This window comes from Aythya marila (assembly GCF_965140915.1).
Source record: "Aythya marila genome assembly, chromosome: 5".
NCBI lineage: Eukaryota > Metazoa > Chordata > Aves > Anseriformes > Anatidae > Aythya > Aythya marila.
In genome coordinates, this window is record NC_139046.1 from 4,617,441 (window position 1) to 4,731,360 (window position 113,920).

At 41.3% G+C, this 113,920-nt stretch overlaps 2 protein-coding genes across 4 annotated transcripts; one reads left to right on the forward strand and one right to left on the reverse strand.

Moving 5' to 3' along the window:
• Positions 1–53,430: 53,430 nt before the first annotated feature.
• EXOC5 (exocyst complex component 5) lies at positions 53,431–82,135 on the reverse strand. Of its 2 annotated transcripts, XM_082762417.1 has the most exons (19): positions 81,951–82,135; positions 77,285–77,376; positions 73,526–73,673; positions 72,934–73,128; positions 68,497–68,561; positions 67,987–68,015; positions 67,706–67,815; positions 67,180–67,224; positions 66,938–67,078; positions 65,751–65,833; positions 65,100–65,309; positions 64,793–64,828; positions 63,764–63,911; positions 61,581–61,689; positions 60,839–60,959; positions 59,988–60,074; positions 57,417–57,525; positions 56,217–56,432; positions 53,431–55,834 (listed from the first exon to the last, which is right to left on the reverse strand). In XM_082762417.1, exons 1-19 carry the CDS (start codon positions 81,975–81,977, stop codon positions 55,646–55,648), a joined length of 2,160 nt encoding a protein of 719 aa, XP_082618543.1. In that variant the 5' UTR covers positions 81,978–82,135; the 3' UTR covers positions 53,431–55,645. The 2 variants fall into 2 exon arrangements, with proteins under 2 accessions (XP_082618543.1, XP_082618542.1); XM_082762416.1 differs by lacking the exon at positions 64,793–64,828 and having other exon boundaries at positions 81,951–82,089.
• Positions 82,136–82,205: 70 nt separating this feature from the next.
• AP5M1 (adaptor related protein complex 5 subunit mu 1) lies at positions 82,206–91,555 on the forward strand. Of its 2 annotated transcripts, XM_082760403.1 has the most exons (8): positions 82,206–82,335; positions 85,922–86,567; positions 88,036–88,263; positions 88,707–88,846; positions 89,574–89,659; positions 89,763–89,878; positions 90,127–90,223; positions 91,323–91,555. In XM_082760403.1, exons 1-8 carry the CDS (start codon positions 82,268–82,270, stop codon positions 91,403–91,405), a joined length of 1,464 nt encoding a protein of 487 aa, XP_082616529.1. In that variant the 5' UTR covers positions 82,206–82,267; the 3' UTR covers positions 91,406–91,555. The 2 variants fall into 2 exon arrangements, 1 of the variants encoding a protein (XP_082616529.1); XR_014317500.1 differs by lacking the exon at positions 91,323–91,555 and having other exon boundaries at positions 89,744–89,878.
• The last annotated feature ends 22,365 nt before the right edge of the window (positions 91,556–113,920 follow it).

Below are 113,920 nucleotides of genomic sequence, written 5' to 3' on the forward strand. Positions count from 1 at the left end.
GCTTCAGTAGGAAGTGCGAAGCAGATGGATGTGGTCTCAAAAAACAAACAAACAAACAAAACAAAACACAAAAACAAAAAAAAAAAAAAACAGGCAAGTACACCCACTGGAAAATCAAAAAGATAAAAATGCAAAGTCACTGCGTGTGTAGCTGTCTGTATGCTATGAAATGGCTCTTTTTAGCCTCTGCATCTGAATATTCCCAACGGAAATGTTATTATAAAAGACAACAGGTTGTTCCAGCAGAACTGATCAGAAAGCGTGATTGCATTTTCAGGCTTGGTCCCATGATGTGACTGACAATCCTGAGCTAAAGAATTATTTTTAACCAGCAGCTACCTCTCTAATGGAAAAGCCATCCAGGAAGAGATGAAGGTGCTTGAAATCCTGGTAAGCAGTGAGAGGGTACGGATGTGAGGAGAGGATTGACTGCAGGGAAGAATCTTCTCTTCCACTCTATTTCTCCTTAGAGCTATGGAGATAACACTGTTGCCAGACCTGAAAAGTACGATGTCCCTTCCATGCTGCATTCAAGGACAGGATTCAGGCTCTTTCTGGGGCTGTAGTAATATCATGATGCAAAAATTCATCTAAGCCCAAGCCAAGGGTACAGATGTGTGCTGGACCTTTACGAAGATGAGTCAAAGGCTTGATGCCTGTGCTCAGACACCTAGACATTCCCCACATCTGCCCATGTGCCTCTTTATACATCTCTTCATGACCTATTTTCTTCTCTACCAAACTGAACTATGCGAGTGCACATTCCCTTTATATCGTGCCAAAACATGCAAATAGGATGAGCAACTGGGAGGGACATTTATCCTGTGTCATGACTAGAGAGGGCCATATTTTGTTGCTTCTCCTCTGCCAGTGGACAAATTTTCAGTACCATGCCACATGACAACTATGGAAGGTTGTATGCAAGTTAGGATTATGAGGACTAAACAGGTGGCGGGCTTTACTTTCCATTAAGGATCTGTTGATAAATAATCTGATAGCAATCAATAGATTAATAGATGCTTCTGTAAATGGTCTCATGATTTTTTATGGTCGAGCAAGGCAATGATCCCTGTTCATGAGCTCATTGAGCATTTTGGTCTAGAGTTTTCAGAGCTGTGATTCGCAATTTTTTCTTTCTTTCTTTCTTTCTTTCTTTCTTTCTTTCTTTCTTTCTTTCTTTCTTTCTTTCTTTCTTTCTTTCTTTCTTTCTTTCTTTCTTTCTTTCTTTCTTTCTTTTTCTTTCTTTTTTTCTTTTTTCCCCAACTTTTGAAGCTTAAAATTTTACCAAAGTGGTCCAGTTCTTGCTCAGCATATTTAAAACTGTGTTAATGTTATTTTTCTTCATCACCTCCAGAGACCTCTCAGAAGCAGTTCTTGGACCACTTTGTAAACCCTTGCTTAGGAACAAGCAAATACCCAAATCCTGCCTTCAAAATGCTAATGACAGCTTTTATTGCCAATTAAGCCTTTATAAAGTACTGAAGAATCCATTCCTGGAACACAGTGCAATGAAGAAGCATGTCTGAAAAGACACCATGTCCTAAACAGGAAGGCAACACAAACGGTTCAAGAAGAAAATCCCAACTGATGACTCCTACAGGCAAACAGAAATACCCTCCATAATCACCTCTTCAGCCAGCAAGGAAATGACTTCTAGGAAGGATTTACTTCCTTTCCTTTTTTGCACCCTAGATATCAGGAAACTCTTCCTGAGATTTGCAGTGGTTCCTACTTAAAGAGTAATTTATTGACATTCCTAAGAGACAACGCTTTAATTCACAAAATATTGTTCATCAAAACGCTACAAAAATGGCAGTTTTATTCTGATCCTAATCTATAAAGCTTTTTGTCTATCTTTAAAGCTATGGTTATCTTGAAGTGCTTAGTCTCATATTCATTGCTTTTATAATTGGACAACATAGAACAATGGGAGATTTACTAGTTTATTAAGAACCAAAATGAATGTAATCCAATATCACCCTTTGTTGAAAGCCACCTACAAAAGAATTGCATGAGGATGTGAAATGAATAATCTTTCTTGGTTTTCTCCTCTTGAAATCACTATAGTGCCTTTCCAGAGCATAATAAATGGCAGTATGTTATAGGAAATTAGTACAAGTCTTACCAGGTAAACAGTTCAGTAGATTTGGGGGAACTGGTGCAGCTTTTTCCTGTCAAATGTTTCCACTGAGGAATACTTTTTGGAAAAGATCATAATGTTCTAGGATTAAAAAAAAAAAAAAAGAAAGTCTTTTCCTATCCTATTCTGCTTCTTGTGTTGCTGGTACTGGTGACCATCTCCCTGCTGTGTCTACCTGAGACACAACCAATCAATACATCAAGCTACTTGGAAAAGACCTTTAGAGAGATATTGAGAGTTTCAGGGAGGAAACCAGAAAGCATTAATGGTAATAAGGTAATTCTTTAATTATACTTTAGTTTTGGTGCTTGTGGTCGTTCCAGCTGTTGTTCCTTCCTCATTCTCCCGCACTAGGAGTTTATAGCCCACTACCACCAGGCCTGGGCATTTAAATCCTTTCTATGCTGAAACTCAAGGATAACGTGCTGGATTGCTGCCAAAGACTCCACTGATGTCAGAGGTCACTGAGAGGCTGATCTTACAGGATATCCGTGCATTTACACCTTGCAGAGAATCTGGCCCCTTCTAAGATACACCTCAAAGGGGGACTATCGCTTCAGGCTCCCTCGGGCAGAACATTCCTAAAATGATTTATCAAGTTAAACATTTCTCATTGACTTAAAGAATAAATAAACACTACTGCCGATTTTTCTGCTTTATTGCAACTAATGGCAGGGCAGGACATCAATTGTTTCTTTCCTCAGGACTCGTATGCTCTTCTGCTTTTTTGTAAAAGAGTAAAAAAATGTAATGAATAAATTGAAAAAGAAAATGCTTGTAGATCCAAAAGAAAGAATGCATCTATTATAAAATAAAATCTCTTTTAGCAGCTATTAGAATGCATTAAAAATATTCACAGGACTCTCCCCTCCAGTTATGTTGCAAAAGCCATGCAAATAATAATTGTGGCTAAGTGCACTACAGTGACAGTCAATATTGTACTTCCCAAGCTAGTACTCATTATTCTTTATGGAACTCATGCATTTTGTGAAAGATCAAAAGATTTACATATCATATGGAGTGCTTTAGGGAGTGACTTGCTGTGCACTTTAAATGCACAATGTTCCACAGCCATTTAAATACAGATTTCATTTCTCTCTTCTGTGTGATATTAAATTTGAAAAAAGAGGGAGAGAGAGACGAAATCGACTTGGGTACCTTTGTTCACATCATGAAATACAATTTTAATTTGGTTCCGATATAGAAGTTTAATATTTTTATGGGATGTTATTGAATAATCTGCTAGGCTCAGCACTGGCCTTTGCGCAGGGAAGAGATGAAAGAAATCAATTTTTTTATGAGCGCTGCAGGCAAAATCATCTGCTCTTCCATGCCCCAGAGTAGGGGACGGACTCCGACGCTGCTTGGCCCCCCTCCACCACCAGCTTCTCTGCAGCTTCCCCCACTGCCAGCCTGGTCTGTGCTTGTGGATGGAGGGTCACAGCAAAGAAAGAAGGAACTGCATCCTATTTCCTTACTGCAAGAAAGAAGGAAAATGCTGTGATTTCCATGCTGTTCCAGACAGTGGGAGAAATGGCAGCGTCACTCTGCCACAGCCTGCTTGCGTGCCCTTGGGTGAGCCACTGCTCACAGGCTCCTCTGCGCTGCACGGAGACAAAAACACATTTTTACCTTGCCAGGATGTTGTGAGGATAAAGAAATACATTAAGGACAGCTGAATGGTCAGTTACTATGGTAATATGGGCACATGGCTGTGCAGAGGGGCTTTGAGGCCATATTTGCCATGCCTGCTCTCTACTCTACATATTCATGCTCCTGAGACCTGGATATGCCTTGCCCTTCTGCATATGCCCAGCTGTGAACAAACTGGTTGCTTGGGCATGTCTCAGCCCTTCCACCTACCCTCTCTGCCCCTGTGCTCATGCCATAGGGCCAAAGATGGGGGTACGAACCCTGAGGACGTGGGAGGTGGTGGGCAGGGGACTGTTCGTTGAAGCTTACAGATGAGACGGACTCCTAAAAGTAGGGTTGCTTTTCTTTTTTCTTTTTTTTTTTTTTTTCCCTACTGTCTTTGTGACCAGAGAAGAATCGTAGATGAACGTCATTTCAGGGTGGTGAATCACAGGCTGGCTGAGGTTGGAAGGGACCTGTGGAGGCCATCTGCTCAAGCAGGGCCACCCTGAGCAGAGTGCTTTCCACCTTGGTGGCCCCCAGCACATCCTGGTGCCTGGGGTTGTTCCTTCTTGGTACCTAAAGAAAGGGTTAAGGGGACAACTGTCTGTCACTCTGGGTCTACTCCAGCAACAGAAAAACTGGGCAACAGCCAGCTAGTGTCTTTACACTAACAAGGTCAAGGAAATGTATCCCTATTCCTCCTATGAAGAAAGAAAAGAAAGGCTTCTGAACAAGTAATTAGCCCTTTATTTATGTGGAAGAAGAATAAGGTTTTCATGAATAGGAAATCCACCCAATTTGTTTGCTTCTGGTACATTCTGCATTATTTTCCGAATGAAGCGAATGAAAAACCTCTTTAATGAAGCATAACTATGTTGTGATTAAGGCTTATTCTGTCTAAATATTGACTCAGATAACATTTTCTCAGGACGAACAGACCATAACCCATGAATCTGGCATCAAAGTCAGGAAGATTAATAGGAAAGATGCATTTTCTGGTTGTCTGGAGAGAAGTTTGATGTGGCCAAGGCAACAGTCAGAGACTTTTCTCATTATTCACGAGATCCAGCCAGAGGGTTTTCAAGAGGCTGTAGCTTTCTTGATCCACTGGATGTTTGAAAGCCCAGGGAGAAAATGGCTCTTTCCTTTGCTCTCTGGTTAGTACAGAGACAGGTACAGAGCAGCAGAAATTTCTGTAGGATGACCCCATTGTCTTCGAGGAGAGAGAAACCATGGGCTCTTGCAAGACCTATTTAAGTAAAACTGCTAGCACTTTGATCTGCACCAGCAGGTAAAATCAGAATAAGTCAGGAATTCGGATATTAATCCTGGCCTAAACAATGCAGAAGAGGTTGACTGGTGCTTGCGGAAAGAAAGAGCTAATTGAACCAAAGGGTGTTTGGAAAGTTAGCTCAAAGGGGAAAAATAAGTTTTCCTGGACATATTTGGACTTCTGCCAATTTGTATGGTGCAATATTTGCTCTCCTTCAAAACAACAACAACAACAAAAACATAGGTTTATGTTTCTATAATAAATGAGATTTATCACCACGAAGGAACATGCTGCGAGGGGAAAGAGTGTGAAAGATTTTTGATTTAGCCATATAGCCCTAGCTCAGGTAGGATCATGCTTTGATAAAAACAAACAATGAGAGTTAATCTCTGCCCCACACAATGACCAACGAGGAAAGGCACATAAAACATGGGGAAAACTACAATTCCCAAGGAAAATAAAGTTATAGGGAGGGTTGCCAACCAGCCCACTGTCCAACCAAATCCTGTGCCGGAGCCTCTGGCCCTTGTATCCCCATCCCAGTCCAGACACTAGACAAATCTTCTGGTCATGTGTATGACGTGATGGGCAGAGTATGATGCTGCTAAAGGTATTTAGGAATAGTGTGCTTAGATTTGAATTCATCCTAATACACCTATTAGGATGCACTAAATTTATCTTTAGGAGGTAAAACTGCCACTAAACCAAATGAGCTTCATGTCAGCCACTTGGTTTTCATAACCAGATCTTATAATTGGTCTTAGAAATGTCTTAAACCTGATCTCACTATTTGCTTTGGAGTACAGATCAGCACCTTAGATTGTTTCTGTGGAGCTCAGACCCTTCCATCTCTGTCTACAACCAGCAAAGCAATGGTACCTGACAGAGAAATACCAACACCAGGGCTAATCACCTGCCATTGATCAGGATAGCTCAGAAATACACACAAATAGGTCAAAGGAGATGAGTTTTTCTCACAAACACTTAACAGATAACCTACCTGTGAAGAAACAAAACTCCTTGGGAAAATTAAGAGCTCCTTGGTCCAGGGAAGTTTTTGATCATTCAGAGGATTTTGGAACTTAAATAAATAAATAAATCATTCACTTGACAATTGTGTCAAACAGAAAAGCAAAGAAACTGCAGCAGCAGTACAGGCACAGCAGTGCCCTGCAATTCTAGTGTCTCTTGGCCTGTCTGGTATTCACCAGGGCAGAGACAGAAGCAAGGGCAGGAGCTATTCGAGCAACAATTTAATTCTTTGACATTTAGTCATTCATTTTGGCTTTCAAAACTCTTAAAAAGAGAAGCTTAACTATAGGTATGCCTCTAGGGTCTGTTGTGGACTACTGATTCATTTACACTACGGACTTTTTACAGAGCTTTTGTGTTGTTGATAAATGGAAAGGAAAAAAAGGGGGAAGGAAAGGGGAAAAAAAGAAAAAAATTAAAAAGGGGAAAGAGGGGAAAAGGTGGAAAAGTGGGAAAAAGGGGAAAAGAGAGAAAAGGAGGAAAACTAGTGAAAAAGGGGAAAAGGGGGGAAAAAGGGGAATTAAAAAAAAAAGGGGGGGGGGGGGGGAAGGGAAGGAAGGCAGGAAGAACAGGGAGGGTGTGGTCCAGGACATCAACCTACATCCTTTGGGCACTTTAGGAGAAAGACTGTCTAAAGCAGACATTATTTTATTATTTTACAACTTCTTTAACTTTCAGTTTCTCATCTATGTAGAGAGTGCTTTTAATTCATGCAAGGTTTTCTCTGAAGAGAGAAATTCTCCTTCCAGCTGTGAGCTCTCTTATTCCTCAGCAAATATGACCAGTACTATGGATGGTGCATAAGCACTCCAGAATAGACCTGAAACATTTGGAAATATTTTCCCATAGTGTTTTACCATTCCACCATACCAGCCCTCTAGCCAGAATAACTTCCAAATTTCAGCCCCATTGCCATTGCAGTATTCCCAAGGCTGAGTTCTGCAGTTCCAAGGATTTCAAGATGGGCAGGTAGAAGTGTGCAGGTTACCAAACTGTTTGCAAAAGATAAAATTATTATTCTTTGGAAAAAAAAAAAAAAAAAAAAAAAAAGGTAAAAAATAAAAGAAAAAGAGAAAAAAAATAACCCAGCAGATCACACAAGCCAGTTGCCAAAAACCTTTACAGTGATGCTTTGTCTTCCCATTAACTGCAGATCCCAGCCCTTATTTTGGGCTCTGCACTGCAAATACTGGGCTTTCCTTTGCTTGCCACAGAGGTGGAAAGGAACTAGAAATTTAAAAAAGAAAAAAAAAAAAGAAAAAAAAAGAAAAGAAATAAAAAAACATATATATATATAAAAACAAAAATGTAAAGACTGAAATTAAAGTGGAAGAGCAACGGGAGCATGGCAGTAGTGGTGTTAATGCTGAAGTATTCCCTGGGAGCGCGAGCTGGCAAATGCAGTGGACACCCAGATATTTGAAATGCAGCCAAATAATTTGGCACATCTCTAACTGGCACAAAGCAGTCTTGGTAGAGCTTCCTACTGCTGCTGGCACTTTTACAGCTGTCTTTCTTCATCTTGCTCTTCCCACTGCAACAGCTACTCAACAGGTGTTTCCACAGACACAGTGTGTTTGGCAGCTGTAACCCTTCAATATTATCGCTGGAATACATTTTTCTCCCTCTCAACAGCACCGCTCGGGTCCGTTGCCCAGAGGCCGGCATGGCAACGGGGACAGCTGACCAACTGGATTTGGGAAAAGGGGGCCGAACGTTTGGGCAGCCAGATGTATGAGTGGGCAAAGCGGCCAGAGAACACCATGCCCGGCATGGCCCCGGGAACCTGGAGTGATGCTCTGATGAAGTTTATCTGGAACCCACCTTTGGATCACCCAGGTCGTTCCTGTTTTTTCTGTTCTTGCCCCAGGACCTCTTGGTCCCACATCCATTTTCTTCATTGGAATCAAGCCCCCAAGTTTGGAATTCCTGTCCTTGATTTTTGCATAAGGATTAAGAGTTTGCTCAGATCATGATGCCAAACCCTACTCAGCCTTCAGTCCAGATGCACTTAGGGAGAAAGACAGGTTTTCTTCAGGACCTTAGCTCTCCTGGCAACTGCAAGAGGTCAAGACACAAAGTACCCATAGAGACTTAGAGGTGAGTCTCTTTGGAGTAGAGTTCATGAGAACATTAAAATCAACCATTGCGGTTCATCGTGCCTTGTTTTCTTCCTTTTGAGCTTACCTCTGTAGGTTCTTAGGCTTGAAGTAGCTTTTTCTGTTTTCTGGTCTCATGCACACCAAAGCAGACTTAGACCCTCCAGCACTGCAGTCCCTAGTTTGCTGAATGTCATGTTCTTTAGGTCTCTGGTACATCCCATATATGAAACAATACTGAATGTTTTTCTCATGGGATTCTGGGCAAGGCTGCAAAATGAGATCTTTAAAACATCTTTTACATATACATATACACATACACAGAACAACCACATGGTTCAGCTCTGAGGTCTGTTTTACACATTATCCTGCCTCCAACAACCACAGAAAGCAAAAGGCTATGGACAGGCTTATGAACCAAACATCTGTACACATTGAAGTTTCCATTACTCATTTTCCCAACGTATAAAAATTTGCATCTGAGAAACTTTGAGGGCAAGATGAAATTTGTGCTTAAGAGTCCTCAAATGTTATTTTTTTTTCCCCATGAATTTATCCACTTGCTTTGTGAACCTCTGCAAGCTTATAACATCCATCAGATCCTGCAGCAAGGAGTTGGTTGCACCACTTAACAGTGCTGTGAAGAACCACTTCCTTCTGTTTTTGTTTGTTTGTTTGTTTTTAACCTACACCCAAGAGTTTCATTTGGTGGCCCTAAGTCTTGTATTAGCAGAGAATTAGAATCATTCTGCTTCCACACCTCTCCCCAGAACATTTCACCTCTTTCAAGAGTCTAAATGAGATTCCAGGCCCTGCTTTGCCTATGTTAGTCTATCTATATGAAGACCCATGCCCATTAAGCTACAGTGAGGGCAATTAAGATCACACCTCGTGGTCTCTGCCACAGAGTAAAACAGTGCATTACATTTTTGACCGGAGCATCATAGACACTCATGTTCTGATTAGGACCGGAAGGCCGCGAGGCTGTTAAAGCCCTCTTTCCACTCTCCCCAATGTTGCCATTAATATGTAAAAGCTTAAGCTTGCTAAAGGGATTATTTCCCATCCTATCTGATTGTAAACTGGCATTTCAATGATTACATGTATCTTTTTGTCATTTTCTCGTAAAACATCTTATTCTTGAACAGCATAATTGGCCTCTTACTAATGTTTAATGAATGATTAAATCAGCATAAATGCAACATACAGCTCTACATGGAAAGCATGCTTGCAACCTCCAGAGCCACAGAAATGTATTTTTGCAATATAGGTTTTAAATCCTTATAATTTTCTAATTATGGACTTTCTGGTATATTTCACATTAAGTACACAGGAAAGTAAATGTGAATTTGCCTGTATGAGCTCAGAAGCAATTCAGTCACTTCTTTTTTTTCTTTCCAATTTCTAACCTATGTATTAACAACATCTCTGTGGTTTTCATTTAAGTATATTAAATAATCTCCCCAAATTTAAAGCCAATTAAAATCACATAATTGCAGAGCTCAGGAAGGAAATTCCTCGTAGAGATGGCCATGCAAAGGACACTTTTTTACACTGACACATCACATTAACTACATCACATTAACCAGTCTCCCAGAGAGATTCTAGTTTCCTGTAGCACCCAGGCAAAGGAGCACAAGTGAAATGAAGCAACTAGCATCTGTCTGAGTGGAAAGAGAAATGAAAAGGTATTTCTTTGAAGGTACTGAAGGAAGAAACATGGAAAGACACAAATTTGGTTTGCTGAAGATATGGGATTGAGAGGCATTTAGAAGCAGAAATCCTGTGGAAACACAATCATCTGGGAGTCACAAATGTAAGAGCAATTTAAGAATGTCCACTGTAGGTCAGGGCCCCTTAGGTGGAAAAAATAGACATGTAAAATCAGGATGCACTATTACCTGAGTGCCCACATCACCTCAGCATGCTCTGGCAGTAGAAAAGCCAAGTGCAGTCCTAGTCAACAGTGACCTGCCTTGGTAACAAATACAAACAAAACATAATAAAACAGCTAAAATAACTCATAGAGATAGAAAGACAAAATCCCATTGAAGAAATTTTGGTATTAAAAATTATACATATATATATATATAAAAAAAAAAAAAAAAAGATGGGAAATGCATTTTCCGTATTCTGAGGAGTTCCTGAAATTCTTCAAAAGAGACGGGATAGCAGGGAAATAGCATGGTCCAACTGGCACTTCAACACTTCATTGAGCTACAACTGCACCACAGACTAAGTCTGAGTTTGGCAAACCCTTGCCTGGTCTCATCATCTGGTTTACAAAGTCACTGAGGGATTTTAAATGGCCACAAACAGGTGGACTTTTAGTTGGCATTAGAGTTTGGATTAATTGAACCTTCCTACTAAACCATCAGGAGCAAGTGTTACAGCTCTTAGCAAACCCAGACTGGATGTATTAATTAACATAAAAGAAAGAATGAAGCCACTGAAACAAGTACAGATTAACATATTCAAAATAGCAAAATGTCCAAGCACAAACTGTGAGAGAGGTATTTTTACTGTACTAAACCACCATGCAACAAAAAGATGTCAACCAAAGCCACTGGAAATTTCTGGCTAGCCTGTCTGGTATTGTCAGGGCAAAACCATCAGCTTCAGCATTCTAGTTACCATTTCAGTTTTCAGCAAGATCCCAGGTCATTTGTAGAACAACAGGGAAAATAAATAAATAAATAAATAAATAGTGTCATATTTCCACTCTTTGATAAATGTTTGCCACTGCATTCCCACCCCTTCTGGGAAAATACAGGGTGGAGAGTTAGAGATGAATGTCTGGGAAAAAAAGAAAAAAAAAAAAAAAAAAAAGCTTTCCAGCCTAATTGGTGCAAGATGCCTTACTTGTGTTTTATAAACTCAAATAAACCAATCTTGTGTTTTAGGAAAATAATGGTGATAAAGTAGAAACAATCATGCAGTGTCAAACTCCCTCAAGCATCCACTGATCTGTCACTAAGGAAATCCTCATCAGACATGTTTGAGGGCTCCACATGAACCATAACAGAATTTACTAAGCTGCTCTGTTTGCACTCTCTGCCACAGTACAGTGGTTTCGGTCAACACAGATACCTGGAGACGACTGACTTCAAACATTGTTTATTGAGCAAACATCCACCACACAGCTCAAAATACAGACAAAGAAAGGGAAGGGAAAAAGATGGGCAAGTACCCCTGTAAAATGTGACTCAGGAGGGACACAAGCCAGTCAAGGACACCAAAGAGTCAGTGGCAAATACTCTGTTGCCACAAGCATTGTCCAGTTAAACAAAACATGGATAAAAAACCTGGTGTACTAAAACCTAGAGCCACAAGCAGACTTGCCTGTCTAGATTAAAATCCCTGCCAAGTTGCTGCTTCATCCTCATGATAACAAAATTCTCCAGATGCTCCAGTTTCCACCAGAAAATCTCCATAGTACCTGAATTCCAGCTGTTGAGCATCCACATGCCTACCTATGTCCTGCAGAGCACTGGTGGAAGTCTCATGATGGATGCTTCTAAAGAGAAAATAGGGAAGCTTTACTCAATAAAAAATACAAAGAAAAAGACATGCTAGTGGTTAAAATTTTTGCTTATACCAGAATAAGTAGCAAAGGTGGAGCTCAGCTTGAATCCCTTCCTACTTCCAGCATTATAGCTTAATAGGACTGCTCCATACCAGGTATAAACTGCACGACCCAGGGATGTTTCCCAGTTTTGCAGTTCTGATGAACATTCTGCATTTTGGGGGTATGAATTGGGTGCAAATCTTCCTCCCCTGAACCCTGGTTTCCTTTACAAAGAATCCCAAAGCATGTACCCATGGCTTTCACTGACTCCCCAGTCAAAATCATTCAGAGAACAGGATTTGTGATGCTGACTCTTCTCTTAGCCCAGCCATGTCCCATCTGTGACATGAAAGAAGTGTCTGGTTAGACAAGGATTTCTTGGCTCATTCTTCAGCTCTTTTCCTCATATGTCTTAACCTCAGATCTTCTTAAATCATGTGGAAGTGTTACATTGTGTGGCCCTATGAGCAAGAGGCCATCTTCAGACAACTTCTTAGTCTCTAACCACAGTGTTTGTTTCTGAATAACTCACCATCCTTAGTCGTTCACTCACATCACGCCTGAAAGAGGACACAGTCCTGATATCATGCTGTAAAACCAGAGGAAAGAAGTAGATGGAGGCTGAGATTGCTTGAATGTAGTTTGGCCATTTTAGAATGACTTCAAGAGGGTTACACATCGATGTGTTTTTGACAGTCTGTGGCTCACCTGGAGAGATACATGGTGTGGTAAAGCCCTCCGCTGAAAATCTCAGTCCATTTATTGCTCAGGTCAATCTTCTGCTCAAAATAAACAGCAGAGCCTGGGCAAAGGACTGACCATAGAGCCAAGATTATACTAATGGGGCGTTGTGAAGACAACTGTGAAAGAGAAGGCTGTTTGCAGAAAAGCAGAGACAACCATGCAGCAGAAAGGGATTACAGAACATTTAAAGCTCAGGTTCACCAAGAAAACATTTAAACCTTCCTGAGTTTCCCCACACAATACTGGCTAACAGCTGTGTAACAGGAATGCCTACTGTGTGGTGTCTTAGAGGGAGAAAAAACACAACAAAAAGATGAGACTGGGCAGTGGGTTATGAAGGAGAACAACAACTTATCCTCCATTGGCCTGTAGGGTGAAGAGAACCCAGACAAGATGCCAGCATCCCTATCTGAAAGGCTTGGCTCTCCTCACTGCCTGGTTGGTGCCACAGTTAGCACATTGGTCAGGAGTGAGGTTTAGCAGTTGGTGGGAGCATGGGGCTACCCTGTGCTGTTCTATTCCAGGGGAGAATGTGCCCTGCTCCCTTCTTGGGGCAGGGAAACTGGCATGGCAGAGCCAGCGCAGATGGGTGAGCAGCACCATAGCTGGCAGGGCAGCTTGTGTTTAGACAATTAAATAGCCTGCCAGCAGCCATGATTCTTGGAAGTGATCACCCCGTAAATATTTCACCGAGTGTTGCCCATGGCCACTAAATACTGACAAATGCTTCCGTAACAAAGACTTGGTATCTGGACCTCAAATCTCTTTGATCCCAAACTTCAGCCTTGCTTCCATAACTCCTCTTCACCCTGGTAAGATTATTTTAGAGGGGTTACATCAGCATAGCTGCACCTGCTTCCTGGAGTTCTTTTTGTTCCTTCTGCTTTATTTAAAAAAAAATAAATAAATAAATAAAAACTTGAGGTTTTATTTTTCTGGAGAATGTAATTTAAGAACAAGACATTTTTCTGGGTTTTGTTTTGTTTTAACAACAAAAAAACAAGCCAGTGCCTCCAGTGAAAGGAAAACTTTCCCTGCCAGGATAAAGCGGAGGTGGCAGAAATGAGGATGTTGGAACAAAGAAACCAGGAGTGATCAGTACCCCATCACTGGAGCACACAGGGAAAGGAGAGAGAGGAACGGAACAGCAGCAGTGAGAAATACGCATGCATATTCAGCCCCTTTGTCAAAAAACCTTGTGCTGCAGCATTTCAATTAACAAAGTAGGATGGTTTACCTGATAAAATGCTCCCTGTGTGAGTGTAATTACATATTTATGCCCCACAGAGATTTTTTAATTTCTCTTCAGTTTGTTTGCCTTGAAAGTATTTGTCACTGGAAACGTTCTTGATGTGTAATTTTAAGGCAGAGTTGGCCAAATGTGTGGTTTGTTTTCATTTTAGATTTACTTCACTGAAGAAGGATTGGAAGATAATGTATATTTTCAGTGCAAAGAAAAAGAAATCAATAAGAAAGGTGATACAACAAAGAGCAGCAGCCAAGAACAGTCTCAAGTGCTGCTTCAGAATTTTCACTCTTTATTTTTTATTTTTTTTCCTCTCTTGAAACATATTCTCAGGTGCTCAAAATAGCTCATTGTTCTGCCACTTTCACTTTGTCCCTGCTCCCCGCACATGCCCCTCATGTTTCCAGTGTGGCTGCAATGAACTGACAGCTTTTTTGGGGGTGTTTTCTCCCCATCTGTGAGCCCCATGCAGAAGGATCCCTGCCTTGGGGTCTTGGTGATGGGGCAGGGCTCAGACCCACCTCCAGCAGCCAGTGTCAGATGTGATCAACACTAAGTGCACGAGCATTCACATTGCACTTGTTGGGTTTCAAACACCCACCTAGGTGCTCTGCCAGCCCTAAAAGAGTTTAACTGATGTAAATTCCTCATCAGGGTTTTATTTAACTATAGAGAAGCATGGTCATATAGAAAGCACAGTCAATATGTTCTTGAGAGCTGCTAGGACTGCGTAGTGAAGTGCAGACCTTTAGCTGCTATCAAAACCTACCCTGACATTGTTTGGTTTTCTTACTTATTTTCCTCGACTTCTTCAAAAAGATCGGGAAAGGATCTGGAGGTCAAAGCTGCACCAGTTTTGGCTGGAGAACAGCACGACAGCAGGTCACTGCTGGCCACGGAGGTCAGTATCTCTGTTCAAAGAGATTACTGGAGAGGTTTCCTTGTGACACGCACCAGTTCAGCCAGTGTTTGAGAAGCCACCATGGCGTGAACCACTTTAGCACGGATTATGCTAGTTAACCTTGCAGATGGGGAAAAAGTTTGTGTGGAGTCAGGAGACAGATCTGCAACAGCACCCACTTCCCCTCGAGAAGGTAAGCTGTGCCTGAGCACTGGCACAGACACGGTTGTGCTCGGTCAGGCAGAGCTTTTAGCTCCAGAGATGACAAATAGCCATATTCATCTCCCAGAACTGACAGCAGTTTTTGACACTGGCACGACTGGATTCATCTTACGGGCCTGGCGGAGATAAATGGAGTCACGAAGCTGGCTTTGCTTATTCCTCTCAGATGGATCCCGGAGGGTCGTAACTAGCATCTGTTCTGTCTCTTCAAGGATGCACAAGGCGAACTCGTGTCTTCTTTTTATTGCTAGCTTGTGTGAGAGCTCCAGGAGCGAGGCTCAGAGATGCTATTTGACTCTGGTGCCTGCCAAACTGTGACACTTTCCTGTTACAGCCAGAATTGTCTTCTCTTCCCTGGCTGTCCTAATGCCTGTGAAAGAAAAGCTCCTAGAAGAAAGGCAAAGAAGCTGGGTAAGGCCCATGCACAGGCATGGGAGGTGATGTTGGGAATAAGGAGAACACGCAAAGGAAATATCCTAAAATCTCAACCTGCTCAACCATCAGGATGACAGGGCTTTATCACAGCTCCCATACAATGTGGAATGGGGGCTCTGGCCCACACTGGTTGCCCAAGGAATGCAAAAATCCTTTCACAGACAAACATGGAGCAGCCACCACTGTGATACATGTGTTTGTTGCTCCACCCAAGGGGAAATGACAAAACTGAAACTGATCAGTTTCAAGGGAAAACTGAAATGGGTTAAAATACAACAAGGTGAGCATCCTGCTGCCATGTGAGGCCCCTACCTGCTTCCAAGCTCAGATGCCCACCTGCAAAGCATTTGCTGTGCCATTCCCACCTCAGACACCCTCCTGTAACCCAAGACATGGTGTGAAACGTAGGCAGGCAGCTCTCAGCTGCACAAAGCCACATCTGACCACGCAGGCACCAGATTGCACCCTGGCGTAAGCTCTACCCTCTTCTGTTGGGAGAGACGCCTCTCACACTTTACACAGCCCCATGCAATGTTTTTCAAACCATTTACCAAGCCAAGAAATGCTACCACGTGTTCACAGGCACCCTCAGTTAACCCAGACCCTTATTAAATCTTGCAGGCCCAGCTGCTAGCAGGAGATGCCCCAGCTCGCAGGGCAGCCCTCTGGCTCCCACCCAGCCCACGTGCAGCTCCCCTGGGAGCCAGCATCCCGGGGCTGCCCGCCAGACCCCAGCAGCACAAGAGCTGCTTGGCAGCCCTACGCCACGGCTCCTGGAGGAAAGTCAGCAAGGTCTGCCGACCCTGCTGCCAACTCTCACTGCAGCACAGACCTCCTTAGCACAGCCTCATCCTACAGCAAGGCAGCTAGGGGCATCTTGAAACCCCCCCCACATCTAGGACTCCCATAGGTTTCTCCCCTCTTGGGAGTCCTAGATGCATAAAGACTTTGCTATTCAGCCTGCAGGGACAGAAAATCACCCATTCATTGACTATACGATCTCCTGAGATCCCTTCTGGCCCCGAGTTTCTGTGACTGCTCAGCACCGCCGGCTGTCAGGGTGGTTTTTGCGATGCTGGCAGCTGTTTCCCAGCAGCTAGGCTGAGGTCAGACACCAGTCGGTTGTTGACACCAATTAGTTCTGGCTTGAATGGCCCAGATTATTTGCTCCTGTTGCAAGCAAAGAGGACCAATGAGAACAACAACAACAGAAAAGCAACCCAAAGCAAATAAGCAAACAAAACCCACAGCCTCTCAAAATGCATTATCTTTCGTTCCTGGCTCTGAGAGGTTTTACTGTACCACCACAGGACTCGTTACACTCTCTAGCCCTTTGTTCCAGTGACATCTTTTTATATTAACAGGAAATGGACAACCAGCCACGTGGCAGCCAGACACCCCTCTCAGAAGTGAAATGCTGGTCAGGAGCTTCCAGCCCCAATTCTGTCCTATTCCGCTTCTGTACCTACACTCCTCTTTGGTTTTCCCAGCCTCTCTTTTACCTCTTTGGCACTTAACAAAGGACCATCTGTCAGAAGTCCATGTCATTGCTGGGCATGTTTGAGTGCCTGAAAAAGTCCTGAAGTATATTGGTTTCTTTGAGAGGGTCGCACGCAACTTCACATGGTATCTTGGAAATATCTGCTTTTTTAAGCTATATGGTAATGCACACTGTGCATCTGAGATTAGAATATGGCCCTGAGGAACAACACGCTCCTCTCTTTTTACAGCTGACAACGCATAGCTTATTTTTATGAGCTCCTCATTTTCAAGAGATTCAACTCCATTGTCTGGCAACCACAGTTTCAAGGCAAATCTCCAAAAATGGCTCAACTTTGAGGGTTGCCATTTCTACCTTTGGGAACGCAAGCATTCACTGGGTGATGTCAGCCTGGCCTGTGTGCCCAGATGGGGGCTGAGCATTTCTAAACCAGCTGGAGAGGCCTCCAGCCTTCCAACAGACAGCCTAAAAAATCTAGGGAAAGATGCACAATGAGAGGCTGCTCAGAAAACTGCTCAAGAAAACCCAAGAAGAGGAATCTGTTCCTTTGGCCTCTTACTGCTGCTTTATAACAACCCTTTGCCCACCTTCCCTGGCCTGCCATTAGCATCCCATAGTGCTCCTGGCACCAGATCCAGCATCCACAGGTCCAAAGGGCAAGACTTTCTCAGGTGGGCTTTTGATCAACCCTCTAGGCTATCCCAGTCCCCTCTTTTCATTACTAAAGAACCCAGTACCAATCCTGTCTTTCTCTAAAGTATGTAGATAAGAAAATATAAAAATAAATATATAAATAAATAAATAAGTAAAACACCTGAGAAAGGTGAGGAAAGATGAGGAAATAAAACATCTGTTTTCTGCTAACTTTATGGAATGCAAATAACTGGTCACTCAATGATTTGTACCTCACCTCAAAATTAAGTTTATGTACCCATCTTCCCTCCAGCCCAATCCATCTGTAGAAACATTGCCTTCAAACCACATCACTGACACCTGTGCTCAAATAGCATTTCAAAAGCAGACCAAATGTGGCAAAAATAAGGCAGTTTAAAGAAACTGCCCCAAACGGGGACAACATCAGCACACAGGGGAGCAGCCTGTGAGCCCCAAGACCATGTGGACTGGGGCTGCCATGTACAATGTGCTTGTACAGGGTCTCCCACTCTCCTGGCCTGATCCTGCCAAGTCCCAGGCCTGCCACAATAACAGCAGCAACGATAATGAATTAAGTTGTGCCTGCAGTAGATGTGGCTATTTCATTTTGGCAGCGCGAATGTTGCTAAGTGAAAGCACGTCTTTCTGAACTGCCTTGCTCATGGGAACCATTTAATCATTATAGAGCAATTATAGAGGTCTTTATTCAGTTGTTCCTTAAGTCCTCATTCAGGAAAACCTATTTCAATGGGAACTGCGCCTGAAAGAGACTCATCAAAACCTGACCAGGAAATGGCCAGTAAGAGTAACCTATTTCCAAGAGAGAAAAACTCATGCATTACATCCATAATGGGTAACTTCCTATGAATACACCTATTGAAGTGTGTTATATTCATTAAACTCCATTTGGAGAGGAAGGGTAACCTTCCAGTTAACACAATTTCTTTGGGTTCGTGAGAGCTAGGTTCTGTACCTGGTCTTGACATAGACTCCCCCTGGGACCACGGTCACACCACTCAGTAATTCTACCTGGGTTTATCAAAACGGGTAACAAATCAGGACAGTAGTAAGCATCAGTTGAACTGTATTTGTGGACTGCAGCCCCTGATTCCTCCTCTGCAAAACAGAACAGATCATTTCCATCTTTTTTTTTTTTTTTTTTCTTTTCTTTCTTTCTTTCTTTCTTTCTTTCTTTTTTTTTTTTTTTTTTTTTTTTTTTCTCTTTTCTTCCTGTTCACATTTTGAGGCAGGGCCAGTCTTTCATTTTGTGTATGCCCAGTGCATCGTACAGCGTGTCTTTGATCAGGGCTGTGCTGTAACACAGAGCAAAAATACTAATTGTTATCAATACAAGCAAACAATGCTGTGCCTTTGTGGCAAATGTCCACTAGGAGCTTGACTGAGACCATCAACATTTCATTTGGGACTTAAGCCCCATTTGAACTTGTCTCCCAAAGCGAGAGTTTACAAACATGATTTAGTCCCTATTTGAGCAGCGCTTTGAAGATGTAAAGTACTAAATTGTGTATCTGTATGTATGAGGCAGAGGGAGAATGTGTAATTTCATTCTGCATTCAGGGAACACAAGATTTCCTTTTTTCCCTCTTTTTGGAAGGAAGTTTACTGCTGAGACTATTAGAGAAAATGCAAATGTGCAGGCTGTTTGTTAAGGTTCCAGGAGGGAAAGCTCAGGCAGTTGTTACCATGAGTATTTCTAGGAAAACGGGAAATCTTTGTCTTTAAGTGTATTTATTTAGCTAAAGAAAGTTTGCACAGCTTGTGTAAAATGGTTCTACGGGAAATTAAATTTCAGATGCACCTCTGTACCAGTCCTACACCTGCCAATTCCTTCAACCAGCTAGTGATGTCCCAGCCCACCAGTGCTTCTGCAGTGCTCACCAGCATCACAGAGAAGCTGTTGTGCAATCGTCTTTTTTTTTTCGTTTACTCTCATCCAAGAAAGAGGCAACAACTGTATTTCTGTGCTCGACAGATTGCCTGTTTTGTAGCAGAACCCACCAGAAAAACTCCCAACAGCATGTGTAAGAAGCATGAGGAATTTCCAAGTCCCGCTGGAGGCTGTAAGTAAATTAGTAGTAACTACTATCAACTTTTAGGCAGGTTCAAGAAAAATAAAATTATATTGTGTGTTTATATAGGCTGGTATAGACAGCTGCATATCATTTCTGCTTGTGATCCAGGCTGGACAGTGTATATGTCAGGTTTGGTCCAGAAGCTGTGGAGCTACATCAGCTTATTAGGGCTTGTTAACTTGGACACAGCCCCGTGCCAGTGTGCCCACAGCTTCCAAACTGGAGCTAGCTTGCATTCAGCTAGGTTGGACAGCAATCACTGGTGCAGTCCCTGTTGCCACACTTTACTGCACTTTTCTTCACACTTGCCTTCACCTATGAAATCACTGCTCCGTAAAACTGCTGCAATATAGGCAAGTGAAATTAGGTCTTGGAAATGGTAACACAGGACTCCAAACACGAGCTAAACCAATGCACAGTTGGATGTCCTTAAGGAGAGGGAAGCTGCAAGATTTTTGGCCATGGATAGAAGCTTGGAGGAGAGGCAAAGGCTTTTGAAGAGAAGTCTGGACAGGGAATATAGAAAGGAAATATGCTGGAAGGGGGCATGGAAAGGGAGGTCTGGAATATTTGGTAGGGAGAGGAGTTGGCCACTGAGCTGTACACTGTGCCCAGTAGTGGCTGCACTTTATGAAATATGGAAGATATGACTAAACTGGAGGTTAAAAAAAAAATAAATCTAAGTGAAGAGACAAAGGCTTTAATGTTTTGTATGGCTTGCTGGCAAAAGAGGATCTGAGAACAGAAAATGGGCAAGAGAGACAGAAAAAGAAGGGACATCTGCAGATGTTGACAGTGACTTAGGAAACAGAAGAAATGAGCAGAAACAGAGGATGTTTTGGGGAAATATGTTTCCCGTGAAAGACACACAAACTGTGGTCAACCAAACTGCTTAGTGAGTTAATGCCACTATAAGAATTTTACATCAGAATTTATTTCTAAACAAATTAGTTTGCTTCCTAAGTTTAAAATCAGTGCTTCTACTTCAAAATATTTTTTTTTCAAAAAAGCTAACTTTAAAAAACAAACAAACAAACAAACGAAAACCCCACCCTATACTTCCATTTTAATCCAGAAAATTGAATTGAAAACACACAAAAAAATCTTCAAACCACAATGATGTATAATGGCTAGGACTTTAAGACCTTTAATTTTATATAAGGAGATATTTTCCTAGGCTTGTAGAAATGATGAAAATTAAAACAACAACAACAACAAAAGAAAACTCCCACAATTATAGGATCAAAAGCATTTTTCCTGATTTTCAATTACCATCACTGACAACCCCCTGCCCCAAATCCGAATTATCAAAAAGATTTATCAGTGATTTCCTTGGAAGCACAGCCATGAGCTGATATATCATTGTTACAGACCTTTTCCTTCCACAATCTAATCATCTGCTATTAATATATTCCCAGTGCTTGTTCCATAAAGATTCTGGAGCACAGAGCCTCAGCAGGTGCAAGGCAAGGCGGCTGCACTGTTTTATGGTACCATGATAATTTTAATAAAGCTGAAATCCAGCCAATTCTTTTATATGCTAACCTTCCGATGGTAGGCTGCAGGTCAGTACCAGCAAGAAGGATGAGCAAGTTCCCATACTGCTCCCACACGAGCGTGCCAACGTCAGGACAAGAGGGCTGAGACAAGGTGCTGCACCATCAAAGCATTGCCCAACATATTATGGGTGAAGGGGTCAGGGGGCTGTAGACTTGGCTCTCCTGAAACACTCTGTTTTGCAGGAGGGTGAAGATTTTCTTGCTTTAATTTTGGTTCTTCACCTTTAGCAGTTCTTATATGCCCCACACACTAAGCATTCATTTCTAGAAAATATCCTGATGTTGTAGTTTGTACAAAATATTTGCTAAACATCCTAAAATATGTTACTTGCATTTCAGCAACACTGAGAAAGCCCGTATGGAATCAGCATCAAGTAGTGCTATATCTCATGTAGTGCCAAACATCACAGCATACGGGATAAAGAGACAATGGGAGGAACTGTAAGATTTTAAAAGTAAATTACTTATACAGTCAACATCAGATTCCAGAGATACGTTTCATCTGCCTATATGTAAATGCCTGTGTATAAGCTAATTACTCTGCCTTCGCACCAGGGCTACTGGAGATCTAGTCAAAATAATCAGTGGAGCATAGGATGCAATTCACTTTTGCTTAAAGTAGCTATCAAAATTTGGTTAAATGAGTTAAAAACTAAGAGCATCTTTGCTAAGAGCATCCATTGCAACCACAGGGTGACCAGCATGGCTGTGCATGTCCAGGGTAAGTGAAGTGAATCTAACCCAGCTCTCTTGTCTTTCCATCCAGCTCCCTGTATATTAAGCTCTGTTGCCTCTGTGGCACAGAGGGAAGGATTTCACTCTTTCACCCTGCAGTTTTCTACTTCATTCCAAAGAAAGATCTTTCCCTCTCCAGTCACCTTGAAAGTGAGAAAAGTGAGGGTGCATGGAAACCTTTAATACAAATCTGTAGGACTCCCCCAGTGTGAGTTGTATTTGTTTTCATGTTAAGAAGTTAATATTTTGCTTCAGTTTGATTTTTCCTGCTCATGTGTGAATATATTCAGCACTGGGAAGAAAAAAAAAAAAAAAAAGAGAGAGAGAAAGAAAAAAAAAAAAGAGAAAGAAAAAAAAAGAGAGAGAAAAAGAAAGCAATGTGATGTGTTATCTTGACAGTGATTTGAATTTAAAATGAATCAGATCTGGATGGAGGAATACCACTTGCTGCTTTATGTACATACATACTACGTTATATGGGTTTCTATACAGGTTTTGTGTATGTGCATACATTATGAATAGATTAGTAATCACTTTTTTGTTGTTTATGAAGTTTTAGTAGATAAAAAGGATAAATATAGCAGTCTCCCACACAGCAGTACACTAGGATTAAAATAAATGCATAGCTAAGAACCCGCTTAATTAACTCATGTTAAGAAAATAACTTCTTTCAAACACCACACAGAATTAAGACACATTCAGGCAGGTTTCTCAGAGACCAAAGTTGAAGACAGATGCCAAAAGGAACTGACAAAATTTCCAGAGAGTTACCAACCTAACCTAAGCTCTTTAACTGTGTTTGTAAATTCACAAGGCACCCAACTGCTTATCCAAATACCACACTTCCATGGATCAGGTACTAAATTACAATGTGTGTGGTATATTCAAGTACCAGACTTTGTTAAAGATCAGTCCCTCTTCTTATTAACGTCTCCTCCTGCAGAGATGGAAGCTTCTGTTCAGAGGCACTGCATCCTCACAAATCCCAGTAGAACCTCTGTATTTAGTAAATTCAGCTTTAGCAGTAATTATGTTTTCCAAGTGACAACAAAAGAAATCAGCAAACCTCCCAAAACAGTTTCTTTCATTATCCTGTAGCGAGTGGAGTTACTCTGGTTAGGTAAACCAAGGAAATAAATGGATATTCACAATTACCACCATGAAGACAAAAATACTGTTCCAAAGGAGGGAGACAGATGAGGGAGAGAGTACTTATACAGCTATTCGATTCCACTTACTCTGTACAGGACATTGACAGGCACTCTTGGAGGTGTCTCTGCAGCATGGAAGTGGTTTCCCTTCAGACAAGCACAGGTTCAGAGATGAATATAATATCTCTAAATTCATCTTGCTTCCAAACTTCTCCTCTCCAGAGACATAACCTTTGAAATATGAGGGGCCAAATCAAATGGACATGATAGATAATGGTTTACAATAAAATACTCTCTTGGTTTCAGAAACATCACCCTACTATACAAAAGAGCTGAAAATGTGGGAGCACCCTGGTATGAAAACCATTGGCTTTTTCCACTGAGAAAAACTACAACATGGCAGGCAGAGTCATAGAAAAAGCTCTTATTCATACATGGCTACAGTCATGGTTGGTTTTTTTTTTTTTTTCTGGAATAATATTTCAGTTTGCGACTTGTGCAGCAGGTCAAGTTTTCCCAGGTAGCTGGCAAATGCTAATGAAATATTCTCAGTAGTACTTCACAGCTAATTCATCATTTTTCTAAGATGGACCTAATGAAAAACCACTACTCAGTGCAATATCCCACACAATCAACCTCACTCCAATGAAATCGCATTATTTAATTCTCTTTTTGTTATACCCCCGACTATTCAATCTCTCCCAAACCACCACTTACGAAAGGCAATCCCAATAGGGTATTTACAGTCCAACATAAAGTGTCATAAATATTTTTGGAGCACTTTGGTCACTTTGGAGGGACTTGAGAGAGATTATACTCTTTACTGCATGAAACCCGCAGGAACTGCTTGATACGATACAGACTTTAGAAGGGGGCTGATGTCTTGGTGTGCAGGACTGAATATCTATTTTTCCATCTGATTAATATAAGGAACCCATGCCTACCTCATCCATCTACAGAGTCTCTCCCTCCAGTTCAGTTAGTGATAACCACAAAAATGCTAAACAGAACAAACAAGGATTTACCCTAAAGTAATCTGCAGGTGCCACATCAGCCAATCTTCCCTTCAGATACACATACAGAAAAGATAACACACAATATTTAGCAATCCATTTTTCTATTCTGTTTCATTACCACCTCAATGGAATACACACACACAGACACACACACACACAGGCATATATATGGCATAGAGTGGGGGCAAGAGGAAAGAAGATACAAGAAAATGGAACATTTAAGTCCCTATAGTCAAACCTAGTGCTGCACAATCAAAGAGGAAAGTAAATCCAAGAATTTGCAGAAATTCTGAGCTGAGATCAAAACTGAAGCTTGTTTTCCTTCCCCGAAATACTGTTTGACTTTAGGGCATTGTAGTCTTCTACCTTCTGTATGTCCTTTAAAAAAAAAATGAACTGTGTAATGGGAACAGGTGCCAGTAATAAAGCCTAGAAACTCTATTTGTCCTGGTAAGAAATTGTCATCTCACTACATAAGCACAGCCTGGTACTGTCGATAAATATAAACAGCATTTTGATAAAGATAAATCATAAAGCAGTTCTTTGGTCTTCTAAAGAGACCGGGTATTGTGGACAGCTGTTTGGCTGCTGGAGCTACATTTAATGAGATTTATGCACAAAATTGTTTGCACGTTTGAGTGATATATTTCACAATGGCACTGAAAACAATTGGGTGTTGTGGGATAAGTACCTTTTACAGTATATCAAGGTCAAACCTTTTACTTGATGTACTTAACTAACCATGTAAAATATTACATCAGCAAGCCTATGAGGCACTTAGAGATATATTCATATTTGCATAATGTCCTCTGTAAGTTAGTCTGCGGTCCTTAAGGGTGTTTAGAATAACTGCATGCAAGAATATACTTAATCCAATCTCATTTTAGCTTTTGCTCTTTTAAGATTTCAAAATTAATAAATCCTCCTGATACTCCAAATTACCATGAGCTTTTATAAGCATAACTTTGTAACTTTAACCCATTTATGAACATACCCTACAGGCATATGTACTAATGAATAAGAAATAACATTAGAAGTTTAAAGATGGTCTCTTTATGAAGTAATGTAAGAAAATCCTGTTAGCTGGATCAAGTACAAAAGTGTGATTTCTTAAAAATAGAAAATCCTTCACAAAATTACTTGTAATTACAATAACCAAAGGATAAAAAGTAAGAATAGTTTAAGTATTGTGCATTATTTAACTTGGTACATGAAATATGTTTTATGTATATGTATGAAGCATGCAAATAGAAATCTGATCTAAAGTGTGCTTCCATGGCTACGGGATTTAAATTTATTTATTTATTTTTCTATTGTGCTTGATTGCTGTCAAGAATACTGACAGATAAAGGATTTCAAATTACCTTAAACACTTGGTGGTTCTTCAAATGAAATAAGCTCTTCTTTCTTTTGCCTGGAAGACATTTGGGAGAGATGGGGAAATCTTCCTGGTCAGAGGTTCTCCCAACACCCTGCAAGTTCTCCAGGATCCACAACCTAAACAGCTTCTTTGGAGAATTAAGGAGATGATAAAAGCTCATCACAATAACTGGGTTCATAACTGAAATTTCTCTGCTTGCCATGGGGCTAAAGCAGAAACTGCTGTCTAGCCATTATCAGGAGTCTTTAGAAGCAACTGAATGAAATAAATGTCCCAGTGGCCAAACCCTGCAGAAGTAGGGGAAGGGAAGAAGACTGAGTCCTGGACATTGATGCTGGTGGCTCAGAGGGGAAGGAAAAAAAAAAAAAAAGGCCACGTGGAAATCACATGGAAGTTGGAAATGAAGATTAATTTTGCCCACTGTCTATTTAATACATGCAATAAAAAAAAAAAAATAAAAAAAATACAGAGCATCTCCTGCTTTATTTTCCTCTTCCTGCTTCAAATTAAAAATTAAATGTCCCCAAACTATAGGGACCTCCCCTTTTCCAGTTATTACTTATTATGATAATCCATTTTGTTCTGTCCCCAGATCAGCCTTAATCACTATTCTCCTTGCACAAAATAACTAAAAAAAAAGGGATTTTATCTGGTATGAGCAGTCGGTGTGTATCATCAGAGCTGCTTTAGATCAATGGAGCTATGATACTAAGAAAAGCTGAACAGCTGGCCCTGAGACCTTAGTGTTCCCAATAGATTAACTCTGTTGATTTCCTAAGAGTGGCATTTCAGCATATCGAGAATGTATTGCTTTCAGAAGGAGGACAGGTGCAAGTCCCAGACGTCAAAGGAGTCACCCTTTTATTGTAAGGAAGCTGAAGTGTATTGACAGGTCTTACAACGAAAGCCATTTCATTCATCACATGTTGACTTTGGCAAGTTTTTGCCCTGCTCAGTGGAGCAAGAATAAAATAAATTTAAAGCAATGACAACCGAGGTTTTGCCAGGTGGGTGTGCTATAGAGATGCTCTACCGCTCTTCCACTGGATGTCACTCTGACATTGAGCCGAATTCTAGACTTTCTGCAGACCAAAGTGGCTTTGTTCAGGGAATAATGCAAGAGCTGGTGGAGAGAAAAGCTAAGTGACTTCTTATTAAAGCAGCTTCAGATATCCAATAACTCCTTAAGAAGTGGGATCGTCCTTTGTCACAGGGATTGAGGGGGCAAGACAGCACATAAAGAGTAATTCTTCAGCCCTAGCAAAACAAGGCTGGAAGGGGATAGATCTGCTCTCTGTAAATAAATCTGAATGTTTAATGCCTAGAGGGAGAAAGTACTGAAGCTAAAGGACAGCAATGCACATGAGCATAAGAGAGTCATGATCTTATTTAGACTGGAAATTAGAGGACAGCCTCAGCCTATGCGATCAGAGGGGCACGGGGCTGGCTGGCTGAATGGGCCTAGCAGGACAGCTCTCCCACTCCACCCAAGCAAACAAACCCCAGTTAGGTCTACAAAGGACCTCGATCTGTTTATGGATGGCACTGTAGCATGTCACTGCATGGGCTGGGGGCTGACCTAGCTCAGTGACCCAGGAGGTCTCCTCTTTCTTAGGTGTCAGCAGCACCGTAGCTACTGCTCACCTCTGTGACATGCTAAGGCAAAGGATTTCACATGAGCCCAGCCCACAGCACAGAATAGCCAGAGATATTTCTGCCTCCTGGCATCCTCCTGCCTCCCTATGCTTGGCCCTGTCACACTCACAGGAGGGGACAGTCAAACAGGACTGAAAAGCAAACCCAAACTGTGCGGGTTTTGCAGCACTGTAGAGGAAATCAGCAGGAACCGTATTCACATCAAGCCATTAATATTTAGTCTAGACACAGAGCTGGAAGTGAAGCAATCCATCACGTACTGCTACATCCGCTGGAAATGTTACTGCAGTATCCCAGGAAATTTTTTAGCAGAGACAAGCTCCTTTTTCTTTCAAAACCAGAAGCTGCTTCACACCACCCCGACCACTGGTAGGTTCCTGCTGACCCCTGTCAGCTGTAGGGCCGCAGGTAAGCGGTGCCTGGGCAGAGGGTGTCGCCGTGGGATGCTCAGCACCTCGGGCACCTTTTACCTGAGTTTCCATCTGACCACCATGAGCACACCAGGACCTGGGCAGCGATGCTTGCTGCCAGCTGGCACTGGTACCTGAGAGCCCTTCACCGCTTGGTGAAGCCGGCAGCAGGTGACACACGGAGGCCACCCAGGCAGAGGAGAGCCTCAGCCTGCTCTGACAGCATCTGTCACAACAAGCTGTGCAGTGCCCAGCCTTTGGGGCAGGTCACAGGCCTACAAAACCACCCCCCTCGCTGCACAATAGAGCCGCACAGCCAGCAATGCAGCAAACAGCTCGGTAACACTCTGCCACCAAATCCTAAAGAGCTAGGGAAGGAAATGACTGCCTGAAAAGGATTTTTGTGTGATAGGCACGGACAACTTGCAGAGGTAATCTCAGACCTCTTCCCTTGGGAAGGAAGCCTCAGAGTTTCTCACAGGTGATGTTTTGGGTGATCTCCACACTTCTTATTTGCTCTTCTCCCCAGATATCCAGCAGGTGGGATAAGACAGTATCACCTGCAGCAGAAACATCTGGATTCCCAAATCTCTGGCCTCTCAGAGGTGCTACACTGCTTGCCTACAGGTGGGCCAGCAGCTCTTATGGCTGCTGCCCTGCACCCTGCTTGCAGGAGGGGTCCCCAGCGAGATTTCTTACCCATTCACCTTCCCTACTGGAAATGCAGACAATTAAATTGCTAACCCAGTAATGAAGAGAAACCCCCTCACAAAGGAATTCACCTCATTAAAGTGACAGTTAAAAGTCTAGGCACCTAGACCATCTCTCTGCTGTTGTCATCTACATCCTCACCACCAAAAACCTTCTCCTGCCCTTCAGACCCAGCCGCTGAAAAAATGGCAAGAGTTCCAATACACCTAAGTAGCTAACCAGAGGTAGCTTATATTCCCATGCCAACGTTATTTGTGCAAGGGAATCATTTAAAGGATCATTTGTAGACACGTAACAACCAAGGAAACAAACCATCAAACAGACAAACTCCTCCTCCTCCTGTCTGTGATCGTGGGTTCTCATCCAAGCGTTAAGCAGGTCTTGCAAATGCCAGCCAAGATCAGGCATCTTCAGACTGCCACCACTAATATTAGAAAAAGACCAAACTGCAACACAGCAGGGCTTCTTGTCCTCATATGGATGGTTACTAAAAAAAAAAAAAAAAAAAAAAAAAAAAAAAAAAGACAACAAAACCCTACATTTCAAAATACAGCTTTGATACAAATCCTGTACAAAATCAGGCTGTACCTGAACATAATCTAATAGAAAGTAATAGAAAAGTATGGAAGGTGTAGGAACAGCTAAATATAGCGAGCATAATGAAACCCAAATTATAGCAATAAACTGCAAATGCTGAGAGTGACTGAAGACAGGCCAGCTAAGCATCTCTGGGAAGGCCACAGCACAGGCAGTAGAGGCTCTAAAAAAAATTTAGAGCTCTACTAATTTTTACAAAGAACTACCAGCATGTCCTTGGCAGGGGGAAAGAGGGGAAGCTTTAGACTCAAGCAACAATTTCTGGTGTCTGCAAAGCCAGGAGTAAAAATATTTTGTGATATAAAATTATTATTTATTTCCTATTTATTTCCACAATTTATTTCCACAAAAAAAAAAAAAAAAAAAAAAAGAATTACTGTCCACACAACACACCTATTTGTGAGAGTAATAATTTTATGTTTATTCAAGTGTCAGATGCACAGAGAAAAGATGTCACTGAACCTTAGCCATGTGACAAGTCTGAAGTGACTTTACCACCGTATTACTGAAATTACCAAGGAAAGAAGAGTCTGACGCTCCTAATTTCTTAAAGGATGAATAATTTAATTTAATTCCCACACTGAATAACAGATTTACTTGTAAATGCTCAGACTTTCATTCTGCACTCAGGGTAAGCACTGTGGCTTTGGGGAAGAAACACTGTATTTTCTTTTGTATACAACAGTAAGTTTGCGACAAGCCTTCAACTGCAAATCTCAATTCCCCTCATTTATTGGGCCATCATTGATGCGTCTGTAACAGCAGAAGGCAGAGATTTGAGAGTCTTGTAAAGGGTTTAGATACACAAGGCCCATTAGACTCAGAGGAACTGTTCCTGTAAATCTTTCAGGCAGCTCTAAAAAATCTCAGCCTGAATTCCTTCTCTGTCTATTTGCATGTTTTAAGGAAGCTAGACAGAGCCCAGGAAAAGAGAAGCATGCAGAGAAGAGACTACATTATCAGAGATACTGCTGTTAGCAAGGTAAAATAAGAGAATTAACTTTGCGTAGCAGCGAAGCTTAATAAAGTGCACTTAGAAGTGCCATCACATTTGTCCTGTACATGTACTTGTCACATGTGATGTCAAGCAGAAATGTTTCAATGCCACGTGTGAGATGGGACAGGTAGCTACATTCAGTGGTTGGCCAGAGATGAATGTGCTTCTGAAAGACTGCAAGTTACCAAACACAACAAGAAAGATAAGTTTAAGTAGCTGAAGAAAGGAAAGAAATCCATCCTGTTTCAATTAACTGGAAAGGCTGAATGGAAATATTTACTCCAAAATAACACTATCAGCTTCAAGTCTGATTCTCCTTTAGGGGACAGAAAGTTTGATAAAAATGCAGCACCCTGGTGCTGATTATGATAAATGCTCATTGAGGACGTACTTTGGTGGTGATAAGGAGCTGCATGACCTTGTGGAGACCCAGTGCTCAAAGGCACATGCTTGCAGTGGCAGCAGCCGCACTTTCATGCAGGAGCATTTCTTCTGCAGAGAAAGCAAATAAAGAAATAAGCCCAGCTCTGACACAAAACATCTTTTAACTCAATTACTGTTTACAAACAGAGCCGTGCTCCTGTCTGGGGAAGCAGAGCCCAGATACTGTCAAAGTGGATAAAGGAAAAAGGGAGGAAAAAAAAAAAAAAGAAAAAAGAAAAAAAGAAAAAAAAAAAAGCTTTGCCCCAATATCCCTCTTATTTCTCTCCCAGGTCACTCAGAGAACTGCCTTCAGTCCCACCAGGAGAGGCAGCAAGGATTGGCCTCCCAAGAGGAGCGGGCAACATGAAAGTCTGGAATGCACTCTGCTCTGCACCCATCACGGCGAGGCATTTGAATATTGGATTTAGTGTTGTGCTTCCACAGATATAAAATTAGGCCGACAGAAGTCTGGATTCAGGCCCTTGCTCCATACTGCTAACTTGTAGAGAGCTGGTAGCCAAAAGCATTTGGAACGGTTGTCTCTCTCCAGATGCTGCCATTCATTTCTGTGGGAACAAGACCACTTACATCTAATTACAGTTTCTGCTCAAATTAACAGGACAGAAATGACAGCAAAAAAAACTTCTCTGGACTAACTGGGAGACCTTTCATCGGCATGGCTTGTGAAATGGTTGACTTTCAAACACACCGACTTTTAAATGATGTAAAGTTCATGTTTCAGCTGCAGAGTTTGTCTCACCAGCACGTTAAAGCATCAGCAAAAGGGGGGCATAGGGAGGGGAAGGGACAGTTTTAATAAAAAGAGATCTCATTTGTGAAATACTTGTTGAGCAACCATGCAGACAACTATAGAACTCAGATCATCATAGAATAAAACATTACTTTTTCTATCCAAATAAATGCCAATCGCACATTGCATTATATGATGTAGACTACAAGTTATATAGAGAGAGGTACATGTTTTCACCCAATATTGTATATGAACTGAAACATACACATGCAGACTTACACATGTATATGTAACTGCATCTTACTTAACTGTGGAAATCCACTGCAGGGTAAGGAAATTACATGGTCTGCAGTTTTCAGATGAGAATCAAGCCACCCATGTACACCTCCCTTCCTTGCATAACACTTATCACCTGGATCATATCCATATAGTTCATCAGATGCAGAATATTTCAGTCCTTCTGAGACCATGGGAGTTTTGTTATTGCTTTCAGCTGGACTATGTTACCACCATAGGTGTTGACTGATGTTGTTTAGAGTGGTCCAGTCATGAAAAGGATGGAAAAAAGGAAGGTGTAAAGCTAAGTTGCCTCATCAGGCAGTAGTAATGGAATGGCTATAGTCTCATAAGGGGTCTCCATGCCCTGCTGGTGAATCAACATCCTATTCAGGTCTCCTCCCAGCCGAACAGAAAATCTGCACGTGAAAATCATTCTGTGGTATTACTCATTACTGATGTATTATTCTGGTCCAACCTTGGATAAAAAAGGGGGTTACATCAACATAGTTAATAGCTTAATAGATTGAATGGAAATTGTTGTCTTTTATATATATATATATATATATTTTTTTTTTAAACACAAGTTCATTGGCAAATGGGTTCTTTTGCAGCTCCATACTAGCAGTGCTACTGTATTTGGATATTACATGGATATACAGGCACAGCCCTGGTCTAAATACGAAAGCAGGAGAGAGAGCCACGCACAAGTGCCGTACAGTGCAGAGACACACACTGTCCTACTTAGTGTTTAATCGTTCCTGAGCTGTGAGTGAATCTACACCTGATACATGCAGATATATTCAAGCAAACACTTACCAGCTCAGAATGAGCAAACTACAAACCTGAAAAGAAAATGAATGGACAAATAACCATGCACAGAAGTTGCTGCTAGATATGGGCCTTCTGTCTGATGTTGCAGGTAAGCAAGTGCCAAACACAAGCAATGACATGACACTTCACAGCATACTGACAACCCATCTCAAGACCTGTACTACCACCAAAAAAAAAAAAAAAAAGAGCTTGTAGCTGACTTCCTGCACACCAGCTCCTAGATTTTGAAAGCCATTTCTCCTCCAGATTTCACAACTGGGCACAGTTTTAAAGAACCTGGATCTAGGTCCAGCTCCTGACTTGTCACAAGGGACAAAGTGAAATCCCAGTAACTGTCAGGCATCCGTTTTGTGTGTGCCAGTTGTGAAGACAGTAAGAATTTACAGACTGCGAGGTACAAAATTTGACTCTTCCTTCTGTTTTAGCAGCAGAGCCCTCAAGACACAGCAGTCAAAGTAAAAATCCTTCACGAGAAATATTGGAATTTTCCTCACACTGGGCAAACTTGAGAAAAAATCTCAAATCTGAAAGGAACTGAAAGGAAATAAAATCTGAATAAAAAAAATAATAATCAAATCTGAAAGGAAATAAACATGCAGTGTGAATCTAGATCAAATTCATACAGAAAGCATGAGTTCATTTTAACTGTCTCTTGTCCCTCCTTTGTTTAGGAGAACTTAAGGCTCTCCATTTGTTCTTACTTAATTATTCCAAACATAGGGGATATGGCATGGTTTCAGCACATTATGCCTGTTTAAAAGTGATTTTCAAACAAACACTGTAAAATCTATGAGACATGCATAGAATTTCTTGCTCAGAGTCCAGTGCAGTTTCCATTGAGGTCAGTACTTGGAGTTCAACAGCAGTTGCATTAGACCTTTAAGGTGAGATTTTCAGAAGCTGCCAAGTGACTCACAGCGTGTCTACACAGCTAGTTAAGCTTGTGTCTGAGCCCATCCTTAACTCACTAGTCATCTCCACAGTTAACCCTAGATGCTCCTCTAGACTGATGCTCAAAGACCTTCAAGAAGAGTAGGGTAAAGAGAAGAATTGGTGCTTTTGGTGAACTACAAGGGAAGATGCAAGCTGCAGCACTGTTAACTAGAGCACATGAATATTCCAATGAGAACTAATAGGTCATTTGTATACTTAAAACCAAGGTATGTTCATCTGTTCTGCTGAATCTAATCTCTAAAATCTTCCAGATTACCTGTTTTTCACAGAATACATTTCCCAGCTGATCTTCCAGGTAAATTCAATGGAATAGGGAAACACAGAAGTATATTGTTGTTTTTATTATTATTAATATTATTACAGGCAAATTAACATATTTGTAGTTTCCTGAAATTAAGCTTGCACTGGTAGCTGTAAGAAGAAACCAATATTATGAATCAGGTAAAAGAGAAATAAAGCTGCTAAAAAAAAAAAAAAAAAAAAGTTTTTTGTAAGAGACTAACTAAAATTGACTTTTTTTCTAGCAGAAAATCATAGGGCATTGGAATTTGTATAACAAAGAAATGGACAACTATCAATTTGTGATCAGCTTGCACTATTTTAATCTTTCCCAGAAGAGATTTTCTTTCTAGCCAAATATTAGGGATATTGTCACTTGGTTCCAAGGATAAATTCCTGGAACAACAGCTACTAAGTTGACAGGTTTAAAGCTTTATCTAGAGGGAACATGGTGGGGAATGTGCTGCAGAACAGATTTTTCATTTGAGACTCATTCCAAGAGCTGCAAAACTACAGCAGTTTCCAAAATATAGGACAGACCTCCTCAGGTTATTGCCTTACAAACAACATGTCTGCACAGCCAACAATGAAAAATTCACAAGAACAGCTTGTCACATGGCTCAGTGTTCAACTTGCTTTCCAGTCTCTGAATCTAATCTTACCTTGAGCGTTCCTTATCTCAGGAGGAATGTAGTCTCGCAGTTAAGACAGGACTAGGCTGCAAAGCCACAAGAGTTCAAGTCCCAGTCCTGACTCTGAGTTTTGAAGAGCTTGCTTAATACTTCCAACATGCAGTTTTCCATCTGTTAAATGGGGATAACAGCACTTTTTGTTTTCTTTTCAGTCCTTCCAGAACTTGGAATTATTAGGAAACAGTCTTATAACACATATTTACTTTTTGTTTTGTGGAACAGGTTATGAAATGGCATTTGAACCCTTAAGTAATATAGCAATATTAATGAAAGCTAATGAAGCAATGAAATAAATTGCCAAGATATATTGTGGTCTATGTGGTTCTTAAGGCCAGGTTAGACCAAAAACTTAGAATGATTTAAACAAAATAGATCCCATCTTGCAAAAAGTGGTACAGTTACATCATTGCTTCTCAGTATTGCTCACCACTTAAGAATATTTTCTTGCCTGGCTCTTGTATGACACTCCTGGGTCTGAATAAATTTAATCTCTAACTTAATCATTTATTCTAAAAACACGAGAGAGGCATCTATGAAGGAAAAAAAATTGTGGCTCCTATCCCCACAAAGCTAATCTGTAATTCAACCTGAAGATGCTGGGCCTGAAAGAGTAACTTCAGGATGAAATTCGCAGGGTAATGTAGGCCAGACGTCGGGACAGATGATCACAGTAGATCCTGCAAGTCTTGCAAAAAAATGGCTAATCCACTGTGACCAACTGTTAGCCAGGGCTCATGAGCAATTAGTGATTTCTTATCCTAACAACGCACAAGCCATGCAAGGGGCACCTATAGGGAAGCCTTCACAAAATTCGGAGGAGCAAATATCATCCAAGATATTGCTTATCATTCAGTGATTTTCCGCACATCAGATGAAGGCATACATTTTGAAGAATACGTCTGCAAATTGTTCACCCTCTTCCACTAAGCCTACTAAATCATCTGGAGGTGTCCCAGTTAAGCAGAACAACAATCCCTATTAAGTGGCACTCATTGCCACTAAGCACCATTGGACTTACATGATTTCCCTTGTAGATGTCTGGATTAAGTGGTTTTGCCAACTAAGCACCTCCTTTTTCTGATTCAGCGGAGCATACTGAATCGTACGTATTTTACTGCTTTATATATTTCAAATAGCATGAAAAACTGGCTGGTTTTGTGGAAATTAAAATACAGTTTATCTGTTGCACAAGTTTTCAATACACGTGAGCTCCCAATGCATGTGGAATACATTTCATCCCATCTATATATACAGTCCCACATTATGTATATAGAGGTTTTCAGAGAGCAGCAAACAGCCTTCCCGTGCACTTACCCTGGTCTGATAACATTCTTAGGAAACAGAAATCATATGCTGAATGTTGGAATAATGTCAGCGCATAAAGGAAAGGGAAATAAATAAATAAAGCAAGCCCAAATCCCGGCACCTTGAAGCAAAGCTCTGAGAAACCGCCTGCCTCAATGGAAAATCCTAAGGCTGGTGAATTTGGCCGCTTTCAGAGCGCGGTTCAGCGAGTAATGCCTCTTTCATTGGGCACTCAAAGCTCTAGAGTCACATCTGTTTGTGCTGGCGCGAGATTGGCACGCTGCTCCCGCTGATGAAAGCCGAAGCGGTGGTGCCAACCTACGGGGAAAAGCATGGCTTTCAGGATTTTCCTTTCTTTCCTTTTGCTGCAAGTAGTCTAACGCGGTGCCAAGGCAGCAGAAGAGGTGAGCGCGCACAAGTTTCCTTTGGAGGACAAGGAAGGAGGGGGTGAGAAGGAGGGGGGGAAAGGTTCGGCTTTCAGACAAGATGCCTTGTCATAGATTTCTTTCTTTTTTGGTGATAACAGAGCAGGTCAACAATGATCTGGACCTACTGAAGGCAACAGAAGGGTTGCCATTAACTTCCACAGAAGCAGCTTTAGTCCCTACGCCTCTGCATGGCAAGCGCACACGTCCCCTAGCTTTGAATGTGAATGTGCCTGATTTTCAGAAGACATGCTTCAAAAACTCCTTCCTTTTCAGAAGAGGCAGAACAAGCCCTCATAGGTTTGCAGACTCTCACATTTGCCCCAGAGAAGCACTTAGGCACTGAAGAGCTATGGGCTGCAAAGCCCAGTGTTCAGGCAGCTGGTCCCAAGAGCCCGAACAGCTTTGCAGTGCATGTCTAGGTTCCTTCCCCAAGGGATGGGGAGAGCTAGAGGCCTCTGAATCTGGCTGCCAAGCATCTTTGTAGCTCATGCTTACAAGAGTAACCCTGTCAACTTTATTCAGCATGGTTCAAATAACTCGCACTTCCATTTTTTTCTCCATCCTTTCCTCAGAGCAGTCACGGAACAATATCCACGTCTATAGCTGGAGAGATACAGACTAGGTCCCAGCTGCTACCTCCACCCAGGATAGCAGGGATGGGCCAGGAACATGCACTTCGTTTCTAGGTAGGCTCAAATTAACAGGAAATGATGCTACATCCCACAGACAATCTCAAAATAGGGCTCACCCAGGAAGAAATGTGAGACCCAAGGCTCTACTTGTCTGACTGAGTAAAGACTGCAAATTGTTTGAAACCCAGGTTTCTGATATGGTTCCCTAAACACCATGTGGAAAACAGGGCCAGGAAAATAATACACACCACACCTCTTAAAACAGTGTCACCAAGAGGAAAATAATACAGATACATGAGGCAATAACTCAGAGGTTTTCAGTGCCTTAGAGATAGAGACAGAATTTGGGGTTAGAGCAGGACTGATATTTCAGCTAGCCTCATTCTCATGACTTGTAAAACATTTGAGAATAATTAAATCTGTTCCTTTTCTTTAATTAGCCTTGTGTCTCATTAGACTAGTTCACTGCCATGTCTTTATATGATTATATCTCCTCCACACCTTTGCTTCCCTTGTTCAACTAATCTTAACATCTCTCTTTTCCTTCCCTTAAAGCTCTTTATTTTAGTGCTTTGATGTTGTACTGGCTTCCCCCACAACCTCTTTATTTAAAAGAAAAACAAAGAAAGAAAATCTATACACAAAACAGAAGAGTCAACTGCATCTTGACAAATCAAGCTTTTAAAAAGTCAGGAAAAGCAGATTTAAAGATGAAAGCTCATCCTTAACCCAGCTTCCTTTTTCAGAGACCTTAATATGATCTCTTTATGTAACTGTTTGCCAATTAATTCAAAATACAATGCAAGCTGCAATTTCTCAGAGACATGCATTCATTAGGTTTGTGGAGAGTATACAGTTTTCAGATATTGATTGATTTTTAAATGTTATTGAGAAATACAGAGAATGACTTATTTTAAAGACATCAATTATCCAAACAATCACTGTTTAAATCTACAAATTCACAAGGAGTGGATGTTTTTCATGTGAGTGGAAAACAGAGTTTCCCTAGAAGGCCAAATTACAACATTTAAGCTCAGAGCAGTGACAAGCCATGACCTACATTTGAAGAAAACAACAGTTCATCATCACAGAGTTTGCCTTTCTCAGTGCATTACCAAAGCTTATAAGCAAGGGCCAAGTTTCAGGCTATGAGAAATCAGATTCTTCAGCATGCCATATTATTGAATTTGCAAAAGTCATTCCAAGAATAATCTGATTGCCAATTTCTGAATTTTGTTATCACTTCCATCCTCTTGAAGATGCACTTGCATTGTACCTGTGGTACTAGGACACATGGTTTTACAGAGCGACACATATCTAACACTAGTCCCAATAAAAATAGGTACATGAAAGTTCTTTCCCACCAATTTTGTTTAAACTGGATAGACCTAATTGAGGGACAGAGATTCACAGATGCTATTTGAAAGGCCTTTCAGATTTCATGCCCAAATAGTGCTGCTGCCCCAGAGTTGTATAGCTGATCCTTCATACCATACCTCACTGACATATTCTGACATACGAGGAAAGATAAATAAGCCATAAACTGTGGGATATGACATTAAGATTTACTGGTATATGTCTCAGGTACTCAGAGTATTCATTAAAAAGGAAGGGATTTAATTGAGCTCAACAAATTTAATTTTCAAGGACTCCTGAGTGGAATCTGAGGTCCAAACCCTGTTGCTTTTCAGATCTTTCCACCCCTGACTTACTGGAAGTGCTCTGAGAAGCCCCTGCCCTGCTTTGCCTCCAGCTGCAGCATTGTTATTAGACAATGATACAGCAACAATATGCTGCAGAGGCAGTCTGTCTGAGATCCCATCTAAAATGGGGTGACAACCTGAAAAATGACAGATATCTAAATCCTGACGTGAACCAAAGTATTCCCTGCATTTTTCACATGTAAATAGCCTGAGAAACCAGCCACGATCCTATGGTGTCACACTTAACATGACCAAGTAGGATGATGGCCAGAATCTGCCAGAGATGTATAGACACTGATTAGCTTCTAGGTGAGCTCTCTTCAGCAAGCTGTGTGTTCATTTACCTGTTCTGTTTTTTAAAAAAATTCCTGCCCAGGTATTTTTTGTTACATCAATTAAATGTGTTACTGCCACGTAGCTGCCATGTACGTATGGAATAACAAAGCTGAAATAAACTGCTAGCTGAGCATTAACACTCATAGGATGTGGTTGGAAACCATACCAGCTTTGCACAAAAGAAGGCAATCTTTATCCCCTAGTATGTTCTTCAGATACAACATAGCACAGGCCTTAAGCTAGAAAGGGTACTTTCTAAAAATATGTATGCAGAGAGAGCACTTTGAGTATGGTAGGACCCAACATCCTTATGCTGCTGGTTCTAGGTGAAATAGGCCAGGTAGAAGATGAAAAATTAGCTGGGACTGACAATGAGAGAGGGAGGCACATTACAATCAAACAGCAGAAGAAGGAAATCATGTTGTTATTGGCATTGGTCAGCTTCTGGCCAACCAGAAGAAGAGGATAGAAGCAGAAGAGAAAAAGTCCATTATTAGATTCATGGAAGCCCCGATCTGTAGTGCAGGCTCTTCCCTTGAGCTTGGAGAGGTCCAGAGGTAATCATACATCCTAGTTTTGCTACCTTACACAAGATCAAATTCTACATCAACATTATATACATTATTTATATATATATAAAATAAAAACTGCAGCTGAGTATTCTCTGCCCAAATCTCCTTGTTCCTTTGGCCACCCTGTTCTTAGCCCAGAACCTCTGTGGGGATAGCAAGCAGCTGTCCCACAGGCACCCACAACTTGGATCTGATTTCCTAGTGAGAGACCTGTCAGGATTTTTCTCTCCCGATGTGTAACATCTCACCAGCTGCCTCAAAGGACCAGGAAAGGCCGAGTGCTCAGCTGCAACCCCACAGTATGAGTACAAGATGCTGTGGGGGCACAGGACCGAGCTGCAGCACAGCATCATGCCCTTCCTCATGCTCCAACACCCTTCTCTTAGGATAACTATTTCTGGCAGTCAAGGTGGGAGAGCAGGATGGGGTGACTGCACTGCTCTGCAAGTGTACAAGGCTTTCAGTTTTTGAGAGCAGGAGCCTCAAATTCAATGCATGAGGCCAGAAATTTTGAAAGGAGGTGCTCTTAGCATGGGAACAAACAGAGGCCAGAACGCTGCCTTAAGTCTGGTTCTGAGCGAGCCTAATGCTGTTCCAAAATCTGATGCCATTAGAAGTTAGGGAAAAAGATGTAACAAGATGGCAACATAGACGGGTTCCTCAGGAGTCCCAGATAATCAGGATCCCGGTCCTGTCTTCTTTGCTTAGACAAAACTACTGAAGAGAGGAATTTCCTCTGCGACAGAGCATGCTGGAAGCATGCCCAGGCCCACCACGGCTCCATCCCAGTAGTTCAGCATGGAGCCCCCAGTGCTATTCACAACCAGGAGTGAATTCTATAGCCCCCTGCCTCCTCCTGCCCCGCTGGCAGCCAAATTCCAGTGCTGGCATTATGCAAATCGAGCTCAGTCCCCCCATCCCCACTCCTTAGCCCCGTGCAATATTTGATTGAGCTATTGTTTCTCTAAGACACTGCAGAAAACATCACATATTGTCCCCCTCCACTGACAGTCCCAAGCCACAAAGGACAATATTCCTGCCTTTAGAGATGAGTTTTGCAAGCTTGCAGCACGTGTTTACACCCCATTCACGGCAGCACACCCTCCCATGCACTGAACTGCAACGGAGCACAGCCTGTTTTCTCAGCTCCTGCCACCCTAGGCACCGTCCCAGCAGTGGGCTCCCCCCTCAGCCAGCTGACAATCGGCTTCTGCAGCATCCAAGGTGCACAACTACGCACCCAACATCATCCACTAATTGGTCCATTGCAGCTCACAGGCAGCTGTATTCCCTGTACAGGGAATAGGCAGCAGACAGGGTTGTGTAGCCGGGGTTTACAGGCATATATCCTACAGCACCGGGCTCTGCTGGGCTCCTCCGCTGACCCGAGGAGCCAGCGGGCACATCCAAAGCAATTCCAGAGGCATGCCTCGTTGAGGCGGTTCACCGGTGTAGCAACGTTTTATTTCTCCCACCTGACAAAATAAAAAGCAGGAGAGAATTATTTGTCAGCTCAATCCCTGTGTTAATCTAGTTGCAAGTGTAATGTGATTTCCCTCCTGCCCCAGTAGTAGGTATTGCAACACCTTACATATGGATCATTTTAATCTAATATAATCTGGCTGGCTAGAAAGAAGGTTTCCCTCTACCACAGCTGCTTGTGATTAATGCTAAATATACATGCCAAGCTTTAATCAGCAAGAGTGTGCATCTTAGTTGGCCTGTATTTGGGAAATCAACAGTAAAAGCTATAAAATGCAGAAGATATTGCAAAGCTTTACACGCTTAAGTCACACCAGCTTTTTTGAAGGCATCTTCTATTTGCCATTTCAAATGTATCATCATCTTTTGCTTTTTTTTTCTTTAAGCAAAATGGATTTAAAAGCTGCTGATCACAGAAGATAAGCATGACCTCACCTTTACAAATAAGAAACCACGGGGAAATGCTCTTTAACTATTTTGTCCTCTTCATTTTGCATTCACTTATTGCAAACTTCAGCAAGAAGAAAGGCATTTCAGTTGAAACTAAGATCAAGCATATATGTTGTAATGTAAAAAAAAAATAAAATCAGAAAAACCAAACAACCACAAAGCCAATAAATGATAGCTTTTTTCATCATTATTAAATACAAACATGTATTCTTATTTTACTATAATTATCAAACTAGGATTAATATAATCTTGTATATTGCTTCCCTTCACGGTGAATTAAATTATGTAAAAAGTCTCCCACTAGTATTCTTACCCAGCAAGAAACATTTTAATTGTAAATTCGCCTTTTGGAGTCTTTAAATTACACACACGGGCACATTAAAAAAAGGCGAGTACTATGGATACTGTGTATCCACTAATCTGTAAATAGACTCCCAGTCCAGGACTCATCTCTGAAATGTGGCATCAATTGCACAGGCTCCCATTTAGTTTTAGTTGAATAAAGCCATACTAGATACGCAAATAACATCAAACTTGCCGGATTAGAAAGGGGCACCTCATACTCTAAATCATGATTGTCAATCATCACCCAGGATTAAGGGATATAGTTTAAAAACCTAAAAGCAAGCACTTCCTTTTAACTTCTGCCTACTGTGCATTTTGGATTATCGCCCAGAAATAGCATTACTTGAAGCAAGACTGCCTCCCTTCTGCCATCTCAGGGAAGTGCATCCTTACCATCTGCTAACCTCTGTCTAGGGGAAAAAAAAAGTCTCAGCAAAGCATACAATTTAGATTTGAGATCTACTGCTGACTGTGATTATATTTATAACTCGCTTTTCACAGAAAAATGGGGGGTTATTTTTGGCTTAATAAGTGCTTTCTGAACACAGTCACCATTCTTATCACAAAGATGTAAGGCAGTTAAAAACCAAAGCAGCTACCCTATTCTTATACAAAACTGGCAGCCTTCCTGAATCGCTGCCTCTCACTGGAAGGGTTTTGACAGAATTACTTGGAATGTATTTCATTGTACTCCTAAAAACTGAGCAGCATCCCATGGATAACTCCACCTGCTCTTCTGCACACAAGACAGCAAACTCTCAGCCTTCCTGTTTTGTCCCCTGCCCATCTTTGTATGTTCTCTGGTCAAACTACAAGACAATTCTGCAGACCTAGAGTTGATACTTTCAAAGTCTCTCCTCCACTGTCAAAAAAGGCCACAGAAGGGGGAGATCAGTGGACAAATGCTGGTGCTGGACGTGCATGACAGCTCAGTGAACTGAGCTCAGGAATGGATCATAAAATGGGAGCTGTGGCTGGCTGCTTTGCTTGGTCCCTAAATCACCACTTAATACCTTATTTTTCAGGCAATCAGGTACGTGGTTATCCATACTTGATATAAAATTCAGGTCTTCCTTGAGCATTTGGTTAATTGCACTTAACAGCTGTCATGGCAATTTATGTATCTGCACACTCAAGTTATATGGAGTAATGGACACAGATAAAGACCAGTGAGACTCAAATGTGGTTAAATCCATGCAGAAAAGAAGGTAAAGAAGGAACTGGGCAGAGAAGGTAGCCGTCTACACAACTGAGGACCTGCCACTTTGGAGGTGTTTTCACCTGTGGCTCTGTGCTGCACCAGTGTGCAACACACATCCCATCACTCTCATCATCCTCATGGACTCAGCTAATGCTTGCAGGGCACTAAGGTATGCCACATTAAGGCACAAATTCATTAAAATTATTCAGGCATGTGAAACCCCTTGAAACAACAGGGTTTGAACATCCAGACACTTTGGTGGACCTAAGTTTCTGAAATGGAAGCTGTAGTGTTGAGCCTACTCATTGTGGCTACTCCAGTGTGATCATTCACAAGCAAAGTTTTCTTCCTGCATCTCTTCATGACTGTCTCTTCCTCTCTCTCTGTGTATATGTATATTTACACACACAGACACATTTTTAATATTCCTAAGCACATGGGATGTGATGTAGTCAAGTTACAAGGAAGAAAAAGACAAACTAAATGAAAATCAAGTATCATCACTGCTATCTTATTCTATAAAAAGTAGGATTAAATCAACTTCCACAGCTAATCGAAATCTAAATTTTTGATGTATCTTTATAATTAAGATGTTCACCAGAAACCGTGGACAAGGGTCATATTCTCAGCTGGTGTAAACTGACTTCATCTGCACATGCACAATCTAAATGAGGCAGTGATCTTGCCCCTAAGGTACAGTTTATGACTGCATACTGATTAAAGAAAATATACCCTGGTTCTTTAAGCAAGAAAGGGGAAAAAACTCAGCTAAGGCTAATCTTATCAACATATAACCTTTTAATCAGATTATTGAAACAACATGTTAATTTATGAAAAGTTCAGCATTCTATTAAATTGCAAACAACGTAGTGAATTGCAACTCAACAGGCTGCTTCATTGAATTCATGCAGCCACTCCTGGCAAAGGCATTCCAAATTTGAACTTAATTAATATTCCTACTCCTGGTTTCCATAGTTTCTTTTTAAACATGAGTACCAGCAGAAACTGGCAGTAACTTTACCCATATTCTCAATAATAACCCCCCTCTGGCTGTCAATATGTATGAAAGGAAAAATTTTTTGCATACCCCAAACAGCCTGTCATTTTCCTGTCTTTTGTCAAAAATATGTTGGCAACTTTTCCCTCTTTTTTTTTTTTTTTTCTTTTTTTTTGCTTACACAGCTTAAGATACTTAACTATTTCTCTGCTTGGGTTACAAGTAAGGCACCTTCCCTATTTCACATACTGTAAAGTGAAATTAGTAACCATGCTCCTACAGCCTCAGATGAAGGCCACATTATGAATTTTGTTATAGGACCAAATAAGAGCGGAGATCTGAAAAAAAATATAATAAATTAAAATTAAAAAAAAAAAAAGAAAAAAAAAGAAAAAAGAAAAAAAAAAAAACCGCTTCCTGTAAAGAATTAGGAACTTACAAAAATACTTGGGGAAGTGTATAAAAATTTCCTCCTTGTCTAAGAACTTCAAAAATGTCTAGTTTTCTTCTTGAACCAAGGAGCTATTCCTCTAAATATGCTTTAAACCAATGTTAATTGATTTAAAATAAAAAAAAAAAAGGGACTACCTTTCACACAAACTATACCTTAGCTAGCCTGAATACCAGTAACACAGACCAGTAAAGTCTCTCTCACTCACCACCTGGACAGAAAGCTGGAGAGAAGCATAGCACTGGATTGCACTTGGGCAGACAGAAAGAAAAGAGGCGTTGCACTTTATTGCCTGAATTCAGTACTGACCCTGCCTTTAAAGTAGGACCAGATGACTTTCTGAGTTCCCTATCAATCTGAATCACTCTATATCTACGATATACCTAGGAACACAAACAATAAGAAAGGAACACAATAAGGAACACAAACAACACCTGCCACGCAGCTAAGTACAGCCATAGCCAAAGTGGCCATTTTAAGGGTTAGACTACACAAAAAGAAAACAAACAAACAAAAACCTAATAAAGATTTATCTCACCTGTGATAAACTGGCACAGCAAGCCTCTGGCATAGTCTCATGGGTACAGAAAATAAATACGGATTCAATGAACCAACTATCAAACATTAAAACATGAAACACAACAAGGGTTGGGCTGGACAGGAGCTGTATTTCATTCCATCAGTGGTGACATCAACCATAATTTCCAAGATTTTGCAGAATAAGAAGCCTGCCTTCAGGGAAGGGTACCACAGCACAAAAAGGTGATCTTTCATCTTGTCATTCCAAATTCTTTGGTTTTGTTGAATTGGATCAACTAGGCTGCGTTAGCAGTTGCCTCTTGCGTTGCCAGACGGGGAAGCTCAAAGCCACCTGTGCATCGGGAGGGGACAAGATGACAAGCAACTGCTTGACTGATGAAGATCCTATTCTTGGACTAGTTCCTGTCTATTCTGCCAAATATGCCTTGGCTGAAGAGTATGTGGTGGCTTGGGAGGAGGGATGAAGAGAGGGAAGGGAGCCCTGAGGATCAAAACTGTCTCCAGGTAAAGTAGGCCCAAGGCAGAGTCAAAAGAGAATGGCAAGTCAGATGGAAGCACCCTAGGAGAGACTGGACATCTGAGAGGATGTCCAGCCAAACCCAGGATTTTCCTCAGAGGGAGCTAAATAATTTCTAAATAATTTCTTCTTGATGTGGGTGGTATCCTTCACTTTTATGAACTGTCAAATCTATAACCTGATGGAATTATTAAAATAATAATAATAATAATAAATTGTTCAGTAAGCTCTCCTGTAGTTAGATCCTTTGACAGGACCAAAACAAACAAACAAACAAACAAACAAATAAATAAATAAATATTCATAGGTCATACCACAGAAAAGAGCAAGTATAATGGTTAAAAATCCCATTTCCTGCTGCATAGGGAAAAAAAAATTCTCTAATTCTTCAGCATCATTGGGACATTAGGAAGCACAGCATCATTTTTATTCCTATTACAACCTGACAAGTATTTGCCAAAAGATAGCTCCAGGAAAACAAGAGGGTAACAGTAGTGAGGACATAAGAGGGCAGCTCATAAACAGAGCCCTGCAGGAAGCAGACAGACATGAGGTGCACCCCAACAGACTGCCGGAGTAGCTCTAAAATATGAAACAGCCTGAGAAGGACCAGCATCGCAGAACTCCACCTGTGAAGGAAAGTTAACTGTGTTTGATGTGGAAGAAGAGATCCAGAAAACAAACTCCCAAGGACAATGGAAGAAAGTGAGTTTCCAAGAGGAGATGGTGATGGAACAGACGGAAGGCATCTGTAGATTGTCTAACTTGCATCGTCCCTCATTGCACAGCCTTAGACAAATGCACAATCACCAGTCGACCAAATGGTCAGACAGCAGCTGTCACTCTTGCAGGCAGAGATGGGATCCAAGGGGGAGCGAAAGCAGAGGGCCTGTTCCTCTCTGCCAAGGACCAGCAGGTGTGGGAGCGGAGAGATGCCAAGCAGAAGGGAACCAAGCTAGAAGAAAACTCATTCTGTTTGAAGTTAGCCAGTGTCAGATTAAACAAATCAAAGACTTGTTTAGAGTAAAGCAAAGAGGAATAAAGGAAGCGTCTCTCAGATTTCAGTCCAAGCCTTTTGTCCAGTTTAACCTCTTTTCTCTTGTTCCTCCATTTGCTCGTTTTCTTCATCAGTCACAACAGAATGGCCACTCCAGAAAAAACTCATCCTTTGGCTTTCTGATCACCAAAGAGACCGAGATCAAAGCAACCTGGGAAGCACAGTTTTCATGCCTGCATCACCATGTACACTAATGTGTCTTTTCTCACAGCATTGTCACTGGGAGATAAATCCATAAGAAATGTCATGCCATAGCAGCCAGAGCTACTCTTCAGCCTTCGTAAAGACAACTATTGAACACTGAAAGGCGGTGTTTGCCTGTTATTATATTTCTCTGTTCTCTATCAGCTTACTTTGAGGCAAAAGAAAACCCCCTCTAGATTCTTCCATTTTCAAGAGAAAAAGGAAATCTAATGGGCCAGGCAATCTCAAAGTGCTGAATTCATGACAGGCAGTCTTCAGGGGTAAAGCAACAAGTATCAGTAGGCTTTCCTGGCCTCTCTGAGTAGTTGAAACAACCTTACCCCTTCGCCATCTCATTTAAGATGCTCTAAACAAGTTTCTTGCTACCTGTAGAACTGATGAAGCAGCTGAGGCTTCTAGGAAGCAAATCAGCTGTCCTACTTCAGTTAAATGCCAGGATGAAACATCTATTTTAGAAAGAGAGAGTTCTGCTCAAGAATGGCAGCCTTTTCTCATCTTTTTGACATGAAGCAATTTGTTGGCACTAAAAATTAAAAGAAAATGCACTCCAAAGTTCTAGACAAGTGTAAGAGTGTATCTGACACAGAACAACATATCACTTGCACAGTTTTTTAAACCAAGTTGACAGACTCTGACAAGTTTCTAACAGAAAAGGGCAGGCATTTCCTGAGCCTGATTAGGACCTTATTCAGTCCTGGAAATAAAGAATCAAGATGAACTCTCTGCCCTGGCTGATACTGCTGTTGATTTCTACCCTTGCAACATGACTGAACAGTTGAGCATCGAGCACTCCCGTTGAACCATTTTCTGCTTTCTCTTTTTAAGCTAGGCCCCTAACGTTTCTAAATGTGCCATTTTTACATGAAACAAAACACAAAACTTCCCACCTTCCTGTTTGTTAGCTCATACAGTGGGTCTGAATTGAAAACACCAACATGGATAGAATTACAAGTTGCACAAAGAGTAGCTTGGGTTTTCTCCACATGCACAGCGTCTTAAATGGGAAACAAACCACATTTAGGATCATAGCACTACTGTACAAGGTATTCTCCCTCTGGTGGTCTGATCTGAGGGTACATTCAGAAACAACGTCCTACAGGGAAACTGACAGCTCTTTCCCACCCTTCTCCTTCTCCATACACACAACCCACAATAATACTCTTACAGGATTGTTATTTATCAAAACATTATAACGTAATTTCTTTTAAAGCAGAGCACCTCTGTGGAGTAAAGACTTCAAAAGGATCTTTGCCCTTCTCTATAGAGACTACCGCCTACTGCACCTGGGATTTGTATTTTGTCCCCCAAAAGGCACTTTCACCTACTTTTCCATTTTGAGAAAAAAGGGCTTTTGTTGTTGTGAACAAAAGCAGCACCTTAGCACCTAACCCACCAACAAATTAAGTGCTATCAGCTAAACATGCTCCACCGTCTTCTCCGAGTTACACACCAGTCATGGTAGGTTTTAATTCGATTAGTGATTGGGCTAAAAGCAGCTAAATAAAAATTATAATGCCCAAGAGCCACTTAGACTTGTTCAGACACTTTAAATACCAAATCCCTTCAGCAATATAACATTATCTTTACAGACAAAACTGAGTTTAAAAGTACAAATCTAATTGATCTCAAGTGCATTGGAATTACTATATTTAGGCATTGGATTATGTACTACAGAAAGCCTTGTGCTATGTAAGCAACAAAACTAATTGTGAAGAGACAAAGGTATGTGTCTAACATGCTTATGGACTTGTAAAAATTCATATTTTCGTTGAAGCTGGCAAAGTTACAGCTGCTCACACCAGCAGAGAATTTGGCACGGCGCCCTATACTTTGAGTGAGCATAAGCCGGCTATTTCTGGTCTCCTTCAGAAGGCCTGCACTTCAAGCCCTGCCTCAAAATTACTATATACAGCTTTCACCATTGCGCGGGGGGAGGGGAGGGGGGGGGGAATAAAAATAGTGAATTAAAAAAAAAAAAAGAGAGAGAGAGCAAGTTATTGCTCAACAGCTAGGCAAGACTTCTGTTTCTTTGGTCTCAACTGGGGGTTCAGTTCATGCAGATTAATGGCAGATGCTTAGACACCACAAGATGCCCTATCCCTTTTAAAGAAGAATAAACAAGTTACCTAGACGAGGGGGTGGAGCAATCCACCCCAAAGCCACTTCTGAGATGAATGTATATATCAGCATGTACTTAAAAAAAAACATGACACAAAAATAGAGATTAACTGGTCTGGTTGAAAACCAACTTGTGTTAGGCTGGAAAGGGAACTCATTTTAGTGTCTCAAGATGGATGCGTGGATTGTGGCTCCTTTGAACTCTGCTGTTGCATTCACCTCCCAGCTGCCTGCCTGAAGACAGACATCCCTGGGAGGGAAAAGTAACTAAGTCCATTTTTTCTTGAACAGGACACCTGCCCCAGGCCTGCACGCCACCAGAACACGTTTCGGATCAAAGCGACTGTCAAGAAACACTTGCAGACATCATGACTCAAGACATCCCTCTAAAACTTAGTGGCTCAACCCACGTCCTGCTTTCTGCTTAACACGGGGTTTGCCAGCGCTAACAAGGGCCAGAGAGACCTCTCCTCTCACTCCTCCTTCGTAAAAAGAGACACGCTCACTGGCTAAACCTGCTATCTTTGCCCCCAGAGGCTTCCAGGAGAAAAAAAAAAAAAAAAAAAAAGCATTAAGAGAAAAAAACAAGTTTACATGTTAGAAGACAAAAACCAGTCCTAAAATAAATAATAATAACAATAACAATAATAACACATGTAATAATAAATTTAGGAAAATTTCCACTGGGAATCCACCTATAAAGCACCTAAAATTGTATGCCAGTATTAATACAACAGATTGAGGCTTGGAGGTATCATTTCAAGATGTTTCCTACCAGGCTCGGGACAGCAGGAGTGAAAGTGATTTGGATCAAAAATTCCACACAAGAGCAAAAATCTTTCTAGCTTGAAGGTTGCTTTTTATTTTTATTTTTTTTAAATGAGAAATTAAAAACACACACACAGGGAAACAAAGTTAAGTTAAATCTAGCCCAGCTTTGCACATTTTAACAATTCACTCTGCTGTCTGTAGAACACAGCAATATAAATATTGCTATCTCTGTTAAAATGAATTATTGACAATTTTAATACATGTTGCACAGTACATATTAATATAGAAAAATACATGTTATCAGCAGTGTAATGTTGACCATGTACTAATCCATTCCACCTGCTCAAATATTAGTGCAAATAATTATATATTTGTAATGCATCATTGCTGTCTAGCTCGAATCTCTGCCTCCAGAATAAATGTCTCTTCTCTGAAGTTGTTTGTTATTATGAGTAAAATGTTATATATTCATACTCAAATTGACTTTGGGTGGATAAGTGAAATGAGCAACCTTCAAAAATCCACTTGCCTAAGATTTAGCAAGTTATTTTAATGAATTGTTTACAGTGAAATGAACGTTACAAAAATGCTCCAAGCACAAGTTCATGCTGGCTGGCTTCTCTGCAACACCCAAACGCCACAAAATGACTGCCTTCACCTCGGTTAGTGCTGCCAGTTGAACTGTAACCGCGTCTTTCAACGGGAATTATTGACCTTGCTTTGGCTCTGTCACCGTGCATTTATCCAGCGAGGAATCAAGCTGGGGTTCACCTCTCTCCAGCTTCACCTCTCTTTTCAGACAGGGAGGCGGCCTCGAGGAGGCCGGGCACTCGGTGGAAGAGCAGCTCCCATCCCCAGCAGGCCAACGGTCGAGGTGGGAAAAGCAGATGAACAACAGAAAAAGGGAAGAACAGACTGTGAGCAGAAACAGCCTGGATTTAGAGTCCCATTTCACACCCAAAAGTCCATGTGCTTTTTAGTCTTTCCTCTCCTCCAGCCCTGCTTAAATCCAGGTTAGAGAAAAACAAACCTGCACGCCAAAGCTTTCAGCAACACCAGTGCTGCCACGATTCCTGTTGGCCTTCACATACCACGATCCCCAAATACCATTTGTTTTTCTTTACACTCTGGCTCCAGCAGCCTTATGAGACCATTTTGGTTTTCAGTGAAAGAAAACACCAGCTTTCAAAGAACATCACGTACTGTAAGATGAACTCACCAACACAGCACTATGAGCTAAGTGTCTCGTGACACCAATTCTGGCCATGCAAGGATGACTAAACGTGGTTTGGAGCTACTGGACCCTTTGGACAGCCTCGAAAGGACAAAACAAAGTCTCTTCTTCAACACAAAGGTGACACAAAGGCCTCACATCGCCCTGTACCAAGGCTACACAAGATGGGGAGGATGAGGGCAGGCAAGGAGTGCGTGTGCTGACCCTTCCCCTAGGGGTGTTATCAGTGGGACAAGGACGGGCTTGAGCATGGTGAGGGTAGGAACAGCCACAGCTTGCCAGTGGGATGTTTTTGCAGCCTCTGTTCCAAGGTCCCCTCCATCCTCAGAGGGGAAATCACACAGACAGACAAGCAGGATTTAGGGCCACTCAGAGGAAGTCCTAAATTGATTTTTATCTCAAATCACTATGAAGAATTTATTAAAAATAAGACATTTTGACTCTCAAGCATGATTTTTTCTCCCATTTTGGTTTATTAAGCCATATTTAAAGATACTATTCAAACAGGTCTCATCTTTAAATCTCACATTAGTTTTCTGGACATTACAGTGGGCACTGGAGATGCACGACAGCTTTTCCCCATGGCTGGTCCCTTACATGAAATATCTCATACAATGCACTGCACAGACAGGTAATAGGGGAGAGCATATTGAAAGCACTGACCCACAGAGGTGATGGAATACAGGGAAGGTAGCAAGAAAAAAGGGAAGGGAGCCAAAATCCTCCACCAACCAGGCTACAAGTGGCTGAAGAACCACTGCAGTGGGTGTGTAGGGGTCTTTAGAAGCCATGCTGCAAAGTTAAAGGGTTTGCTCTAGTAACGTTGTGACACTGGGGAAGGGACTGCAGTCCTGAGAGATCTGGAGAGGAAAATAGGACACAGAGAAGTAAAGCTAATAGAATAAGAGCAGAAAGCAGGGCTTCCACATAGACTAAAGGCTGTATTGACACAGGATAAGCAGTGCCCCATACAAGTGAAAAGAAGACAGGCAAACACAGCTGCTTCTCCACTCAAAGATAAGCAGAAGACATAGTATAGAAATCTCCTGCCACCAAAAGAAATTAGGAGAGAGGAGGAAAAAAGAAAAGAGAAGCTAAGCAGCGAACATGACTGGGCAGGCAATCTCCCTCCCTCCGCTCCTTTGAACAGGTGTAGGAACAACTGAGAAAGAAAAGCCAAACAATGTGCCAGCCTGTCCACTCCATGTCCAGAGAGAAAATACTCCAAGGCAGATAGCAAGACACAAATCTGCCTCTGCTTACAAGTGGGGGTTGGGGAAATCATGCCTTGAAGCCAGTATCTAGCAGAACAAGAGGGCAGGAGAGATGCTCCTGCCTTTCTGATGTCCTCTAGGAGAGCAGCTTTTGGCATGGAGGGCTGGTTTATCCTCCCTGCTGCTCTGGAGCCAGGAAGTACAAAGCAGAGCCACTACCTGCATCTGGAATTAGATGAGCAACTACCGTGATATCTGCTTCCTTCACTGAGAAGGAACAAGCAGCTCAGCCTGGACTGGTTGTCCTGTCTGTGACTAGTTTAACTCCAGTACTAATCCAAAATGGGATAGCTACTGCAGCAAAAGTTTAATCCAAAGCGCACCACTCCTTTTTGGAATTTTTTTGTGACATCTCAGTACACTGGATTTACTGCCATGTGTGCACTGCCTTAAGAAATTTGGATCTAAGGGTTTCTGAAGAGCAGGCACACCTGGACCCACAACGGAACCCAAAGGCCTCTCCCTTTTCATGGCACTTCACGAGATGCAGCTTTTTTGTCACCCATTTGCCACATTTCCTACAGAAATGGAGCGATTGTTTCAGACAACACTCAGTCACAACACTCCAGCACTAACTAGCTAATGGAATATTCCTCCTTGGGCAACAGAAATTTATCTGTGGCGGTCACACGCTGAAGCAACCAGTCATTTAAAGTGACTTAGTGAAAGCTGAGAGGACAAAAAAAAAAATAAAACAAAATCCAAACCAAGTTCTCTTATTGATTGTGACTTTAAGGAGACCTGCCCCCATCAATACTGTGCAGCTCTCAAGTCAGTCACTTACCATTATCAAGATCGCTGCAGTCTTGGAAGAAATAAAAATAAAAATAATAAAAGCAGCTCAACTCTGGCAATTTTTCCTCCCATCCAATCAGACTGCACACAGCTGAAGCACTTCTACTCACAGCAGAAATACACAGAGCTCACGTTTACAGCATTATTACCTGTACTTCAGAGCAGATTGACACTTGAGTATGGAAAGCCGTTTGCTGTTGAATCCAATGGTTTTGAGATGAACAAGCAGCGCCAAGGCAAAGTGTTTTAGCCAGTCCCCCTCCTCTGGAGGCTCACTTCATTTCAGGATGGGAATGTAGCTGAAAAAAGACTAATTCCAATCCTGCTTATTCTCACGGGTTGATGTGTACGCCAGCTTTCTATTAATCAGGCTTTAACCTCCTTCTTCCACGTGCCACGTTATTTCATTTAAAGTTGTTCTCCATATCCTTTTAATTGATGTCTTCACTTCTTACTCTTTCTAAATATCTAGATCTTCTCTCTTTTCCAAGCACTTCCACTTCCCAATTTCATTTTTACTTGCACCGAGAAGTATTCTCACAGAGCCCCTACTCCTCCTTGCGCTCTGCGTGCACGCAAACATTATACAACACCAAATAATGTTACGAAATTATAGGACTTCTAAAAACACAGCTTATTTTCCAGCCTACAACAGTTTACTGCAAAGCCATTTTCACCAATTGTAGACAACATAATTACACACACATTCACACACCTCCTCTCAGGCATCCATTTGGCTGCCAGCCTGTTAAATGCCAATGTTCTAGGAGCGAGCATTAGGAAGGCAATACTTTACTTCATTACACCAACGTTAAAATGCATATTTGTATTTTGGATAGTACTTTATTGTATTCAGAAACCAGCAGAAATATTTTCCCAAATTACATGCTATAATAGCTCTAAACTTAAAAATGTGTGAAAATTATAGTTCCCTGCCCCATCCCGATCCCAGTTGTATTGCAAAGTGAACTTACTGACAACGCAGTCTTCTCCCAAAATAGAAACTGTTTGTGTGTGCCTGGGGAGGTTTTTCAAGGAAAGGGAAAAGGGAGAGCTCACACCAGTGATAAATTTGGTCAGTAAAGTTACTTTTATTCTTTTTTTATTTTTAAATAGAAGGGTTTTTTACAATTGAGTATAAAGATATTCGTAGAACGTGGAAATGAAATGAAAAAAAGTATCTGGAGGAAATTCTTTTTATTGAGGAAGAGTTTACATATCTACGTTTTTAAGTATTCACCTACTTTATGCCACCTCCTGTTAACAGGCATAATGAAAATATTGCACTGAGCATATGCATGAGAAACACAGCTAATAAAGCAAGAAATATGGTAAATACATTTCATACAACCTTAAAATAACTCAAAACAATCATACAACAAATTCTGAAGCACTTCTGTGATCTGCAATCTTACAATGATGTTCATTGTTCTTAAGTCTTTATTACAAATTGACACTTTTTGTAGAAAGGTTTTGTATTGGTTAATAAAACCACAGCCTTAAAATTGTTGGCTTTCAGTTACAGAGGTAAGAGAGGTATCATCTGAATTCACATCAGAGCTTTTGAAAAAAAAAATAAATGGCAGCAGTGCAAGCATGTGCCTCCTCCAGTGTCCAAACCTGTTTGTGGTTTTGCCATGGCCAAGGAACAGAGCTATGCAGCTCAACAAAGCAGCCAGTCTCACAGAATACTTTGAGAAAGTCTGGCACCCATTCTCTTGTTTACCGATATAATGCTCTGCTAAATATAAAATGAAGCAGAAGAAACTCAGCTAACCAAGAGAAGTTCCACACAAGTCTGTCAATATTGACTGCACCTGGGAAGTCATTAACAAAAGAGGAAAATAATTTTATTTGACTGACCAATAATGTAAATTTATAGAAATGCTGTTCTAACAATGGGAGAGAAAGAAGTTTTCATAATGTATGCTGAGCCCACTGTAGAAATAAAATGAAGTGTTACAGATTATCTGTTCAAGGCTGATGCAAGTCAGGCTGAAGACACAAACCACAGCAGTTCCAACCTGTTTTCCACATGAGCTTATTCTGAACGAAGGTCTATTCATAACAATTTTCAACTGTTTGTGGAAAAGCTACCCCAAATGTTTCAAACATCACTAATTGCTTCAGTTTACTATACGCACACTATGGCTCCATCTCAGAAGCACCTTCAACAAATGCTGGAGCATAACTGGCGTAAAAGTAGTCTGTCTCCAATATTGAAATTAAGAGCAGTGGAAAAAAAGCTTTTGCACACTTCACCATTTCATATTGCTCAGGCACTGAGGATCACTTATCTTCAGCACAAGAAATTTTACCTTTAGGTTTTTTGCTAGAGCTGCCGTCCGTTCCTCCCACGTACAAATGAACAATTGGGCTACATTTTATCCTTTCACTTGTTATAATCTGAATTTATTTACATACAAAACAAGAGACAGGAAAAAGTTGTATTAACCCAACCATGTGCACCTTCACCTTGTAGCAAGGATGCCTTTGACAAGGCAGCTGCATTACCTTTAGAAGCATATATAAAATTCAGTGTGCCAGTATCAAACAAACAGAAACAAGAATGTCATACAATCCCAATATATCCCAGTGGGCCCTTGACTATTAGGTTAAAAAAAAAAAAAAAAAAGTAAAAATCAAAAATCTTTTCACCACTTTAGTTCTGTTTAGAATGCTACACAATGAATAAATTACATCTTTCTGGGATAGCGTTCCTTTCACTTCTACATCTCAAAGAAATTCCAAACTAATTAATTAGAGCAAGAAATTACATTGAGCAGGATAACATTTTAAATGAAAGAAATGACTTAGAAACACCAATCAAAGATAATTTGATTATGATTAGCTGTGCTGAAGTCTAAGTCATTAAAATTGATGAAGAATGTTTTTACATTGGTCTATTCTATGTAATCCATTACCTACGCTATGCTCTGTAGTTCAAGTCTAACAAATGGTATCTGATAATTCAATATTGAAGACTAAAATACTTTCATTGTACCACTTGCTTCCCCACAACGTTTCCAATAAGAAAAAAACAGTAGCAAGTAGTTTTGCAAAAAAATTCATCAGTGGGAGAACTTTAGGTTACGTGAGATATCATTCTGATTTTTACCTGCTCGCATTCTACATAGTCATGTCTAAATATGGCTGCTGATTTAGTCTGAACAGTCATTACCCCACAAAAGTTACAACCATGGTTTGGTAAGAAATCATTCCCTGTGCTTTCTAACTGAGGCCTGCCCAAAGGTTTCATTCCATGCTCTCAGCTGAAGTGACGAGCAAGACGAGCAGACCTGTAATCAACACGCAGCTGAACAAAGGAGTGAAGGATGTTCTTGTCCAGATTAGCAAGTTGTTCTCCTGAGCAAACTTGCTTTAAGTTATCCGGGGCTACAACCAGAAGGTTGCAAAGTGCATGCAAAGTATCAAACAGCTGTAACACCAGCGCAATCTGTGGTTGAGAGAGGAAAAAAAAAAAAAAAAGAGATGGGTATTAAGAATAAAAGCTACTTTAAGTCTTACAACACAACATCCATCCAGATTCTCAAAACACTTCTTCCCTACAGAAGATGCATTTCAGTCATTCTTTCTTCATGTGTGCATAAATACATGCATAGGCACATGTTTTTCTGAGTTTCTGGGCTTTTGTTCTTTTTAGGACACGATAAAGAACTACCATTACAGGAACAGAATATGTAACATCACTATGTGAAATGCTGATGTCCAAACAGAAACAGACTATTTTTATGAAGACTTCCTATGAAAACTTCTGGTGAAAAATAGTACCTAACTCAGAAACACGGCTGTACATCACCAACATACACATAGCTTACCTTGAAGTCTTTGGCACACTTCCTATATTCAGCCACATCACAAATAGCCAACATGCCTCCCATGCAACTGTAGGAATATTGCTGTAGGTGTTCATAGATGAGTCGATGAAAACGAACTCCAAGCTCCATCAAAACTGTGTCGACATTCTTACCATCCATAGAATTTCTGATCTTTTCCACCTGCTTCCTGACATAGCTGCAGACTTTAACACAAGCCTTTAAAAAAAATAAATAAATTCTAGGAACCTGTTCTCATAAAGTGGCTACTAGATCATAAGCTAAACATCAGTTACTAAGTTCTAAAATTGCTGAAGCACAACACCATTAGTTATTTTCTAATTAACAATTCAAACAGTTTTTCATTTGCCATAGAGGCAAAAATGCAAGTAGAAAGACAGATGCAAGACAACATTCCACTAAGTTTTACTTCATATCAGTTCAGAAGAGAGCACTTCTGTTTGTGCTTTTAATTTAAGCAATGATTGACCAAGGGGGAAAACCAAGGTGATTACAAACCTCATTAGCAGTAATTACAAGCCCAAATTAACAGCCATCCTCACTCTTCCCACAAGTACCAATCTTACTGCTCCACTTTTCCCATTTCCATCTGGCTTCAGGTATTCAGGCAGTCCTCCTACTTCTCTCCATTAATAATAATTTGTTCTCTACACCTCTCTGCATTTCCTAACAAAAGACTAATGTAACCCAGCCCTACAGCTGTATTTCTGCAGCCTGGAGTCTGGGATTTCAACAGATATGGTGGTAAAGAACATTTTACAGGAAAAATTGGTCTTGCCATACCCATTGTGTTTTCTTACGCTTCTGACATCCTAAGGGTAAAAAGCACCCAGCAACTAGAGCATCTGATAATTAGCTTTAAGCTATGAGTTTCAGAAACTAGTTTTCAGCTAAAAAACCTGTTTCAAATCTGGGCCTCTTGGGAAGGGAAAGAATGTGACATTTTGTCCAGCAGCTACCGATCTGTGTCTGACACTAGATACAAAACTCCTAATGTTGCTCTTCAGTGTGAGGAAGAGAGCCCAGAACAGTTTACAATTGCTTAGTACAAAATGGAATTGCTAACTAAATTAATCAAATACAAATGTTGTCAAATGTGTCTTTGTTAAACATCATCCTGTACCTGATATCACTCAAGTGCATTTGAAGTTCCAACTCATCTATATAGCTTTGTTTACTTACATTAGTATATTGAATCAAAACATTGTTTTCATCTTCTGGTTTAAAATCTGTCTTCTTTTGCTCTGCAGCCAAGATGTGCTTCATCTGTCCAATCATACAATTCAGCGTCCTTTAAAGTTAAAAATAAATTTGGGATTTTAAAGAGAATACTTTCATTTGCTTGATTTTTATATCTACATATATTGACATGATTCTATGCAAAAGTATGCAGCATAAAACGATGAGGAAATCTCACTACCTAATATTTCTGTAATCTATATAAGATATACGAAAGGCAAATATATTGTAAGCAGCAAGGGATTGAAACTGCAATGCAGTTCTCTGGAGAAGACAAGTTGATTTTAAATAAGCAGTTAAGAAAAGGAGAATTAGGGGAAAAAAAAAACACCACTTTGCTCTAATTTAAGTGTCTTCAAGACCAGCACACAGCATCCTGACCAGCTAGTTTTACAGGGGACACATTAACAGGGAAGTAAGCCATTCAAACCCAGCTCTTTGGAGAAACTGGATAGCTTTCCTCTTTGCTGAGGGAACTGGACAACCGAAGGAAGCATTCCAAACACTTAATTTACTAGAATTAGATCCCATTGCATCAGAAAACACTTGCAAAAATGAAAGAAAAGCAGGGTAAGGAGAGCACCTCTTTCTGTGCTACAGCTTGGTATTTCTCTTGTTCTCAAAATTCTAGTAGAGTTTTATAGTGCCATTTATTCCTCCACTTCCAGATATGTCTTTTCAGAACATTATCTAAGGCCAAGGAACTGGTTTGCTTTTAAGTGCAACCCAAAAGTCAAACATCAAAGCAGCTCAGAGAGGTCCCAGCGTCCACCTTTGCCAGGAACCTCCTCCTGTCTCTCCCCATACTTTTTCCCCACCTCACCCTCCACTCAAACTTCCCTCCTTTCCCCTGCTCCCCTTCAAAAAACACAGTCCAGGCTGTTATGGGACTTGAAAGATTCAAGTTCTATGGGTGAAGAGGAGAACACCACATATATCTAAAGAGGGACTATATTGATCCGTTAAAATTCATTATTTTCTATGCATAGAGTAAATCACTTTTATAGAGGTAGACATTTGTTGGGAATGCCATTCCAGAACGTGCTGCAGGACCTGTACAGATTGGGTGGTATTGAAACCATCAACATCTAGAAATTTACCTTTTTTTTTTTTTAATTTTTTAAAACTAGATAAATTCTTTAACAAGTTAATCGGTTCTTAACAGCATCAATGGTACTACAAAGCAGAGTGTAAGCAGGCACATAGACACATTTTACACATAACATTCATCTGAAAACTAATCTTGTTTGCATGTGCCAAAGCTTAAATGTTTTTGAAGACCCCATCCACAAACCTTTGAACGTACTCTTTTCCAACAGGGACTTGTTCTTCACAGTCTGCCACTTCTAAGAGATTAGTTATTTCACACAAACAGCTACAAACTATTCTAATGCTGATGACTGACCCATGCCTGCTACACCCAATCGTACAGTCTCAATTATACTTCAAGTATTTTATTTCAAGCTTTGAATTTAAGCCTCTAGATAAAGTTCTAGCAGGAGCAGCTCAAACCTTGATTGTTACTTGCACATGTTGCACCTCCACCTTTCTTCTTGCACATGCAGAAAATGCTTATTAAGAAATAACTCTTTGAGCTCTCTGCAAATATAATATATCAAATCTCTTCCTCATCTCTGCAGGAAGTGTCCTGTAGGACACAAATGCAATGCCTGCTTTTCTATGCAATGCTGGTCTCATCCCTCTCCAGTACAGAGAGATTCTTATAAAAACTTCAGTGATAATTTCAATTGTAGCCCTCACTTCCCACAAGAAGGTTTATTTCCATCACTGCAGAGAGAAAACAGCGATGTAAAGGTTAGGTAACTGGTTCTAGGCTGAATACCATCCTTGAAATATTGGAAGACTGCATGCTTCCTGGAGCAAAGTAGGGCAGTCAGTCACACAAGTTTGGTTTCCTAACATTAAGCTTGTTACTTTCCCCTGCTGCAGAACAGCTATGATTTTCATTTACAATTTTTATGGCTATCCCCTCATTTTTATATGAAGAAATGGAAAAAAGATTTAAATGAGTCACAACCTCAAAGCAAGTCAATGTCAGAAACAAAATTATTCCAGGTCTACAGACTTCTATGACTAGGTCTAATCCATAGCACTGCACAGATTCAAACAAGTCATCTAACCTATTTTTGTCAAACTTTGCTCCTTATGGAAATTCTGCAATCCTTTAACCTATTTCAATCATCACTCCTTCTGCCTTTAAAGGAAAAAGCATGAGACAATAAGATAAAACTGAATTTTATAAAATAAAATAAAAAGCACTCTGTCAGCATAACCAAATATGTCAGTAATATCTTTCCAGAGGTCAGAAATCTGCCATGGAAAATATACCATGTAAACAAACAAAATCTAAACTTCCTATGCAGAATAAAGGTAGAAGAAATCAATTCTGTGTTCAGAAATAATTCACCTTTAAAAAAAAGGAAAACTAGTAATACATCACAAAGGAGTTTTACGGGAACCAGTGATCAACAGAAAGCTTAAATGTTTACTTGCCTATCAATACCCATATCCAGCTTCACTTCCATTTGTTCTATGATGTCCTTTTTCTTCTGAAGGCATTCAGACAATTTAGGAGAAGAACTGCAACAGCATAAAGGGTTGTGTAAGTGAGGTTAAAATACCGAAACAAATTTGTTAGCTGGGGCTGTTAATTACAACATAAATGTGCAAAGACCTACCATCAAAAAAAGACTAGTTTAGATGGAGTTAGCTCTCTTTAGAGCAACAAATCAACAGCCTTGAAAGCCATCGGACCCTACAAATAGGGCTTGCGGAGTGCTGACGGGCAGTACTGCAGGACACTTCAAGCAGCATTGTGTCTGCTGAACACGGTGCTTCTCTGCTGCTGCCAGCTGCTGCCACACTAGCAAGCAAACCCAGCTTTTCACAGAACATCTGTGAGCTCTGCCTTGAGCATATCCAACCAGCGGGTCCTAACAACATACAGCTTTCATGTAGCTCATGATGTGGTGAGCTTCTTCCTCTGCAGAGACTGATATCTCCAACAATCTCTGCAGCCCTGATATTGCCAGCTCAGCCCAGGATGTAAATAAAAAAAATCCTTTAGTCCTGGCCTGCAATAGAGCAGTGAGGTCTCTGCAGAGCAACTTGTCTCTACTTCGTATCAATACTCTTGGAGCTCCCTCTCTCCCCGTGGTTATCTAAGATACAGATCAGTTTAACTTCCCTTCCTCTCCCTCCCATTACAGTATTTTATCTTCCCACAACATCAAGCAGAACCACTCCAAGAATAAACTCCTCTTAACAGAGATGAACAATAAAAAAATTGCTTTGTTCACCAAAAATGACTATTCAAAAGGAAGAGACAATCAAAATAAAGGTACCTGATTAATGGCATTAGATGATCATTGAACTGCTTATCAAATAAATGGAAGATAGTATTGGCCTGGTGGACAACATCCAAGAAATAAAGATTTGCGTTCTTTGAATCAGAAGAGGGAATGCCTAAAGCAAAGAAGGTTTTGTTAGGATTGTAATGATAAGCAGTTCTTTAATTAGCATGATGATATTTTAAGTCTGCAGGATTTTTCCATGAGTTATTAGATCACAGGCTTAGAGTTTGAAAAATTTACCATGGTGCCATATATAGAATACTTCTCATAGCTATATCAGGTAAGCATAGAAATATCTTGCTTTTAAAGTTTCCAAAAGCAAAAAGAAAAATTTAAATATTTCTTCAGAACACAGTTTTTATGCTTTCACTGAGGAAAGACTGGTTCATATTGTCAACTTCTTAACACAAGCAGTTTTCTTGTTTAGTGTCACTTTTAAAAATGCGTAAGTATAAAAACATATAAAAAAAATTAGCAGAAGTAGTGTTGATGTCCAGATTTCTGATACAAATCTTTTTGAAGACAGCAGCACATTTCCATCCGTGCATGAATTCTCCGAGTAGAAGTAACACTTCAGAAGACATTAAAAGCTGACTTCCAAACACAAAAACCAAATTTCATTTAGCCAATATATTTTGAACAAAGCCAATCAATAAAGCAAGGCAACGATCTGTAAAGTTGGTCTGCACGAAAAGGTCAATGAGATGACGCGTTCAAAAGATATTATACTCACCAGCGAGGCCTGTTTCTAATGCATAATCGATGTGTTCAGTACATAAGAATTCTACAAGCATAGAAAAAATTCTGAAAGCATTCTTCGGTAAGTCAGACGGATCAGAGAGCTTGAAAGAAAAAGAAAAAAATATCCTAAAGGTCAGTTCTACATACATTTGAAAGTTTATCTGATATTGATAACCTTAAAATATAATAAATACTTCAAAATAACTGAAATTTTATTCTAAATTAAAAGTATCCATACAGAGAACTACTCAGGAGCAGTAGTTAGTATCAACAAAATCTTCAGCATCAACAGTTAAAATGAAGATAATATGCCACAGGATGCTATAGAAAGCAAAAATAAACAGATTCTAATAGTAATAATAATAAATTAAGGAAGCTATTCATTAAGTTCTTAAAACACTAGCATCTAGATGTAATCCCAGCAATCACCTGAACCACAGACTGCTGGATGGTGGGAGAATGTACCTGGAGAAGATGACTCTATACATGCCCTGCCTTTTTGTCTTTTACTAAGCTTCTGCTAGTAGCCACTGCTAGAGGACAGGACGCTGGGTTAGATGGACCTTCACTGTCAGCCAGCACAGCTGTTCTTCCATCACTGTCACCATACCTCAACAAATAATCCAGACTGAACCTCAGCTCCATTTATCACAGTTCAGCTGGAGTCAGAGCATGAAAATTTTTATTAAGTAGAGTAATGCTCACATATATACCTTCATGAACTGTAAGCAACACAGGATTTTGGACAGCAACCTGTCAGTAAATCCACTTTCTAAAGAAAAATGTGACAGGGCTTTTGCACATAAGAAATAGGGCTTTGGTTTCTATGGAATTAAGTGAAGATTTAAGAAGCTAGGAATAAAATTATTATTGCAATTCAAGTTAATTTACATAACAGCATTCCCAAAGACTTCCTCTGTATGCCTGAAAACCACCCATAAAAAACGCCACCTTGTTACAGAAATTTCCAATCAGAGGAATGTTTTAATATATTGTTACGTTCAGAACTATCGACTTATTTTTCCTAAAAAAATAGTCAGGACACACAGTGTACCTGTACACATCTGTCACATAATATAAATATTGCCATAAGCTAGCCAGGGACTTAATTGACTTTTTCTTTGCATAGCGAATTGCCCCCATGACAATCTTAGCAGCATCCTCTCCCTCCTTCCTTCCCCCCCCCCCCCAAAAAAAAAAAAAATATTGGTTTTAGACCAAGCATTAAAAAAATCTGATCCTAATAGGAATGGGGAAAAAAAAGAATGAACAATTACAAAAAGTTGGTATCATGAATTTAAAAAGTTCATAGCAACTATCATACTGAGAAAAAAGATGTTCTACCTGTGTCTTGCAGTTACTGACTTCCACCACTAGGAATGTCTATCACGTCTGTGCCATACTTCTATTTTATTACATCTTTACCCCCTCTTAGAATCTAAAATATTAAAACTTCTGAATATCTAAAATGTTAAAAGCTTTATACACTGAACTAATTTAGAATGTTAGAGGCATAAAATATTGTTAGAATTAAGTGCGTTTAGCTAATAAAAATCCCAATTATTGATTTAAGTCCGCAATTAAATTACAAGGGGTTTCATTTAAACTAAATACCAAATAGTAAGTGACAGGCAGTAAAACAAGTGATTTAATTAAAACAAAGAGTTGTTTTCTTTTTAAGCTTAAAGTATTTTTAAAGAAAAGTAGAAAGTTACCAAGGCAAACAATAATAAAGATTATTTCTACTCATAAAATAAATAATTTTGTTGGTGATACTGGTGATTAGTCCCGTAAGCTAGAACAACTGGCACTTGACACTAAAGATCAACTGCTGAATTAGTATCTGTATTCTTAAAAGAAAAAAAAAAAAAACAAAAAAACAAAAAAAAAAACATACACTAAATGTTTCCCAGTTCTTAGGTCTAGTTTATTTTAAAAAATGCAATTTACACAAATAGGTTTAGTCCTCCCCACTTCTTCCAACATAGACTGTATTAAAAAACACATTTCAAAAGCAAACCTATAGCCCCCAACATGACCCTGAATCAGTGAAAAATATAAGAAAATTTGTTTAATAGACTAAAGCCCATCCTATCAAACTGAAAACTGAACCTGAAGATTTAATTTCATAAGCACAACTATATCACTAATGGAGATTACAGGAAGCAAACTTACCCTGTGACATCTTTCAAAGGCTTGTTTAGTTTCTTGCAAAAGGTTAACCACCACTTCTTGTGAGAGAAAAGTTTCTCCATGGGTATCAATACTCGGCCCCAACGGCAAGTTTGTACGTTGCCTTATTCTCTCTTTGAGGTCTTGAATACTAGGACAAAGAAATACCAAAAGATTTCAATAGATGGAAATTTTGACATTCACATTCAACAGTGATTTAGGATGCTTTAGTTGTTAACTCACAAAAACAGAACCCAAGACACAGTTTAGGATTTGCAAGCATTAAGACAGTCTTGCAAGCTTAAAAAAATTGCTAGTTAATGCAAAACAACCACCTTTGATCCCAGAGTTAACCGTATTCTACCATGGCACATCTGCACCATGGGAGCAGCTATTCCCCCACTGGGGAATAAAAATAATTTCAATTAAATCCTCTGGGATGTATGCTCTGTGGACGAAGTTAAGCTTTCATACATTGACACATTTTACTTTCAAAACACAAATGAGAGCTTTCTATCTTATCCACACCCACAAGTCTTCTCATCCTCATTCCTATCTACGCAGTCCTGACTTAGTTGAGCATGCTCCAACACATTTCCATGCATAAAGCAACCCATTAAGTCTGTCATTATAATCAATTTAATTTTCCCCAAGAAAATTAAATTTTCATCTTTGTTTTGTAATTCACTTAATTTTGTTGTTGTGCTCTCCAAAACAATTTTCATGCCTGACACACCGACCCCAACAACGCTTTGAAAGGTGCAGTAGTCTCATCACCTCTGTCTCTCAAATTTTAATTCTTCCTTTCCCACGTCTCACTACTCCTTTATTAGTTTCTCTACCTTGAGGATAATGAAGTCTTGTTTTTACCTTTCTCTAAGTCCATTGCATCTTCTGGGCTCATTAAGAGCTTTCTCACTGACATTGCTATGATCTTTTCCCCTTCCTAGGTCTTGGGAGGGGACCACAAGACCTGGGCAGGTGAAAAAAAATGTATGCTTTTAGATACACACATACACATGCGTTAGGTACCTTAATTTTGCTTCAGTCCTTTTGTGGATCTGGATCCTAAGTTGAAACATAGGTTTAACTGGTATTTTTCATTTTCCACGAGTATATAAATACCATGCATCACCTTTCACATGTATCAAGAGCAATACGCTTTTTAAGGGAAGTTAACATAAAATGATAGCAAATATAAAAAGCTGTAGGTCACTTTAGAAGCTTGCCCTTTTGCAGTTGATCACTGCACATCTGGCATGGCAAACACTATGTTTCTCCCCTTACCACCTCCCTTCCACTTTAGAAGTAGGGAACTTTATAGAAAAAAAAAACTTACCCTCCAGTGCCAATAGACCTCTTCTGGTGGTTTTTGGAATCATAATAGCGTTGCAGAATCATAGCGCTCCTACTTTTCAGATAACCAATTTCCACCTCAATGTAATTCTCCAAGTAGGAAATGAAAATGGATTTGATAAGCTTAGACAAGAAAGTCTGCTTATCAGTACCCAAGTTAAATTCCATCAATTTGCTCGAAAGATTAGTAGTTCTTTATGCGAAAGAAACAAAGAAGGGGAGAGGGGGAGAAGGTTGAATTTGTATGAATTACAGCATTAAATGTTTGTAAAGTACATAGTACAACAAAATCCTGATTGTGATTAGGACTTCTAGCAGCTTTATATTTAAGGAAAGAACTTTGCATAATTCATGTTTGAATACATACAGCACAATTGCAATTAAAGTGAGATATAGAGGACTGGCTTTTGCCCAGATTTAAAATTACACTTAAAGACCACTATTCTAAATATTTCCCATTAAAAATAACAATGGCTATTTACAGTTTTCTTTAGGAATGTGATCACTGGAAAGGTTAACAGCTTTTTTTTTTGAAAAGTTTTTTTTTGTCCTCTCTTCCAACATCTCGATAACACATTCAGTTTATTACATGTGGATATCAACAACAGTAATTTCATCATCAATATGTAAATACCTTGTATACAGATCGTAGAGATTCTTAAGATACTGCTCTGCATCTGATTTCCTGTGTTCTTCTAGCTGGTCCTTTACATAAATCTGCAAAATTTAGGTACATCTTTTAGAAGAACAGATATTAAACCTCAGGTCATACTTACTACCTGTTAGGTTTACATATATGCTTCCTTCAAAGCACACATCTTAAGTAACTCATACATTCTTTGGTTTTAAGTCTCTGATCCACAGACCTTGCATAACCTACAGATAGTTCAAGGGATTTTTATAATTATTAAATCATCTTCTTCAAAAAGTAGTAGCATATGAAGCAAATACAAGAGAGAGACTGCTTTGAAAAGATACTTGACCAAACACAAGATCTGGTCTCATTAAGAATCAAAACAACTAGAGGTCTAAATGCATTTCTGCAGTTGACAACAACCAAAAGACATATTTTCATATTTGTTTACCATAATACACAAAGCACATACAAGTTAGAGCCTTCTTGTAACTGAATATTTGGACAAAATATCTTATGGTAAATAATATATAAGTCAAAATTGATGCATAAATTCAGGAATGAAACACAAGCTCAATCCCTACACTATATTATTATCAATAAGGGGAATAATGCTGACAGGAAAATTGATTTTTGCAATGAGTAGGCATTCTGTTGACTTTACACATTTAAGAGAGTGTATTTGCAGGATGCAGGATGGATAACAATGTTTTCAACTACTCCAAACTTTCATATAAATAGTGTATTAACTGCAGAAAAATATTCCTGGCATAAGTTATTTTTCCTTATTCAAAGCTAGCCTCATACATGAGACTTAATTCCAAATATGAACACAATAAAGATTTTATTCAACGTGAAACTTCCTTTTCTGATATGTTCTGGGGATAGCACACAGAAAAGAATCAAATGTGTAAGTCATCTTATGAACTAGCTAATTAATGCATCGATTCCCTTAATTTTACACACTGAATTTGGGCATTTTCATTTGCACTGTATTTGCAGTACAAGTAGCTTTTCTTGAAATAGCCCTGAATATCTGTACGAAATGCTACAGAGCAATCAGCTGTGATTCCACATCTTATACATGATTATGAATATTGTAAATTCACAATAATTGTTATTACCAGATAAAACACTTATGGAGGAAAAGCTTGCTCAATAACTTTAACATGTTAAATTTGAAATACCTGAAGTTTAACTTCAAAGATATTTTGAATGAGTTTGGCTAGCACAGTCTCTGGATTGCTAAAGACTTCTCCAACTTGCTTATTCACTCGTTGGCAGAGAATGGCTGCATCTTCAAACACATCATTCCTCAGGAATGCACCCTAGGGTTTCAAAAGCAAATTTAATAATATATTTACAGCTACTTACAGGACTAAATAAATCAGAACTCAAGGAGATGCATGTAAGACAAAAAATGACTTACCTCTTGACACTGTTTTATGTACACATCAACACAATGGGAATAGCCCTGTGGAAGAAGCATAACACAATTCAATGTTAATTCAGGTTCTCCATGTTTTTAGTACAGAATGAAATTAATGAAATACGACTCCTCTGTAAAAGTTATTGAAAAAAAAATACATTCATCTGAAGTGTAGACTGTTTCAAATCCATTTTTGTCACAAATCTAGCATAGCTTCAATTATCATCACTCTCCGTGGTTATACACCACAGGTTTTAACACTCCTCAAGCATGAATGTCAGCGCACACACATTCAAGAAAAGATTATCTCGGAATGGTCTCTATTGACACTGCCTCTGATTCCTCATCATCTGCCTCCTTCATTCCCCTGCATTTGATTCCAGACGGAACACCTCAGTATTCGTAAAGGTATACGTTATCTGATGTGGTCATTGTGCCAGTGTAAATATGTTTACTTGAAAGAGGCATTTATTGTATCCTGGTGTTTTGTTGTTGCTGTTTGTTAAATTAAGACCCCTGCTTTTACCTTAAAATGAAGCAAGACTGCTGCTACTTCTCTCATTCTGGAGATTTCACCTCTCCGCTGTGCACTGGTAAACTCTTGAATTAGCTGGCACTCTAAATCATGGTACTTACCTGGAAAGGAATGGAGAAAATAAGAAAAAAATATATAAAAAAATGAAATCCATCAAGCCATGTAATAAGAGCACTGGCAAAAACGGTATCACTAACAGTATTGCATATTTCTTTGATCAGTTTTAATATTTCATATATAGAAATATGGATTGAACTGGATAGATAACTTACTTGCTATCTTTGATTTTACTTCAGAAAACCTGTTAATATCAAAAAATACCACGATTAAATTCAAATCCACGTCACAGGAGAAATCAGACATCCTAGAGTGCCTGTTACCCATGACCTATTTTAAAATGAAAATATGTAACACAAAGATGACAGAAAAGTTACATGCTTCATAACCATAAAAACCTACAAGCATCTAATCCAAATCTAATTAAGTCAGCACACCAAAATTATCCCATTAAAAGTCTGTTAAGCAGTTTAGGATGTGTATGTAAAGATGATCCTGCAACATGAGTACATGAACATGAATTCAAGAATAGAGGGGACAGAAATAAGCACATGATCCATCTCAAAAGCTACAGGAATCACAAGTGAAGTAAAGCCCCTCTCCTATCTTATCCTTCACCGTGTCCCCCACCGCCTCCATAAAAAGAAAAGCATCAGAAAATGACAGCTGTGAAGTAGTTGTGGTGGTTTTGTTTGTTTTTAAGAGATGTTCAGATAGAATTTTACCTGTCAAAAGGCAGTTCCTGTGCAATCAAATGCAGTTTCTGAATAATATCAGCTGCCTCTTTAATCTGTTAGAGATAAAAACACGACAGTCAATTACTAAAGATCTGATTGTGGGCTATTCCTTTCTCACATCTCCACTGTTCAGCTTTCATACATGTAGTTCCTGTTCTCTTGTAGTTCCTGATGCTTATGATAATTTTTAACGTACAATTATATAGGGCAAAACATTATAAAAATTCTTTCGCTATATGTTCATATGGGACACACCTCTACAGGTGTTCAAGCTGTCTGGACACATAGCTCAGCACATCAGTCCAACAAGACTTACAGACTTGGTTTCCGAGCTAATCAGCCCCAAATAATAAGGCTAGAGCAATCTCACATCAATATTCACCCTTCCATTTTGTAAAAAAATACACAGATATAACACAAACAGCCAGCTGAACTGCAACATGATACTTTACCATGAATTAGGATAAAAGTCGAACAGACTTGCACCCAACCAGAAGGGCTCTCTGGTGAGCTCAGAAGTGAATTAGCTAGCAAACCGTTCAGACACCCTAGTAAAAGCACCAGTGAATTCTTTAACTTGAAGAAACTAGAGGATAGTTGCATCCAGAAAAGCTATGACTGTGCTTGGCATGAAGAGGGAAAGAAGAGGGGAAAAGGGGATCAAGGAAGAGCAGAGCTGGAGTACCTAACATTCTCCCAAGGAAGGAGAAATGGAAGCTGTATTAGAAATGTAAAAAGCTGTGAAGTCTAAAATAAAAATTAAGATGAAATTTCATTTATCATGCATCTACAAAATATGAATAGTATCAAGGATACAAAAACTATAGAATAAAGATAAAGCAGCATGCAGATTCCTGCTGTCATGAACAAAAAGGCCATTTACCATTTGTCTTTCAATGATCAATCCATGGCAAGTGCATCTAAGTAGTGCTCAGTGACTGTTTCAGTAGGCTAACTTGAACTATGGAAAATGGCAACTGCTACTTTTGAAAGTGTCACAAAAAGAAAGAGCTGGTTGCAACTAAAAAAGGGTAGGTTTAGGGTAGATATAAGGAAGAAATTCTTCCCCGAGGAGCTGTGGCTGTCCCATCCCTGGCAGTGCCCAAGGCCAGGCTGGATGGGGCTGGGGACAGCCTGGGCTAGGATTAGATGGGCTGTAATGTCCCTGCCAACCCAAACCATCCTCTAATTCTGTGATTAAGAACAGCAAATTTAGCTGCTAACGTCAACGGGTCAAAACCACAGCTCTGTGACAGTCGTAGTCTTTATTATTTGGTCTTGGTGACTGGAAGGCTCCTCAAATGGATTGATGAAAAGTTAACTACTGCATCCAGGCAAAGCCCTCAAATACACTGACACAACAAAACACACGGAGAACATGCACATTGTCTCATTTTTCCTGTTAGCCACGTTCCAGGGAAATACAGTGAGAGGAATGGAAGTAAGGAAATCCAATTCTCCCACCACTGAAGAGCAGCTTGGGATTAAAACTTTTCAGGAATGGAACAAGACACACAGGTAAGAAAACAGAGCACAGTCATCGCATGAGGTTGGTTGTTCAGCAAAAACAGGGGCTCTAAGAAGGTGCAGTCACTCTGCTTATTAAGAGCCGCTTATGTTTTGAACTGTCAGCTTACAATAGCCTCTTAAATCAAAAGCAGCCACGCTCCTCAAATAAATCCAATGAAACAGCAGTTATTTCTATTAGCTTAAAGCAACCTTAATACCTAACGAGCATTTCTGTTTGATACTGATGTCATTAGGATAGTCTATATATTAGCAGTTATTCATCAGCATCACCAAAAGAAAAAATCAAAAAGGGAAAAAAAAGCACCCGACAAATGGAACATTTTCTGTCTTCTTTTCACAAAATAGCTGTTAACTAACTTCTTAGATTTTTATTGAATTCGTGGCCTTTTCTTATGCACAACAGAAGCCATGACAAATCAATTCTCCATGGTTTCTGCTTAAATCCAGACATATCTCATTTTTAATTGAATCATGCTTCTGTAAACTATTACATCAAAATAAATATGGATTCTGTAAAACACAGCTTAAAGACTAAAACATCTGGAAAAAAAAAAAAAACACAGAAAAAAAAGGTGGACAAGGAAGAGCAAGAGAAAATTTTAACTGAAAATATTGTTATGAGCCAGTTAAAAGGCATAATGGAACGATGTTGAATGCAGAACATAAATGAGGAAGAGGGTGTAAGAACAATAAGCATTAAACATGACAATGCTCCTGCATGACAAACCAGCGAGGTGCTGCATCATTTTATAATTGAATTGTTTTAACTGGAGTGATTTGCTTGCTTTAAGACACTTCCGTGCAAAGGAGGTCCTGGTTAGCTGGCAGCGCAAGGCAAATCACAATGACTCTGAGGATGAAGATACACAACACCTAGCTTAGGACAAGACAGCAAAGAAAAGCCATCACTGAGATGATATGTTCGAAATTGTGCAGTAAAGCCAGGAGAAAGTAATGGGAGAAATGACAATTTGAATATAGAGGAAAAAAAAAAAAGGAGGTAAGAATCCAACAGATTTCAAAAACTAACATCACTGAAAAAAAAACACAAAATAACTGCTTCATAACTCCTCTATTGCCTCTCCTTTCTTAGTGTCCTTTGCTCTTGATGTCCTAAGGAAAAACTAACACTTACGGGGGACGGCTTGTATAAGAAATCCCAACATCCTCCAAAATAGAATCTGAAACCACATCAGTTTGAAGATGAGAAGACACTGATAAAGTATTAGTGATTTACATTTTAGAATATCTGCTCCTACGTCATGCTTTAGAAATATTTTTAGTTCAAAGATGTATTAAGATGTCACACCACACATCTAGGCACGTTCTTTTATAAACATTATTGTTACTTGCTATTTAAATTTGGAGACAAAAAGTTACAGAGCGGTACTAAACCACTTGGGCTGAAAATACTCTGTGTAAAATAACATATCCAGAAAATTGTGTGTGTTCTCACATGCTTCCTTTGCAGACTGACGTAAGACTTCTGGCCTTTCCTACATTTGTCTTCCTCCAGATTTGCTGAATGTCTTCAGGGTGTACAAAGATTAATTTGTTTACCAATTTCCAGGCTTACCACATTTATCTACCAAAGAATTTTCAGAGACTTCAACAGGAAGCGTTACAAAACTAAGTTTTGAGTAAAAGTTGAATTCTTTACGAGACTCTGCAGGAGACAACACAATTTTCTTTAAATTATGCTTTGTTATTTACTATGCCATCTTAAATTAATTTTAAAATGCATGTTTTTTTTCTATTAGGGAAAAAAAAAAAGAAAAAAGAAGATGATGTTGAACAGACTATCTACATACGCACTTTTGTTATGCTGGAACCTTTCTGTTTTCCTTGGAAATCAGAAAAGTTTTCTGCACTCCCTTGCTGACTAGGGCAAATTATCAACTGGCAAATTACCATATATCCACAGACCATGATTTAAAAATCACTATGCAACTGAATTCTTGGAAATAAAAGTATATGAAGCTATTAGTTTTCCAACTCCCTGAAAGGCAGTTTCAGCTCAGTAGTAAAGGGATGACATTAACCTATTCTTAGGTCCTTTATGAGAGGCATTTCAAGAAAAAAAAAACATTTTTGCTGAATGTGCAAACCAAGTTTTTGCTGTTTCCATGCACTGCAACTTTTCTTTACTATAGTCATACCATTGCACACACTTTAAGCATAGCAGGATGATTGCTCAGGACACACTTGGGGGGAACAAACAAAACAAAACCAAAACACACACACACAAAAACTACTTATCTTACTACAATGTGAATGAGCCTTGTTGCTTACAGCTGGACACTATTCCATCAATTTATTTCTATTAGTCAGACCTCTCAGATTACATTTGCATCACGAACATACTTTTGAAGCACAAGAAAAACAAAATGCTTTAACGTTTCTTTGAAGTTTTCCTGCCTGGTTCCTCTAAATTCAGAGGGTGGAGACATAACCACAGGACTATACAAAGCCCCAAGGCATGCTGTGACAAAAAGGTATCCAAGGCCAGTGGACTGACCCAACAGAGTAAAGTTTCACAAAGAAGTTGCATTCAGAAACATTCTGCATTACAGGGTGGATCTGAGGCAAGGGGTTCAAAGAAAAGGCAGATATTGTACAGGCTCTAAAGTTGCCTCCCCAGCATTTCTCAAATCTCTGATAATTTCATAAAATGAAAAATGCCAACATTGCCACATTAAGCATCACTGAATACAAGTGCTTTATCAGCAATCTGCAGCCTAGTGTTGTTAATTTACATTTCAGAACAATGCAACTTTAACAAGTCAGTCACTCACGGGTTTGAAGTCTGACCATGGTAAGTCATGGTAGCAGCTTGTAATTAGGGCAGTACTGCTTATTGCTTTGAACTGCTTTCATCCCGCTGACAGCTCTTACCTTTTCAGAGTTTGTAAAAACATCAGACTTCAGCTCTCCATCCAGAAACTCATTAAAGTATTTCATCAGCTTCTGAGCCTCCACAGCCCGTTGCCGTGGCGTGTTTACCCCCTCCAGTTGGTCTCCAAGGTGACAGACCTTAGTTGCTACATAGCTGATGTGCTCGTCCAGCTCTTGGAAATGTTGGAAGGCAACCTGGGAGAACACACACACGGACACAATTCTCATCGTTTCCACTTACCGTGCTTTAGGAAGCACGAGAGTTACATCAGTAAGAAGCACGGGGAACCCAGGCATCAGCTCTCCAGGCTATCTCAAACTGCAGAACTACTCAGAATCACTAATTAAGTGCACACAACTGCTTAAAGTTTAGTGCCTTCCATTAAGCTATTGTGAAGACTCACTTCTGGACTAGCTAACGCTCATTAATGGAACATGCAGATAAGCTCCCTCTGAGAGGGGAAATTGTTTTCCATCAAACCCTCTATTTTTACCCCAAACGGCAGCATACTGTACCAAGAAATGTTAATGGAGCATGTGATGCTTTTAAACTTTGCAAAGCTTAGCACTGACTATACGCTTTAGGTTTTACCTGGTTGCTCTTCTGCAGCTCTTGTACTTTCTTGGCAAATTCCTTTGCTTCCTTCTGGCATTGCTGTTCGAGTTTCTCCACCTTTCTCTGAATCCTTTCATCCATTACCTGTAATTCTTGGATGTGATTTACAAATTCTTCCAATAATCTAATTTAAAATAAAATATGGTAAAGCAGACTTTAGTTCAAAAAGCATCGTCTACACAGAGAGCTTTTAAAAAAACAAATAAAAAACCTCACAGGGCTGACATAATCATGCCTTTGGAAGGCTATTTTGTTTAAAACTACACCATCCTAGTTGTATAGAACTCTATGTCTACATAAAAGCTTTGTGATCGTGTGAACGGTAGATGAGAGTGGAGAAAATGGTTAAAACATTGATTGCTCAAGAACCTGGCTCTTTCACTGGCTCAAGAATCCCTCTATCCCCATCTTCCTTAAATATATCTCATCAAAGCAAAGAAAGCTTAGGTCGCTACATCCCTTCAATGTAGGGGTTATAATAATAAAGTACTTTCTACTTTACTCTAGATTTTATAATAAACTTGTAAATCATTGTCCATTTAATTGGCGATGAATGCAACTGCATAGTCTAATAATGTTGTTTTGGTTGTAACCATATTACTTCCTGACTTTATTTCTCTTCTCCCTCCAACACATAGTATATTTAAAGCTTTTTTCTGCTATTTCCCATTCATTTTACTTTCAGACTCACATTTCACCCTCTCCAAGTACAGTATATTTGAATGCAGTCTTCAATTTCCTCTATTCTTTTTCATTCAATTCTCAATTGTGTTCCTCTTCCATTCCTGTTTTTGTCCATTCTGTCCCATTCCGGTCAATTTTTCAGCTCCTATTTTTCTAAACATCTCAGTTACTGATGCACGGGAAATGGACTATTCCCCACATCCTCCACAGCCATAAAACTTACGCTAATAACCGAAAATACATGAAAGATTGGAGAAGTCTGTTGTCCACATTTCATGTTGGAGCAGAAGACAGGAGGAAGCCAGAATCCTTTCCTGGGAGCTTCCTCTAGACTGCTGAGGAATCTGCATTTTCACATGTACTCTTCTGAAGGTGTACTGTGAACCTGGTGCCCTTCCAACATGCAGTACTGCTGAAAGGCAGAACGAGCATGCTGTTCCTCTCCTGGCTCCCCTTGCACTTGACAGAGACTCTCGGCAAGCAGAAGGGAAAAGTGGAACGCGTTGTTCTACCCTCGCATGACTCCTTCAGCACTTCATGTCTACAGCACCTCTCTTGGCCAACGTCGAGGGCTTTCTCTGAGCAACACCTCAATAATATAAAGCGGTTCTCTTTAGTTGCATGGAGGGTCAATGAATTTTCAGATTTAATTTCTTCTGCTAAAATGACTGGCTTTTATCCTGCTGCTTAAACCATCTGAAGTGCCTTTTTTTCCTCACTGTATTAGTCTAAAAAACTAATTAGTATTGCAAGTGGTATTTTTGCAACAGTAAGTGACTAGAAGAAGTCACAACTTATTGAAGAGAACCTTGATTGTGGCAGATGCTTACTACTTCTTTCCTCCATTTCCTGCTCGCCAGAAGCCCGAAAGGTAAGCATATTGCATTAGATGCCAGAGAAAACTATGGGGAATAAACTTGAGTTTTGAAAAGTATTTTGAAAATAAAATGTTAATGAATCTAAGTAACACAAAGCATACTTTCAAACAAAAGCATAGAGAAGTACAGAAAGTTCCTATTCATTTTACAAGCTAATTCAGTTCAGTTTGGGGTTTGTGTTTTTTTTAAAAGTAGGTATTGTGCCAATTCAGCATTTAGTCAGCGGTAGCATTCAACGTATAGCAAGACAGGAAAATATTCAAATACGAGAGATAGCTGCTGGTCACGTTTCTCAAAACAGAAATAAGGAATTGAGCACCCTTTCTACAACAAAATAAAGCATCACTTTCTAAAAACAGAAAAGAAAAAACATATACCAAAAAGAAACAAAAACCTTCTGGTATTATTTGGCCTCCCTTTCTCCCCATACTAGAAGATCCCACAAGTAAACTATTTACTGGGCAGGAGTCTCCCACTTGTCCTGATAGATATAAAAGTACATCACAGAAGTTAACACAAGCAAGCCAACACAAATTAAGATGAGAATTTAAATTGACTTGGCATTAGTACCAATCACTAACTACACTGAAGTATACACCAGACACAACTAAGGAGAAAGAGCTAGAGGAAGCAATGCTGCATATTTCCAGGCTTCTTCATATTCATATTTCTTCCTGCTTAACTTGCATGTAGAGATCTCCGTGGGATACTGGCCTTAAATTTAATGTTAACCGTTCATCATCTTGCTAGGAATTCCAGCAACATCCCCCCTTTTTCAAAGAGCCAGGCTGCTCAAGAATGAATGTCCTTTGACTGTGCTAAATAAGCTTCTCCTATCTGTTTCGAATAACAGCAGATTGTCTATGACTCTAGTAATTCCTAAACTTCTTAAGACTTCTAGCTTAGGTAACTGCAAACAATCCCAATCGGGAACAAGACTGTGAGAAGTCACTAAGCTACTGCACTTTGATTAATTCATCATCATAACGTAAATCAACATTCAGGTAGCTAAACGTTTTGTTGAGCCTCCTAGCTCAAAAGCATTCCAGAAGAATAACAGGAGGATGATCACGCTCACCTCCTTAATTATAACCATTTGAAAAATGAAAACACTTAAATTAATTGCATCCCTAGAAAGAATACTAATACCGGTACAAAAGCTAAGATGCAGAGCTATTTGAAATGGTCGCTCTTTGGAAAACAGAAGATCCAGAAGTGCAGAACACAGAAGCTTCTGTGTTGAAAACTGCTGTATAAAATCATGCATCTGAGTTCCCACCTGTTCCTGGCCCAAAAACCAGAAAGCTTTTTTCTTGCCTTAGGGTGAGGTTTCTCAGCAGAGCCAAGCCAGCTCACCACAAGCAAGAGGAGAAGGTCCTGCTCTGCTTCCTCCTTCCCCACTTCCCCAGCCTTACTCCTTTCCTCCTTGCCACCGGCTCACAGACACATGATCTTCCCTTCGCACCTGTTCCTAGGTTTTTCTGGTTCCCCAAAATTGCCAACTCAGCTAGAAAAGAAGAGGACTTTTTTGTCAGGTTAGTTTTTTAGTCAAGTGGATTAGCTTATCCCAGGATCACATGCCGAGAGCTGGCTCAAGATGAACCGTCACAGCATGCAGCTAAGTGCAAGGAAAAGGGGCACAAGTCCACCTCCATTCAGCAGAAGCAAGCTGTTCATTTGGTTCCAACTACAGTGCACACAATCAGTTCAAAACAATCTAAGCCAACATTGCCATGCTCTGGCCTTTCCTCCCATCCTACCTGTTTGTTTCTGCCTTTTATTTGCACCAACGCTGTAAACTACTGGGTCCTGCAAGTCCGTGTAGGGAGCTAAACTAGCAAGAAATTCATTAAATTGACTTAAATATCATAAGCAGCAAAGCCTAATATTATGCTTTAATCCAGAAACTTTTGTGCTTCAGAACATTCATGTCTGACAAACATCAATTCTCCTTTATTCAAAAGGTCTAAATCAGAAAGTGACTTTCCCTACTCTTGTTACTAAATAGCTGATTCTGAAGAATTGGCTCATGGTCACAAATTCTAGCAGTTCTCCCAGATGAGTATTTCACTGGATACACACCAGTGCCACAGACAGGCTTTTTGTTGTGCATGTAATAGACCAGTACAATTCGAGACGCATTCATTTTGACCATTATGCAATTTTATTTTACCTTTTTGGATCGAAAGCTTCTCCACCTCTGGAACCTCCTCCTGGTGTCCTCCATGCCAGCCGTTCAATGTATTCATCTGCCACAAAAGGCTCCTAGCCACAGAATAAAAACTCTTTACAACGTGCCACAGCAGGGTTGTTGCTTACGCATCATTTTGAAAGCATTTAGAAGCATTACTACAATCAAGAGCAAGTACAGCATTGACAATTACCCCATCACCTCTTTCTTATGTTTACATATTTAAGAGAGAACACTGTTTTTAGTATGGTGGGTTTGAACATCCAGTCTAGCAATTGTCAGACTACTAGAAAATGCTTCACTAGCAATCTGAAGAGCTGGCTCTACGCTACCTGTAGCCATTTCCAGGTGAGCTTATGGATTGTCATTAAAAGTATCTGACACATGCAGCAGCCACACTGATATGAGATACTGTATCACCAGACTCTGCTGCAGCCCAAGAGCTTTCAGCTGTACAGCAAACCAGATCAGAGAACTGTCTAAATTTGTCTAAAAATGTCTAAATTTGTCTAAAAAATTATGGGGCAAAGTAAGTTTTGTTTGCAGATGCTCAATTCTCCGATTCAGTTCACAACATGTCATCACAAGCAAAACTGACCAAGGCACTGCCCCGTGGCAAGGACAGTGCCAGATTGCCACGGGACACTGTGCAACATCCGACTGCAGGTGCAGAAACAAAGCAGATAAAAGGGAAATAACAAAGGATGAATAAAAGCAGACAATGGACTTCACTTTCCCAAGAAAGCGGGGCAGGAACAAAGCTAAAAATACAAGGTTACACAAGTTTATCCCATAATATTTGCCTGATCTTCCTCAAGAAATACTGCACAACAGTGAAGAGTTAAGAAGATTATTTTCCCACATGACAATGTTTTCTGAAGGCACAGACCTCGTAATAAAACCAAGAGCTCATATTCTAGTTGACCTAGGACTTCAATCAGCTCAAACATTGCTTCACACAGTTAATATTAAGTGCCCAAAACAATTTACAAAAACAAAGCATAATGAAACCTATCCTTTAAGTTAAAACCCACATTATTATTTATCCCTTCAGATTCATTGGTAACCCAGACTTATTACTTTGGTGCTAACATTAGTATATCTGAGCTCAGTAAATAAAGTATTCTTGTAGACCCCAGGACTTCCTGGAAAGCTGTTACAATACACACACAAATGGGTCTAAAACTGTGCAACACAGCCCAACAGAGCCAGGAGTGGCTCTGGTTGATAGTGGTACTTGCCACAACTCCATTCTGATAATGAAACACACAAACACAGCGTCACTGCTTTTGATAAAGCTTGGGGCAGACAGACAGAAGTAATAGGGAAGGGAAAAAACAGTGTTTAAATAACTAAAAGCAAGGGTCGGAAAGCAAATATTGCCAGTCATTGCTTACATTAACAAAGCCACTTCAGTGTTCTCCAAAAAACACATTATGCCCTATCCAGTCGAGCCCAGCTATTAAACAGAAATATAAAAGCTTTTAAAATATATTTTGCAACTTGCAGAATCCTGCTAGACAGGGCAGGAACTCCAGCAGATCACCCGGTAACTCCTCTTTCAAAGACTGACCGGAGTAACTGTTCTGCTCAGCCAGTTAGGCTGACTGGTACTTGGTACAAGTCGCTCAGCTCTTCGCCCCAGTTCTTCCTGACACACAACATTGTTTCCTTTACACGAGTCCTCTTCATCAAAAGTTTTAATGCGATGTTTTCATACTAAGTATAAACTCTCTGTTTGTCATCTTTACATCTCAGGGTTCGGGAATGTTTTTGCAGCTTTAATTACAGGCGAAACGAGCCATTCGATGCAGTAACACTCCCTTCAGGGGAGTCCTCCAGCTTCGTAATTGCTTTATGGCTCTTCTCAGCACTTTTCCTTTATATGAAAATCACAACCACAACTTTTCCTCTGAAGATCCCGTAATCCAGCTGGAGTACCGCTCCATTACAAGGACACCAATGCCAAATACAACTCTGTGGAAGAACCCTATACAGAGGGTGCACTGTTCAGCGATGCTGTGTGCATACATCTATGGATGCATATATATACACACTCTATATATATATCCTAAATATATATAGTGATGCTACTTATAGTGGTGCTTTTTTTGGTGAGACAATATTTACAGGGCTTTTCTGCAAGCCAGAGTATCAAAGCCTGGTCTCCTAAGGAAGTTTGATATACATACCCTAGAACCGTAAGAAATAATAGCTGTGCCAACTTCACCCTAGCCATTACGCCTCTGTTCTCCTCTAAATCTCCCTTGAATATACGTGAACGCAGAGTGTCTGCAGCTCCCTCCCCTGCATCCCAAATGCCAGCAGCAAACAATTTGGTCAACTCCTAATCACACTGTGCTGCCCAGTCTCAAGGCCAAACCAAAGCTGCAGCAGCCACGTCCCCTCCGCCGTCCTCCCCTCCGCCGTCCTTTCGTGTGCCCTGCTCTTCTGCAACGCTCCTGCCTCCCTCCTTCTGCAGCATCTGCATCACAAACCTGCATTGTTTTAACAATTTGACACAGCAACAGAGAGTGTTAATTAGTTTACTCAAACCTAAATGATGGCAGAATCACTACTAGATGCAGCCATAGTATTTTAAAAGGGCATTAACCTGGAACACGTCTGTTTAACAGGAACACTTACAGAGACTAAAAGAAGCTTAAAGTCAGGTCTCCTTTGTCATATAAACCCTGTCCTGTATTACTCAAACAGTAACCGTAGGGGATGTTATGGTGTGCAGCATGCTGACCAACAGAGTAAGAAATGAGCTCTTTCTTCTGAATTTTCACAAAGGGCAAACTAAAAATAATCTCTTTGATTTATAAAGAATAAATGAAGCTTGGGATGATCATTTTAAGACATGGTTCCATGATTTCAAATGTTCCCGCTGCAAATCCAAAGTTTTAGTTTTGTTTAAAAAAACCTCTCATACAGACTTTTTAATGTTATCTTGATAATATGGTCACCTATAGCTATCAGAGAGCCTAATTCCTATTTTAATTTTCCTCTCCAGTTCTGCAGAAACTGCTGAAAATCAGCTTTTACAAATGTCATTTGCAAGTTCTTTGCCTGTTATCTGATGAGCCTCAACAGTCAATTTCTTCACAGCTTTGAACTTCGCTCTAGCTCCAGATGAATTAACGTGATCCTATCCATTCAGCCAATACTCCTGATTTAATAAGAGATAGGCCTGAAGTGGATGATAACCTGGTTTGATCTGGTCTGTGTAAGTGAAACTAAACTGGACCCAGACACGTTAAAATCCAGTTTAGCAATAATTATTTTTAAATTACATTTTGAATTATACATAGAAGAATGAGTCCCTGTTGTGTCCATTTTCAGCACAGATCCTTCTATATAATTTCATATATCCATATTGAAAGTTACTTCCAAACATGCTTTCATGCAAGCATTGAAGCCAAATACCACCCTCAGGTTCAGCTCAGGGTTACTCCCATAGTAAGTATCTTCATGCTTTAACCTTCACGACAGTCACCTCAGACTAAAGTACCACACAATATTAGTTTAGTTAATGTCCATATAACATCTCCTGCCTTTGTAGTGATAGAGAAGTGAGAGCAGGAGGGAAAGAAATCTCAGTTTCCATATCGGAAAACAAGTTTTCAAGCCTTATCTCTAGGCAAAGCTCTCGCCTACTTTGCAATTCCACCTTTATTGCTATTGCAAAATGAAATACATTGTTGCATGATCCGGAACTGCCAAAACATACAGTTTTCTTTCCACATACAGGTCATTTCCCATTCACCATCCCACAAAGAACAGAAGCACACAGTCCTCTTGTTGGGAAATCAACAGACTCCTAGAGAAGAGTGTTAAGGAGGTGCAGAGAATGTATCAGGCCTGGCATCTACCTGCTTAGAAGACACTATATTATTCTTGCTATTTTTTTGAAACAGGCAAGCAAAAAGACATGAGTCATAACACTCGTGTGTCGGAATAGTGATTCATAAATACAAGCGAGCACAATGCATTTATGTAAGAGTATATAGAGGACCCTACAGCGAGACACGAGACCTCTCCTGAGGGCTGGGGAAAGCGAGTCCTGGTGTTAACACCAAACAAGCACCAGGCTCTTGAGTGACTCAACAAGCAAACAGGGGATATCTGGTACCGATACCTCACCCCCTGCACAAGCAATGGGGACAAACACTGCCTGATAACCACGGGTCCCATCCTGAAAGGCCACGGTCCAGGCCAGAAGAGAAGCTCCTGGAGTGTTGTTAAAATTTCCTGCTCATGGCCTTGGGCGAGCAAGTTGGCTTCTTGCACCTCAGTTCCAAAGCAGCTAAAGGCAGGGCAGAGGTCTTTCCTTATTCTCAAGGAATAAGGAACACTATGGTGCCAGGGTCAACCCGGTGTGTGTGCTGAGGAAGAGATGGGTTGCTTTTCCAGCCAGGCCCTCACACACCCAGGACCCCCAGCAGAAGGGGGCCGTGCATCAGGCTCCCTACAACCCCTCAGCCGCTGGGCGAGGAACAACAACACCCCCACAGCCCACCACCCGAACCCCTCACACCCCACATTTTCCCACATCCTCACGTTTTCAGTGCACACCCATCGGGGCAGGAGGCCCCATTTCCCTTCCCCGGGCCCTTCCTCGCCCGCAGGCTCCCCACACACCCACCTCGAACAGCTCGGCCGCGGCGGCCATGGCGCACGGGGGTGGTGGTGGTGGTGCTGGTGGGGGGCTCCTCAGCGGCTCTCCGCCGCCCCACCACCGCCTCCCATTGTGTCCCCCAGCCCCGGCACCGCCACCACCGGCAGCAGCAGCCTCGGCACCGCCTCCACCCGCCGGAAACAGGCTTGCGCCGGGCGGCCACCGCCGCACGCAGCTCCCGGCTCCTCCCCGGTCCCGGCCGCCATCTCCTGCCCTGCCCCGGCCGCCCCCCATTGCCCGCAGCCATCCCCGTCCCCCCCCCACCCTCCCCTTAGCCCAGCGCCATGGCGCTGCGGGCGCTCTGGGTGCTGAGGCACGACCCCCGGGCTGGCGGCGCGGTGCTTTTCTCCAGGTAAAACCCTTCTTGCGGGGTTGTGCCGCCGGGAATGGGGTTGGAAAGGGAAAGGGGAGCTGGGCAGCGCTGGGGTTATGCTCTTGTAGCAGGGCTGAGGCTGCTCCGAGCACCCCTTGCAGCCCACCCCCCCCCCGCCTCATCGCCCTGCTGTTATCGCTGGGGGGTTATCTGGTGTATTTTTAGCAGCTTCTGTGTTTTGCACGGGGCTTTCTCGGCTCCGTTCCTCTTTTTGTGTTGGTTTCTCTTCTAAATCTTAATTTTTAAAAAGGTCTTGCCAAGCTGCTCTCTGCTTTGGTATGAATATTGATGGAAAAGCCGAGGTGGCCATGAGGAAATGCTGTCAGAGGAACAGGCAGAGCACAGAGCATGCATTTTGTTTATAAACTCTTAGTCTTGTTCATTAATTGCACTGGAAATACAGCATTTTCAGGGAGAAATTTAACTTTCAATTTGATTTTCATCTTTGCATATAAAGAGGTTTTTAAGTTAGCGAACCAAAGCAGGACTTCTTCTTATTATTCAGAACTCTTGCATACTTTTAAATAAGACTTCGGGCTAGGTGAGTTGGTTTGGTCAGTCTGGGAAATGTGCCCATTTCCTTGCACTTTATGATTCCAGAGGACTTGGTACCAAAGAACGAGAGGAAAAACAACTGGGGGATAGGGAAAGAAGAAATGCTGAGACCTGGATAAAGACGTGACTTACAGTCCTCAGCTGAATTCAGAAAAGCTGGAGAGAAAACCTAGAAGGATAAAAAAGAGCAAGTAGAGAGAGTATCTTCCATCTTCGGGTGCAGACAGCTCTCCACGCTGGGCATTCCTCTGATTGTTTTAGGATTAGTATTATAGTCCTTGTATTACCTACAAGACTAGAGATGAGGCCTCCCCTCTACAAACACAGAGAAAGAGAAAGCCGTGTCCCAAAAGTCTGCGAGTGTAATCACCAAGGAGGACGGGGGGGGGGGGTGGTGACAGGGATATGCGAAGTAACTTGTCACACAGTGAGCGGCAGAGACAAGGAATAGCAGTCCTTTGAAAAGGGCAAACTCGACTTGATACTTCAAGTGATTTCCAGACTTAGATCTTTCAAGTTCCCAGAGGGAATAATAGGGCTGTGGAAACCCCAAGTTTATCCTCCTAACTGACCTTAAATTCAACAAAGCGCGTAGACAATATAAAGAATGCTGGATCACATGGAAACTGTTGGTTTCGGGACTTAGGCACTCAGCTGGAGATACGTGAGCCCTGATCTTTAACCTTAGAGAAGACATCTGGGACATCAAAGCATTCCAGTTTTTTTGAGCTGATCATAACTTAATTCAGGCAACAAGTACGGTCTCCCTCTTGAATCACCAAAGCTCATTCATCCATGGAAACTTTCATCTTTTTAAGTTTTCATCACTTTCTAGAGGGGAATACTGAAAAACCAAGATCACAAGGGGTAACTAATCATCTAATGACTCAGCTAATGCTGAGGAGGTTCAGCAGGAGGAGGAGAAGGTTGCCATGGTGTGGGGACAGCTTCAGCAAATGCAGCAGGCAGACTGGGACAGAAGACAGACAGAATTAGAGTGAAATATCTCCTCTTCTTTTGCTTTGGAAACAGCAGCGGAAAATAAGAGATGCCTACCAACGTTGTGTGCAGCTGCTTATCAATAACCTTGGTTGGGAAACCTTCACAAACTTCCAAGCAGTGAAATCACACTGTTTCCTTGCTGTTCAAAATAGATGTGAGACTGTAGGGAGGCGTTTTACTGTCATCAGTATCCTGTTTACGGATCTTGTAGCTCAGGCTTCTCTCTGCTTACACTTCCCTTTTCCTTACTGAGGAAAAAAAAAAAAAGCCCTAGATGCCTGATTAAGAAGCAAAGAAAAAAGCACAGTCAGTGAAAATAAGCATGAGGAAGCATAGCTGCCTCCAGCAAAAGACTCTGCTACTCAGTTAAGAAAAGATGATGTAGGTGGGACTTGTAGGCAATAGGATAAGAGCCATGCAAGCGTTCAGGAACAGAAGGGGGACGTTAGGTGTGGAGGTCACAGATAAAAACAAAGTACTACATTGCTGGGATTACAAGTTCCATGGCAATTTAAGAAACAGCCTGTCAACACGTCTTTAAAGAAATCGTTTAAAAAGTAGAATAATAGAAGGCTCATGTGTCCACGGATTTGTTTCTCCCATGTTTGTTTATAAGTGTGCCTGAGCACAAACAAGCATATGGCCTGAGACAACTGCAAGGTGATTCATGAAGTGATTTTAGTTCCCTGCATGTAACCTGTGACAGGAATTTTGAGGGTGTGCAGATAACTACTATGGGAATGCGCAAAGAGGAATATAGAAAAGCTAGCCCGTTATCAAACTCAAATTAAGAAAGAGTCAGGGGAGTTTGTAGTTCCAAAAAAGCATGAAAAACAATGCATTAGTGGAAGTAAGCATTTTTCTTTTCTCTGCTATTTATTAAAAGACAGCTTTTAAGTTTTTCTTGATAGATTTAGGTTAGTTTTTGAAGAAATTCATCCCTCTTTCCTTTAAAATAGTACTGCTTCAGAAGAGAATGGTATGATTTTTTGCAAACATTATGTCTAGAAAATTTGAAGTGAAATACGCACATTGATGCAACATAGCAAATTTAAAATATACAAAACTTTGTCTCTGAGACATGAAGATTACATCTTAAATAATCCAAAGACAAAGAAAAACAAAATGACAAAACAGTCATAACAGCTCTTAAGTCACACACATTGCACCTGCACTGTAGAGTCCAGTTTGCCCCCTCACAAAACCCATGCAACTGTTGCTGGAAGTATTGGACTTAGGCACAGTGAAATCGTTTTGGCTTTACAGTATTGTAAAGATTTGTAGTTAATCTTGTTAATTAGTTAAAGCAACTGCTGCAGATTTATTGTGCAAGCTCAGAATGGCAATTCGAAGCCTGTGTATAAGTAACTTCAGTGATATCGTCCAAGAGTAGAGTAGCAGAGCTATAGCAGTAGCATACCGTCGGTAGGCAAAAAGCTCTTGTAGTTGAATTTGGTTATGTGTGGCAGCCGTCTTCTTAAAGTGTCTGCAAAGTTGTCTTCAGTGTGATCTCACCTCTTAGAAATACTTTGTTGTTGAAGTTTCATTGCACTGGTAGGTCATGCTTGGGTTCGTTAGTGTTGTTTAAACATTTATATATCTTTGTGCAACAGGACAGGAGACAGACAGACATACACATTTCTTTTAAAAATAAAAGCATTTGCTCCAAGTTTCCAGTGAAAATCTACCTGCTAGTACAAATCCTAATTACACGTGAAATAGTTTTATTGACCATGGTTCAGATTGTGATCCTCTCATTCTTTCTATCAGGACACTGCCAGTGTCTGCTGGCATGAGGTTACTTCTAGAAGCTTGGCCTTCAGGAGCTACGCTGATACTTGAAACACATCCTTGGCTATATCAATGTTCCAAAGATTTGTGTGGTGTTTTTGCATTCTCTGACAGCCAGAAAAGGGATGGTGTGCTTTTGCTTCTTGGAATCCTGTTGGTATGATATTTTGGGTGGGAAAAGATGAGACAGTAAGACACTCTTATTTCCATGTTGCAGGCGTTACCCCACCGTTGAAACACGCGCAGAGGCCTTCAACGGATCGACGCATGTGGCTATCCCATCTGACAACGATTTTCTTAAAGCCTTGCTCTTTGAACTTAGGCTCACGGATGACCAGAGTTTTGTGGAGCATCGGGATACGTGTACTCGAATCGATCATTCATCGGTACGTTCAGTTCGTGTCGAAGGAGGGGATCTCTGGCCTGTGGTGGCTTTCCAGAAGAGTGGTCTGATCTATGCGTGTCTTCCACTGGTTGAGGAGACCTTGGAGCCCCGGCCACCCCTCCTTACCATCCGTGGACTCTCTCAAGGACTTGCTCTTCTGTTTGGCATTCTGGACTACATTTCTCCGAGTCGGAAAAATGAAGCTGAGATGAGTGCAAAAATAGGCCAGCTTCGAAACTTGCTTATACAGGCCTGTCCGCTCGGCACCCCCTTAAACACGAACATAAGCAGTTTAAACAGCTCGTTTGATGACATTCAGGTTATTCCTACAGATGAGAAGCAACCGGTTTGGAGATCCAACACGTATAAAGGCAAGCCTCAGGTTAATGTCTCTATCACTGAAAAAGTCAAGTGCATGCAGTATGACAAGAGAGATGTCGTGGACATGTGGCAAGTTTACGGAGTGGTGAATTGCAAGGTGAGAGCATTTCTTGTGCCGGTCTCACCAAAATGCTTTTTGTGTAAGTGCACTAGGAAATTGAATTCTCATTTAATTTTACCCTGATAGGTGGTGAGTGAATTTCTAATATGGTAAAATTTGAAAGCATAGCAAACTATTACATATTAGTGTGTTAGCAGTGTTTTTTATTTTGGTCTTTACTGTTTTTTTTTCTGCACACTTCATACATTTTTCAGTAACTATTTATGGGACTTAAATCTCCAGCAGTAGTTAAATTGCAAGTATTTTCCCATATGTTGTATTCTAAATGAAATAGGGAGAAGTCGTTTCATACAGCTTTTGCATATAAAGACTAAGAAATAGTAGTGCTAACACCAAATTTGTTTCCGGCTATCTAATAAATAATGAGAAGACTCATTCAGAAATAGTTAGTCTGCAAGTGTCTTTACAGAGCATTTTTACTTAATTTTCTTACCATGCAAAAATTAAATCTTCTATTCAATTACAACAAAATTTGAATCCACATAAGAACTGTTGATACAGAATCCATGGAAATGAACCAGTAGCACAATTAATTTGAATGTTTTTATATATGGCAATGGCTTTTATTGTTTAATACTAAAATTTGGGGAATGTGGACTAAATAGATTAATAGTTATTACAGAATACATTAACATTTTTGTATATTCTATAATTGGTGTACTTAACATTCTTGGTTCCAAATTATACTTGGTATATTATCAAAGTACACTGTGTTTGTAACTGCCATTGTTTTAAGAGGAGAAAGACGTAATAAAAAGTGGATCATACTAATTTAATTGCTAGTAAGAGGTGGGATACTTGTCTCCAAAGGAAGCCAACCTAAGTACTGCACTTCTGAAGACTTGCTTATTTCCCACCAGCCATGCTGGTAGGGATTATGTGGGTGAACAGCTTCCTGCTCTCAGAGGGACAAGTTTCTAGGTCATCTTGCAGAGTGGATGGTCTTACATAAATGAAAGCCTTGGTATAATCATGTGCTGCTGAGCTGGCACGCAAAGGGACAAGACAATGGAGGCACTGCACATGGTTGCTGTGAGAAAGCTGACGTGGGACCACAGTGGCCATTAATAGCATGCTGCAATCCATTAAGCGGATGTTGTAAAAGTAACTGAATTAATTAGACTGTCACCAAGTCTGTTTATGTAACATTCAAAATGATTTAGCTATAGCAGTAAGTCCTTGGCTTGCTTATGTGCTGGTTTGCTGCTAAAGAGCAGCTCTCAATTAAGAGACATCTAGCTAAGGCTGCATCACTAGCCATACAGGAGAGGCTACAGAATTGAGAAAGGGACTTTGTTTTGAAAGTATTTGTCAGTACTAAAGTTTGAAGACAGCTGAAAAATTTTAGTGTGATGGTTTAATATTTGTGTTTGATTTTTTGAACATCTAATTCTGGCTTAAGGGAAATATTGTAGAATAATCTTTTGTCTTCGTTTTTCCCCAGTGTGATATAGAGGGAGCTGCACCAAATGTAACCCTCACTTTGAATCTCCCAACTAATGGCTCTCCACTCCAAGATATCCTGGTCCATCACTGCGTGACTTCCGTTGATCCTGCCATGCTCATGTCCAGCAGTGTCGATCCACTGGATGATTCTGTGTATAGTGGACCTTACAAATTTCCTTTCATTCCTCCTTCAGATTCGTTCAACTTGTGTTACTACACTTCCCAGGTAATAACATCCCTGACCCTCGTTGTTTTCCAGCCCTCAAACAGGAATAAAAATACCTGTGGTGTTGAATGCATCTAAATAGGACTTTCAGTCCAATACAGGCAGGTATAATGTTCTTTATATCATAAACTGTTTGGAAGGCACTTCAGGACTTGAGTCATCTGCATCACTTTCAGAAGGTGCCAGTACCTTTGACTGCTTTTAATTTGTGAGCAACTTAGATGCCTGAATTAGACAGAATGAGTCCAGGATGAGATTTAAAGTACATACATGGGCAAATCTCTGTATGGTAAGTAGCCCAAAGAGTTTGATGGATACTGTTCAAAACCGCTCGGCAATTAACAACTTTATTTTTTGAAGTACTTTAGCAACTAAGACAGTATATAACTGATCTTACAATGGTACTGTTGACATATCTTGAGGATTAATGTGGTTTTCTCCAGGTGCCTGTTCCACCAATTCTGGGATGTTACCAACTCATTGAAGAGGGATCACAGTTAAAGTTAACAGTTAATTTGAAGCTTCATGAAAGCATAAAGAATTCTTTTGAATACTGTGAAGCTCGTATACCTTTTTTCAACAGGTAAGAATAAAGAAATCCTAAACAGATTTGTTCCTTTTCTCTGTGATCTTCCAAAAACTAACCTGTCAGGAGTCCATGTAACAGATTGTGCCCCATCAAAGACACCAACTTTGCAAATATTGGGAAACAGCCTTGGAATTGTTCTGACTCCTGACCAGAGTATTTGGTAACATTCTCAATACTTCCATGGAGTATCCTGTTTCCCTGTGTTATTTTTTTTAATGTGAAATGCTGCTACAATCCTCCAGGTGGATTATGTCTTGAGAACACTTCTAAACCAGGGTTACCTGTTCCTTAAGACTGCTAATCCTAGCCACAGATCAGCTTATCAAAAATACAGTTATTTAAAATTAAAGCGATAGTTTTCATGTAAGCCTCTCTGACAACTGCAGTAACTACACTGTCACATAATTATAATGAAAATTTACAGATGAAATGATACAGAGTTGCTGATGGTGATCATAGTGTTAGTAAAATGCTATCAGTGAACTAAAGACAGTGAAATATCTATAGCTCTCATGATTACTAGGTTGAAACCACAGTGATTTCCGCCTGCCCTGTAATTTCTTTCCATAAATTAGCATTTTGTTTAGATACGTGTGATTTGTCTGAATGCACATAAATAATGTCTTTCAGCATTTGTTGCTTTCTTTAACAAAATTATTGTTAACAAATAACTGAATGGTATTAATTCCAGTGGCTTTATTGCTCCTTTTTCATGCTGTAGGGGCCCAATCGCTCATTTGGAGTACAAAGTTAGTTATGGCCAACTGGATTTGTCACGAGAGAAGAGCCTACTGGTTTGGATCATTGGTAAGTAGAATACCCCTGTACACTCATCCTTCTTCCCCCCATTGGTTTTCTCTAGCGTAAGCACAGCTGTATCATTTCTTATAGATGCTGTTTCTGGCTTTAGGACAGAAGTTCCCTAAATCTTCAGAAGTCTCTCTTACTGGAACTGTGACTTTTGGTGCTGCAGGTGAAGAGCACCCAACTGACTATGTTTGCACTGGGAACACGGCTTATGTAAAAGTAAGTCATAGTCTCTGTGAAATGCTGCCTTAATAGCCATTTTTTTATTATCTTAAATTTGCTGTGAAAATACACTGATTTTAATGGGTTGCACTCAGTATAGAGTCTTCTGTTGTCTTACTTACAGGATTTGATGTCCTGTCTTTTTGGGGTAAGCTTGCACACACAGAGCATCTAGCACAGGTTGCCAGTATTTGCACAGCAGCCATTACACTATGCATCTTACCGTGTATTTCCTCTTTCTGTAGATGTATTTTAGGATCCCAGACTTCACACTTACTGGATGTTACGTAGACCAGCATTCTGTCCAGATCTTTGCACCAGGAAAACCCAAAATTACTGCATGTGAGTTACTAAAAATGTCAATTATAAGTTTAGTATGCAGTTTCTGATAAATAAATCAGATATCAATTATTAAAATAACGTAGATAAAATTGGACAAATCTTTTTCCTTGGGACATACCAGAAATTTTGTTTTCTGCTTTGTACTTTTTCTTGCAATGGTTAATGGTTTCTTGGAGTAGGGACTGGCATCACCTTTTTAGATGAAAGCTCTTACTGCTAAATGACCAAGTCAAACCTTCTCAGGCTCTCTTGCATTCACCCTGGTGTTTACAATGTTCTGCGTAGTGGCAGAACTTTATAATAATGGGGGGACAGAGAACATCTTGCTGTAGTCTGGCCTCTTGTTTAGGACACTTATTTGAAGATATGTGTGGACTGGAAGTACGGTCTGCAGGCACAGAACTCAGCTCTTGCACACAAGCTGAGACTGTTGCTGTCTGTTGGTGTCATCATACCATTATCTGTTGGGGGATATGGTTCATTAAATCTGTGGAGCAGAAACCACTGCCTGTTCTGGAGTTAACATGTCACTTCTTACATGTCTGCACCAAAAATATACTAAATGGGAACACAGTCATTAAATCTGGCAGTCATTAAATCTGAGCATTACCGTATAATAGCAACATTTTTCTTTGTTGCTTTCTGTCTACTGCAACTTCTGTTGGTCGTGTTAGAAATAGTCTGTAAATGCTTTGAAAACTGTGATCTACACTGTTAAGTTTGTGATGGGTCACGTTCAGTCCTAAACTGTAACACAAAAAAGCATTACTTTCATACTGTGTTTTATATCAAGTCTGCGATTTATATTCATTGAACAAAATCCGAGACATCTTCTTGCTTTTGACTTAACCTCTGAATTTTAAGCTTATGACTAGTACATTAGTAAAGGTAATTGAAGCTGAGATTTTAAATGTATTATTATCAGAAATAATTTTCAAATAATAGTAAGGGTCTTACAGTTTAAAGAGGCCAATACATCCTTACTAGTTTACAGAAAAGATATATTAGCAGTCTCTTAACTTGGATGAAAGTATATCTGATTGTAAAGTACCCTGTAATGTTTGTTTTTTGTGTCTTTTTTTTCCCATTTGTTTTTTAGCCCGGGAACTGATTTCATCTGATTATTACATCTGGAATTCTGAAGCATCGGCACCTATCATGTACAAAAGTTTATATTACTGATGTAATTGTGAATGATTTTTGTGATTAAACAAAATAGGGAATTAAAGTAATACCATGATACAATGAAAATAAATTTGATCCAGTGTTCTTTTGTTTGTTTAAAAACCATCTGTTGTGATTAAAAACAAATGAATTCAGTTCTCTTAAAAACATAAATTTATTTTAGATTGTTTAGCCCTGGATTACAGCCTAGAGATGTTTTGAATTGTTTTCCCTGGTCATATTTACTCTCCATTCTAACATTAACTGGTACAATACCCAGTGATACAGATGGTACAGACTGGTTTGTGTGGGCAGGTCTTTTGCGAGGACACCCAGTTACTTTGTTGGTTTTGTGAACCAAAGAGCTTTACAAGACATGAAAGCTTTCAGTGTCTTACTCCATTCCTGAAGTTACAAGAATCTGATTAGTTTCTTGATAAGCAGGACAGTCAAAAGCAAGAGTTCCATTCTTTTCACAAGATTATTTTGTGTATGTATGTACAGAATGTATGAGTCAATAATTTACAAGGGTCTTAAGAGAGACAGTGTGACATGAACAGTGCTACTAAAAGGGGAGACAGTACAGGAATCTTTATGGCCTCTGTCAGTAAAAGTGGTGAGTTCCCCTTCATACATGCATGCAAACTCTAATTAGTATTAGTAAGGAACCAGAGATGTAAACCCATTTTTTCAAATCACAAGACACTGAGGAGGCAAAAGCAGCTAAGCTTGTGGAGGTTCCAAAAAAACATCACCAAGCCATTTACCTTAGAAAAATAAGCATAAAAGAAAAGGACTCAGTTTACAGAGGCAGACCTCTAATTTTTAGAAGAAAATTGGTATCTGCAGGAACACAGGAAATGGACTTGAAGAGAGTTATCAGGAAACGAGCAAATTCTGAAAGGCTGGTGAAAAACTGAGAGAACCTGGAGAGCAGCACAAAAGAAGAGAAGAATGCCGTCTAATAACCGAGCACGCCGGCTGCTCCTGCTATACCTCTTGTTTAACTGTACGCTGTGAAATAAATAAGATTAATGATTATGTACGGAGAAAAGTTTTAGGCTATAATTTAAAAAATGCTTAGATCGAGACAGTAATCTAATTGGTTGGTTAAATGTTCTGAAGGGTGGATTAATTCATGTGAACCATGACATTCAGCTGAAACATGCAAACTTACACGAGAGCGCTGTGCTATGACTTGTTTCACAAAAGTGATGCATCTGTTCTGATTAGCAGACAAAAGGTGAGTTAATGAATTTGCCCAGAATCCAGCCCCCGCTCATTACAGCCATCTGCATGCCTCAACACCACGGTGTCGGTGGTGAAAGAGGTTTTTCTGTTGAAAAGGTGTGGATCATGTTCTGCATCGTTCAATTTAGAATTTCAGTATGTGGTGTTCGCTTTCAGCCTACCTGTAAGAAAGATGGGAGCTGTCTGTTCCGCACTGCAGCACTGTGGAGGAATGGCTTTTCTTCTTCACAGGTGTTCAAAGAGAACTCCTCAAGAAATGCTCTGAAATAATGAAGGGGCTGTCAAAATTCTGTGCATTAGAATAGGAGGATCACCTTGCAATTAATGGAAGGAGGGGGGAGAAGGCTTCACAAATAGTGTTCCATTTCTTTTTCCTCTTGTCCATGTTTCCAGTTGTCACATGCCATAATCAAATGGTCTTGTGTGACAACCACGAGACAGCCATGCTGGTGGAGAGAGGGTCAGGTGAGGGCATTCCCAAAGGACCCATTCTCATGGATCTTGTGAATTCTTATTTTTTCTCTTTGACACTTTTGGTACAGAGCACTATTTCTTCTGTGAGAGCACTTAAAGTGCTTATATTTATAATTTCATCACAGGTGTAGACTGTATGAGATCTATACAGATAGCTTTGCACAGAGAGTTTTTCAAGAACTGGCCATGGAGTTCTCCAGACTTAATACTGCATTTCGGAGGACTAGAAAACTAACACACAAGTCTTTGAAAAGAATAGACAGAAGGATGTAAATAAGTATTGTTTGTCAACCCAACATTGTTCCCAAATAAAACTATGGATATAAATAGGAAAAAAATCTAATTCAGAACTGACTTCATTAAAGTGTACTCACCATCTCATAAAAAAATTGGGGGTAGTGTGACTAATGCAAATTAACATTAATTTAAATCAAAAATATAGTACAAAACAAAGTTTTTAGATGAGACTGCACATTTATTTGGGAAAGAGAATTGGTGTAACAGACCTCTGAAAAATTAAAATAATGCAAAATCCATATATAATGTAAAAACTGGCTGACATTTCCAAACACAGTGGTAGTGGGGAAATGTCATCAAACATGTTTTGGATCCCAGCTGTGTTATTTAACACTTAGTGGAAGGTGTGGAAAGAAACAGAGAATTTGCATTGATGAAGTTCACAGAGGGTGTGAAGAGCAAGACGCAATATTTACTGACTGTGCTGAAACCCTCATTCAGGATGGTTTGAATGTTTCTGGGGGGAGGAAAAAAAATAATGAAAAACAAATTAATAAAAGAAAAGATGTTCCAGCACAAGTGCAAAAGTATCAATCTGAGAACAAATGCCACTGATATGTGGTGAAAGGGAGAAGACCAAGGAGTCTCAGGTCCTAGCATGAGGTTTAGATGCACGTTCTGTGGCCAGAAGGGCCAATGCAATCACTGGATGTTTAAGGAGGAAAAATACAGAAGTATTTAGCACTGGTGCAGTTGTCACCAACCCACACTGCCCCCATTTCTTCGAAACTGTCTGGGTTGAAGCTACTGAGAATTGGTGAGCCCTCACCAAGGTTTCTTTGGTTCTCCACCCATTGGCTCCCCTCAGTACGACCTGCCTCTCCCTCATCGTGTGATGTCCAAAGGGTTGGGGTTTTCCAAGGTGCTGAGGTGAGGAGAGGCATCCCCTTGGGTGTCTTGTGTGCACTCTCCCCCTTCCAAATCTTGAGCTGTACCAGAAGCAAGACGGGACCAGTAAGTCCCTCTTCCTTCAACTGGAAACTACGGCTGGACAACAGCTTCCCAGCCCCCTGGGAGCACCCTACCACCTCCATCCATCACCTCAACCATATCTCCTCACTTACTGGTCATGTCAGTCATGACAAGCCACAAGCACCACCAGTGCCCATGTGTGAGACACCAGGTGTCCCCCCCAAATCCACACGGCTTGTTCCTCTCACTGCGGAAAGGAGTTAGTCTGCCTAACGTGGCTCGATGTTGTCAAATCCGTGCTGCCTGTTACTTACCACCACTCATCCTAGAGGTAATCGGTTGCTTTTCTGTTTCTCTTCCTCCTACCAAGCTACTTGGTGACACCTCCAAGATTGTCTCTGCCAATTCCTCAAGTACTTAGGGGTAAATCCTGTTACTTCAGATAATTTGTAAGCAGCTACTTTTTCTACACACTGCCCAAATTATCCCTTCCCTCCTCTCCATTTATATGCTCTTTTTCAACAGTGTTAATTACTTTGGCCAATTGGCAATGAGTAAACACTGAAAGAACAAAGCATCTACTTGTTCACGCTAGCCTAGAAATCTGCCACACTTTGTCCTATTTGTACAAGCCCTGCTGACTTTCAGGTCATAGCACAGCTTGTGAGCAAGCCCGTGTTTGTCCTTCATTACATTTGCCTTTTCCTTCATCACCACCTACCTCTACCCTCGTTCTCTCATCCTCTTCCTTTAGAAAGGACCCATTCCCCTGGGCAGCCTTGTCTCTGACTTACTGCCTAGAGGCTCCCACTGTCATTTGGTCCTGTTACCCCTCGTCCCCGTGACTGGAGTTCTCCAAGGTTTATTTTACTGTCACTATTTCCAACAGAGTTTTGTGGATCCCAGTCTGGGAAGCAGCAGGGGTAGCTGCTGTAGCACTGTATGGCTGTCGGTGGGAATCCCACAGAGGCACCTTGGGTCGTTCCTAAGCTCTGTTCCCACCGTGCCACCCCCAAGTTATTCAGGCACAGAAAACTCTCAGTCTGACGCCCACTGATGTCAATGCTAAAAATTCCTTGGGCACGAATAAGACACTGTATGGACCCAGCGTGGGCTACTTGGCTAGGTGCATCTCCGGGATTATCTAGAATGTTTGCCCTAAAATGCTCCAACCCACCAATTTTTGCAGAAATGGAAAGATGATTCATGCAGGGGAGGAGGATCTGAGAGGAATAAATAAATAAATAAGCTTTGTTCTCCTAAAAATGTGAATTCTCTAGCTTGTGAACAAACAGGAAGGAAAGCAACTGGCCCTCTGCCCCCACACCCAGGCCCAGAGGACCAAGGGTTCATGGCCTACTGCTGCCCTTCCAGGAGACAGGACACAGCAGCGTGTCCCCCAGAGGCTTTCAGGAGAAACCAGCATCCTTGGAGCTTAAATACTGGTCCCTAAGGAGCTGCAGCATGTGTGGGATGCCTGGAGGGATTTGCAAACAAGTTAGTGGGGCCATGAAAAAGCTGGAAAACAGAGGAGCTGCGCTCCTCTGAGGCAGGGGTGGCCTGCTGTCCCCCAGACCTTGCCTTGCCACCCCCAGAGGGGCTTCTGTGGCTCTCCCAAAGGTTTTCTCTCCAAGCTGCACCTGTCAGCATAGATGGCTCATCCCATATGAATCGAGCCATATCATGATATGATGATGGGCTGAACCCACATGGAGTTTTTTTCAGGGACTCAGATCCCGCAAAGCAATTAAAAACCCATATTTTAGGGCAAAGGCCTGCTCCTTTCCCTTTTCTGCCTTCGTGGAGCATCTTAGACACCTGGCTGAGCTCTAGATAATTTTTAGTAGAGACATGTAACAGCAGAGAACTAAACCCAGCCTATTTTCTCCCCATTGAGATCAGCTGGCCACGATGCTTTTGATTTTCTCTAGAAACCTATCTCTTCAGGATCTTTTTTTTTTTTTTTTTGAAGTCAAAGTCTGTTTCCCGTTTGGTAGGTGACCTGTTTAATGTTTTCCCTGTGTCTGGGAACTCCTTAGTGTAATTAGCGACCTTTGAACTCCACAACTAATCCCGAGCTATTTTGTATTCCTTACTCATCTTTAAGGCTGGACCTTTCTTTTCTTTTGAGTCCGCTGCCACAATTAAAGAAGAAACAGCTGCATTTCAAAGGGATTCCAATTCCAGAAGCTTAATCGTGATTGACATGTTCTTATTCTAAGCTATAAGAAACTCTAAGAGTCCTTTCTTGGGTTAAAACTTCAATCATTTTCTAAAAAATTATCTCAATATGGATTTTATTCATTTTCTTTGATAACCATTCTTTGCAATTTTTTTAACTTGAAAGATGCTTTGAGTTTGCTGTGAATATGAACTGTGCCCACTGAAAGAATGAATGGTGTCAGCCACATTCTAGATGCAGAAGTGGCTAAATTCCATTTATTGTCAAAATCTGATTATGAAATCTGACGTCCACCATGTAGCTTGTCATCCTTCCATATGCCCAAAAGGTAGGAGAGGTGGAAAAGCTTGCAAATGAACCCCAGGGAGGGCTGGAGAGAAAGCACCTTCCAGAAACAAATATTTTTAAGTGTTTCCCCCAATTTTTATAGTGCAGATTAAAAAGCCATTGCTTTACAGCCATGGAAGAGCCCTTTGTCTCCCTTCCACTGCAAATGATATTTCCACAAAAAGTCCCAATAAAATAGAGGTAATTCATTTCGTTTATAAACATTGATGCAATTGTACAACAAAACTGAACAAGGCTGTGGCAGCTGAATCTCTTCTGAGGACTGATCTTAGAAAATCATGGAAGACTTTGGTCCACTTATTTAGTTATACCCATCTCACTTACGTTTGAATTCATTGTGACCTCAGAAAGGCAGGCTTGAATAAAAAAAGGCCTGAAAACTGTTTGTGTGTGTTTGTGCAGATACGTAGATGCAATGGGCACACAGATACGTGGGCTTCACTTATAGCCCCGTGCATAAACCTATACCAAATTATCAGGGAAAGCCCCGAGGAGGGCAGCAGGCAAGACACGTTGTTTCTAAGACAAAGGTCAAATAAAAAAAGGATGTTAATAAACAGCCCTCCGGTTTAAGGGACTTTTTTTAAGGATTACATCTTAAATTCCAACAAATCAGATTTAGGAGTTACTGAAAGTGAAATTGATCCATCCCTCATCCAAACTTTGCAATACTTTCCTGTTCTGACATCATTTAGATAGTTAGCTGCATTATCAGATTAAAAACCATTGTACAGGGCCGCTGAAAGGCAAAGGAGCCAAAAAGCTAAACACTGGATGAATTCCGAACCTTTTAACCTGGCTGAAGTACGCGGGTCCCTGTTATGCAAATACCTTCAATCCTCTGCTAAGTTCAGTGGAAATAATTTTCTTGAATGACAGGTTTATTCAGCAAGGATTCAGTTGGCGATTAATCCCCCTTTGATCTAAGGTATTTCACTTAACGACCAGTTACCTCGTTCTGACAAAGTGCAACTGAGATTAGCGAGATCACTAGAACACGACCAGGGTGTGCGCTTATTCTCCCCAACCTTTCAAAGCGAAGGGCCAAGAATGCAATCTATTTTCAGTATTTGAAGATGTGAAGTCCTGTCTCCCGAGTTAGAAAGTCAATTGAATGCCGAATGGGGTTTGTTTCTTACATAACGGGACAAGCGGCTCCTCTCACTCTTCGGCAATAAGGCTCCAGGACATTGTTTTCAGAAAGGCGATATTCCAGCTGGCCAAAATTTTTTGCTACTTGACCTGTCCAGGGCCTTGATTCGCAACCAGTTTTTTCCTTGCTCTTACAAAGCTGCCGTTTTATTTCAGATTAGTGTGTGGCGCATGTAAATGATCTTTCCTTTTTGAAAATCCGATAAGGCACAACATTTCCCTGTTTAATCTGGTCAAATATTGTTCCTTAGGATTCACCTTGTGTTTTGCTAAAAATCCTTTTTCTCCTTCTCCAGCTGCAACCCTATGAATACAAAGAAAATATATGACAACAGATTACAAAAGTCATACACTACAATCAAATATTTCAAGCCATCTGACATCTGAAGCTAGATTTGTTCTTATTTTTTCTTTTCAATTCACCAATATGCTGTCTTTTGCTGAATTGTTGCATTATTTTGTACATGCATAAGCTAAAAAATATTGCACAGAGCCAGACTTGGATCAAAGTCTTGAGCCTCTGTCTGGGTCAGCCAGGATCGGGCACAAAGTTATATTTTCTTATGGCAAGCGGAAGAACAGAACAATATAATTTGTGGGATTTTTTTATTATTATTATTTTTATTTTTGTTAAAGCAACTGCCAGGATTTTCACTCTGAGCTGCCTTATTTGAAGAAAATTGTTTGTATGTAAATGCTGATTATGTGCTTAAGAGGGGAAGAAAAAATATTTATTTCCACTTTTTATACTTTACACATCCTGAGATATTAGATAGTTTCTTAAATTAATTTCCTGTCAGCAAGATCTGTTAAAACCAGCCTCCTAAAGCTAAACTATGTACATATATTACTGCAGAATTGAGGCTGTATTTGGGGTTTCTATGTTCTGCAGGCAACCTGTAAACCATTCTCTAGATACATCGTGTGTATGTTTATTCCATTATATTAAATAGGTTGAGTTTTTAAAAAGACACTCTGCACTAGGTTCCCTCTACCTGGATTTTTTCCCCTCTTAATTTTCCTCCAATTTCTAAGCATTTCCAAGTGAGACTCCTTGCTCACAACAGCCTCAAAATCTCCCCCAAGGCTCATCGGCAGCCCCCATTGCACTTGATCAGGTCAATAATACACAAACTAAGAAGGATTTACACTCTAGACAGTAACAGCTTCTTAAGAGCCATTACAGTGTAGTGGGTTTAGGAAAGAAATCCCTTTTAAGAAATGCCAAAATCTGGAGTAACATGATAGTTTGTAAGACTGCCGAGGGAACATTTAGGGTGTTTCTGGTAAATATAATGTTGCATCTCCTCTTAATTCAGTGAAAATAAAACAGGAGGGTTTTAAAAGGTTGTATATATTTACCAAAATGACTATATGTACTCCACAAAAAGCCAGAGAGGGAGAGAAAATGAGCTTTGAAAATGAGCCAAAATGTTGCCTGCCCAATGTTATAGCATAGCAAACACAACACAGTGACCACAAACAACCAAACCAAAAACCCACAAGCCCCAGGCTGATCCCTGTACTGCCCCATTGAGGATTTATAATTGATTACTCGATTTAGCTAACGACTGGGTTAAATTATTTAGGAAGATTGGGTTGGATATATACAAGATACAGAAAATGCCTTGACTGCATTACTTGTGGTTAAGCAAAAAGAAAAATGTGGAGAGGATGAGCTTTCTTTGCAGTTGTTGTATGTGTCTGTGTTCTTGTAAATACAATATTTATGTACATAAGTATGTAATATACATACATAAGTATACAGCAAAAATAAGATGAGAAATATCTAAGACAAAATATCTGAAAGGCATTGATCAGTTTCATTTGTTTTTTTCCCAAGTCAAGCAATAACAAATTTTCATCATATGATATAGGATATATGATACAGAATCTGTGCCAATTACATTAAAATCTATTTCCTAATTTATCACAATAATCTATTGCTTAATTTCCTAATAAATATAACTCCTTCACAAAACAGAAATTATCTTCACCATCCCTACTGTGCAGCTATGCTCCCTAAAGAGTATTTCTAGAGCACAAAGGCCTTAAACTCCCTTCCACTGCACAGACTACTGCTTTATGAGCCATGTGCACAATAGGTCAACCTCCTAATTTCAATAAAGGGTACAAAACACGAGAAAAAAAAAAAAAAAAACTTTCGTTACTTGAGAAACGCTGCAGTTTTGATGGGCAAGGCTCCTATTCTTCAAAGGCCTTTTCTGCCCCCCGGTGGTGATGCCAAACCACTGCTACAGCTGCAAAAAAAAATAAATAATAAAATAAAATAAAAGTCTTGCAAGAAGGGATTGGTTCTTAGCTGTTATTTATTCGTGTTGCTTGTGTCTGTTGTGCTGGTTAGCCAGTGGGTCACTGGTTTGCAGGCACTTTTTTGCATGAGCATTGCAAAATCCATCTATTGCCTTGGGTCCAGCATTCCCTTTTTATTTTATATTTTCATGTATTGCTCCTCTAGCTAGATGTTCCGTGGAATCTGGCTATGAGGTAGAATACTTTGGGGGATGGAAAATGGTTGGGAATGACTTTGTGACCAAAGCTTGGCCACTGAAAAGAGTGAGGTTCATTCTTAATGCTGCAGCAGCTCCAGTCCCCTCTGAGCCCAGAGCAGACATCCTCACCTGGGGACACAGCAGCTCTCTGCCATGGTCCAGGTGAGCAGAGGTGCATCGTGCTGATAAGTCTCTGATGACTATGACAAGGTGTGAAAAAGGCCCTTTTGAAATGGACTCAGGGTTATATTCTCAAATCACCATGAAATCACTTTACCACTTGCAGGGTTTTTCCAAGGTTTCTCCCAGATTTTGGGCGCCACACCAGCAAGACTCAGGATGTGCCTTTCACCACTAAACCCCATTAAAAATGCAACAGCATCCACAAACTATGATTTTGTTTCTATTTATCTATTTTCTATGGAAGCATGTCTGTAATTAACCCTGAGCTTAACTGGAAGTCAGCAGGCTTTGCAGCAGCAGCAGACACAAGGTCAGAATCCAGTTGGTATCCCTGTATTTCCTGATACTGGTGGGTGAGCTGAGACTGCAGACTGAACAACTAGAAAAATAACACTTCATTTTGCTAAAACAGGCACATTGGCCCTCAAATCCGAGAGAGACAAGCCACATGAAGCGACATGAACCCATTTGTACAGAATCACCTCTCAAATCACTGTGGTTTCAATCCTTTCCCTAACTCACTCCTTGTGCTCCTCAATCTCTCTCGTGTTCACCTGAAGGACAGGCTGGAGGATGACTTCTGCATCCCAGTGTCCCAGCTTAAGGGAGTTTCATTGTCAGACCAATCTGAGAAGCGAATTGGGGGCTATCATCGGGGGAATAAGTCATCCCCAAACATTTCTTCACCTTCTCACCAGGTGCACGTATCTGTTTCTGCAGCCGAAGGGAGCTGGTTTTCGACATGAAACTGTAGATCTGCAGGCAAGCTCCTGGTGGCACTTCTTAATTCAATTAACTTACTCATTGGAACTACCGGGGAAACTAAATATGAGGAGAACAAGAGGAGAGGCTGGGCCAAATTAATAGAGCGAGATCCTTTTACAGGCTTGCCCGCAATCCTGATCAGCAGCCCTGAAAAGCAAATTGGAACAAGCAAATTGCTGTTGAAAAATTCTTTCAGCACTCTGCCGTTGCCACTCAGCCGGTCATTGCTGGGAGTCAGAGGTTGAAAAATCCCAGTTCGGTGCTGACAATGGGGGCATTATTATGACAAACATTTACATTTTATTTATTGAAGTGCTGGAGATTGATTAGCCTCATCTTCAACTGCTCTGGCTAGAGTGCCCCGTTTGGACTAGCGGAAACAAGCAGTTTATTGTGGGGGAAAAAAATAATCATTTCCCACTCCCAGCCTAATGAAAGGAAATTCGTTTTTTGAAGATTACACTCAGGAGAAAGCTTTCTTCCCCCAGGACTCATTCTTTTTAGGAAAAGTGCAGCGCGGGGGATTTTTCCTGATTCCAAATCAAGTTCCCTTGAAAATAATGTCATTTTATGTATATGGCTGACTTTGACGTGTGCTTTATGCAACAGTCCCGCTGATTTCCTACATGGAGTCCAGGGTACACAGCAAACAATCAGTTCAAAGTGTCCAATCAAAGCTTTATACAGATGCAAACTAGTGTGTGGGTATTGTTTAAGTGGTTGTGTAATTGAATATAGTGATCAAATATGCATGGGATATTCGTTAGCTTGTAAAAAGAATAATTGCATGTTCATAGCTGCAATTTCCACTGAACCTTTTGACTTTAAATAAGCAGTGGAGAGGGAGAGGGAGGGGAAGCTGAGCTAGGGGAGCAAAGACACGTAGTAAATTTTATGCACATCATCAAGCATCCTGCTTCAGATCTACGTCCCAGATTTTACTTTATAGATAATAAAGCACAAATGTGTCTGCAGATTAAAATGTTGGGGGGAAAAAAATAGGGAAACTTGCCCAGTTAAAGCCCAACTGAATGGTTTCAACTGGAAGAATAATTACAGCGATTAAGCGCAGTAGTTTCTCTCCCTGGTGGCAGTGCTGGCTCTGGTGCAGCGGTGCCCACGCCAGGGCTCACGTTTCTGGGTAGGGCTCTGGCTTCAGATGTCCAAATGGGGGGCACCACCACTCAACTAGCCTGGGCACTGCTGCTTGAGAGGTACAAGACCCTTTGCCACCCTCTTTTTTGGTTTTCGTTTGACGGGGCTCGCAGCAGAAGGCTGTAATGGTTTTCGCAGTAAGAGCTTGAAAGCTGTCTCTGTCCTTGTCAATTATTTGGGAAAGCTAAGCCCCAAATCCTCTTCTGCTCTTCTGCAGCTCATGCCTGCTGGCCCACAGACAGGAGCCAAGGGAGCGCTTATTCACAGAGACATTTTTCCATTGTGCTGTGGTTATTGTCACTTCTCCTTGACATCTGGAGGCAGAAGGAAAGTCCAGCGAGGGCAGCACCCATTCCCTGCTCCTTGCGTCAGGTGCCTACAAGGTGGTGTTGCTTCATCTTCCTTCTTAAGGCCCCAAACGGGCACACAGCACCCTTTCTGTGGCTGCCCTCCAGTGATCCCTAATTCTCTCTTGTGTCTGGGTGATGCCCTTGCCCCAAGGCAAGGACCATCTTTGTTTTCTTGTCTTGCACAGTGCTAGCAGCAGGTTCCACACAAGCACAATCAAAACAACTCGTTCAAGCTGAAAATCCACAGGTGTTCTTGCCAGTGTGCACCTCAATTCTATCCTACACGGAAACTTGGAGCACCATCATACAACAACGAAGGGTGCAAAGGAAAGGCATCCATTGCATTTCTTTGGCAAAAGCATGACCAGAAGTGGAAGGGATTGTTTCATCCTTTTTATCTGGGAATAGCAATAAATCTGTATTTGTCCCTGGAGAATGGGTGCCGGATACCTTAATGCACCCTCGTAATGTGAGTGGTTGGACTACTGGCACCTGGTCCAGAGAGCAAGATCGCTGTATTAAATTCTTTGCACGCTTGTAATTCCAGTGCCTTTATTTAAAGACTTCAATATTTTCTATCATTTTTGTTTCAACTTATTTTTAGCCTTTCTTTCACCCTCAAATGTATTGAAGCTGACATAATTATCGCCCTGACTTCCCCAAAGGCATGTATTTACCTACTTGTTAAAAGGCTTTTTCCATGCTGCCACGCTGTTGCTGTGACAAGATGACTTTGAAGGCACAGTAGGTAAAATAATATTGTATATTGCACAGCAACCCCAACAACGAAATGTTAATTTAACCAATAAAGTAACCACATCGTAATTATAATAATCATTATTCCTTATCTCTTAACAGGGCTAAAAGTGGAGTTTGCATGTGCCATGTAGCGCTTGTCAGCTCTGAAATTACTACACAAATCACTCAGAGCAGGGAAGGTTTTAGCCCTACCATTTCTAACTCATTGAAACTGAAGAAAGGGTTCTCCTGAGGAGACCAACGTGGTCTCATGGCCATCATCTTCCTCCTCCAGCTCCCTCCAGCTCCAGCTTCCCGTCCTGGTATCATTTTCCTTGTCAACGAATAGGATCTTCTTGGGTAGAAGGGTGGATATTGGAGATTTTCCCGCTTTAGCACTTCTCCAACTGCTGTTCATTCTCCACAGTAATGGAGTTCAAGCAAAAGAGACATCTCTAAAGCAACCAGCTTCAAAGCATTAGCCCTGAGGAGCAGGTGAAGGGCAACACCACTGCCTACAGAGCAAGAGGAGCTCTCAGTGTGGCCAAGCCTGGTTTTAAAGGCTGGACCTACACTTCCCTGAGTGCTGGGCTGTGCTGAGCACAGCCATCCACATCATCCAGATGGGGCCAAATGTGGGCAACACGTGGCTCCCATGTCTTTTACATGTTTGCATCTTCTTTCCATCAAAACTGAGGCTCGAAAGCAGCCGTGCCCATGCGGGTCTCACTCTGGCAGCAGGGAATCCAGGAGCCGTGCCACGACATGCTCTCTGATCAGGTAATTTGAAATCAGCCATGGGATTTGGCTATCGTTCGTTTGCGCTCCTAAACCTCTCTGCTGGCTTTGGATGTCCTGTCCAAAGGCTCATTCCCAGAGTCTCACACATGCATGGATGCCAAGCTATAGAAAATATAGTGAGTCTGTAGGAAAGATGGACATTTAGGAAGGCAGGGAGCATACAGGAAGGGGGAGAGATGGAGAGACTCGTGTCTGTAGGCATGGCAAAGAGATATGATAATGCTGCAAAAACTGTGCTTGCCCTTTGGCTTAGCAACAAGTTAGAAAAACTGTGGTTCAGTGTCGCTTGAGGGAGGATGATCTAAAGCTGTGCAAGGAAATTAGCATGTCCTAATCCATGGCTGCTCCCCAAACCGGCGAGGCAGGAGCCATCTCAGGGTGGTTATCTCAGCCTCAGCACGGGGGAGTCTGGCACTGCTGGTCCCACCGCGCTGAGGTCCCACCACCAGGGTGGCTGCTGTCCCCCCAGGGACCTGTAGGTGCTCCCAGGAAGGTCCTTGCTTCCCCTGTGTCCTCGGCAGAGGGGTTTATGGGGACTGTTATATTATGGGATGAGCGGCAGGGAGATACGGCAGCACCACAAGCCTGTGTGAGGCCCCAAAAGAGATTTTTCCCTTCTCACATTTTATGGGGTGTGGAAATAAAGCCAGCCCGCATTACAGGACAAATCCCCCTGCCAGATGCCAATCTGGCTCCCAGCTGTGATCCTCAAGCCAACATTAACTTGTCACAGAGGCAACAACAGAAATGAAAAACGGAGCCGGGTTCACCTTCACTGTGAAGAGAGGGTCTGAGTCCACGGGAGCGTGGGTTTTGAGTTTTGCTGCAGGATTTCTGAAGTGAAAACTGATCTGTGACTTCACAACCCTCCTTAGGAGTCACCATTAAAAGTGTCTGTTATAAACCAGGGCTCAGGCTGTCCTTTAGCACTAACAGCCTGTGTGAAACCGGCAAGCTATCTCCTATATTTCCTGTGGCTACTTCCAACGCTGGTATTTCTTCTTTCTTCTCCTCTGGGGATATCGCAGGGGCTGGACACCAGGAGACTGTCCACATCCCCTGCTCCAGCTAATGAGGCAACGTACCAGTAACTCCATCCTCTGTGTTAAAAGCGAGGGGGTTAAGCCATCTCCACGTGCCTTCTCATCACCCCAGCGCTCCCAAGAGCATTTAACACCAGATCCCCAACCCGCACGGCATTTCGCAGGTCCCAGTGGTGAGAAACGTTCATTGTCACCAGCAAATGCCACGTTGCACATTCTGGGAGCTAATGGTGAGAAAATCGAAGTGTGCCTCTTTTTAATTTTCTCATCGGGTTGGAGGCACGTACATCGTAGGGGTTAATTGTCAGAAACTTTAATTGTTACCCTATGACTCCTGCTTCCCTTGTGTGTTAGTGGCACGCAGTCGGGGCTAATAGTGAGAAAATTTGACTGTAGCTCTACCACACTCTCTTCATTAGGCTAATGGAACATTTTCCACTCATTTTCTCCCTAGGGTAGCTGTAGGAGTGCTACCTTATAATTGTTGCTCTTACTGTAATTGGCAGTAGTAGGAGTATGTATAATCTCATTGTCTTTCCCGTGCGGCGGTAGATTTATTTATGCCCTATTGACAATTCCCACCCAGCAGCTGCAGCGCAGTGAGTGTTGCATTAGCCTTTCCCCCCAGCAAAGCGAGGACTACGCCAAGGCTGTTATTATCCGGAAAGAACATGAACCAAAGATGTCCCACAGGACCAAAGATCAACTTCAGTAACTGCAGACAAAGGTGCTGCTGGCCCCAAAGAGGCATAGGTGCCATTGCTGGGATGGGCATGGTTTCTGGCATGCCTCTCCTCGCCAGGGATGCACAAATGCTTATATCCACCTCCAGGGTTGTGCCAGAAGGTTAGCACCAAAGAAGGACCATGGCTGGGTGAGACAAGCGAGCAAAGTGTGTAAGTGAGGGGCACGTTGTAGCCCTGTGCAGCAAAACACAGAAAGAAGGGCTTCATTTTCAGTTCCTGCTTTGGGATTTTGGTCCAAGCCCTGGACCACAACGTTGCACTGTGTTACAGCAGCCTCTGTTTTATAGGACTGTGTTACAGGTACTACAGTGGAGCAAATAAATAGAGGTAAGTAGCGGTGTAAGTCAATACAGGAGCAGGGCACGAGGCTCATGCAGAGCTCTTTCAGCACCTGTTTTTCAGTGGGTGCAGCTCTTTTTTGCATCTCTCACCGTCAAGGCTAAGGCAATCAAAGCAATGTCTGGAAAATCCCTGTGTCGCCAAAATAAAATGGAAAAAAGAAAGAGAGAAAGAGAGAAAGAGAGAAAGAGAGAAAGAGAGAAAGAGAGAAAGAGAGAAAGAGAGAAAGAGAGAAAGAGAGAAAGAGAGAAAGAGAGAAAGAAAGAGAGAAAGAAAGAGAGAAAGAAAGAGAGAAAGAAAGAGAGAAAGAAAGAGAGAAAGAAAGAGAGAAAGAAAGAAAGAAAGAAAGAAAGAAAGAAAGAAAGAAAGAAAGAAAGAAAGAAAGAAAGAAAGAAAGAAAGAAAGAAAGAAAGAAAAAGAAAAGAAAAATGCTGACCCAGATTCATTAGCAAATGAACAATAAAAGAAAGGGGGAAATATGAAATAATTGCACCCTACTTCTGCATTTACCCTTATGGCAAGAGCCCTGCTCACCTTCACACTGCCCAGCTGGTCTATCTTTGTTCCTAGCTCTTCCCAGCCTGGGAAAAGCAGGCCTAGAGCTGGTCCAAGGCATCTCTTATCAGGCAGGATGCTCTCTCATGCAGGCATTTGCCAGCTACGCCCCAGAACTTGACCAGGTAATGAGCTCTGCCATTCGCCACACTGCATGCAGGAGCTATTCTGGGAGCCAAACCAGCTTTTCCCTGCCACTGAAATGCTCTGAGCTCGGAGCGGCTGTCTTGTGGATGGGAGCCACAACACCAGCCATGTTCAGCACATCTTCAGCACAGTTCCTCTGCAGCAACAGAGGAGGAGGAAAAAGAAATCAGAAAGGGGACAGACACTCAGCCACCCCAACCACGCACCGAGCTTGCCAAGCATGGGATTTTCAATGGCAGCCTCATAAATTTGGGGTGCCTTTGGAAGAAAGAGAGGCTGCCCCTCTGCAGGCAGAGCTGCAGGAGATGGCAGAGGGCTCAGCCCCAGCCTGGCATTAACACAGTGGGAAACCAAAGCATGCAGGAGCTTTGCAGAAGTGAGAGCCTGGGCTGTCCCACGTGAACAAACATGAGCCCTGGGGTCCCGGGGGGTCGTACCCTGAAAATTAGGTTTGTAAAGAGCAAGTGGCACATGGCTCTAGGAGGATCCTTTGCTTGCACAGGAGAGAAAAACTGCCCTTATCAACACAGGATCAGCCCCCACAAACACCAGCACATAGGTATTGATGGACAGAATGGATTTTCAGAGTCAGAAGAGTGCTTTTGCTTATCTTTCACTGCACACAGAAGAGTTTATTAAGGTGAAGTGGGTTAGACACAAGCTATAAGAGCACAGTCTATGTAAAAGACCTTGGGAGGTGTTCATTGTGCTCCCCGCTCCTGAGAGATTAATTCCTCTTTATACAAAACTCTCGACCAGAGCCAGATCTTCCCAACAGATGCAGCAGCAAACTCCCCACTAACTTCAGCAAGATTCAGTGCCAAGATTTCAGCATCATGCACTAGTTTGTACAGGGACTATTGCAGTGGGTCCATACAAGGAAATACTCTGGAAAGTGTGGAGGAAGAAAAAGAAAGAAAACGAAAAGAAGGAACAAAAAAGAAAGAGAAATGAAGAAAGAAAGAAAGAAAAAAAAAGAAAGAGAGAGAGACTCAAAGACTTTTACAGGCTCCTGAACCCAGGAAAACATTTTGCAGCTCATGAGGAGCATTTGCATTGGACTGGGCTCCTTCCTTCGCAGTACACCCACATCTGATCCCTGGTCCAGCTGACATCAATGAGGTCTTTTCCTGCTTCCTTCTCAACCACTTCCTCTCCCTGACCCAGCTGGACACAGCACAGATGCAGACAGAAGCCTGCAGGCTGAATACAACCCAGGACTTCACCTCCTAGACAGCAGATTGTTCTCATTTAGTTGTTAGCTAACCCTGACTTCTCACCGGTGGGCACCTGGAAGCAGCAGTACCACCTTCAGCTGGTGGCAGAGCCAGCAGAAGATGCCTGCCTCTGGACAGGGAGATAATCTCTGCTTCGTGTGCTCCCCAGCGATGTGCGCCATCCAGCGTTATCAGACCCAGCTGGTTAGCATGGCTGGCTCAATCAGCAGCTTATTTAGAAAAGTCAGTTTGCTAATTGAGAAAAGTTTAATGAATTTTTGTTGTATGGAAAAAAAACACCACAAACCCTATGATTACTTTTTATTACCAATGTGCTCATTTGAAAAATTCATTACATTTATGTATTGTGTTTTCATGTAAATACATCTTCCAAAATGTATTAGCAAAGAATACAATATTATGGTTCATGGTTCATGTGGTATCTGAAAGGAATAATTGTATAACTAATCAGTGAAAACAAAGTAAATGTTCCTCTTGAGCTTGTACAATAAAAAACTGAATTAAAACTATTCAGGCTCAAAAATGCAAATACGCCATGTTTCCCATCAGCAAGAAAATAAAAAAATAATATTTAGAAACCTTATAGGAGATGCAGGGTGTCTGCAATTTTCTGGCAGTATCACTGCAAGGTGATGTGTTAGTGCTCAAAACACTTGTCCTTGACCAGATATCTCGGACTACACTGGGTGGGGTGGTTTTGGTGGGTGGCCTTTAATTGCAGTTTTGGCACTGCTGCATCTGAGCCCAGCTCCAAAAGCAGCTCCTGGGACAAGGGGGACTTGGTGGTTCTCCTCTCCATGTCACGGCAAGGATGGGGGACAGGTAGAAAGGAACAGCCAGGACAGGGAAAATTTTCCATTCCTCCTACTGCTGGAGATATGGTGCAGGATCATTCCCTCTGATCAGCACCGTTGATTGCTGAGAGCTGTGTATGGCTGGCAGCAGGAGCCAGGCAGAAAGGCAGCACAAGCAAAGGAAAAGCAGGTCAGGAAATTAGGGCTGTCAGCAGATGCAGGGTGAGAGACAGACGCTTTGATAAAAAACGTGAAGGTGTTTGGTGAGATGAGGTTAGCCGGTGTGTGTGTGTGCTGAGAGCTGTTCGCTTCGCTGCTTGGAGAGGCAGCAGCAGATGAGGTGGAGGAGGATGGATGAGGCTGTTGAGGCAGCAGGAGGTAAATACTCTGCGTGCACATGTTGGGGCTGGTGTGCACGAAAAACCCAGAAGGGGGCTGGCTGCACACAGCAAGGTCACAGACCTGCCTGCTCCCTGTGCATCATCCCATCCAAACCCACCGGCTGCAAAAAGCAGGGGCTACCTGTAAAATACAGGTAGGAAGCAAATAGCAATTCCACCGGGTAGGAATATCCATGAATTAAAGTCATTTCCTCCAGGCCCTGGGCACTTCCAAAATGTAGGGGAAAAGGAAGCTTTGCTCAGACTACAGAAAACTCAACATGGCCCCTTGATGCTGTGTCTCTGATGGACCCCAGGCAATGCAGAGCACTGGAGCAACCCAGATGGGATCTGTGTGCCCTGGCAGCAAAGAGAAAACAAAACCACCAAAGCAGCATGAAGCAAAGAAAATCCACTTTCAGCACCACTTCAGGGCTTTCTGCTTTTCACAGCCAAGTGCCAACACCTTTCTTATTAATCAGGTGCCAGCAGGTCTGAGGGGCTTTGCTTTTGTCTCTACAAAGAGACAGCCTCCTTCAAGCAAAACCACAATAAGCAGGGGTGGAGGAGGTTCAACTGCTGAGGCTGCAGGGCACAAGGTGAAGAGCATCCCAGGCCACTCACCTGGGAAGGATGTGTGGGCAGATCTGCCTGTTCCCAAGGCAGGTAAAGCTATCCAGGATGCCCCTTGCAAGGTGACATGAATCCCACCCCTCTTCGTTGAGCTCACAGAATCAGAGTGGTTGAGGTTGGAAGGGACCTGTGGAGGTATCTGGTGCAAACCCCAGCCCCAGCAGGGCCACCTGGAGCAGGGTCCCTGAATCACATCCAGGCAGCTTTTGAAGATCTCCAAGGAGGGGACTTCACAACCTCTGGGCAGCCTGTGACAGGGCTCCGGCACCCACACCACACCAAAGTGCTGCCTGATGTTCAGATGGAACCTCCTGTACTCCAGTTTGTGCCCAGTGCCTCTTATCTTGGCACTGAACAGAGCCTGACTCCTCTTTACACCCTCCCATCAGGTATTTATGGATATTGATAGGATCCCCAAGCCTCCTCCTCTCCAGGCTGAGCAGCCCCAGCTCCCTCAGCCTCTCCTCACAGCAGAGCAGCTCCAAGCCCTTCGTTGCTCTCTCCAGCATGCCCAGGTCTCTCCTGTACTGGGGGGCCCAGAACTGGACCCAGCACTCCAGGTGCAGCCTCACCAGTGTTGACCAGAGGGGAAGGATCACCTCTCCTGACCTGCTGGTGATACTTCGCCAAATGCAGCCAAGAATACCATCAGCCTTCTTGGCAGGGAGGGCAATTTGCTGAGCTGGGACCCCAAAACCTCACCCCATGGTACAGCAGCTGAGGTGTCCCTTTTCCCAGAAGCAGGTGTGTTCCTGCAGACCAGTTAATAGCTGCAGTGCTAAATTATTAACCACCTCTGGGCACACACTGCTGCTCTGAGCTAGGAATGATAAAAGCTCTCACGCAGGTTTTTAAACCGTGTTGGGTGCTACCACAACAGCTCGGATCATTACGGATGCACTGGCTGAAGTGTGTGAGCTGGTGCCAGCCTATGTCCTGAGCAAGCAGGACAAGCCCTGGGGTCACCCCTGCTCCTCTCTGCAGCTGTGTATGGAGACAGCCTCGTCCAAATGTGCACTAGCTGTCTTCAACCACAAGAGTGTGCCTGGATCACAGTTTTGGGAAAATGTTAGCATTTTGCTAAGGCTGTTAAAACTTCTCCTTTCGTCCAAGGACCAACCATGATGTACATGTAGGCTTGGAGAGAAGAAGCAAGAGTTTGAAGCAGAGACTGTTGTTATGTGTCAAAATAGGGGCTTTCTGTCCCATGGATGTTTCTATTTCCAGATATATAACACTGGGCATCAGTAATGTTCCTTAAAGCTGTAAGCTCTGCCGATAAGTCCCTGCAGCTGCAAGGTGGAATTCTTCTCGCCAACCTTTCTAACCTGGTTACCCACGTATCCCAAGTTGGAAGGGACCTACAAGGATCATCAAGTCTAAGCCCTGGCTCCACCCAGGACCACCCAAAAATTGGTCCATGTGGCTGAGAGCAGTGTCCAAATGCTTCTTGTACTCCAGCAGGATCGGTGCCATGCTCACATCCCTGGGGAGCCTGTCCCAGTGCCCAACCACCTCTGGGTGCAGACTCTTTCCCTAACCCCCAGCCTGACCCTCCCCTGTCCCAGCTCCATGCCGTCCCCTCGGGTCCTGTCGCTGTCCCCAGAGAGCAGAGCTCAGCGCCTGCCCCTCCGCTCCCCTCGTGAGGGAGCTGCAGGCCGCCATGAGGCCTCCCCTCAGCCTGCTCTGCTCGGGGCTGAGCAAACCAAGGGACCGCAGCTGCTCCTCATACATCTTGTCCTCCAGACCCTTCCCCATCTTCATAGGTCTCCTTTGGACACTCTGATAGCTTTACGTCCCTCTTACACTGTGCCACCCAAAACTGCACACAGTGCTGGAGATGAGGCTGCACCAGCAGAGAGCAGAGCGGGACAGTCACTTCCCTCTACTGGCCAGCAGCAAAACCTATCTGGACTGCTTCAGCTGGTGGCTGCAGGATGAGAATGGATGGTGGGGTTAAAAAACATTTCAACCCACATAAAGGGAGCCAAAAGAGTCTAGCTCAGTTGTAGGTGTCTGCACCTGTAGACACTGTGTATGGTCAGCAAATCTCACCTCCCGTGTCTGGATATGGAGTGTGTTTGTATAATATTTGGGGGTAAGATGTCCCCTGGGGGATTTTTTCAGGGAAAACCAAACTGATTTGGAAATGTCCTCCTGCAGTTTGATACCTTCCTTCCATGAAAGACTGCTCACACACATGTATCACTCACATAGCTGAGAATGACTGCTCTGAGCACGGCTTGATCTCAAATCGTTTGAGCATTGAACCTGACCCTTTTCTGCAAGCACTCTGTTTTTTTCCAGGTGCTCTGAATCAGCCCATGCTGGTTGCTGCCAGAAGTAGGAGGTGGTGGAGCAGTGAGTCAGTGCTGCATGGCTTCACCTTCTGCACAGATGGGCAGCCTTCTGCAGGCAACACCAGCTGCAAGGCCCAACAAAAAGACAGGATTTTTTTGTCTACAGAGAGAAAATGTGCTTCAGAATAAAACTCTGTGCCCATATATCCACAGTGACACATGTACCAGATTGATAAAAGTGATTGCTGACCTGTGTAGGGCTGAAAGTTTTCATAACACACAGCTCCATATGGTGGGCTCATGCTGGGGATCTGAGGTCTGAGCTGAACACTCGCACATCCATGGGTATTTGGATGGAGCTGTTCTGGGAGACACTGCGGGAATCAAGTCAAGCTGCCAAGCCTTGGGTTTGGTGCAAAGCTGAGCTCCCTCAAAGCAAAGGTGATGGGTAAGACGGGTTCAGGCTGGCAGTAGTTCCTTGTCATTTTCCATTTGCGAATGAAGACCAAACTCCGCCGGCAGTTGCCATCTGTATCGGTCTACGTGGAGACAGCCACGTCTCTGCATGGGATCCAGGCAAAATAAGAATGCCAAGATAAACATTTGGTTCAAAAAGTGCTCACAGGCTAACAGGAGCAAAATGACACATTGCTCATCTGAAGGCCAAGGCTCCTACTTGGCCACTGTTTAATTCTTCCAAAATGGGACCGATGGCCTGGACTATCTGTTCATTGGTCTTGATGTCATCTTTTCTTATGCATAGAGGTGGGAGGATTGAGCGGAGTATCTGTGCTATAGAAACCTTTGAGCAGAGATATTTTGGAAACTACCAGGCTATTTCATCAGCAGTGGCTTCCTGGCTCTACATCTACATGGTTTCTCAAGCATACTCATTTTGAACAGCTTTTATTGTATTAATTCAGCAGAGGTGTTTTGATTTTTTTTCTTTCCATGAACATTTGTTTTTATATTATCTTTCTTCTCTTTGAACAATTAGTAATTTCTGAGAGGGTCTACATTCTTGCTCTATGTTAATGTCATTTCTTTAAGAATTTATTCTGATAAAATTGCTAAAAAGCTTCTGTAGTGACTGACCTTCCCCAGTCAGCACACTAACTGTGCTAGTACAGAAATTAGATGATACATATTACTGGGTTGCCTGCTAGAAATAAGATGTGCCAGTCCATGGTTTCCAGGGTATCCCTTACAACACCTAGCATTGCAACACACTGAATCA

Coding starts and splice junctions, on each gene's coding strand:
- AP5M1 (XM_082760403.1), top strand. CDS start 82,268: ATGGCGCTGCGGGCGCTCTGGGTGCTGAGGCACGACCCCCGGGCTGGC. Junction 86,568..88,035: donor ACGGAGTGGTGAATTGCAAG/GTGAGAGCATTT, acceptor GTTTTTCCCCAG/TGTGATATAGAGGGAGCTGC. Junction 88,847..89,573: donor CGTATACCTTTTTTCAACAG/GTAAGAATAAAG, acceptor TTCATGCTGTAG/GGGCCCAATCGCTCATTTGG.
- EXOC5 (XM_082762417.1), bottom strand. CDS start 81,977: ATGGCCGCCGCGGCCGAGCTGTTCGAG. Junction 67,816..67,986: donor AGTAAAATCAAAGATAGCAA/GTAAGTTATCTA, acceptor ATTCCTTTCCAG/GTAAGTACCATGATTTAGAG. Junction 55,835..56,216: donor AGTGTGCCAAAGACTTCAAG/GTAAGCTATGTG, acceptor TCTCAACCACAG/ATTGCGCTGGTGTTACAGCT.